Source organism: Prorops nasuta, unplaced genomic scaffold, assembly GCF_024137725.1.
Source record: "Prorops nasuta isolate Cenicafe-Biocafe unplaced genomic scaffold, Cenicafe_Pnas_1.2 PNAS00024, whole genome shotgun sequence".
Lineage (NCBI taxonomy): Eukaryota > Metazoa > Arthropoda > Insecta > Hymenoptera > Bethylidae > Prorops > Prorops nasuta.
In genome coordinates this window covers 2015969-2147210 of record NW_027116821.1, presented here as the reverse complement: position 1 = coordinate 2147210, position 131242 = coordinate 2015969, and the positions used below count along the sequence as shown (strand labels likewise).

Here is a 131242-nt window from a genome sequence, read left to right as displayed (position 1 = left end):
AACAGTTTAGACAACTGCAAAGAATATTTAGTATAGTCAGATATCTATAGTGTTTTTGCCATAAATCTTGCGTCGAGGCGAGGGGCAAGGTTGCCAAGTGTAGTACTTTCGGTACTACCGTAGTACCCAAAAGCGACATATCCTATAGCGTAGTACTATTTTGGGTACTACGCTATAGTCGCTGCTGATACTACTGGTCGGCGGAAATACGTCAGAGGGTAGAGACTGTAGAGGGACCGCAATATAGATATTTCTAATTACTAATTTCAAAATACATAATGCATGGTCCGTGAGCCAAGACAAATGTTAGTATTATTGTATCGTACACAGTGGGAAATTGAATAGTGTGTGCTTTTAACTATAGTGTAGTATATCATTTTCCATGTTAAATTACAGAGTGAAACTAGCCGAACCACACACGATTCAATTTCCCACTGTGTACATGATCGGCAGGTATGGCTTTCCCTAATTTTTTGATGCATTTAGGAACTACTCTGAAACGACGCCAGCGCGCTCACTTCGACAGCCTATCCTGCCTATCAGAACTTATTACCGCTTACCTCGTGGTAGAAAAGTGGGGATAGCTGTCAAAAGTGACAGCCAACTATCTCCTTATGGTGTAAAGTATTATTCGTTTATATTATAATTTGTACCAAGGGCCATTTGAAAAGAAAGGCGTCTATAAGCTACACTAAAATAATTCCCATTAAGCTTTTAATAAATAAATAATGAAAAGCTGCAAATATAAAAGAAATAAGCTCTATTCTTTTACACGCATATGTTATATAATGAATTATAGACTGTTTTCATTTTTCAGACATCAGTATATATTAACATTATTATTAAAATATTTATGATATTTAATTGTTTCATGGCAAATTTTATCACACTTCTAACTTTCAATAATCTAACGCGACTAAGAGAATTAGGAAGATAGTATATTATTTAACATATACTATTACTTATAAACGTTATTTTATATATATATATATATATATATATATATATTTTTTTTTTTAGTCAGGGGAAATGCTCATGCACATCAGCAAATCTGCAAATCAAAACAGACTACTGATAGTGTGGGACTCATCAATTAAAGACGCCTACCCACTAAAACCCCTCAATGAATTCATCGTCGTTAGTCAGTTTGCGTCGAGAATATGCGTTTTGTCAACGTCCATTATTAGTTTCGTCAGTCAGTCTACGTTGAGAGTGTGCGTTTGGTCATCGTTCATTATTAGTCTCGTTAGTAGTCGGTCCAGTATCCGTTTCGTTCGAGCACCTGATCCAACCTTTTAGAGATGGATGCCGTCAAATTGCTCAGAAATTCAGGCTCGTACCGAAGATCCTCCCATACTCTTTTCACGTTCTCCAAAACCGCCAACCTAGATCTGCTTGCTGGTGGAGTCCAAACTTGAGTCATTCGAGCCCAAACATTTTCTATTAAATTTAAGTCTGGACTCTTGGCGGGCCACTGCACCAGTTGAATTTCTGGGTGCTCTTCAAACCAGTTCTTCGTATGCCGAGAGGTGTGCACTGAGTTGTCATCCTGCACTAATTTAATAACAGGCACTTCGTCCTCTGGATAAATAGCCCGTACGGAAGGCAGTAATACATCATCCAGAATCGATGTATATTCCATGGATGTCATTCGGGGTGAAATCTCCACTAATTCTCCCATCAGATCACCCGAGATCCATCCCCAGCAACCGCAAGTGATTCGTCCGCTGTGCTGCCGTTGAACCACGTATTTCGGGTCTAGACGAGTGTCTTCAGGGCGCCACACGTGAAATTGTTGATCGACGGTGGAGACGAAAACTTTTTCATCTTTCCAGATTGTCGTTCTGCAGTCTTCCACGCTCGTCGTTGAGTGCTCTAGAGCAAAGCCAACCCGTTGCTCTCGGTGGCTTAAATTCAACGGAATTTTCTTAGCAGGTCGATAGCAATAAATCCCTGTTAAAATGTTACAATGATGTATCAAGAATATAGTTAAATAATTCCTTTTATCTTTTAATAATTTAGTAATGCTACTGTAATATTTCTGAAAGACACGCGAATGTTAATATAGAATACCTGCTGCATTCAATCGACGTCTTGCCGTGGTGTTGGAAAGAGGAAAATTCGTTTCGTCTATGGCATCGGCTACATTTCCGAAAGGATTCTCCCTCAAGCGCTCGACTAACGCTTGATTCTGCTGATCGGTTGACAATTTAGGACCAGAATTTTTCTTCCTGTGGTCATTCAATGCAGCATCACCATCGCTTTGAAATTTCTTGATCCACAAGCGAACCGTTGGCTTAGAAATTCCTAAAGTAGCAGCAATTTGTTCCACAGTTTTCCCATTCTCCCAATGACCAATAATTCGCCCTCTCATTGACTCACTGATATTAGGGGCCATTATTATTACACCAGTTATAACTAATAACGAAATCACTGCTTGTGAGATTTTTCACAAAACAATAGAAATGCAATGTAAACTTAGTCGTTCGTTTGTTTTCTTGGAAACAAAAAGCAAATAATACTAATAATAATACTCAGTCGACTTTGAAAGAAAACAAACGAACGACTAAGTTTACATTGCATTTCTATTGTTTTGTGAAAAATCTCACAAGCAGTGATTTCGTTATTAGTTATAACTGGTGTAATAATAATGGCCCCTAATATCAGTGAGTCAATGAGAGGGCGAATTATTGGTCATTGGGAGAATGGGAAAACTGTGGAACAAATTGCTGCTACTTTAGGAATTTCTAAGCCAACGGTTCGCTTGTGGATCAAGAAATTTCAAAGCGATGGTGATGCTGCATTGAATGACCACAGGAAGAAAAATTCTGGTCCTAAATTGTCAACCGATCAGCAGAATCAAGCGTTAGTCGAGCGCTTGAGGGAGAATCCTTTCGGAAATGTAGCCGATGCCATAGACGAAACGAATTTTCCTCTTTCCAACACCACGGCAAGACGTCGATTGAATGCAGCAGGTATTCTATATTAACATTCGCGTGTCTTTCAGAAATATTACAGTAGCATTACTAAATTATTAAAAGATAAAAGGAATTATTTAACTATATTCTTGATACATCATTGTAACATTTTAACAGGGATTTATTGCTATCGACCTGCTAAGAAAATTCCGTTGAATTTAAGCCACCGAGAGCAACGGGTTGGCTTTGCTCTAGAGCACTCAACGACGAGCGTGGAAGACTGCAGAACGACAATCTGGAAAGATGAAAAAGTTTTCGTCTCCACCGTCGATCAACAATTTCACGTGTGGCGCCCTGAAGACACTCGTCTAGACCCGAAATACGTGGTTCAACGGCAGCACAGCGGACGAATCACTTGCGGTTGCTGGGGATGGATCTCGGGTGATCTGATGGGAGAATTAGTGGAGATTTCACCCCGAATGACATCCATGGAGTATACATCGATTCTGGAAGATGTATTACTGCCTTCCGTACGGGCTATTTATCCAGAGGACGAAGTGCCTGTTATTAAATTAGTGCAGGATAACAGCTCAGTGCACACCTCTCGGCATACGAAGAACTGGTTTGAAGAGCACCCAGAAATTCAACTGGTGCAGTGGCCCGCCAAGAGTCCAGACTTAAATTTAATAGAAAATGTTTGGGCTCGAATGACTCAAGTTTGGACTCCACCAGCAAACAGATCTAGGTTGGCGGTTTTGGAGAACGTGAAAAGAGTATGGGAGGATCTTCGGTACGAGCCTGAATTTCTGAGCAATTTGACGGCATCCATCCCTAAAAGGTTGGATCAGGTGCTCGAACGAAACGGATACTGGACCGACTACTAACGAGACTAATAATGAACGATGACCAAACGCACACTCTCAACGTAGACTGACTGACGAAACTAATAATGGACGTTGACCAAACGCATATTCTCGACGCAAACTGACTAACGACGATGAATTCATTGAGGGGTTTTAGTGGGTAGGCGTCTTTAATTGATGAGTCCCACACTATCAGTAGTCTGTTTTGATTTGCAGATTTGCTGATGTGCATGAGCATTTCCCCTGACTAAAAAAAAAAAAAAATATATATATATATATATTGTAACGTGGTGGAAACACGTTACAGAAATGTACATATTTTTGAGTTCTCCTCTCTCCCCCTTAGTGCCTCCCGCGCCCCCCCAGTATGCCTGCTGATGTGTGAGTGTAGTATGATGAACCTTCCGTGGAGCTACCATGTAGTTTTCCGCAGAAGGAATATTGTAATTGTCGCCCACGGAAGGAGAGTGTATGTTTTTAGGAAATGGTATGATCGGGGATTGGGCGAATGTTTGTAGGATTAGTTGTAAATAGGCTTATTCGAATTAAGAATATTTTATTTTACTTAAATTTAGTATTAAGAAGTCTCCTCTGCTCCAACATGAGCTAGAAAACTGTTGTTGTTGCTATCCTTTACTCTCCCATGCCCCAATGCTTATAATGCCCTCTCACTCTAACCTTCCTGCCGAGCGCGACTGTTTACGCGAGGCTCTTACCGTCCCCCTACCGCATATCCCCGCTGAACGCCCCACCAGTTCCTTCCCGTTACCGCGTCGCGCCGCTAGCGCGCCGAGCTGTGATCTCCCCTGACCGCGCCACTACCGACCCATCATTGCCGACCCCGCACCGCATCGCCCCGCCCGAGCAGCCACCAAGCCATGTAGCAGACGACGCCGCTGGAAGAGAGATTGAGAAACCCAGGGAACAGTGCGAATGCGGATCATAGTCAATATTACCTCTGATAATTGGCTCGATGATCGAGAGCATGCGCTGTTGCCCTGCTGATTACTAATGTCCTAGGAATTAGGAAACGGACCCGGACCCTTGGACAAACGAGGAATTAAGGATCGGGCCACTTCTGCCGGCAGTGAGGACTGCCAGATCTTTTCCTGCTATCGTACGAGTCGGTTGGACACCGATTGCGCTTCGTGATTAGCAGACCGCACGTCGAGGACTGTGAAGTTGATTGGGTCGTCGCGGGATTAGTGAGGAGTACCGACTCCCCATTCCTGGCCCCAATCTTTGCATCGGTTTCGTGCGGAGTTCAAAAAGAGTGTCGACGCGGGAGGAAGCCGAGAGACGTCGTCGGAGCGGTTGAGTCCCTTTTCCCTGCTTTTCTCCCTGCCGTCCACCTTCCCAGTTAGTGCCCCCCTGTTGCTGTCCCTGCCAACCTCCCTTAAGTCCCCCCCCCCTTCCTCTTTAGTGATAAGACAATTGGTGTAACGTATAATAAGTGTGCCAGAGCATCGCGGGAGGCCCCTGCTTTGAGTTAATTTTATTCGTGTTGGAATAAAGTTAGTGTTCCCGGAATGATTGTGTAGATTATTTTAACCTGGATCGATTCCACCGGTTACAATATATATAAAATAACGTTTATAAGTAATAGTATATGTTAAATAATATACTATCTTCCTAATTCTCTTAGTCGCGTTAGATTATTGAAAGTTAGAAGTGTGATAAAATTTGCCATGAAACAATTAAATATCATAAATATTTTAATAATAATGTTAATATATACTGATGTCTGAAAAATGAAAACAGTCTATAATTCATTATTTAACATATGCGTGTAAAAGAATAGAGCTTATTTCTTTTATATTTGCAGCTTTTCATTATTTATTTATTAAAAGCTTAATGGGAATTATTTTAGTGTAGCTTATAGACGCCTTTCTTTTCAAATGGCCCTTGGTACAAATTATTATATAAACGAATAATACTTTACACCATAAGGAGATAGTTGGCTGTCACTTTTGACAGCTATCCCCACTTTTCTACCACGAGGTAAGCGGTAATAAGTTCTGATAGGAAGGATAGGCTGTCGAAGTGAGCGCGCTGGCGTCGTTTCAGAGTAGTTCCTAAATGCATCAAAAAATTAGGGAAAGCCATACCTGTAGTGGGATTCTGTAACTCTTAGCGACAACTTTCGGTATCGTTAAGTCCAGTTACCGACAGAAATCGCTAAGTGCGATTCTGTAACTCAGAGTCAGCGATGATTGTCGCTTGTAATGTCGGTACTGTCGGTAACCTACCGAATCCTACCGAATAAACGTACCTTTCCTTTTTAAGAAAACTCTCAGTTCAATCTTAGTTAATCGACGGAGTTACGAACAATTGAAGTTAATATAAATTGTACTAAACCGAATCATTTAGCTGAGAATTGATATTTCACTGAGTCTTTTATTGAAAGGAAAACTAATAATATCGTTATAACTTAACAACGACCGAGATAGATGTCGCTAGAGGTTCAACGGTACTAATATAAAATTTATCCGACGAATAACTTTAATAAACCTTTGCTTTTCCTTGCACGCATTCCACCAAAAACTCACAATGCTCGTAATAAATAATATATACCACATCAACTATTATATTGTGAGTGTTTTTGGCCTCAAGTGGGTCAAACCCCTTAACGACAGCTGTCGGTATCGCTAACTACCGACAGTTATCGCTTGCGCTAACGAATGAGCGATTCTGTAACTTTAGCTTTACGACAATAGTCGGTGCAACTCATATTTGTACGATAACGATAAAATTCGTTAAGGTTCTAGGGAAGCTGATAATATTGGTGTATTAATACCAACCGAAATAGGAATTTTTGTGTTACTTGACTATATCATTTTTGACTATAGCAATTCTTACTATAGCAAAATTATCATATTTTATTTAAAAGAAGTATTAAAACGTAAGTATATTTTAATTAAAATAAGTATTAAAAATTAATGTTTTAACATTTTTTTGAGTTAGACAATGTACAGTTAGTGCCTGTGTGCTATAGTTAAATAATACAATTAATTCTATATTTTAGAGAAAACCTCTGCATATATATATATTTATTTTTAAATATAAAAATTGGAAAAATATTAAATTTTGTTTCCTACGATTTTTACTGTAAGCCTTAATTTATAAAGAAAATTTATTGTAAGTACTTTTTTGTGATTTCTAAATATTAATTTAAGAAATATTTGTGACATTTATTATATTTACTTTCTCGGTAAACATCTACCGACGCCTATCACGGTCGTCGTTAAGTTAACGATAGAATTCGGTAGCGACCGCCATTTTTAACACCAATTATCGAAAACTTTGTGTTACAGAATCGCTCTTAGCGATATCTCCCGGTAACTCGATTCAATTACCGAAAGTTGTCGATAACTAGTTACTGAATCCATATAGACGGAAGTTACAGAATCGCTCTTTTCGTTACTGCAAGCGACAACTATCGGTAGTTAGCGATTCCGACAATCATCGCTGGGAAGTTACAGAATCCCAGCTTCCCAGCACAGATGTGTGGCGTTCTCAACGCGTTTCATGGGCTGGCCACCAGATGGCTAACGGCAGAATCTAAAAGAGCATCGAGTATGCTATCTAGCAAACGAATGTAAATAAAAACAATTAATCGATTTAAAAATTCTTTCTTTCCGGCTAGATCCTCTCGAGGAAAAGCACTTAATTATCACAGGTGACGATACGCGTGGCGTAAGAGGTCCGAGGGCCCGGCCCAGCGTTGCCAAGTGTAGTGTAATTACACTACGTAGTGTCCATATCCTATAGCGTAGTGTCCTTTCGGACACTACGCTATAAGATGTGTAGCCTTTGGGATACTACGCTATAAGATATGTAGCATTTGAGATACTACGCTATAGGATGTGCAGTATTTCGGATACTACGCTATAAGATGTGTAGTACGACACTATAATTTCTGTTAGTATATTAGTTTTCTATAGTGTAGTAATAGTCTTACGAACAATACTTCGTAATACTTCTATCTTCCTCGTGTATTTTGACAGTTTATCTAGAATTATTTGTTACTATTGAACTTTGTAAAGAATATTGAAGTGAAAATTGTTCTGATAATGCATTTATATGCATATATAATTACCTAGTAAATTGAAAATTAAATAAATTTTTAAATATCGTGTTGGTCATTATTAAATAAATAATTTTATTCTTTTATTTTATCCCGAGGATGAATGATCCCTTATAATAATGCTGTAAAAAGTTTATCCTTTTTATAATTTTTAAGAATTTTAAAAAGTATGAAAATTTATTACTCTTGTCTAATAAATAGTTGTTTTTCTTGTTTATATGAATTTTATTGAAATTAAATGTCTTTATTTATGTGAAAATGATCGTTGTGGAGATTATAAATTTATGTAAATATCAACTGAGTTCTTTTTCCTGTAAATTATTATTAAAGGGTGATACTCCTGTAAAACGTTGTTTTTTAAAGAATTTTTATTACAAGAAGAGTAAAATATTTATTGATTCGCCGTAAAGTGCATGTTAATTAATATTAAAGTTAAAAGTTGCTGATTCACCCAATGCTGATGCCAATGAATAATCCATCGTTATGGATATTTACAACTCCGCATAAAGAAATTCTAGAAGTAATTTGTAAAAACAAACCTAAGTTCAGCGTAGAATTAGTGGGCTCCGGAACGATTTATTTACATAATAATTGTTTGTTAACAGCTACTGATTTTATGTTGGAAACCGTACAAACCTATAAAATAAGCAAGTGAAGGAATTATATTCCAAGCCATAAATTTTCTCTTAATAGAATTGATCCCAAAAACAGCATAAATGCAGCGGACACCAACAAGATACCTCGATTCCACACTATACTAAGTAAACTCAACGAACATATAATACCCTCAGCGCACAGCTCAAGGACCTCGAGAAGGACCTAGATAAAAAGGTCAAGGGAGAGGTCACTACCTGTTTCCTATCAATTTATTTTATACTATTCAACATTGTAAAATAACTCTACGAGGACAGAATAAATTTAGTTGTACCAATGTGATTGAATTTGCTTATCGCAGTGTAAACCCATAACAATATAGTGAAATTTAACACAAAAAAGTCTAAAAATTAAAATTTAAGGTTGTTTTGAACAGAAATGTCGTTTTTTTTTTATAAACAAAAGGAGAAAAAATTTATTTATAATGGTTTTTTTAATGAAGTTTGAGGTATACTTTGCTTATTGCTGAGGCCAATAAGTTAAAAAATGTATTTGCAAAATTTCCAGTAAATTAGACAAATAATTTTTTATTTGCATTTCACGACGCGAAAAATTAAACGTTTTGAGAAAAACGCGTTTAAAGTTTTTGGACTTAAAAGTTCTGTTTACTAACACTTTTATGAATTTCATCCTTATCAAAGTTTAATCTGTTTGCGTACATGTACATATATGTATTGAATAATATTCAAATAGCAAATTATGTATAAAGCTTATTAGGCCAAACAAGGCATAAGACAAAACTGCGAACTCGTTTTCTTATTTCATCTCATATACGCGTTTTGAGAGTATAGCTTCGATAGATTTGTAAAGATTCTTAAATTATTTTTTTTCACTTGAAACTTTGGGAATATATTCTTCATATGTTAAAGAATCTTTTTACAATAAAAAATTGTTAACAAACAATTTGTAAATTACTCTTCCACCTTAATAATAGTCATACTTCTTTAAATAAAGTATCTATATATACAGGAATAACGAAAAGTGTGGAATGATACATGCTGCCTCACTCTCCAGTATCACCATATATGAGCTAGACGAAATAAAAAATAAAGCAATGATATTTGAATATCAAGTAGACATTGAACTTAACTTATTGATATAACTATATTAAAACATAGATTTTAAATAGAATATACATTGGAGTAAACATTCCTATCCTGGGTGCAAAGAGAGCATCCCTATACCTTCTCTACCTGCATTATCGCTTATAGAGCAATAAACCAAGAACTGTCTATACAATTTACCCTTTTCAGACATCTTTTTTTACATACGGGGAAATCCATCTGCCGTGCAAATAAGCCACCCGGGAGTTTCTCTTTTTTTATGACTATCTACGAAAACCCATCCTACATCCTGCTATCGCCAACTTTGTTTTTAGGAAAAATCTTCCTGTGACGTAAAAGAAGTACTTCCCGTCCAGAAAAAATATCCTTAGCCTTCCCTACTCGGTGTACCAAAAATTTCCTCAGCAAAGGAACAACATTCGCTAAACTGAAGACCTGATTGGTCCACAGGGTGGACGATGGACCCCTTCATTTTCTTCTCAAGGAGGGATAATTCATTAAAAGCCCTCGTTAGCCCTTAGGCAATGTCTTTTTGTCTGTTTCGTCTTTGATCTTGTTTTTTAAGTTTTTGCTCTAAGCGTATCAGCGAAAATCGATAATTATTTTAAATTAATTTCTTCATTTACTGATTTCTTTTGTGAAGTTTAGTGTAATTGTGTGAAAACATTTTTAAAAATAGTAAAAGTGATAAATAAAGCAAAATATAAGCCTTAAATTAAACTACATCATTCAACTACCATCTTCATTCGAATTACGCTTAGTGACACAGACGGTATCTCGAATATACAAATCATCAATAATAAAAATCTCTTTGTAATCCAAAGAAATACGGTTTATGGTTTAATCCCCAGATTAAAACGAGCTGTAGCGGTAAAGCAAAGTATCGTAAAACCGTCCTTTGTTCGAATTAAATCAGTGTTCGATTAGTGGATTATCAATAACATCTGTGAAATACATTTGAAGCATATGGGTGTATTCCGTACAAAGCTGCTCGGCTAATGATTTGTTTTTGAAGGTTGGTAATGGTAAGCCAAGCCGAAAGGTGTTCCGAACCTTGTAACTTCCCAGCGATGATTGTCGGAATCGCTAACTACCGATAGTTGTCGCTTGCAGTAACGAAAAGAGCGATTCTGTAACTTCCGTCTATATGGATTCAGTAACTAGTTATCGACAACTTTCGGTAATTGAATCGAGTTACCGGGAGATATCGCTAAGAGCGATTCTGTAACACAAAGTTTTCGATAATTGGTGTTAAAAATGGCGGTCGCTACCGAATTCTATCGTTAACTTAACGACGACCGTGATAGGCGTCGGTAGATGTTTACCGAGAAAGTAAATATAATAAATGTCACAAATATTTCTTAAATTAATATTTAGAAATCACAAAAAAGTACTTACAATAAATTTTCTTTATAAATTAAGGCTTACAGTAAAAATCGTAGGAAACAAAATTTAATATTTTTCCAATTTTTATATTTAAAAATAAATATATATATATATATATGCAGAGGTTTTCTCTCAAATATAGAATTAATTGTATTATTTAACTATAGCACACAGGCACTAACTGTACATTGTCTAACTCAAAAAAATGTTAAAACATTAATTTTTACTACTTATTTTAATTAAAATATACTTACGTTTTAATACTTCTTTTAAATAAAATATGATAATTTTGCTATAGTAAGAATTGCTATAGTCAAAAATGATATAGTCAAGTAACACAAAAATTCCTATTTCGGTTGGTATTAATACACCAATATTACCAGCTTCCCTAGAACCTTAACGAATTTTATCGTTATCGTCCAAATATGAGTTGCACCGACTATTGTCGTAAAGCTAAAGTTACAGAATCGCTCATTCGTTAGCGCAAGCGATAACTGTCGGTAGTTAGCGATACCGACAGCTGTCGTTAAGGGGTTTGACCCACTTGAGGCCAAAAACACTCACAATATAATAGTTGATGTGGTATATATTATTTATTACGATCATTGTGAGTTTTTGGTGGAATGCGTGCAAGGAAAAGCAAAGGTTTATAAACGTTATTCGTCGGGTAAATTTTATATTAGTACCGTTGAACCTCTAGCGACATCTATCTCGGTCGTTGTTAAGTTATAACGATATTTTTAGTTTTCCTTTCAATAAAAAACTCAGTGAAATATCAATTCTCAGCTAAATGATTCGGTTTAGTACAATTTATATTAACTTCAATTGTTCGTAACTCCGTCGCTTAACTAAGATTGTACTAAGAGTTTTCTTAAGAAGGAAAGGTACGTTTATTCGGTAGGATTCGGTAGGTTACCGACAGTACCGACATTACAAGCGACAATCATCGCTGACTCTGAGTTACAGAATCGCACTTAGCGATTTCTGTCGGTAACTGGACTTAACGATACCAGAGATGAAACGGGAGATTGCTCATGCGAGGTCCCGAGGCAATCCCTACCGGTAGGCGGCGCTGGTGTTGGCAAACGCGTGTCTCAGGTCCATCTAACCCCTAACGCCATCTATCGGAAGAGACCACGAAGCACGAGCGTTAAGCTTAGAATAGGGTAAAACATATATGCATTGTTGCCAGAAAGCGGAATAAAGAGAGAGCGGAGATATTTTCTCGGACCTCTCTGTCTTTCTCGCTGTTAGCTTCTAGCAGAAGAGTCGAGGCAAAATCTTTCCGTTTCGCTTTGCCGAAAATCTACCAATATTCGATGTCATTTATATTTGCAGGCCAATGCCTTTATACATGATTTTTTCAGCATATTTATTTATCAGCATTGACTTATTTAAATCAATAATAAATTAAGGAAATGCGTATTTGATATATAATAATTATTTTAACTATAATTTCATCGTTATATTTCGCTTATTTCCGTAAAATCTGAATTTCTTTAGTTTATTATTGATTATTGTAAGTCAATGGCCATTAAAAAAAATTTAATCTTAAAAAAAAAAAGAAAAGTACCGTTCAGGAATCGAACCCGGACCCACAAATCGCCACGCTATTACCTTACCGCCTAGACCACGAGGCTTCTTCAGTGCACCGTAAACAGATAGTCTTTTTAAGGGCTTGAAATCTTCTTTTAAACCATATAAATAAACGAGCAACCGACAGCTTTATTCATTATTATTCTGTCATAATGGTACACAAATTAAGGAATAATTATATTTTGAATAGTTTTCAAAAGCTTTTCCAATAGCCAAGAACGAAGATAAATAATCAACGCTCGCAGTTTCCGTTCTTGGTTATTGGAAAAGATTTTGAAAATCTACATTATATAATTATTCTTTAATTTGTGTACCATTATGATAGAATAATAATGAATAAAGATGTCGGTTCTTCGTTTATTTATATGGTTTAAAAGAAGATTTCAAGCCCTTAAAAAGACTATCTGTTTACGGTGCACTGAAGAAGCCTCGTGGTCTAGGCAGTAAGGTAATAGCGTGGCGATTTGTGGGTCCGGGTTCGATTCCTGAACGGTACTTTTCTTTTTTTTTTTAAGATTAAATTTTTTTTAATGGCCATTGACTTACAATAATCAATAATAAACTAAAGAAATTCAGATTTTACGGAAATAAGCGAAATATAACGATGAAATTATAGTTAAAATAATTATTATATATCAAATACGCATTTCCTTAATTTATTATTGATTTAAATAAGTCAATGCTGATAAATAAATATGCTGAAAAAATCATGTATAAAGGCATTGGCCTGCAAATATAAATGACATCGAATATTGGTAGATTTTCGGCAAAGCGAAACGGAAAGATTTTGCCTCGACTCTTCTGCTAGAAGCTAACAGCGAGAAAGACAGAGAGGTCCGAGAAAATATCTCCGCTCTCTCTTTATTCCGCTTTCTGGCAACAATGCATATATGTTTTACCCTATTCTAAGCTTAACGCTCGTGCTTCGTGGTCTCTTCCGATAGATGGCGTTACGGGTTAGATGGACCTGAGACACGCGTTTGCCAACACCAGCGCCGCCTACCGGTAGGGATTGCCTCGGGACCTCGCATGAGCAATCTCCCGTTTCATCTCTGACGATACCGAAAGTTGTCGCTAAGAGTTACAGAATCCCACTACTGGGAAGCTAAACGATGGGATCGAAGCGCCGCCTACCGGCAAGGATTGCTTCGGGACACGGCAATCACGGCATGAGCAATCTCCCGTTTCATCTCTGCTAGTGTCTGCTAGCATCAGCTAGCATCAGCTGTATGAATAAGGACTGTGAAGGACTACCTGGTTTGTTTATATTAAATTATTATATTTATACTTTATTATATGCAGTAAGATGGACTCAAAACAAGTTGAAAAGAATAGTGAAACGATAGAAAGAATTCGAAAAACAATGAAAGACAATCATAATAATAACAGAGAAAAACAAAGATTTGCTCTTTTAAAGACACGACGTGCCTTGGGAGATTTTATTTCTGATGTTTCTTATACCAAAGAATTTATACTTGACAGAGCATTGAATTTGAAAAAAAAAACTTTGTCTATTGAAGATTATCAGCTCCTGCAAAATTCTCTTGTTCAGGTTAGTTGCAGCTGTATTTACTGTGGTGAATAATTTAATTTTTGATAATAAATATATTTATGTTCTTTTATTCAGAGCGAAGAAAATATTAATATTTTCTTAGGGGTAGACCAAATAGTATTTTCATTAGTGCGTGATTTGTCCAGCAATAACCCTGTTTCTCAATTATATGCTGCCAATTGCTGCTGTAATATTGCACTAGGTAATGCAAAAGCTTGTATGACATTGGCAAAATATATTTCACCTTACCTTGTAAACGAGCTGGAATCATTAAACAATCCATTATTGGTTTGTAAATTAATTTTATTATTTAGTTTATTGGAATTTCAATTATCAAGTATTTATACTTTTAGGAGATTTGTGCATGGACTATAGGAAATTTATCTGTTGGAAGCAGCAAGGCCTTTGACACTTTGTATAAACAGGGTGCTATTAATATATTAATTTCTTTGTTAACAAGTTGTGAAGATTTTTCATTACCATCTGTTTTATATGCAATAACTCATTGTATTTATGGAGGCTTTAACCAAATTATGTATGTTGTATTATAAATATTAATAGCTTAATCAATAACACATAATGCTTAAGCCTTTTTATTTATTTCTAGGGAAGAAGAGAAAATTAAAATTATAGAAGCAGTTCTCAAGAAAAATCACAGCTTCAGAGATAAATATTTTCTCTGGACTTTAGCATTCTTATCATCATCACCAGGTTGCCAGAGTCATTTACATAAATTTGTACCAGTTATATTTGAAAATCTTTTTGAATCTCTAAATCAAGAAGAAGATTTTGACATTATTGTGGTAATTTATTTTTTTTTTTGTAATAAATTATTTTTAATACTTCTTATATTATATTTCTCAATTTTGCTGTAGATGACAGGCCTTGCTCATATCTTGGCAAATATGATAAGCGAACCAAGTGGAGAGATAGCTACAATTCTTTTAAATTATCAGAATTATCCTAACTTCCTCACTGTTGTTAATAGGATGCTACAACGAGATAATGATTACATTAATAAAGAATTACTTTGGCTATTAGGTAATCTCTTTTGTAAAGGAAGTTTAAAAAAACTTAATAATTATAGAAATAATTTATTTTAATTTTTATCATAGGAAACTTGTATAATCATCCAATCACCATAATATCTGATAGAATGAAGAACGACTTATCCTTTTTGTCCTCATTACAGCAAATCTCTCAATCACAATATGTAAAGGGAAGTTAAACCATGCTTCCTAGATAAACTTACATTTAAAATGAGTCTAAAATGGAGAAACCTACTAAACCTTATTAGTTCCATTCATTTGCCATAGAAGTATGTCTTTCTGTACGAATAAATTTTCTTATTGTTATGTAAGGGTATTGCTCATCAGGTATATCATCAATACAGTTTATTGGATAGTAACTGAAGTAAGTACGACCTATTATATTACCAGCCGGATCATCAAAAAATCTCAAGCAAGTGTGAAATTCTTCTTCGCAAAGACAATGGTATCTAAAATGAATTATATGTATATTTTGTATGCATTATATTTTCTCAAAAAAAAAAAACAAACAAACAAACAAAAATAACTAGAAAATTGAAATTACTTATACTACTCACTTTGTGTATTCTCCAGTATTAGTTAAATTGTATTTTGTATCATTTGGCCGTATTTTTACAGGACAAAGATCGTGTCTTCTGCAGCATCTAAAGTTTCAATGGAATTGATAAGAGGATGAAGGAAACAATTAATTAGCTTGAAAATGATATTACCTGTCAATATTGACATTCTGGCCCAGATCATGATAGTGATCTGCTTTATTTTCCGGTCCACACCACTTAGTTCCTAATTAGATACAATTCATTTGTTAAATGATTTTTGGTAGAAGAAAGTATTAGAAAATCTCAGAATTCTATTTTAAGCAGGTAATAATTAAGTAATCACCTATTGTGGCGCTAGAGAGTGAATCAAGAGAGGTTTTTGATGTCTGTTTTTTTAATGTGACTTCCTTGCCCTTAAAACTAGACGGAATCACCGAATAATCAGTTTGGAATTTTTCCAAAAGCTCGCACTGATGGGTTAATTTAATCATTTCTTCTAGGCTCATTCTTTCAGTAGTATGTTCCGATTTCAGTTTTTCTAACAATTCATCAGCTTCTTGTGTTTCACTGCAACCAAAATTTGTCTTAGAAATTGTTGTTAAGGTACTGAATCTATAAAATGTGAAGGGATATACTGCTATTACTACTCACTAAACTTCAAGAATATTACAGTAGTGCAATTTACGATCAGGTCCTAAGTCAGCAACAACGACGGTTTGCTCGTGATAAAAAACCTCTCGAATATGGTTACTCTTCGTTCTGCATGACCATATATTTTTAATTCTTTTTACAAGATTTGTTGGAGGCTTTTGCGAGGCGAGTTTGCAATAAATTACTAAAATCAAGGAACAGATTAGCCAATTGGATTTCATTGTGGATTTCTCTTAAAGACACTTGCAGACTATTACAAAATATTTTAGCTCGTACCAGCTGTTCGAGCTTAACTTTTCCTATTTTTGATTTGTTGTATAGAAAATGCATTTTATATCCCTTTATCACTAATTTGACACACGCTTTAAACTTACGCTATTGCTGCTTCGTGCAGCAGTCGACCTTCCAATATTTAATTACTCGTAAAAAAACTATCGTTTAACATTTTATTTTTATGATTCAAGAATTAACGAGTTAATCGTATCTGATTTGGTTTAAATGAGAAAGTTGTATTGGTTTGTTAACTTATGTTTAAAATGCAGATATTTTTAGTTTTAAGGTTTATTTCGGGTTAAGTATATGCAGTTGCACATAAGGAGCTCGAGTTCTTTAAAATAAATTAACATAATTTGCATACTCTGTATACTGCTCAATCTTATCTCGGAATGTACCAGTCTCTTCTTTTAATATCTCCTGTATTCAAAATATTTTGATCAATTAGATTTATCACTTTGTACCACAAAAATATTTTAAAAGTATTTTTTTTTATAGGAAATATGTATATGATCATGCAAACTAAATGACACCAGAAAGAGTATAAAAATGATTTGATCAATGTTACACTCATTGCGATAAACCGTCTTCACAATATGTAAAAGGAAGTTAAACACATTATAATTACATATACAAGGTGAAGCACTTAACCCGCTCCAGAATATGAATGCAGAAAGACGCGTATTTCTTTAACTGTAAAAGATATTCAATATTTGCATAGGACCTTTCTGAAAGCAAATAACAAGAGGCTTCGAAAAAGTCCTATGCAAAAATTGAATATCTTTTATAGTTAAAGAGATACGTGTCTTTCTGCATCCATATTCTGAGGCGGGTTAAGTGCCTCACCCTGTATATACTTACACATAGAAAATATATTTCATATATAAATGATAACAAATTTTATACAGGTACAATATATAAACATTAACGAATATAAATATAACTAATATATTAAATTTGTATATGAAAATCTAATTTATTAGAGGTGGAGTAAATTCTTAAATAATTCTAATTCTTCTCATTTGTATTAGAAAATCGTCTTCGAGGAACGAATGTCCTATTCTTCTTATAACGACTCTTGTCGTCTGGTACATCATCAATGCAGAATGCTGGATGATGGTTAAAGAAAATACGACGTATAAGATTACCAACTTCGTCGTCGAAAAATTTCAAACAAATATAGAATGCCCTGTCGCATATACAGTGATACCTAAAATGTACGGAATTCATATATCGTATAATTTACTTTAGTAAGATCCATACATACAAGCATTAGAAATATTAAAGCTATATTAGTTAAGATTATTCGTAGCTTACTTAGTAAAATTATCAGTATTAATTAAACCAAATCTTGTATCATTGTGTCGTATTTTTACAGGGCAAAGATCGTGTCTCCTGCAGCACCTGAAGTTTTATTGAAATTAATAAGAGAATGTGTAAGAAGATTGATTGGCCAAAAGGTAATATTTATACTTATCAATATTGGCATTCTGGCCTAAATCATGATAATTCTCTGCTGCATTTCCAACTCCACACCACTTAGTACCTGATTAGATGGGATTAGTTTATTAAATGATTTTTTGAAATTGAAGAATTGGAAAGCTTGGAATTGAGGCAAGAACAACTGAATTTTAGATATATTATCTGGTACAATGCCAGTAAACATATTCACAGAATTTATCGATGTTTTTTTCTTTGGAGTGGCTGATTTTGCGGATGTACGTCTGGATGGAATAACGGAGTAATCAGATTGCACTTGCTCCAAAAGTTCACATTGGTGCATTAAACTCATCATGTGTGTCAGTCGTATGCTCCGAATGTTTGAAACCGTGGACAATTTTTTTAACACTTTCTGAGCTTTGTGTGGCTCGCTAGGAATTGATTTGTTTCAAAAATCATTATTACAAAAATGAATCTTTAATATTTGGGCACTCACTAAACATCAATAATGTCGCAGTTTCGAAGTTCATCATCATCTCCTATATTGGCAACAACCAAAGTGTGTTCATAGTGATAAACCTCCTGAATACTGGTATGCTTCTTCGATTGGCATCTGAACATACTTTTAAATTTTGTTAAAAAAGGCGGTTGTTGTAAGGTGAGCTCGAAAAAGATCGCCAAAATTGAAGAGCATATCAACCAATTGGAACACATTCTACGATTATTTCAACAAAAATATCGAATTGCTTTTCGAAGTTCTGAATCTCTTTGATGTAGAACATAAATTTTCTATTCTTTTATCATCATACAGACATAGTAAGAAAACTTATAATGTAACGATTGATTGTTTAATTCTCTATACTTTTGTGATATAATCAAATGTTATTTCTGTTTCGTGCAGCGATTGACCATATAATAATCTACGAGCTTGCCGCGTGTATGTAATTTGAAATAGACAGCCATATAATTGAAAAGTTAATATTTTTGTTTGAAAATTCGGTACAATTATTTGTTTTTCTTTACTTTTATAACTTATATAATTTGAAAATTATCTAACAAAATATAAATGACAATGCATAATTCACAGAGATATGTCGATTTAAAAATTGAGACGGCTAAACTTACTGTATAAGTTACACGGTAGCACTTGACTATATATATGTGTACTTGCCGTCGAGACTCTACCGTGTCTCTTGATGTTCGTGAAAGTAAAATTTCTGTACAAATTTTATTTTTTATTAGAAACAACAAAAAACGATGTAGCATTCGTATCTATCATCATCGCTTCAACAAACTGACTGAATAAGAAGTTTTACGTATATAATTACATTTTATACGAAAAATAATGGTATATGTACAGAGATATAGCATAAGTAAAAATAAAAAATATAAATAACTAATATTTTACAATATCAACTTAAGAATCAAGCTACTTGAGATGAATAAAATTGCAGTATCACGTTAAAAAATTTCATTTACAGTTTAATACTGTAATTTGGCAGGAATAAATTTCATCTTAGTTTGCGTATTAAATTGATGGTTGTCCTTTATATTTTCAATGCAAGGTATTTGCAAGATGTTGAAAAAAACACGACCCATTAGATTACCAGTTGGGTCGTTTGCATCTTTCAAACAGCTATGGAATGCCTCGTCGCAAGTACAATGAGACCTAAAAATTTAATTTAAAAAGTAAAATATTTGATAAAGCAAATATTGTGTGTGTGTGTGTGAAAAGGTTGAATTTCGTACCATATAAAATGATTCCACTACTTACTTAGTATACACAGAATTATTGGTTAAATTATATCTTGTTGTTTTTGATCTTATTTTTACAGGACATAGATCGTGATTTCTGCAACATCTGAAATTTCATTAAAATTGTTAGAAAAATGATTGAAAAAAGGATTATAACCCAAGGGATATTGTTTACCTATCAATATTTGCATTCTGGCCTAAATCACGATAGGTTTCTGCTATGTCTCCAGGTCCGCACCATTTAGTTCCTGAACAGATATTATCGTCGTTAAAAAATGTTAGATAAGCAATACAAATAATTGATAATGCGCTCAAGGAAGAAAGGACGTAAAACCTATAAAAATGTTTATTGAGACAATTAATCTATTCAAATTCAAACTAATAATCAATTGTGTAGTGTCAACAATCAAGCATTTATCATTCAATTATTTCTTCTAGTAATTAATATACATTATTTATTCAATAATATAAATAAACATTTATAAATATTACAATAGTATTCATTATTCCTGTTAACGTGTATGTATTGGTCAACATGAAAATGAAAGATATTCATAAATGCTTCAATAACACATTATTTTAATGCAAAATATTTTGCATAAAATTTAAATGATTAATTGTCACAGTCGATTCTTTAACATTAATCAACGTAACTCGTTTTGTATTTATAAAACAAATGTTATTTTATTGTATTGATCAAACAAATTATTGTAAAACTACTGATCATTCATAATATTGATGAGTGTATTTACTGTTAGAGTCAAATATTTTTAATAAACGCTGCTAATCAATATTATGTGAGCGATTTTTTTTAACGTTACTATAGTTAAATTACCTGGTACAATACCAGCAAGCAAAGATAATGAATTTTCCGTCAGTCCTTCCCCCTGAGTGAGGGGATGTTTGGACGAGCAATCCGAATGTTGAGCTTGCAATTTGTCCAAAAGTTCACACTGATGCATTAATTTCATCATCTCAACCAGTTTCACTTTTTTTATGCCAAGTGAATGAGACAAATTTCCGAGGACTGATTGGGCTTCGTAAGGCTCGCTACCATACGAATGTATTCGTTAGAAATCATTGCTGAAAAAATTAATTCACAAGTACTAAATGTAGGTACTCACTAAACTTCAATCATATTGCAATTGTGTAGTTCATGATCAGTTGACCCAAGGTCAACTACGACAATCGTTTGTTCATGATAGTAGATCACTCTCATGTCACCTGGATTCAACGATGGAGTTTTTGGAAAGATACCCAAAAGACCTTTTAACTTCAAATTAAAATGAGCTGGCTGTGGCAACGCTAGTCCACAGATTGCCAAAATTAAGGAGTGAATCAACCAGTTGCAGCTCATCGTTGAATCCTTGTAAAACACTGGCGAATTTAAAAAAATGGTCTCAGCTCTCACTAGCTCTGTCAGAGCTTGACTTATAACTTTTCAACGTTCACTTTCCCTTTTTCTACGACTCCTACTACCGGGAGACTAATGACACGAAATAATGACAGTCCAAACTGTGGCTATTTATCGAATGAATTGTCACGTTCCTAGGATCATCGATAGAAATTACATTTTACAAGTTCCTTTATCACCAAAGTATCGTGAAAACCAATTAATTTGACCTGTGAAATCATATATCCATTGTTTAATGTGAACACTTGGCACTGTCATGCTATAACTTGATGTTAGTACTGTTTCGTGCAACTATCGACCTTCGGCATATCCATGACGTAAATTATTTCTATCTTAAAAGAGAAATGTCTACATACCACTTTTAAATATATTTTAAATACTAATAAAAAATTAGTAGTTATTGGAGCATCACTTCAACACTTTCTTCAAATAATCTCCTATTTATGCTAATTCACAAATTTCTTCAAATTTTAAATAAGAATGCCAGCTAATTTTTATAGAAAAGTGTCTAAACCAGAATGATACTTTGGTGATAAGAAATCAGACACAAAGCTCCAACGATAATCTCCGAATAATAAAAGCGGATTGGATTTTGAGAGAAAAGAGGCAATAAATTTGGAGTAGGTAAAAATTAGTTGGATTAATTTTTGAATCTAAAAGTTTATTTGTTTTCAGGGAGAATATCGGATCCCAAATGAAGAATAGATGAAACCAATTTTTGAGTTACAATGTGGAGCTGGATTTGTTCTTACAGAACAGGCTTCTGTGCGAGGCTTTAGAAATGGATTGTGGAGTTGTTGCCGGATCGAAAGGAGATGAATAACTGATGAAGGAAGACTATGAACGGTGGAAAAAGCGAGTAGAGTCGAAGAGTTGTTTGTGGTCGTAGAGTCACCTGGTGTCGAGGCCCCTTTCCTTCCTTCAAGCTGAGGAGGGGGACCCAGATTCGAGAGGAGACTAGGACGAAGAAAGTAGGCCGGCAGAAAAACCAGAAAAGGCCAACGTCTCCCTGCAGAGAGACGCACCAATCCCATAGAACTGCCTAACTGAATTCCTAACAGATCCTCCACTGGCAAAAACTAACCGTATCAAACGGGTTATCCTCCTGCCAACTGTGAAGCACAGTTTCGTGATCGATATTAGCCTCGACACCAAAAATTCATAATGTCTTTACTGTACTCTTAACCCTGAATGCCTCGAGCAACTCACTAACTTATTATTTTCAATGTGCTGTACATACCATTATTATCTATCCCCAATGCTCGATGTCTAAAATTATACCACTATTGCGAGCTTAATTCCTGGATAAGTTATTGCTACATACTTTTCTCAACAATGATAAATTTTAGAAGAAACTCAAAATATAAAAAAGTTCAATTGTATTAACTTAAAATCTTTTTACAAAAATTCCATTAAAAAGCAATTAGTTTGCTCGATACAACAGTTGTGAGTTAACTGACAATAATCCCAGTAGAATAAGATATGTATGCGACATTGAATTCTAAATTGTTTTCCATGTTCCTAGCTAAGACTGTAAATTTGTTTAACAAATTAGGTTTTGGACAGTATTGCTAATTTTTTTAAATTATTCACCAGTCCACTTTCTTATATCTTATTGTTTTTCCAGGGGAAACGTGGATTTTTTCTTCTGCTGACTGATGGACTGTTGGAAATTTTAAAATTGATTCTTTAGCTCTCATGGATGATTTGGTTTGAGAGACTGCTGACCTTGGGACGCAGCATTAGTTTTACCAGTCAAGTTCATGGGATACTGCCCGGAAAGCCTGGAGGTGCTGAGAGTAATGCTGATAGGAGTTGCGTTCAGCAGCTGTAATCTTACAGGACACTGACGGTATCCTTTGAGAGATTCAAAAAACTAATAAAAATTTGTGTTTTCATGTTTAACGAAATGCGAGAAAAGAATGAGAGTTACCAGCGTGATGTGGTCCAGAACAGTGGCAACAAACTGGATCGTTTCTGGGTCGAGAGCAGAATTCGACACTGTGTGGTTCACCACAACGTACGCATCTAGGTAAATGTCTGCAGTTGGCAGCCACGTGCCAGAATCCTTGGCAACGATAACACTGAAGCACGCCGTCCCCTTGATGGAAATTCGTCCCTTCTTGCTGGCCATTTCCGCTTCCGAGTACTGGTTGGCTCGATCCTACATTTCCGGTGCGCCACCAACGCTCTGGTGCTGCGCTAAATCTCGCTGCTCCAAAAAAGTCCAAGCCTTGTCTCAATAGGAGCTCGTAATGACCCGCGTCAAGCACCTGTTCGACCAAAACAGTAAAAGAATTGATCGTGCCAGAAATCAACTGTAAAAAGCTGCCTTTACCTCGACTCGCACATATTGTCGAGATCTTTCGACACTTCCGGTCGAGATACCTTGTTTGGCCAATGCTGAGCTCAAATCCTGCAGTGGAATGGCCCATGGAACGTCCCTCAATAAAATTGCCTGGCGATATCTTGAGTCTCTGGCAGAAAATCGAGCAACCTGTGGATGTAATGATTTATTGCGAAAGCAAGAATGAGGGTTGATTATTGAAAAATTTATGCGAGGCTATTTCTTCAAGGTTAAGAGATGGAGGGTAAATAAGAGGGTATAATTATTGCAGAAATAATAGCGTGAATGGAAAGAGTATTTGGACTGGCGATAAGAAAGTGGAAAGTATGCAGGATTGCGCAATGAAAAATGATGCAATAAAGAAATAAAAGTACGCTGGAGGAGGGAGAAAGCGGATAGAATGATATTCCTCGGTCCGAGTTATTCAATTATCCCATGATTCGCTTTCTTATTTCGTAAGGAGAGTAGCATTTATGCAATATATTCGTGAAGAACCTGAACGGGGCCTCCGAAGATTCGAGCAAGGTCACCACGTTGCAAGAGCTTCTCTGCATCCGGCTCCCGCATGAATGCACCAATTAGGCCACAAGAAGTCTCAGATACGTGCCAACGTCCCGACGGGTCCGATGACCTTATGGCTTCTTCCAAACTTGATCTTGACAGTTCCGCTGTTCCAGTGAAACAGCAATTTGATAAATTACCGTTATTATTACTTCAGGAATGGAGAAAGTACTTTAACCGGAAATGCACATCTAGTAAGCACACCTTGGTTCCTTTGCACGTTATCTTGAGGACCGGCACGCGAGATGTAAAGGGAACACGTGAACTCCTCAGGCCGACCGGAAGCACGTGTTCGACCGCTTGACTGTGGCAAAAAACATGGAAAATTTGTCCTCCGCATGCCATCGTTCGAGTTCTTCGAAATTTCACGTTCAGATTCACGATCCTCTTCATCATTTTTTGCAGCTTCGTCCATACCGCGCTTCATTTCATGCCTCGAAATATCTGGAAACCGCGTTTATCCGACTAAACGGATAAACGACGACAAATAGCCCAAAACTGCCTCCATTCATTGCCTTCTTGGCAATACAAAATATTTATCGATTATCTATTGTCTTTTTTTTTCTATCGATTAAAAACCAAAAGTGTGCTCTGCTTATACAAGCTTTATTTATTCTTAATTTCCACGCGTCAGGAACCATTCGTGGAAGTGTCACATTTTGCGGAAAGCCTAAAATTGAACTGCGTGACAAACATTTAACCGTTTTATGAACGGTTTCTCTGCTTTTTCGTGATGCTGGAACAAATACTATATTACCAAGCTGTGTAGCTGTTTTTGCAAATAGAAGTATCTCTTATATCCAAAAGTACATAGCTTTTAATGGTTTGTCGTAAGAGCTTGCTCAAAACAGAGCCGCGCATGTTTTTCGGCGTACCATTTGCCCCATTTGCTTTTTAAAATTCAAGAAACGTTTGAAATATTCGGTTTTCACGTGAACGTAACTCAGTCGGTAAAACAGATCTAGATCTTATACAGCTGAGTTTATTGAAAAGTAGAAAGAACATTTCTAATCCTTTATTGTCCAGCTCAGGAATATATCACTGAAAAGGAAACACATCTAAAAATCCAGAACGTTTTAAAGCCTTGCAACACGAAAAATATATATCAAAGAAAGCCTTTTATCCTCGTCAATCGCAATATGGAAGACTTTCACGTTTTCATAAGAGTTCAAAATCTAGCTCTCTTTGATTTTCAAAAAAGAAACTACTATTATTGATATATGATCAAAGTAATAATTCAAATATCGGAGCGGATCTATAGAATAAAAATAATAAATACAAGGTTTCATGATCATGATTTGTCTTTTTTAGAGTAAAAGAGCTTCCTGATAAGGAAAGTTAGAAGTTAGTGAAAAGCAAGCGATAAGAGATACGACCAATAAAACATCAGTGAAGCAAAGATATAGAAGATAAAATTTTGTTTATATTCAGGTGACGTTTGTTCTCATCAGCTGGTAGTACCATGATTCTTTCGTGCAGTCTTACGTGATTGGCGGAAAAGTGGGGATTGGTCGTGAACGTGAAGAGTTTGCGCTGTTGAATGTTATGTATGTGTATAGTGCAATGCAGTGCAGTGGTGAGTTACTATAGCAGAGATGCGGGGAGAGCAGTATTAGTAGAAAAACCGTGTACGCATACGCACAAGAAGTGTTACAGTAATTGCAGTTGTGACTTGTGGCTGCTTATAAGCTTATTTGCTTACTTGTAGATTGTCAGAGGCCCTAGGAAAATGGCCGAAGGACGCGAGTCACAGGTCTCCACGACAAAAAGCCTCTACGATCTCAGTGTGTACGAGATAGCCGAGAATTTCCTCGTTTTCAAGAATTACCTAGCCTACCTACCTGAAAATGTGCAATTCGATATTTACCACGAGGTAAACGTCAAATCTACCCCAAAACCATTGCCACTCTCTTTCTTTCTCGCGCGCGCACACACACACTCTCTCTCTCTCTTCCTCGTAGAAGATAGCAAGTAATTTTCCTTCTCCTAATTTTCACTTTCCCTCTCATACTCTCCTTCCAACATTTTTCTTCCTTCATAAAAAATGCGTTTCAATTTTATTATCTTCGAAGTTTAAGAATGAACTATTATGAACCTCTGTTGACAGTAGACACATCTGTCAAGAAGCTGTTAAAAATAATTAATTGTCACCTTGGTTGTTTCCTAGTTGTACAAAGAGAAGCGACTATGTCTGCTAGGAATGGAATTCACAGACCTGGAGACTTTCTCCAAGATGTTGAAGGTTACAAATCGACGTATACATTTGTTGGAAAGTTTTCAGGTAACAATTCAGTACCTTTTAGATTAAATGAATTAACCATATTTCAGTGTCTGTAATACAAAGAAGTATATATTTTAGGCTTTAATGGACCATGGAACAAAAGTTGGACACCAATTATCAATAAACTATAATTTACAGTCTTTAAGAGTTAGAGAGAATCCACAAGCAAAGAAAAAAATTATTAACTTGGGTTTGAGACTTGGAGGATTTCTAAGTGATGCTGGATGGTACAGAAACAGTGAAATGGTACTATTACCTTGCAAAAATCTATGTCTTACAGATAATCAGACCCCAGAAAACTGGTGCAGAACATTGGACTGTTGTTACAAGTTTGTTTCTTTATTTCTTATTACTTGCTCAGTTCTATAAGATTTGTCAAATATCCTTTAATCCTTCAGATTGTTACTTGCACAAGCAGGCTACTGTTCCTTCCGTTCAGCGGCAGAAACTTATACTTTAGCATTGGAAACAATTGAAAAACTAAACCAGGCAGGATATACAGAAATAAATCATGCTGCTTTATATGCAGAATTCAGTACTCTATTTTTTTTAAGATGTGAATATGATAAAGCATACAGGTAAGTACACTTGTAGCCATCATTTGATTTTGTTTCTTGATATTAAAAATTTTTACTACACTAGTTGGAGCATAGAAGCATTAAAGGAATTAAAACCAACACTACCTGCAAAAATTACAATTGATGTCTTGAGGAAAGCAGCAAAAGCATGTGTGATGAAACGAGAGTTTCAAAAAGCAGGGCTGTTAATTAGACAAGCGATTTATCTTACAAGAGAAGTGTTTGATTTACATCATCCAAAATGCAGCGATGTTCTTATAGATTATGGATTTTACTTATTAAATTATGATAGTATCATGAATAGTGTAACTATCTTTTCAGTAAGTAAAATTTTATTATAAGCATTGTCTTTTTTTTCATAGAACAAAAATAATTAATATTTTATTATTTATTTTAATTTATTTATAGATGGCGCTAGATATAAGAAAAGCAATTTTTGGAAAAAATAATATTCACGTGGCCTTAGCACACGAAGATCTGGCTTACGCACTTTACGTTTATGAATACAGTTCTGGAATATTTGTAGAAGCAAGGTACAAATAAATAGTTTATGTAATAACATAAAGAAGAAAATAGATTATTATAAGAAAAATGAATATCAAATTAAATATTAAAAAAACGTTGTTAGGTTTAATTGAAACAATTTCTTGCAGTAATCATGTAGGGCAAGCTATACGTATTATGGAAAAACTATTACCTAGTGATCACTTGATGTTGTCGAGTGCCAGAAGAGTGAAAGCATTGATATTGGAAGAAATTGCATTGGACAATATAGCAGCACCAATGTCAGAACAAAACTTACTGCAAAAGTCAGAGTGTCTTCATTTATCTGCACTGCATGTATCCAAAAACACGTTTGGAGAAAATAATGTACAAACAGCCAAACACTATGGAAATTTAGGCAGATTGTATCAAAGCATGAGAAAATTCAAGGTACTTACTAATTTTGTCTTTAATTACTGTAATTAATTAATTCTGTTTTATTAGAATAGATTTCGATAATACTAATTATCTTGTTCCTTACTTTAGAAAGCAGAAGAAATGCACATACGAGCAATCACCATTAAAGAGGAAATATTAGGTCCCGATGATTACGAAGTTGGATTAAGCTTGGGTCATCTGGCATCTCTGTACAATTTTCATATGAATAGATTTAGAGATGCTGCAGAACTCTACAATCGCAGTATCGCCATCAGTAAGTTCAACTTTATTTACTGCATCAGATTAATAGAAACCCATTACCATATAAATCTCTTTGGCTTCAGGCTTAAAACTATACGGGAAGAGTTACAGCGGTTTGGAATACGATTACAGAGGTTTATTACATGCATACGAGAAACTGGACGAATACGATAAGGTGTTGGAATATACCGATACCTTGACTGAGTGGAAAGAATTAAGAGATAAACGAGCACAATCGGAAGATCCGCCAATTGATCTGCAGAAACGTCCACAGCCAATTGAGGACGTGCTTAACACGTTCTTTTCTATGTGATATTGAAAAAAATGCCAACCCTTCAATCTTATTAATGACTCCTATTACACTTTGCGAGTCATATGACCGACCCCTTGATCGATCATAATGAAGTGATCTGCCATTTCATTAGAACATTCTCATCATCTTAGGTAACAGGCGTATTATCAGTTACTTATATTTTAAACTGGAACCTGCCAATGGCATTCTTGAGGCACTGATATGAGTTGACTCTTCATTGTACATATATATTTATGTAAATGCTAGGAAACATTAAATTAATACTCTACACTTTTGATTCAAATTCTCTTAGTCATGTTGCAATTTTGTACTTTTTCTCAGTCAGTTTCCCCGCACGCTAATTGTGCTGCTTTTAAAAAGGAAAACAAAATGTTTTTTAATTTATGATTTTACGAATCGCATTTACTTCGTCTGTCTATTCTTAACATATGACTGTTATATATATATATACATATATATGTCTATGTATATAATGCATAAGTCTAGATCTCGAAATGTTTAATTGAGTTTTATGTATTCTCAATTTTTAGCATCAAGGGATTTGATCTTATTTCTCTTTCATTTCTTTTTTTTTTAATATTCTTAAAGGTGTAGATGTATCGATTATTGGGCCAATTATTATAGATATCAAGTAGCATTTGATCTATGGTTTAGGTTTTCAAATTATCTAGAACCAAGGACATTCGCTGAAGGAAAGAATATATTGAAAATCTTATTGTTCTTTTCATTATTCAAGGAATAATGAAAACTATTATAATTTACTTATTTGTAGTAATAAGATACTTATCTTTCAGTTATGCACCAGGTACCTGTGTTACATGGTGTATTTTTACGTCGCTTGTAAATTACGTTATAAACGATTTCTTACAACTTGTTTTAATGCAGTGCGGGGAATTAATTCGAGAACATATAAGACAAATATTATTTCTAAAGTGTTTGGAATTTTTCTCCTTTTGTACATGTATATTAATTTTAAATAAAATCTGAAGCAATTCAAACATTTATACATATCTAACGGAGCTTAAATATCTTGCGTTCATTCAAAACAATAAAGTCTGTTAAGTTTTGTCTTGTTTTGAATCAACATAATCTTTTCTATCAATATATGTTCAATAAAAAAACTGCAGAAAGTCGAATATATTTGGAATTTCTGAGCTTAACCATCCATTCGAAGCTTCTTCACCAAAAGCAAGAACGCTCCAAATTAAGTCCTGAGTGTCAAAGACACATTTGAAAGCTTTAATCTTTGTGTTTAATTACAGTAAACATTATGTAGCATATATTTTTATATTTACAAAAGGTTTATTTATCGCTCCACTTCTCAGGTAACGAGAATCATAACTGGTCTGTTTTAGCAGCAGAAATTCTACAGTGCTCTGGAAAAAGAAAAATTCTGTGATAAGAGATAAGAGTCAAACGTCATAAAAAGTTTAGGAACACAGAAAAAAATTTAATTTACCCAATTTACATTGCACATTTCACTGAATCTTCAGTTGGATTGCAATTCGTAATGATTAATCTGCTATTTGCGGGGCCTTTTGACTAAAATATGGCGCGCTTTCGCGCACTAACAAAGTATGACAGACGCCGCAAACTTTGGATGGTCGCTGTTTAGGTCCACTGTTAACAACATGCGATAAGCAATTGGGACAAAAAATATGTCCACAGTGACGACAGTGTTCCTATCAAAGATAAATATTCAGATACTTATTTTCTATCATTTGAATTGAATGCATAAAATTGTTTACCTTTTTTTTCCTATCAATAAACGTTGCGAGACAACCCGAACACTTCTCTACATCGTCTTCGTACTGCCACCTAACTTCGCTGTCGACTTGTCTTATTTTTTCTAATTGTACCTAGCAAAACAAATTCGATAATTATTTAAATCAATTTACTAAAAGTTAAGAGTAATAGAACCTACTTGTAAGGTCTGGGATAACTTAACAAAATCTTTTTGAACAGTTTCGCTAACGTCTAAGTCGTGCTGTAGATTTGTTACTTTTTGTCTTAACTCAATTTGTAAACTCTCAAGCTCCCTTTTGCGTTTCAAAGTCTCTTCCAGTTGCTGCTCCAGTTCTTGTATCTTTTCCCTTGCCTCTCCAAGGACACGACGATCTGTCATATTCTTTTCTAACTGTATCCTGAAATTCAAAACATTAATTGTAAATAAATATATAACAGTATTAAATAAAATGGGCGAGAAAAATAAAATATTGAAGTATGCATTACTTTAGTTGACTAACTTCATTAGTTAGTTTGGATATAAGCTGTTCTTTGGCTACATTTTCTTTATCCATTTCTTCGCGAAGAAGAGCGACTTCGGACCTTAAAGTTGCCTCTTTATCCTGAGACACTTCTTGAGCAACCTTAGCTACTATCAAATCTTCGTGCATTCTGAGAAGTATAAGATGTAGTTCTTCCACATTGTTAGGCAGGTTCCATTGTTCATTTTGCAGTTGCTGAGAATGTTTGCTGTGTTTACCAACTAAATTCTCATTCTCTCTCTGAAGCCTGAAGACAAGTTTTAATCAAATTTATTAAATGCTTTCGATCTTTTTACGAATCTGTTAATTTTGTCAGATATGCAATTATCTTACTCGATAAGGCGTCGTTGTACCTCCTCCCTTCGTTCAGCTAATTTCGAAAGTTGATCAACAATTTCTCTCCTAGACTGTTCAAAAGTTCTCTTGAGGTCATTTAAGTTTTGCTGAGCTTTTTGTGAGGCAGCTGTAAGCTCCACTACCTTTTGCTTATACTCCTCTTTCTTTTCATTCCACTTCATCTCCATTTCTTTACGGAATTCAACTTCCTTTGTCAAGTCTTCTTTTTGTACTTCCAACATATGCTCAGAGTCCGCTAACTGTTTTTCCAAATCTTTAGCATTGGCTTGCATTCTAACTAATTGGGCTTCATAATTTACACACATATCACATATTGGTTCAGAGCTCCCTTCTTGTTGTCTTCGTTGTATCTGATTTTCTTTGTATTTCTGTAGTTCATCATCCATAGATCTTAATTTTTCTTTCAGTGCTTTAATTTCCTCTTCAAGTGGAACAACCAATGACCTCAGAACTTCTGCATCTTCTTGAGCCTAAAAAATAAAGTAGAATTAAATGGAATTTTAAAATATTTATTATACACATGCAATAATGCGTGTCATGCAGGTTTAAGCTTACGTACATATTTCTTTACCTTCCTCATACTTTCTTCAAGATGATCAGGACCCATGGTTAACGAATCTGCTCCTAATTGAGATACAACCTTCCTAGCTAATGTTTTTGTCACTGTAGACAAAGAAATTTGTGGACCCTCCACTGGCGAATCCCTTTCTAATTGTGTTTTTAAGGCTACATTTTCTTCATGCAGTTTAGAGGCTGCCATTCTTAATTTATTCAATTCAGCATCCAATTGTATTTTTGAAAAAGAAGACTCTTCCACTGTCTCATGAATTACCTGCTGCAATGATGCAATTTCCTCCTGAGCTTTCCTTTTCTCAAGAAGAATTTCATTTTGTATAACTAACTGACTCCTTAACTCATCAAGCTCTTTCTGTAGTTTAGTATTGGCCTCGCGTAAACAAACATTATCCTCCTTTTTTTTACTTAATTCGTCTATAAAAAAACAAAACTTTATCTTTAAGGGATGCTCTTACTTATTATTCTTACCATCCTCACTTTCTTTCTGAAGAAACAACTCTTTCATCTTCGCCCTTTGCACATTGAACTCCTCTAGCATTCTAGTATTTTTAGCTTCCAGCTGATTGACTTTTGCTTGTAGATCATCTGTATTAAAAAAATGACATTTTCAAGTGATTGAATACTCATCATTTAGAAAAACATTGATATTTTTAAGAGCAGTAAAGAAATGACTTTAAGCAAGAGGAAAATAAGTAGATTTTTCTCAATCATCAATTAACTGTTATCATCAATTAACTGTTACCATCAATATCATCAATCGTGCTGGAATCCTGTGTATGATTCTCCATAGCTTACTTATTCTCCACAGGCATAAGCATGAAATTTCAGTACTATTTCAATCTTAAAGAAAATAAACTAATAATTTTGCGCCAAAAGTTGTATTTTGCAGTAAAATTCGCAGTGACGTCATTGTAGCTGTGTTGGATAGTGCCCAACACAACCCTCAAATTAAATGTATTCTTTGTTCTTGGGAATTAGAATGTAGAAAATTTTTGAGACTCGAATGAAGTCTTAACTGTAAGTGACGTGGTAACTCCTTGAATCATCCAGTAGTTCGTACGTTTTCATTATTCGCCATTTCTTCGATATTTCCTTAAAAAACGTAGTATTTGCGGCTTTAAAACTCGAAATGAACTGCTAAAACTCAACACGAGAGTCTTTGTGGCTCTGCCTGCGTTTCTGACAGCTTATCGAAGAATAAACCATAGGAATAAGCTGTTTAGTATATCCAATATCACCCGCAAAATCATACATTATTACACTTATCAATACATTCATACAATATCTGATTTTATTAAAAAGAAAGCATATCAAAAGCAGAATTTTAGTATAAATGAAGTTTTAAAAGACCCTCTTCACTTTTCAAGATTTTTGAGCTGGCATGAAATAAAAACCTTTTTTAATTCTTAGAGCCGGTAAAATAGGACTCCTACGAGTGATTACTGATTACCTACAATCAAGCGAGCAGTGTATGTTCACGGGAGTGAAGTAGGGATGGGCGATGTTAGAAAAAAGTATCGATGTTTAATAAATCGACTTTTGAATAAATCGATAAAAAAGATCGATTATTCTTAAAAATAATCGATTTAAATCTATGTTTAAAATTTTATATTTTTCTCAATTATATATTGAATTATTATTATAAAACACTTAGGATAAACTGATAAAAAAATATAATAAATAAAGAATTATTCATTAATTTTATTTACCATTATCATCGCGTGAACAAAACAAATATATTATTTTCATATAATATAGTATATGTATAAATACTATATAGTAATAATATCTGAAATACATTTGTTTTCCATTTCTATTCTGTGGAAATAATTAAATACAAAAATACTTACAAGTTGTTGATGTAATCATTATTACAAATTAATATATGCGTAGCCAGGCTCTGTACTGCTACATAGTCGATTTTCAAAAAAATATAATGGCCAAGTCAATGTATAGTTAACGAATTTAAAAATCACTTATCTATAATTTATGTAACGTGTATTATACATTTTGCTGCTAGGAGCAATTACGCTCCGCTTCACAAAACATCGAAGAGAAGGTATCTAAAAATCGATGTAAAGTCGATTAATCGGATTTGGAAAGATCGATTTTAAATAATCAATTTTGCAAAAAAATACATCGATTTTTCCATAATCGGCGTAACATCGCCCATCACTAGAGTGAAGCCAAAGTGTGGGGGATAGAGAGATTAGAGAGGCAAACCACCATCTTGAGTGTACTTAGATATAGCACACGGTCGTGCAACCAACACGCGCCCAGTGCCCACACACACACATATGGTATTATATACTATAGGCGCGTTCACGGAGCACGCTTTTAGCTGTTTAGCACTGCCAACTCGGCCTACCTAATCGAGTTCGTAATCTGTAAGCGAGAAAATAAATACTATAGTGAACCGCCGAACTTGTTTGAATCATTTACCATCCTGGCGGAGACTATAGATGATTATGCCCTCACGCCATCTATCGAAACTGATGCGAAACAACACGGCAGAGCTTCGAATAGGGTAAAACAGATCTACATTAGATAATTTTATAATTTAAGAAAATATTTTTATTTTAGCGTAGAAAGATACACGAAAATAGCATTAATTTGTTAACAAACGAAATTAATAAAATTATTATACATATACCCTACATTATTATTACAATATCCTTCTTAAATTTAAATATATGACTTCCAGATGATTTGTTTGATATATATATATATATATCAAACAAATCATCTGGAAGTCATATATTTAAATTTAAGAAGGATATTGTAATAATAATGTAGGGTATATGTATAATAATTTTATTAATTTCGTTTGTTAACAAATTAATGCTATTTTCGTGTATCTTTCTACGCTAAAATAAAAATATTTTCTTAAATTATAAAATTGTCTAATGTAGATCTGTTTTACCCTATTCGAAGCTCTGCCGTGTTGTTTCGCATCAGTTTCGATAGATGGCGCGAGGGCATAATCATCTGGAAGCTAAACGATGGGATCGAAGCACCGCCTACCGGCAAGGATTGCTTCGGGACACGGCATGAGCAATCTCCCGTTTCATCTCTGGGAATACAAATGGTTCGACAGCTCGGCTGTTTGGAAAAATGACGTGACTCGTGCTAAACGATAATATGTACGAAATGTGGAATGATTCGCCAATTGAATGCGAAAGTGCGTAACAAACATTGTAACCGGCATACGGCTTAATTCATTGCACGATCGTATATCATTTGTAATCGTGATTAGTGTAAAAGGTGTATAAAATAATAAAAAGAGTTTTTTGTGCTTACGGACTTTTTTTCTTAATTTGTATACATTTTCTTTATTTAAAAACTAAGCAGTTCCTTCATGCGGAGTTGCCCCTCAAGCATAGTCTTCTTTGCTATTGAACAGTCTCTATTTTTTTAAATTATAGAAGGGTAATAAAATACATATAATTACACAGGACAAACAAAATTATGGGTTTTAAAAGTTGTTTGAGACTTCGAAGTATAATTTTATATAAATTTTCTCGCTGAATCCAAATTTGGTTCTAAAAATTATTACATCATCTGCACTCCTCAAGATATTAAAATTTTCAGATGTAAAAAAAATGTGTTTGGGTATGTTGATTAATCTACAATGTTACCAGCATTAATTATGCTGCGCAACTCTATATTTTTCCAAATAGTACTTGATTAAACGTTTAAAAAAATATTGTGTTCATAGCGATATCTGTTTTACATACTTAGATATATCAATCAAAATTGCTATGATAAAAACACGATTCTTAATGCCAATGCGACTATGGACCAATTTTCGGTTCTTTTGTTATGCTTAAAATGAAGAAGAAAGTATCATATATCTTTTAATTACAAATCATCACCCTACAAAAAAAATATTTTCTTCTTATTTTGACGTAAACAAAAGAACCGAAGATTGTTCCATGATTATATTGGCCTTACAAATTGTTTTTTATCTGAGAATTTAAAAAAAAAATGAAAAATGATTTTCACTTTGAAAAACTAAAAATTTTACTTTGATTCGATGTAAAATAAATAGATAATAGGGAAATTATTATTTCATATTTTTTTACAATAAAATTCAATTCAAGATGAGGAAATTGGCATGCCGAACATTGAAATATCTTACTTCTTCTTTTAAATATAAACATTTAAAACCTCGGAATCGTTAAAGCGTTGAATTTTCAACAATTCACAAGTTTTTTTAGAATTAATGAAAAATTCTACAAATTTACACTGAAGTTTATATCAAAAAGTTCTACACAGTAAACAATTTTCAAGAAAATAAAAAGTAGTTTGTTTCTGAGCTCCGTGATTTGCTGAGGAATGCCCCATGTTTCAATTAGAACGTTTAATCGGAGTAATAACATTAAAGGACAACCTTTAAAATATTTTATATATTCTTTTATTGTAATCATTTAAATAAATTTATAATATGTAGAATAGTTAGTTGCAATTCATTTAAACGATTTTCGGTTCTTATAATATTTTGGTATTCAGTTTTCATTAAAGCTGGCTGCTTTCACCATATTATCGCATCAAACTAAAAGCATTGGATTTTTAATTATTTTGTTACTTTAATTATATTTTGTACTGTTCATTATAGATACCATTTTGTCTCAAATAATTTTATTCATTACGTTTAATACAACTAAATTAAACGAAATTTGGTAATATTCCTATAGTGAATTATGCTATAGTCAAGTAACAAGATATCGTCCTTACTAACTTAATGTGACCATTTTTCACCCAACGCATCAAGCACTGCTACCAACTTAAATACTGTATTTTCCTCAATTTTAACTTTTTTTAGTTGGCCAAGAATTGCCTTCGGTACAAATAATTCGAGCCTTCGAGGCTTGAGTGTCCAGCCCCTGGTGCGTAGTAGCGTTGATCGTCTCCATGAACGAGCCCTATATCTACTGTGACCCTGTACTATTTTAAGATAGTACATGTTCACTAAAACAATATACATGTCTTTCTATAGAACCATGAGACATATTATGGTCACCGTATCAAGGCCATAATACCGTGTCATATACGCTTGGCCTACCTATCCTCTGTAATACAGTATAAAGTTCGGTGATTGATAGGTCATAAAAGTAGAGCAACGATCGTGGCCCATAAGTCGTGTGTTAAATGGGCCTAACGAACTACGGCTTTCCGCAACTCCCGAACATTCAAGTTGAATTTTCGGAAGAAGTCGGACCTTGGGTCTGATTGGTGGTACCAATAACTTAATCGGCTCCGCCAAATAGATTTATAGTTATGAAGAGTTGGGGGTAAGGGACCAACAGCTCGTTGCTGGTGTCTCCCGATTTTTGCGACACTCGTTATCTAGTCCTGGAAGGGTTCAGCCACTATTGTTGACACTCGTAATCTAGTCCTGAAGGAGATCAGTCGCGATTTTGGCAACTCATACTTTAGTCCTGAAAGAGTTCAGACGCGGATTTAAGGATTGTATCGGAAAGTGTGGCGACCGCTCTGCTCTGCTCTGCTCTGCTCTGCTCGACGCCGCTCTGCTCTGCTCAACGCTGCTCGGCTCTACTCTGCTCTGCTCGACTCTGCTCTGCTTCCGCCGAGGGATCCGGCCGCCTCCGTCAACTTCAGCGGAAAAGGTTAGCAGGAGTCCCCAACTCCTAAAACTCCTTATATTACGAGTAAAATTCGGAAAACGCGCTTACTAGCCGTGAAATCGCCAAAAATCACGAATTACGAGTTAAACCTACTCCCAAAGTGCGTGAATTGGGAATTAGAGACATAAATTGATGATGGGGATAATAATCTAACGTCGAGAAAACTTTGAGATTCGCAATTAATTCAAGGACCAAGTCATTGGTGAACTCTCGGATATGGGATATATATAATTTTATATGTAACTTATGTTAAGTTCTTTATCGATTACCGTGTATATAATGCCGTACTAAAGTCTTGTAGTTTCCGGAAATTTGGATATGCGCTTACAGTATAGTTGATGGGTCGAATTCGGTTATGAAAGAGTGACCGGGATATTCGTTCAGTTTCGAATTTCAGTTACGTTCAGTATTGTTCGTCGCGTTTAACCAGGGGTGCATCCCGAGGTCGAATTCTCCCCGAAAGGAGCTACTCCGTCCGGTTCCCTTCGAGAAAGTACCGTTTCGTTTTCGTTAAAATGTCGCAGGAGAGACACCTGCCTTGAGAAGGCCTGTAGTTTATTTGTTGGTAGTTTAGTAGAGAAATTCGTTGGAGTGATCCCGAGCACTCCGGAAAACCGTATTCCAGGCCATCCGTAATTTTAGTTTTTGTAGAATATGAAGAACGATCTATGCGCTATGAGATCTGACATATACAGCGATGTCTTTACGGAAATATAGAGAAGCTATTATCGAATATATTGTGTAGTACTTTGACCCGAACTGCCAAATCCTTTCGTATTTCACGTTTCAGGGACTCACCCACTCTCCGCTTCCGCAATCCTACTCTTATACTCACTGAGCTAGTTGGCATTTTAGTTTGACGATTATAGTATTTTGCGATCACTACAGTACAATGGTTCTTTCGGGAACCTGGCGCCCAACTTACGTTTCAGATTTTGATTGAGTTACAGTCTACGAATAGCCAAGGGTCAGCCAAAATTTTTGTAGTGTAGCACTACCTACAACAAAGATGGCGTATAACCTCTTTTTCTCCACCACTTTGACTTCACTTTTCTGCTGGCCTGATGAGCAGAGTTCCAACGGTCGTATTCGCAGTCGTTCCTCCAACTCGACTCGAGTTTCAATACTATAGTTTACGTAACATATACTGTAGTATTTTAGCCTGAGTCGAGTTCGAGTCGAGGTGGAGAAACGACTATGAATACGACCACAAGTGTAGCAAGGTTGCCAAGTCCGCCATCTTGAATAGTACTACTATTACGAAGTATGTATGACATGTATGTACCTGTAGTGGGATTCTGTAACTCTTAGCGACAACTTTCGGTATCGTTAAGTACAGTTACCGACAGAAATCGCTAAGTGCGATTCTGTAACTCAGAGTCAGCGATGATTGTCGCTTGTAATGTCGGTACTGTCGGTAACCTACCGAATCCTACCGAATAAACGTACCTTTCCTTTTTAAGAAAACTCTCAGTTCAATCTTAGTTAAGCGACGGAGTTACGAACAATTGAAGTTAATATAAATTGTACTAAACCGAATCATTTAGCTGAGAATTGATATTTCACTGAGTCTTTTATTGAAAGGAAAACTAATAATATCGTTATAACTTAACAACGACCGAGATAGATGTCGCTAGAGGTTCAACGGTACTAATATAAAATTTATCCGATGAATAATTTTAATAAACCTTTGCTTTTCCTTGCACGCATTCCACCAAAAACTAACAATGCTCGTAATAAATAATATATACCACATCAACTATTATATTGTGAGTGTTTTTGGCCTCAAGTGGGTCAAACCCCTTAACGACAACTGTCGGTATCGCTAACTACCGACAGTTATCGCTTGCGCTAACGAATGAGCGATTCTGTAACTTTAGTTTTACGACAATAGTCGGTGCAACTCATATTTGTACGATAACGATAAAATTCGTTAAGGTTCTAGGGAAGTTGGTAATATTGGTGTATTTAATACCAACCGAAATAGGAATTTTTATGTTACTTGACTATATCAATTTTGACTATAGCAATTCTTACTATAGCAAAATTATCATATTTTATTTAAAAGAAGTATTAAAACGTAAGTATATTTAAATTAAAATAAGTATTAAAAATTAATGTTTTAACATTTTTTTGAGTCAGACAATGTACAGTTAGTGCCTGTGTGCTATAGTTAAATAATACAATTAATTCTATATTTTAGAGAAAACCTCTGCATATATATATATATATATATATAGTTATTTTTAAATATAAAAATTGGAAAAATATTAAATTTTATTTCCTATGATTTTTACTGTAAGCCTTAATTTATAAAGAAAATTTATTGTAAGTACTTTTTTGTGATTTTTGAATATTAATTTAAGAAATATTTGTGACATTTATTATATTTACTTTCTCGGTAAACTTCTACCGACGCCTATCACGGTCGTCGTTAAGTTAACGATAGAATTCGGTAGCGACCGCCCTTTTTAACGACAATTATCGAAAACTTTGTGTTACAGAATCGCTCTTAGCGATATCTCTCGGTAACTCGATTCAATTACCGAAAGTTGTCGATAACTAGTTACTGAATCCATATAGACGGAAGTTACAGAATCGCTCTTTTCGTTACTGCAAGCGACAACTATCGGTAGTTAGCGATACCGACAATCATCGCTGGGAAGTTACAGAATCCCAGCACTGGCCCTTCGATTGTGAAGCCGAACCCCCTTCTCACTCTGAGGCAGTGGTCCATCGTCCTTTGCCCTATGAGTACGAGCCTGGGTTCCCGGAGCCCCTGAACCAATCCGAAAGGATCCACCAACTAGAGACCTACTTCCGAGATTTGGACAGCCCTTCTTCAGAAGATCATTCTCTCGTGCGCGAGCTCATCCGGGAGTACTCGTACCTTTTCTACATAAAGGGTGACAAGCCAAATCCCGAGGATCGCACCGGAGTTCTACACGAGATCAACACACCCGGTGGACGGCCATTCAAGGTCCGCCAATACCCCATCGAGCAGAGCTTGCACGAGGAGGTGCAGAAACAAGTCGATGCCCTGATCGAGAACGGGATAGTGGTCCCCTCTATATCACCATATAATTCTCCCCTCTGGATCGTACCAAAGGCTCCGGACTCAAAAGGGAACAAGAGATGGCGCCTAGTCACGGACTTCCGAAAACTTAACGAACAGACCGTGGGCGACGCCTACCCGTTGCCAATAATCACCGATAGTTTGGATAAGCTAGGAGGATCTAATTACTTTTTCGTATTCGATCTGGCCAGCGGTTTCCATCAAATACGAATGCACCCTAAAGACCAAGCAAAGACCGCCTTCTCTACACCTAAGGGACATTATGAATATACTCGCATGCCTTTTGGTTTAAAGAATGCACCGGCCACTTTCCAGCGATTGATGAACCAGGTCCTCGCTAAACTACAAGGACAGAGTATGCTCGTCTATCTTGACGACATCATAGTGTTCACGAGAACCATCGACGAACACGTGGATATGTGCCGCCAACTATTTGATCAACTGAGACAGCACGGCCTCAGACTACAGACTGACAAGTGTCAATTCCTCAAAAGCCAAATTGCCTACCTTGGGCATATAGTCAGCCGCGATGGAGTACAACCACATCCTGGAAAGCTCAAAGCCGTGCGAGAATTCCCGGTTCCCCAGAACGCTACCAACATCAAGCAATTCTTGGGACTGGCCGGTTACTACCGCCGATTCATACCAAATTTCGCCGAACGAGCTAAGCCTATGACTCATCTCCTAAAAAAGGGGGTCGCCTTTAAATGGACCGAGGAAACCCAAGCTAGTTTCGAAGACTTAAGAGATAAACTGTGTGAAGCTCCCGTACTAGCCTATCCAAACTTTCAAGAACCCTTCATTGTGACGTGCGATGCCTCAGACTACGCCATCGGAGCCATTTTAAGACAAGGCAAGCTAGGCCAAGATCACCCCATCGCCTACGCATCTCGAACTCTACATGACCCCGAAACTCGATACTCAACCTCAGAGAAAGAAGGGCTTGCTGCAGTTTATGCCTTGAAGGAATTCCGACATTACATTTATGGACGAAAATTTACCCTGGTTACCGACCATCAGCCACTAGTATGGCTAAGCAAGACCATTGACCCAACGAACCGCATACAACGATGGAAACTCTGTACCGAAGAATTTGATTACGAAATCATTTATCGGAAGGGCAGCCTGAACGAAAATGCTGACGCGCTCTCGCGCAATCCAGTACCTCTCGCTTTGCCTTTAGTAGTTAAGGATCCTCTTTACCTTCCAAGGATTAAGAAACCCGAGCCTGACCCTTCCACACTAGGTTCAAGAATCCGCGATCTGCGGCCTCGAAGGACTTGCGCTCGCGTCAACTACGCCGAGCCTGACACGTCCGACGAGGAAGAGTCCTCCGATGAAGAATCCCCTGTCAGAGAAGAGGTCCCCGCTAGACCCTCCATGCTTCCGAGCCTTATGCATGAAGTAACCCTCGAGGATAATCTAGACCTAGACGACCAAGAAGAATCGAGCAGCCTGCTTGAGACCAGCGGAGAAGATTTTACACCGCTCAACGATAAGGAGATAAGCTACCTACAGGAGATTAGCTCCAGCCCCGAACGCGAATTGGACAAGGGTGGGCCTCCCGGCAAAGAAATTGCCCAACTTGAAGCTATGTCCCCTCCCCATTCTTCACACTCTCCATCCGGACTACCAGGATTGAGGCCCATTGCACGATCCACCATGCTACCGCAGGATATTCACCAGGATAGCGAAGAAGAAACCGACTCCGAAACAGAACTAAATACCACCGTCGTGAACACAACTAAGATTTCATTAGCAATCCCTAATTCATTCGACGTCAGTCTGACTGCTGACCTACAAACCATTGAGCCTGCCCCGGCTCCCAGCGACCGACGACCACCACTCTACAACAACAATATCAGTATAACACCCTTCACCCTGGCTCGCGAACCCGACCATCTAGTTCATTTGATAGCCAGTGATTGCACCTTTCAAGACGCCGTCAGTCGTATGCTAATAGAAACAGGAAGATTAGACTTGGAGGAGGTGCGGAAGACTTCCCTAGTCCCGAACTCCTCACATACTTTTCCCTATAAAACTCACTTCATCCTTCTGCTAGTAACACACCAGCACGAACGTCTCCCTCCAAGCCACGATGAAATTGGTCTAGCCCTGAAGACCCTGTACGATCAAGTAAAATCTTTAGATTTAAAGTCTTTCCGCATATCTCCGTTTAAAATTGGAGCGTGCCGAGTCACAGGTCGCTACCTGAGCTCTGTGCTGAGTAAGACATTCCTGGACTCTTCCACGAAGATAACGATTTGCAACGGAGACATAATAGAGCCTCCCGCATCTGTACGCCTACAAATCATCTTAGACTATCATGGAGGCCTCATTGGGGGCCATAAGGGAGTGACAAAGACATACCACAGAATTCGGGAACATTACGACTGGCCGGGGTTACACAAGGACGTACAACGCGTAGTACGAGCTTGTGAAGACTGTCAAAAGCAGAAGCTAGTAAGGGTTAAAACTCGCCTGCCTATGCTTATCACGGATACTCCTAGCATACCTTTCGATAAAGTAGCTCTGGATACTGTAGGGCCCTTGCCCATCACACCCTCGGGAAATGTACATATCCTAACTATGCAGTGTAATTTCACCAAATACTGCCTTGCCGTGGCCATTCCAAATATACGTGCGGTAACCATCGCCGATGCGTTCGCTCGTCACTTCATTACCTTGCATGGAAAACCACGCGCTATACTCACTGACCGTGGTACAAGTTTCTTAGGCAAGCTGATAAAACACCTTACCCGGCTTTTTGATATAGAGCACCTTGCAACATCAGGTTATCGACCACAGACCAACGGGTCTCTAGATCGTAGCCATATAGTACTCATCGACTACCTCAGACACACCATCCCGCGGCACTGCGACTGGGACCACTTCTTACCCTTCGCCATGCATTCTTATAATAACTCCGTGCATGAAGCAACCGGGTATACCCCATACGAACTTGTCTACGGCAGGAAAGCTGCCTCACCCCTAGCGGTAGGTCCTGTTGAAGACTTACCTACTTTCGACTCCTATTCCACCGAGCTAAAACAACAACTTCAGGTCGTTCAAGAACTCGCTCGCGAACGGGAAATCAAAGCCAAGGAAAAATCCAAAGAATACTACGACCGCAAAGTTAATCCCGTAACATTTCATCCTGGAGACTTAGTCTATGTGCTGAAAGAACCTAGACTACATAAATTCGACCCCCATTACGTTGGTCCCTACCGAATCGACGCCGTGACACCTCAGCATAACGCTGTTCTGATAACCGAAGACGGGAAACATTTCACTAAACATCTCGACAAGCTAAAACCAGCCCATATTCTTTCGTAAAAAAAAAATTTTCTACTCTATTTGTTTTTTAAGTCAAACCCCTTCTGTTGTTACAGCTCACAATCCAAAACAGTTTTCTCTTTCTTTACGAATCAACGACTTAGCCCTTAACCTCCCGGGTTAGGCGAACCTTTAGTCTTGCCGGCCCATTATAGCGGATCCGCTGGCTCCAGCTACAACCCTCGATCAACTATCCACCAAGACAAGGGACACCGACAACGCCAACCTCTGCAACTCATCTGAGACCAGAACTCACCATGATCATCATCTTGTGCCTCTTCACCCTTTTCACCGAGATACCTGCTTCCCCCCACTACGAAATCACCCGCTTACGTCATAATCCCGGAGTTTATTTTGAGAAAATTGCGACTCTTCAGTACTACTCCAAGCAATGGCGAATCGCTAGTACTCTCGATATCCAGGGCTTACTAGCCCACCAACCTGACCCAGTAGCCATTAATCGAGCATACCAAACTTCCTGCAGACTGGCTGGGAACTGCATCGGAAGGGAAAAGATCGCGGCCATCCTACAGCGCATAAATGATACCCAACAGTACAACAACATCCTCCATCAAGGTATGGGTGTACCACAAATTAGCCGTGCCCGCCGATCGGCTCCTCTGAGTTTCATCGGAGGGCTCTCCAAAAATCTTTTCGGTACCCTTACCGAAGAAGACGGGCAATATTACCTTTCCGAAATGGCAAAGCTTCAAGAAAAGGGAGTTCGAACAGCCCAGCTTCTAGAAAACCAGACGCACATCGTCCGGTCGGAATTTGCCAACTTACACGACCACATCACAAATCTTACCATATCCACCCAAGCACTGCAAAATCAAACCCTTCAACTTGCAGCAGCCTTTAACAAGAGAGATGAGGACCTCGAACGACTAGCCTTCGTTGATGCCCATGAGAGATGGCTCTTGGGAATTGAACACCAGATCGAACAGTATCACTCCAGCGTACTACTTCTAGTAGACGCCGTCCTACTGGCCCGCCAAGGATCTATTCACCCCGCCATCTTTTCCCCTGACAACCTCTTTCGGGTACTGAAAGAAGCTGTACAGGAAACCAAACTGGCGCTGCCCTTCAACGACATCGACCTACACATGGAGAACATTCAAGACCTCTCCCGACTCCACGTACGCTGCCAGCAAGGCTCCCTGATCATCATCCTCGAGGTTCCCCTTCTGGCCAATGAATACCACCACGTTTACCGAACTCACCCCTACCCCATGCATCAAAATCATGAACCAAATCACACCTTATCCATGTTCATCCAACCATCCCAACCCTACCTCTGTGTCTCTTCCCCCGCTTAATACTATTCCTTCCTCTCCCGAGTCCAACTGGCACCGTGCTTTCACAAGAAAACCATCTTCCTGTGCCCGTCCGGCCCTCCGCTCCGGCCGATCCGTTTCAATCAGGAGTGCGAGGTAGGCCTCCTATTACATCACGAGGCTACAAATTGGGACCAGTGCGATGTGCGTCAGGCGGCCTCTTCGGGCAGTTACTGGAACCAGCTGGAGACCGCGGGAAGTTGGCTCTACTCCCTAGCATCCAAAGAGGAACTCCGAGTAGACTGTGAGGGAATGAGGCAGGATTCGGAAATCCTTACAGGAAATGGTATTCTCCGCCTGGAACCGGGATGTCGAGCAGAAACAAATACCGTGCGCGTAGAGGCCCTGCATACCATCTCCTCAGCGCGCACAGAACACTTCGAGGCTTTAACATCATTACCTCTACTGGAGCTGCTACCAACTCCCAAGAAACCAGCACTGCAGAAACTACTCCAGATCCATCCAATCCTGCAGCAGCCCCTCACGGATTGGGCCCACAGCTCCAATAGCATAGCCCTCAAGGACATCGAGCACCAAGCCCAGGACCTTCAACGCCAGGACGACTTATTTCAAACATCTCACACCATCACCTACGCTTCATCAGGAACTCTCCTTCTCATCATTATAGCCTTAAGCGTAGTTCTAATAGTAAAATTAAGGGCGTCCGGCGCTGGGACTTTGGAAAAGGTACCACTGCCATCACGGTTCAGAGCCCACCAACAACACAGACTGAACAAACCCCGATGCTACCAGCAGGTGCTGTCAGCATCCCCACCGGTCCAAATGGCGTCACACATTCCCATGCTACAATACGTCCCAGCACCACGGCCGCCCTTTAATCGCCGATACTCCCTATCTCTGTGAAAGAAAGGTACAGGTAACCGACCCCTGTGTTTTTCTTTTTCAGCGGAACATTAACCCGCCTGGGATAATGTCCCATTTAAGGGGGGAGGTGTAACGTAGGGGTCTGTTCCCTGTATTTCCAACCCCAGTATAGGTTATTCTAGTAATAAGTAGAATAGCTAGAAATAAGAAATTCTAAGAAAGGTGTTGAATTGGTTGTTTCGACACCGGGACTTCCGGTCACTTAGCGGAGCACGAAGCTCGAGATCGTTGCTCAATGCTGACACCCGAAATTCCCGGCTGGGTGCGTCAATGCTCGGACGACGATCAACGACCCGACCTAGTGAGACACAGGAGGTCCTTGCACCACCCCCCCCCCCCCCCAAAATTTTCGCATTTATAATCAGCACCGACCGACCAAATTTCAGTTATCCTGTGCATCTCACTGCCGCGAGTCGCGTCCGAGCATTACGGAGCAGATAGCTCAACACCTTTCTTCGCCCGGCCAACGAAGTGCTGGTAGTCTAAGTCTTAATTGTAACTCGTACATCCGCGAACTTTAGAAATAAACTCACTACGATTTAAAACCTACAATCTCTTACAACGACCACAGCCGTCCAGAAATTAGCCTACTTCTCACGACAACCACTGCCACTACACAACAAGCTGAACCGTAAGACCAAGCCGAAATATCATTGCCAGTCAGACAAATCTGAGCTCAAACGAAGAGACAATTTCTCTTCTATTTAAATTACCACGAATCCCGCTGACCTTGTCGATCTTTCGCCGCTCGAAGATCGACGTTTCGATTGTATCGTCGGCTCTGTTAACGCAATTCAGCAGTGTCTCTCCTGACCCAATTATATTTGGGAGCCATTTGAGCTACGCCGCATTGCTGACGCAGCGCCTAACGTAACAATTATATGAAATAAATTTTTTAAAGATATCTAAGGTGTAAGAATAAAAACTGCTTAGCTACAGCACAGCTGGTAAATGAGCATTTCAATAGGATTAAAGAGCATGATCACGAAAAACCTACTAATGTTGCAGAAAGCATACAGTTTCGCTGTAAATTATTAAAATCAATCAATAGAGGTATAGGTACACCGAAGGATATATATAATTCTGTCGCAATAAGGTAAGAGAGAAAATGTTTCATTATTATTAAATTATTATCGCTGTATATGTTTGTAGAGTTCCTTCAATAGCAGAAAATTTACCATATAAAAATATTAGGCGTACTCTAATTAATTGGAAGAAGAATAAATTTATTAAGAATCCTAAGGTTTTAAGAAACTGCGAAATATTAATGATACAAAAAGAGTGGAAGAATTTAATGAAATTTAAATTGAAAGAAGAAAATCACAAGATCTCGTGTTATCAATACGAACATAATAGTAAAAGTGTTTCCATGATTTTAACCGATACAAAATTTATTAAGAAATTTGAATGTTGCACTATTTTTTGCATTGATGCAACATTTAAATCAAGCCCGAAAGTGAAATACGTGAAGCAACTACTAACCATAATGGCTAAATATAAAGATAAGGTATACCTAAAAATTTATACCATTATATAATAGTATACATGAGACATTTAAAACGCCCTAGAGGCTTCCACGTAAAAATTAATGCATTCCATTTTAATAAGACATGATTTTTTATAAGACTTTTGTAAATGCTAATAGGAATACTTTCAAAAATTTATTCATAATAAATGCAATATCTTTTATTATTGCGAAAGTGACAATATTCATTTATTGAAGCTAGAGATATAATAAGTAAATACTCTGTACAGGATTAATATAACTTTATATTCACATCTCGTAAAAATAATAATAGTTCGTGCCAATCATATGGGGCTGATGCCAAATAAGTTTGAAATAACATATACCCAAATATTTCTATTCATTAAAAACAAAATCATGACACAATTGGAGCCTTTGCAATGTATTTGCGATTACGAAATTGGTTTGCATAATGCAATTAGAAAAGTATTCCATGGCTGTCACATTACTGGATGTTATTTCCACTTTACCCAAGTTTGTATTCCCTTCGTATACGCATAATTCTTCACACATAAATCTATCTATTTTATTTTTTAGTAGGCTTTGACAAAGAGAGCTGGAATAAATAAAATTTTCGAGAAAACGAAACATAACATTAAATTACAAGTACAAGCTCTTGTATTAATGAGAAAAAACTGCAATTTAGCTTTTTTGCCTCCAAACTATATTAAACAAACATTTAATGAGATAGTTAAGAAAACAACAGGCCAACCAAAGCTTTTTGAAATTTTCAACAATTTTTTCAAATATTTCAATGCTTTTTGGCTAAAGCGCATAAGTCCACATATTTTTTCTATTTATCGTGTGAGAGATTCTACACATAATTGCCAGGAGCGGTACCACGAGACTTTAAATGCAAAAATGCCCCCTCGCCCGATTCTTAGCAATTTCATTAGTAAGTGCAATGAATAAATTCAAAGGTAAACCGTAAATTAACCCTCCATTTTGTATTTAACTTCAATTAACATCAATATATACGTCAGAAAATAATTTTAAGAACATTCCCAAGTAAGCTTCATAATATTTTGTAAGGTTATTCCCGTCAGTTTGGGGGGCCGCTCACACTACGGGTTTTCCCATTACCTTCGCCCGTCCTTATTCATCGGTATCAGGGCGCCAGTTGGTCAGTTGGGTGGCCAACAACCCTACGTTATCAGTTGGGTCCTTTGACCCCATTCGTTATGCATCTAATACGGCCTTGCGGCCATGCATTCGGACGGTAGCGGTAGCCAGGGTCGCTCAGTATGCTAGGTCGTGGAGAGAGGGGAGGGTTCCTTACGGAAGTCCGAGCCTCGCAGACCTACCTGCTGAGGGGTATACATTCATCTCTCACCACCCACACCCAGGTGGTGGTGAGGAGTGCGGGAACATGCGGTATCATTTGCCGAGCATAGAGCCTGCCAGGAGCGGACCACCACGGGGGCAATGTTCGCGGCCCGTCCAGCCATAGCGCAAGCCTATGGGATTACGGAGGGCACCGGGACACATTCCAACGAGCTGCCTACGCCCCTGCACAACCCACTAGCCGGTATCCAGTCGTGACGTACGTGCAGGCTGGCCTATAGCACACGCCTCACGTACGCGAACCGACCCATGGCTGTCTGAGTGCCGCGTCACGCGCTCACCAGCACGCACGGACACATCAGCACAGTCCCATGGTCGCGTTCCGACTGCCTGCTATGGCTGCTATGGCAGTCTGCGCACGACATTCGCGCAGCCTGCTTGACGCGCGTAACCAGCGTTCAAGCCAGACTCGATGTTCTATTTCCCCTTCTCGTGGGGACTTATAGACACTGTCATTCCTTTAGGACTCCCCGAGGCTGCTTCTCCTTATCTCAGGTTGCCTGGGTTGTTTGGCATGGCCCTGCCTTACTTCTCAGGACAACCTGGACATCGTTTACTGGAGCGCCGGTCTTTTCATCCGGGCCTCTGCCTGTCAACGGGGTCTATCCTTGACGTTAGCTATAATCCACTCGTGAGCCTATCTCACGAGTCGGTAACGTAGGGATTAATAATATCCACTGTTCGGTAGCTTTCATACTTTTTATCCGGTATCTTGCATACGTAACGGGGAATTTCGTTACATACCCCCCTCAGTAACGGAGGTTTCGACCCGAAACCGAAAGCGCCCGAACACGAGTTCGTTTTTCGCTGCCACGCCCAAGCGTGCAGTGATGCACTTCAGTCTGGGTTTACTCTTGCGGTAGCTCAGGCTTGTATGGCTTGATGTCTGCCGTAGACATTTTGCCAGTGACGTTTCCTGCCAAATCAGACAATTCTACAACTGTCTGCGATAACTTCTTCGCAATCATAAACGGTCCACCGAATGGTTTGTTCAGTGCAGCCGATATGTGTTTTGCGGCATTCGAGAGCTGTCGGTTGCGAACTAAGACTAACTCGCCAACTCATAGTGCTTTTCACGACGACGTAGATTATACGGTCTTGCCTGTCGTTCGTGCGCTTCTTCGAGAGCATACTTGAAAACTGTTCTGAGTGTTTCCAAGCGTTTCATGCGTGCCAACCACTTTTCTGTCGGTTGCTGCATGATTTCGGTATCGCCTTCTAATTCACGTCGCATCGACCTTGCCGATTCTGGTTCTCTACCCAGATTAGCAAATGCAGATGTAGCTTGTAGTGAACCATGGTGGGCAGTATTAAATGCAAATCTAAATGCATCCAAATGCTGATCCCACTCTCGATGATCAGAATCGAGAAAGGCCCTTATCATCATCTTCAGGCTTCTATTCACCCTTTCGGTGGGGTTTGCCTGGGGATGATATGGAGGTGTCGTGGTTTGCCTCATACCCGTTAATTGTAATAAAGCAGTTATGTCTTTATTTACAAATTCGGTACCATTGTCGGTAACTAAAACTTTTGGTGTACCCCATCTATGAATCACCAAGTTTTCGATAGCCTCTGCAATCTTTTTGCCGTTAGCGCGTAGAAGAGGAGCTACTTCGATCCATTTTGTGTATAGGTCTTGGATTACCAACACATACGAGAACCCTTGTTTACTTGGCGTCAGTGAGCCCATAATATCTGCCGATATTACAGTCCACGGCTGTTCAACAATTCGACGTCCCATGAAGCCGACGGGAGCTTGTTGTTCTACCTTGCAACGCTGACATTCGTCGCAGTGACTGACGTAAGCCGTTACATCTTTGAACATACCTGGCCAGAAGTAATTTATCGAAAGGCGTCGATATGTACGATCGATACCTTGATGGCCGGCTTGCGGTAGCTTATGGCATTCTTCGAGCACTTTCTGCCTGTACTCCCTGGGTATCACCAGTTTTCAAGCATCAAGATCTTCGAGCTCAGCATCTGCCAAATCTGAACGTCGTTGATGATACATCAACTCTCCATCTAATTTCCAATCAAGAAATTTTCTAGCGTTCTTTCGATATCCTTTACGCGCTTTAAATACCACGCGTCCTTGGTATCGGCGTAAGACGGTAGCAAAGCATTTAAACTTTCCGGTGCTCTTGACAAAGCATCAGGAACATGATTTAAAGCTCCTTTACGATGTACGATCGTAAAATCGTATTCCATCAAGGCGAGAGCCCAACGAGCAAGTCTTCCAGATGGATCTTTTAAATGATGCAACCATCGGAGACTGCTGTGGTCGGTAATTACAGTGAAGTGGTAACCCTCAAGGTAACATCGAAACTTCCTTATCGACCACAACCACTGCCAAGCATTCCTGCTCGGTTACGGTATACTTTCTTCCGGATCCGTAAGCGCTCTACTCGCGTAGGCGATTACTCTTTCTTGACCTTCGATAACTTGCGTCAAAACAGCACCAAAGCCAACATTGCTAGCATCGGTCTGTAATGCAAACGGGATCGAAAAATCTGGGCATGCAAGCGTTGGCGCGCTTGTTAAATATCCTTTCAGCGCGTCGAATGCTGACTGCTGATTGGCTGTCCATTCCCTTGACTGATTTTTCTTTGTCAATTTCGTTAGCGGTTCAGCAACTGTTGCAAATTCTGGAATGAATCTTCTATACCAAGATGCCATTCCCAAGAATTTACGAATTTGCTTTAAATTCTTCGGTATCGGGAACGTGATTACGGCTTCTGTTTTCGCCGAATCCACGCGAAGACCTTGACTGTCTACGATAAATCCGAGATATTTTACTTCCGTTCTACAGAAGAAACTTTTCTCCCTATTTATCGTCAGCTCAGTTTGCCTTAATTTTTCGATACTTTATCCAACCATAATAAGTGTTCGTCAAATGTTTTGGTGACAATGATAATGTCATCCAAATAGACGAATACATGTGATTAAATTCGGGACCCAATAATTTATCCAGAGCACGCTGAATATTGCGGGAGCATTAGTTAATCCATAAGGCATTCGCTTAAATTGAAATAAGCCTCTGCCTGGAACAATAAAAGCCGTGATACCACGTGACTTTTCTGCTATCGGTACCTGCCAATACGCTTGACTTAAGTCGAGCGTTGTTAAATAATTGGCCTGTCATAACTCATCTAGGATCGCAGCCATGTTCGGTAATGGGTACGCATCCTTTTTAGTTACAGCGTTAACGCGCCGGAGGTCCACACAAAAGCGGAGCTTGCCATTGGCTTTCTTCGCCATGACTTACCGGGCTCGCCCAATCACTTTGCGACGGTTTGATAATGCCATTGGTTAGCATATCGTCAACCTCTTGCCACATAGCTTGGCGGATTTTATCCGTGCACCTATGAGCTCGCTCTCTGATTGGCTCGTGATCTTGCACGTCAATTATGACTGCCGGTAACTTTGAAATTCCAGGTTTTCCAGAATGGGGGCAGTTTAATTTCTAGAAACTCTTGTAATTTCTTAGCGTTATCATTATCGGGAACCATTAAGCCGTTATTCACCACTACACAGTTTAGTGATTCGGCATTCGAGAACCAATGTTTATTTTGAGGTTTCTCCTTATATGCCCATTCTCCCGTAGAGAAGTCCACGACAACATGAGCATCTTGTAGGAAATCAAGTCCCAAAATAAAATCACTTGATAAAGAAGGCATCCATAGTGTGTCAACTATAGTTGTCTTCCCCTCAAGAAATATCGGGATCTTGGCGGACTCAATTACTTTACATGTGTAATTGTTGCCAACGGTAACTCTTAAGGGTTCTATTTTATTGGCTTGTATACCAATTGAATTAAAACAATTCAATGGCTACCTTGCCTGCAAACGTGCGTGAGGCTCCCGAGTCCACCAGCGCACGCAGTTTTTCCCCTTGTACGGTGATCGTGGTGTAAAATGATAGTTTCTAGATCTATCGCCAAACGTCGTAATTACTATATCAGTAATATCACCGACCGGTAACTTATCGACCGATTGATCATCGTTCGAATTTTCGGTAGCAACCACTCGAGCGCTTGTGTCCTCTGAGTGTTTGTTTACATTCTCGGTCTCCAACATAACATGTTGGTCTGAGAAGTCGCGGGAGCGATAATTATGGTTAATATTCACACATTGCTGTACTGAATATTCTTCGACATAATTATCCGGGATCACATTATCTTGGTTTTCACCCAAGATTTTCGGTATCATGTTTTTCTGCTCTTGGAGTGTCGTAACATTCTCGGGAAATTTTACGGACTCCTCTTGGCGTTTTTTGAACAGCATTTAGGGCACTCCGCTGTAGAAACCCCTTTGCTGCCACATCGGTAACAGAACATTGTTCTCTGCTCTTTACACGCACTCCAACCGTGTCCAGCTTTCCCCGCAATTAAAGTAGGTAGCGCTCGGGCCCGGTTGTTTACGTTTTGAGCCCTGCCGGCTGTTATTGTTGCCAGCTGCCTTATCTAACGAAGGTTTCGACTTAGAACTGGTTCCTTGTCGGTTCCTTGTTGATTTAAAGGCTTTCAAATGCTCTTCGTTATCATTCGAATCTTCCGTTGTTGATTTCGTCGGTATCAGAGCTGGATGTTTTATCCACTTCTAGGGCACGCACACCGTGTCGCCTAGACTCTCGGGATCTTCCATGACTGCCGGTATAACGCCAACTCAGGAACTAAGCTTTCCTCAGGCGCGGCAGGTGGACGGTATTTTAATGACGGCCTATAAGCGGCTTCGAAATTGAGCGCCAAACGCTCGAATTCTCGATACGTCATATTTTTGTGTATAGCGATACCTCTTCTATACACCGGTAGCATATTCTTGTGCGCGATAGCGATTCGGCTCCAATCCGATCTTTCTCTGCCTATTTTCCGAATATACGACTGTATAGTCTGCAAATAGGCTCCCACAGATTCGTTAACACCCTGAGTTCTTATTAGAAGCTCAGTCTCCAGTTCTTCCTCCCATGTTTGTGATCTGAAATAAGACCTTAAGGCGGACTTAATATCAGACCCGGTTGAGAATTCATTATCCTCAAACCACATCCTCGCCACACCTGTTAGGATGTGGGGAAAGACGTCAACCAGGTCGGAATCTCTTACCCTGAGAAGGTTCAGGACGTCATCGGTTCGAGAAATAAAACTCTCAACCGCCTCCGTTCCATCGCCCGCAAAGGTCAAGTTTGATCTCTGGAGAGATTCGAGAACACGCCAACGGGGCATACAGTCATCCTCTTGGCCGGTAGCTTTTCCAGGTTTTCCCTTCAGGACCCTCGTCCTGTAGGCCCCCTGGAATATCTCAGCCGAAGCATCGTCTGATGTCGGTTGAGATTCGAGATCATCGCTCGGCCTTGTCACTGTCAACAAAGGTTGACCCTGATTGGCCGATGCCGGTAGAGCGGCCGCGGTCTTTCGCGGTCGGCCTCTAGCGCGCTTTTCGGTAGCCGGAGCAGCTGCCACTGCTGCTTCCTCGGTATCAGTCTTATTCTTCAGCAGCTTGTCAAAAGCCTGCTGGACTTGAGGAATGAAATCTTGGAAAGACCCTTCCAGTTTTTCCATTCTCTTGTCTAGACTCGAGATCTTCTTCTCCAGGTTTGCCTGGGAAGCATCGGTAGCCGTCGGTTTTGCGAACTCATCAGAGTCGCCTGACCCGGTACTCCTCTTCCGTCCCGTGGACTCAGCCATCTACGTATTAATATAATAGTGTGTTGTTCGTTTGCTCAGTCCAAGGGTTGGTGCTGGAGTGATCCGGCAAAATTTTGTTTTGCCCCGTGAGCTGTCAGTCGGATAGGTTACCCCCACCCGAGCTTTGGGCATGCGCAGACGATCTAAGTGATTCTCGTATTCTCACTTATCGCTTCTGCTCGATAACAATCGCCTTTCGATTAATCGAATTTCGATCTAGGCGTTCGATAGCCCTGCTTCATCTACGGGCCGCTAGATGGCAGCACTAGGATCGAGTTCATCGACCTCTAGTACCGTCGATCCCGACCGACGGCAGCACTTCGACGAATTATTGATTCGTCTTGCCGTCGATTACCGCTAGATAACAGTACAGGTATCATTTCTAGACAGAGGGTCCACGTGTGGTCTCTGTCTCACCTCGTCCTGAAAACATTGGCCTTTACTGGCTCAAGCTCATCAATTTCTGTTTTTTTTTTTCTGGATGGGTAGGAAAGGAATGAAAAGGAAGGAAAATAGGATGGAAATTGATGGGAAATTCACCGAGGTGTACGGTAGCGTGCGGGATCGTACGATTTCTCGTACCGGTAACAATTCGGTAGCTTGCAGGAGGAGTATTTCTAGGACTTGACTACCTGCGAAACCCTATCCATACAAACCTCCTTACGCTATCCATACAAACCTCCTTACGAGCCGCCTTCGTCTTTAGCGGCTTCGAAGGTTTCTCCTTCGGTGGGGTCACCACCTGGGGAACTCTCTTCGGAGTCGCTTCGGAAGGCCGTGGTTGGGCGTATACTTTCCCACGCTCGGATCTGCGTTTTGCCGCTATCACCTTACGTGGTACGTTCGTACCCGCTTTCGCCACGTATGGACCGATTGTCTCCCAATGCGGCCCACAGGCAGGGCAGGTGCGCAACGTTTTCCCGGTGCGCCGACACCCCTTACAGAAATCACCTGTAATTGGCGTAGGACACTCGGAAAACCGATGGCCCTTACCCTTGCAATTCTAGCATACACGTATGCCGAAATTGCCGGTAGCGCGCGGTGGCCACTGGATCGGAAGGCTTCGCCTTCTTCACCGGTGGTGCCGGAGTCACCTTAGGCGGCAACGGTTGCTTTGCTCCTTTTGGAGGCTTAGCGGTCGACATTGCTGCGTACGACGGCCGCTTCGTCTCCGGAACAGCTACCGCTGTCTCCCGTTGGGCCTCCCTGGCCCGCTTACGCTCCACTCGGGAGAGCTAGCGGACAGGGGTGCTCAACCCAGGTGCCTCGGCCACCTCGACCGCTGCCACGACTTCGTGGTAGAGGCCTAGGTCCGCTCGGAAGAGAGCAGCCAGCAACTCCACTAGACTACGTCTAGGAAGACCCTGATTGCTTCCCTCCATAGGCGTCGGGGTTACCGAACGCATCCTGCAGTGTCGCTGCATTAATTCGCTGAGTACATGCGTACCCAGCTCCTCATGCCCAGACTCCGCAGGGTGTTTCGCCAACCCCTCGGTAACAGCAACGCAGGTTGCCGCCGGAACGTCAACTTGCGCCACGGGAACAGGTGCGGGATCGGATGCGGGACCCTCAATAGGGCCCGCAGGAAATGGGGGATGCCAGGAGGGCATCCTCATCGAAGGAATCCTGTGCCTATGGCACAGGAGGAGCGAGAGCGTCGCGAGCGGCGACAGTCGTAGCCGAGGGCGAGGCGTTCGGGGATGCCATTGTATAAGGCGGAGAGAGAGAGAGCGAGGAAGGCTGAGTGAGAGAGACGGAGAGAACAATAGTTCTGCCGGGGACCCAGGGTAGGATGAGGTGTGAGGCGACTTGCCGGCTCGCGGAACGTTAGCGAGGCGTTATCATCTGTTGCCAAATTTCCGATTCTGAGCTTAATTCGGTAATTATGTTTGGCAACATCTCGATAGCTGCCTAATTGAACTGCTCTGACAGTTAGCCGTTCGGGCTCCGGCAGGCAGCATGGCTCAGCTCAGCCGGGTCGACTTGTTTACAAACAAGCGCTCAGCTGTCACTTGCCAAATCAAGAAGCCTTTTCGGTAGCGTTAGATTTTAACACGGGCGAATATAATATTAAATTATATTTGCGCCCGTGGTTCTCATCCAGTTTATCGTTAGCTTAGCATTGGTTGCTCGAATTCTACGTGAACACGTCAATTCGATCAGGCTATCAATTCTTAACAGAATTTGATCCCTTTTTCAACCAGATGATCTTTCATGCTTTTTCAGCGTTTCCGAGCCTCCAGAAAATAGTGGGGCCACCTATTCCCTGAAAAACTCCAACACTTCCGGTAACTTCTCGGGCTTGTGGATTATTCGTTCGCCGAATAATTAATCTATAATCAGAAACCACGTTGGGCGCCATTTGTAAGGTTATTCCCGTCAGTGCGGGGGGGCCGCTCACACTACGGGTTTTCCCATTACCTTCGCCCGTCCTTATTCATCGGTATCAGGGGCGCCAGTTGGTCAGTTGGGTGGCCAACAACCCTACGTTATCAGTTGGATCCTTTGACCCCATTCGTTATGCATCTCATACGGCCCTGCGGCCATGCATTCGGACGGTAGCGGTAGCCAGGGTCGCTCAGTATGCTAGGTCGTGGAGAGAGGGGAGGGTTCCTTACGGAAGTCCGAGCCTCGCAGACCTACCTGCTGAGGGGCATACATTCATCTCTCACCACCCACACCCAGGTGGTGGTGAGGAGTGCGGGAACATGCGGTATCATTTGCCGAGCATAGAGCCTGCCAGGAGCGGACCACCACGGGGGCAATGTTCGCGGCCCGTCCAGCCATAGCGCAAGCCTATGGGATTACGGAGGGCACCGGGACACATTCCAACGGGCTGCCTACGCCCCTGCACAACCCACTAGCCGGTATCCAGTCGTGACGTACGTGCAGGCTGGCCTATAGCACACGCCTCACGTACGTGAACCGACCCATGGCTGTCTGAGTGCCGCGTCACGCGCTCACCAGCACGCACGGACACATCAGCACAGTCCCATGGTCGCGTTCCGACTGACTGCTATGGCAGTCTGCGCACGACATTCGCGCAGCCTGCTTGATGCGCGTAACCAGCGTTCAAGCCAGACTCGATGTTCTATTTCCCCTCCTCGTGGGGACTTATAGACACTGTCATTCCTTTAGGACTCCCCGAGGCCGCTTCTCCTGATCTCAGGATGCCTGGGTTGTTTGGCATGGCCCTGCCTTACTTCTCAGGACAACCTGGACATCGTTTACTGGAGCGCCGGTCTTTTCATCCGGGCCTCTGCCTGTCAACAGGGTCTATCCTTGACGTTAGCTATAATCCACTCGTGAGCCTATCTCACGAGTCGGTAACGTAGGCATTAATAATATCCACTGTTCGGTAGCTTTCATACTTTTTATTCGGTATCTTGCATACTTAACGGGGAATTTCGTTACAATTTTAATAATGCAATGTTTATAAATAACAGTGTCGAAAAAGCTATTTAAATATATGTTATTGTTTTGAAAATTACCCATATCGTTTCTATGAAGATGAGTTTTTGTGATATAATTCGAAAGGTAAATGATATCGCAAGAAATCTATCTACAATTTTCAAAATAATACACGGCAGTCATCCAGCCATCAATTAAAAGTACAGACTAATTTACGCTCTACAAGTTTAATATAAAAAAATATGCAATCAAAGAAGAAAGACATTGAATTTATAACATTAACAGCTTTTAAAGATTTGTTCTGAGGAAATTAGAAATTTTTTTTATATTTCATAAATCCAATACAAAGATTAGTATAAGTTTTAACATAGACAAAATTACGTTATTATGAAGTGATAATAGTTATGATAAAACTAATGTACAAAATAAAAGGAAGGAATTGACGCTTTTATACATATACCCTACAATGAGATAAACGATAAACATTGTTCTTTAGATACAAAAAATACGCTTAACTTTAAAATGAGAAAAAAAAATAAAATTAATTTTCAGGGAAATTGATTGAATTAATAAAAATTTATGACCTTGAAGTGGAACAAATTAAAAAAGGTTACGGAAAAAATATCGTGAACAAACGAAAGTTTTGTAAAGACATAACAAAATGGCTCTGGGATGATGGAAAAGGATGGTCTTCTTTAGAAAAACGAATTACCAGAAGCCTTTCTGAAAAAGAAAAATTGCATTCTGTTAATACTTTTATTGATTCATCCGTATAAATAAATAAAAAACTCAAATATAGGATTAAGGGCCTAATAAAAACTACAGGTAAAACAATTTTTGTCATATTTGTAAATTATAAAGCTAAATACTTTTAATTTTTCAGATTATCAGTTTGAATTTACTGAATGTTCTAAAATTGAGCGAATTAATAAGGGAATCGAGTCTACTTTATTGCTAGTAAATTTAACTTAAATAAAAAAATTGATTATAACCGACGAACTTGCTTACCTTGAATATTAAAAGATAATTATTGAATAAATTATTAAATATTTTATTTATTCTGTCACGCTTCTTTCTCCTTTCCAATTGATTTGAAGTAAGAAAACGATATATAGGTTTTGCCAGATCCTAATGAACAACTTTTCATATTTCGTATGTAACTGATTCTTGTCTAGCACAGCAAATGAATGGCAATTTGCAATATATTGCTTTGAAGATGTTTTACATTTGTAGAAGAGCCAGTTGTTAAGCTGTAAACGTTAAGGATAAATTAATACTTTTTTTGCTTTTTGTATTTAAAAAAAATGTATGCATCTCGGTATTATCAATTTAAATTAGCTTAAAAGAATATTTGAAGCTTATATGAACTAGCAGCATGCATATATAACGAATGAGAAGAAAAGTCGCTCAGACAAACAACTATTTGTTAACGATTAAAATAATATTTTCTAGGATAATGTAGCTTCACTGAATCTACAAAGTATTATAGAAGTAAAGCAATTTATTAAAGCTACTATTGGTGTTGGCATTTCATTATAGGATATCACACAGGGCTTATATTTGCAAACTTGATTTGAATATACACTGCAATCAGTAAAGTGAAAGTTTTCAACAAACTTAAATTTATTAAGGAAAGAATTACATACCATATCATTCCCAATTATTATGCTTTAGAATTGATCAATTATGGACCATGGCAATAATATATCCTACAGTATCCTTAAGTATATTGATTTCTTATATTTTCCTTTGATCGTTTCTTCTAAAATAAGAAAGGTTTTCACAAAGCATCATATTCCTATAGATATGGATTAGTATTAAATTTCATATGAAAATAATTGTTACGTATCTTAATGTGTACATTCAAATGGAAATCCTTCTTATTATTTAGAATTATTTTATTTTCCTTCAGTGTTTTTCTAAATCCTCTGATAATCTAATGTTTGTTTAATATTTTGAGATATCTAAAATGAGAACATTTAGGTACCTGTGCGGAAATAATATAGAGACAAATGATTTGTACGTTAATCAATCATTGTAATTGTACTTACATATCCTTTCATATCCACAAGGTAAAATTCTCGTGTAAACTATGTACAGATGCTGCTTTTCTGTTGGTTTCCTAACATGTTTGTCATGTTTGATGTTATCATAAAAGACTTCTGCAATTTGACCAATACTAAATGGTTATTCCAACGTAAAGCCAATAAAGGATATACAACTTTTTTCAATCATCTCTGGCAATAAATTTTCTTCAGCTGTAAACATGAACAGTTTAACCATATAAATAAAATTTTAATATATATCTCTCTTACGCATTAAATTTAAAAATAATTGAAGCACTTATGCATATTGTATTTAAGTAAGTACCATGGATAATTAGTAAATTTTGTGATTGTTAATAAATCTAAATAAGGAAACATTTCATTTCTGATAATGACCCTAGGAAAGGCATTTTAATGAAAAATCAAACTTATTTCAATCTGCTAATATTACTAGTTTGTCCTATACACAAGCTATTCAAAATGTAATATAATTGAAATAGAGCTAATCGTATTTTTTCTTTGCATTAACACTTGCTACCATGCTCAGTTATCTATTATATTACACCAAAGTGCAGTAAGAGTAATTAAACCTCATTGACAGCAGCTTCAATTTAAAAGACTTTTTGTATTTATAGGCAAAAGTGTAAGCAAGCATAATACTTTACGACATTTAAAATATTTAACTTTCACACAGGAGAAACAGATAGTATGAAGTGAAGCTGCATTGGATGATACTTATACAATGTAAATATAATTCATAATATGACAATATAATCTTATTAGAAAATTATAGTCAGCGCAGTCAAAGTAACATAATGTAAAATGGTGAATCGAAGAGAATAAAACTAAGAGTTATAAACATACCTTACATTTAAGAGGGTGGAAGAGAAATTGCGACTTGTCTCAGTCAAGATTTAAAAAAAAATACTTAGGATTCAGTTGAATAATACCTTGATACCTGACCTTCCTGTATTTAGTTATTTTTATCTGAAATTACAAATTTTTCACAAAGTAACGTATTCACACAGATCATACACGAGTTCACAGATATTTATCTTATGTTGCACCGATAGAATGCAATAGAAATTTCTTTTCGTACTTAAAATAATAATTAATTCCTTTGCATTGGTTTTCTCACATTCATAACCTATTTTTGCTTACTGAATTGACACATTTGACTTCACGTAAACACAAGTAATCTGCGCACACTTTCTACGCATAATCTCGACTTCCGGTTACTTTCCACCATATTTATACAGGGTGAGGCACTTAAGCCGCCCCAGAATATGGATGCACAAAGACGCGTATCTCTTCATCTATAAAAGATATTCAATTTTTGCATAGAACCTTTCTGAAAGCAAATAACAAGAGGCTTCGAAAATGTCCTATGGAAAAATTGAATATCTGTTATAGTTAAAGAGATACACCTCTTTCGGCATTCGTATTCTGGGGCGGCTTAAGTGCCTCACCCTGTATATTAGATAGAGTAGCCCTGACTACTCCAATTTTTTTTGGGTCAAATTACACACTACCCTCTATAGTCTACGTGACACACCTTATAGGTTTCAAGGTGAGCTTGAACTCAAGTTCTCTTTATGAATCCCGGCCTAATAACACTTGCGCCACGGATGGCAGAAATTATAATTATATTGTAAGTCAAGTAATGGGCACAAATGCACAAGTCAAAACTGAATCATGTACAGGTATAGTTTCTGCTTCCCTATACTATCTTGTAGCAAAAATGCTTCTCGCAAAATTGATTCATGTCCAATGACCGCCACTAATGGCCTGCAAGATTTTTTTGATGCGTTTAGGAACCATACTTCCCCATGTATATTTCCCCGCCAGGACTGAGTGACTGGAAAGAGTATAGGATGTGTATGATAGGCTATCTTTGTTTAAATGCCTTAAAGAGAAAGAGAGAGCCTTATACCGCGTTCAACCTGGTTTCTCCAGGCCTTCGTTTCTTATTTTCCTATCTCGGACGTCGCCATTGCTCTTCTCTCTCTAACTCATAGATTTCTATCAGCGTCTTTGTCTAAAATAATTATACGCCACTGGGTGATTTTTTGGTGAGTCTATATCACTGGACCTATCTGTGAGACTTGTGAGAGTGTGAAAAGTGCAGAAATGTCAGTCTGGCAGCGCGGATTTTTAATCAAACGAGTGTTAGTATAAATTGTTAAAGAGTTTTAATTTGTTGGAAAATGTTAACCAGTTATAGTGAAGTTATAAAATTTTTAATGACTTTTCTGGATTATCGAAAAAAACAGGTATAATAAATTTTTTATACTTCTAAAAACATACATTACGTATTAAGGAAATATATTAAGTTAATTCTTGTCAAAATTAACTTAATATATAAATGTATGAAACAAATAGATTCATGAATTTAAATAAGAAATACATAATAAAAAATATTATTATAATTTTTTAAATAAAATGCAGATCCTAGCGTATTTATTATCATGTATAGTTAATTGGTAAAATTACTGCTAATTATAATGTCTCTTTTTCCTAGGTGTAAAGGTTCTATGGAAGGTCCTACCAGGAGTAAAGTGCATACGTCATACTGATTTCAACCAGAGGAATTAAGCAACGCTAAGGAATGGAACACAGATTCAGATCACGCAGCATGCTCTCCACATCTATAATAAGCAAACCTGTTTTCTTAGATAAGTAATATTACTGATAACCATATATAAAATGTATTCAAACATGATCCTTTGTGGTTTCCCTTATGTTTCGCAGGTCAAATGTTCTAATAAGGCTGATGAGCTGCATCCCATTGGTGAATAAAAATGAGGCCAGGCTATGTGTAAATGCTGCTGTTTCGAATCTGGAATCTCCATGCAGAAACCAAATGGAAATATTAAAAAAAGATTTGTTATTCAGGTATTATTTCACAATGATATAAATTCATCAATATGGCTAATTTCATTTACAAATTTAAGTAAACTTATCATCTTTATCTTACACTTTTCAATTTGAAATAAGTGATTGATATTCCCTGAATGGATAGTCTCTTTTAATTAATATTATTTGTAAAAACAATTTATTAATATACACTAATAAACTACCATTATTTATAATAAATAAAATTGAAATAATCTTTATACAATGCATTTTATTTTATTAAAATTACATATAGTTAATACCTTATAAAATAGTAATAATTTCATTTATCAATTAATAATATTTCAATAAACTAATACATTTTTGCATAATCTACAAAGCTTTACTTCCCGAACACAATAAATACATTCATTTACTATGATTATAATTATTTTGAGCATGGATGCAAATACATATGCAAAGTAGAATTACCCATAGGAAAGTAAAAATATAGATTTATCTGTGGGATTCATGACAAATGACGACGTTTAAACATAAGAAGGAGAAAAATTAAGAAGCTAATTAAAATCGTCAGAAAAAGGTATATTGCTCTTGAACCTATTGCAATAAATCTTTTATAATTCACAGTATAATATACAAACGTAATCTAAATAAAGAAAAGAAAAATATTTTGAAAGATTAATTCATTATCCTGTACCCTACTTTTTATATATAAGATTTTCTTTCATCTCCATTTATAATCTAGGACAGTTATTCAAAGCAAATACTGATAGCCAAATCTATTAATATTTACTGGACCTAAAACAGCAAAGAAAATAAGTTTAGATATAAACAAGTTTGAAAAATGACTACCAGTAATAGCCATATTGATGCATTTAGATCATTGTTAGATAATACCTGAATAACAAATCTTTTTTTAATATTTCCATTTGGCTTCTGCATGGAGATTCCAAATTTGAAGCAGCAGAATTGACACATAGCCTGGCCTCATTTTTATTCACCAATTGGATGCAGCTCATCAGTCTTATTAGAACATTTGACCTGCGAAACATAAGGGAAACCACAAAGGATCATGTTTGAATACATTTTATATATGGTTATCAGTAATATTACTTATCTAAGAAAACAGGTTGGCTTATTATAGATGTGGAGAGCATGCTGCGTGATCTGAATCTGTGTTCCATTCCTTAGCGTTGCTTAATTCCTCTGGTTGAAATCAGTATGACGTATGCACTTTACTCCTGGTAGGACCTTCCATAGAACCTTTACACCTAGGAAAAAGAGACATTATAATTAGCAGTAATTTTACCAATTAACTATACATGACAATAAATACGCTAGGATCTGCATTTTATTTAAAAAATGATAATAATATTTTTTATTATGTATTTCTTATTTAAATTCATGAATCTATTTGTTTCATACAATTATATTTTAAGTTAATTTTGACAAGAATTAACTTATTATGTGTATTCGGCCGATACACGGCATCTGGTGAGAGAGAAGCTGTTCAGTATTTGCCTTTTTACTTACTTCCTTCTTTAGCTTTTAAGTTTTACTCCACTTTTGAGTTGGTATCACTGTAGCTGTGGTCACTTGCTTGGCGGTAAAATTCGCCTCTAACTTCATAGCGTTGAGTATTTCGCCATGATAAAGTGCTAAAAGATTTTATCTAGAAATAAAAATATATAAAGTAGTATAAAGGACACGAAATTCTATTCTTCCAAGATAATTAAAGGTAAATTTGGATTGAGCTTCATTTATCTATCACAGGCACGATGTCTACAGCTGAGAATGAAGAGATTTCGGATTCAGAAGAATCAGCATCCGTTAGCGACCATATTGAATCCAGAACTCGCAAAAGGAATTATTTCAATTTAGTAGATTATGAATCAGGTTCGCAAGAAGAGGATGAAAGACCCACAAAAATATCTAGGTCGTCAACAGAAGCTCAATTAGAGACTTTGCAAAATCAAATTTATCTACTTTCAGCCATGGTTACTCAAGGAGTCAATACGAACAAAGACACGAACAATAGTAAAACCACTGAAAGTCATACCTTTTTGGAACGTCCAAATGATAGTCTCAAATCTTTTAATATAGGAGAGTTTAATACAGAAATTGAAGAAAAACGAAAACTACATCCCGCTGAGGCGGATCGCCTCCAGATTTTAAAGAAGATACAAAGATTTGGTTCAGACGAATGGAAGGAGGTTAGATTTTCTAACACCCTTAAGGGATTTTTAGCCACCCCAGGTTTTACGGAGCTCAAAGTCAACGAGGAATTATGCCACTTAGACATAAAAAAGGATTCGATGTTACCTGTAGACAGACTTCTAGGTAGTATGATGAATGCTATACTCGAACAGAGAGAAAATTTAAAGAACGGCTTACAAGAAATTATAAATTGGGCCTTTGAGAAGTCGACCAAATTAGATCCAGAGACTTTGCTAGAAAAGCTAACAACTACATTTGGACCTGCATCTAAGATTTCAAAGATGTGGGACCATATGTCACAAGTGATATGTGGTAAAAGAGCTGAGTGTTTAGAAAAGAGAAGAGAGCGTCTTCTTTCAGAGCTTCCAAGTAAGAATGTTCAAGCAGCGTTAAGAAAAGTGCCACCTAGTACAGAATATCTATTTGATAAAGAGAGATTGCAATCTCTAGTGCAATCTTTGGGAGGAACACAAACATGGCTCAATACTCCTACATATATTTCTAATTCCAAAAGAAATTTAAATCCTAAGAGATCATACACTCCTTCTAGGTCAAACAATAATAATAATTATAATGCTAACTACGCTTCTTCTTCTAGGGGTAAAACAGGACAAAATTTAAAAGAGAACTATAACCCTAACAATTCAAGAATTAAAAACGATTCAAAGAATACTAAGGGGAACAAAACAGATAACTCGTTTTTTCGTAAACAAAACAAATGACTATCCTATTCAGCAAATAGTAGGAGGTCGTCTAAAAGGATTTTTAAAGATATGGGAATCCTTGGGAGCAACGAGTTTTATTCTAAAATTATTAAAAGGCGCAAGGATCTCTTTAATTGCGAAACCAAGTATGATAGAGAATTGGAAACAATCCAAATTCACCACAAAGGAATCTCCGGAGATGTCAGAGCAAATCAATCTCCTCAAATCCCAGGGTGTCCTGGAAAGACCAGTAAAAGAGAGTCCGAGCTTAATCTCAAAGATGTTTTTGGTAAAAAAGAGCGACGGCGGATCGAGACCTATCTTCGATTTAAGAGTTTTAAATCGTCATGTACAGACAAAAAAATTTCAATTAATATCACATCTAAGAATCCCCGAGTTTTTACAAAACCGGGATTGGATGATAAAGATAGACTTGTCACTAGCCTACTTTCACATTCCAATAGCGACGTCTCACAGGTCGCTCTTACGACTCGTTTACCAAGACGAGTTACTACAGATGACATGCTTGCCCTTCGGCCTTTCATCTGCACCTCATATCTTCGCATCAGTGACGAATTGGGTTGCAGAAACCCTTCGATCAAGAGGTATGAGAGTGATAGTATACTTGGACGACTTCCTAATAGTCTCTCAAGAAAAGGATCGACTCGCTGCGCAAGCAGTCGAAGCAGTAAAGTTGTTGGAATCGCTAGGATGGATGGTGAACCATTCAAAGTCAATCCTACTTCCTCAACAAAAGTTGGAATATCTGGGCATTATCTGGGACACCAGAAACAACTTGTTAAGTGTTTCAGACAAGAAAACACAAAAGATCAAAGTTTTGATCGAGATTCTGAAATCAAAGAAAGTAGGCTCCTTAAAACAAATCCAATGCCTGTTGGGTCATCTAAACTTCGCCAACTTTGTTATTCACAGAGGGAGACTTCACTGTCGCCAATTACAAAGGTTCATTCGAAACTTCAAACAGGGAAGGCAAAGAGAATCCCTCCATCTTCCTCGACAAGTATTGGTGGAGTTAGACTGGTGGACACAGGCAGTAACATCGTCCAGCCTACTGCATCTTCCTCAAGTAACACACTTTCTAACAACAGATGCGTCAGACTCTGGCTGGGGAGCTCAGTTGAACGAGATAACTCTCTCAGGTTCTTGGACAAAGGATCAAATGCACTGGCATTCCAATCGCAAGGAAATGTACGCAGTATTTGCTACTATAATGAACCAAGCTCATTCACTACAGGGTTCCCATATTCTAGTACAGTCAGACAACCGAACTCTTGTAGCATACATTCGGAAGGAGGGAGGAACACGTTCACTACACTTATTGAACCTCACTTTCCAAACACTAGAGCTTGTGGACAATTTACAAATCACTCTATCTGCAGCCTACCTCCCAGGCAGATACAACGGAATAGCAGACAGTCTTTCCAGAGGGAAGAAGTTACCGGAATGGCACCTTTTACCGAAGGCAACAGAGAAAATTTTCAACTTTTGGGGCATTCCAGGGATCGACTTATTTGCATCAGCAGAATCAACGGTGGTCAGTCGGGTAGTGGCACTTTTCTCCGAAAATTCCCTAGGCCTAAATTACCATTGCGCATGGCCTTCTATAAGTTTATACTATATGAATGACTTTCAAGTTTACTGTTGCTTAAATTTGAACACAGCTACTCGTACTACTCGTTTGACTTTTAAGTTGAGTTTGTGTATGTATGTTTGAGAAAGGTTAAACTGAAATAAATAAATAAACTTTTTCAGATACGTATATGAGATATTTTATAATATTAATATTATGAGTACTAATATATTAAAGCTATATATTTCTTTGTGAAAATTTGTCTTTATATTACAGGAAACTCTAAGTAGCTGTAGAATGTGATGATTGCACGAGATATTATTCTGGAGAATGCACTAGAGATTAACAATCTTTCAACGATTGGTCATTCTCATATTGTTGTAAGATTTGATTTACATTTGTTAGCTAACTTTAATTCATGTTGTACGTAGCCTGTCTGCTACTGTGTCTTATCTAAATTACAGGTAACTTTATATCTATTGATAAAACTATATTAAGTGAATACATATTGCGCTTATTATCAACGTTGGAATAAGTTGCCTTTGGCTATTTTGTTACATTATATAAATTAGTTATTCATTTCCTGCACTATGACTTTTTAGGCTTTTTTGGACTAGCAAAAAGCTTATTGGACAATATAATGTTTAAATCTTGATGCTGCCTCTGTTATAATCGTTTATTATTTGTAAGGCATATGTTGAACACATTCTTTCCACCTTATGCGAATTACACAATGCAGAAACTTTACAGTATGGTTACGACACTTTTATATGTATAGATGTATTTTGTATCATGAGAAAATATCAATAGGTTTTTTAATAATAATTGAATTGTATTTTAAAATATATTTTGCAGGTAAATCGTGGAAAAGCTGATTCTGCTACATTTTAAAAAATTAACAGCAAATGTGGCAATGTCCAACATGATGATACTCTCACAGTAGAGTGGATTAGTTTGGAGCAGGAGTTTGTACTTATATATATGCCTATAGATAAGATATATTTCATTAATACTTTGTTAGAGAACTTTCTGAGAAGGTAAATATGATATGATAAGCTTTCTGTTATTGATTCATAATTTAATTATTAATTTTCGTTGATGTTTCAACCATTAATGCAATAATAATTCAATATTATTACACGTATCATTGCATATTTAACTGAATTAGTTTGATTGTTAGATATAGCGCAGTTTTGTTTGTTTGTGACATTTAGACAATTTAGATAATCAATATAATTTTATGGAAGACAGGTCATTTTTTTTTAAACATATGTGCATGAATTTATTAAATGGTACTTGATAGCATTAAAAGATAATACAATTGACAGTTGTTGTTATAATAGTTTATGACCCTTAGTAATAGATATGATGAATTTAAGCTTTTTTTTTAATTTGATTTTCCTGTCTAAATATGTTAAATACAAAAGCATTAGAAAGAATATATGACGTTCAAATTTAAACTATCTTTCTATGTGGAAAAATGTTCTGTTTTGGGTCTAAATTATAGTTATATAATAGCTTTTATAATAATATTTGCATATATGTAACTAGCATTATACAAAAACTGCATCTAACTATGTATAACGGTAGAGTTACACGTTTAACCAATTATCATAAATGAAGATGACATTTTTTTTAGTTAAACCTAAAATGTGTCATGCGAGAGATTAAGTGATATCTATTTTTGTTAATATATTACTGTTATAGATGGAAAAAGAAATGTAATCAATGCAGGATAATGGAAATATCTGGGCATGGATTAGATCATTGCTTTAAAGTAGCTGTCAAAGTGATTTAATTAAAATATAAACCGATTCAAACGAATGCAATGCAAAAAAATTGTATCCTCTTTATTATCTAATTAACATGAAATCTTCATTTAAATAATTATTATGTGATATTTTACAGTGTATAACTGCTTTAGAGTTTAACAAATAACATGGTATCTGGAAATATAAGCATTTTATAATAAAACTGTATTATAAAGACGAATTGTTAAAAATTTAAGGAAAAAAATTTGAATTTTTATATTAACATCAGGTAGAGTGTTAAAAAGTTTATATATAGCCCATTTTGAGTATATTAGATACAATTATATTACGTTTTGTGGGTGTTTGTAGTTGATGTCGAAAGATTTCCAAAATATCTGAACGTACTATTCAATCCAAATATTTACGAGTTAAACACGTTTTAATTTATCTGTAGGTATATGTAATATTTGCTGAGATGTGATGTGGGCGATTGCTCTGCATTCATTCGCCATTTCACACGTATACAGCAAGATTTCAAATTCAAATATATCGTGAAATTTTGAGTTGAATGGTACATGTATAAAAACATCCACTGTTTATTAAAATGCTACACAGCATAAGTGCGAGAAGACTCGTTTTTCAGTAAGTTTAAGAGATATTAAATTGTCCCATTTGACTTTTTGGAACCTCTTTTGAATATTTGCTTTCAGATACGTATTGTACAAATTTTGTATATTTAATAGTTACGCAGATAAACATAAGCGCTTCTTAGATTTCGCATTTTGGGGCATTTTAATTTATGAATCCACAATAGCAATTTGAAAAACGTTTAATATTAGTTAAAGCAGTATGTAATAAAAATATATCATATTCGATTTATAAAACTAAATGTGACCTTTATATTCTCTTGAATACTCCGCATTAGGTTGATTCACAGAGAACATTTGATTAACACTAAAGCTACCATTTGGCGGTCAAATGACCCCTTTTAAATGTAAACACGCGTGTATAAGAAATCCTTGGTAGGTTTAGTGTTAATCCTTATAAACGTTAACCTTTAGACTACCTGCCGCCACGTAAGTAGCGCAAGACATTTGTTACAAATTTTAATCATAAATATGTTATTGATAGTCAATATAATGATCATAGATGTTATTTAAAAATTCATTTGCAAGAAACTTTGGCAGTCTAAATGTTAAATATGCTTCCTTAATAATTGCTTTCTAAACTAAGAAAATTCGATTGGCACGAATATTATTTACACCTTATATATCAAACGCATATATGTATATTAGAAATTTAAGATTTTAAATTTTAAACAAGTTTAATATCAATATAAGTTACAACAACAATGTTATTTACAATTTGATCATTATAATAATGTTTTGTAATTACTGTCAATTGGTTTTTATATTATAATGTATTTTAGCAAATGTGCAATTTGAGTTGTCTAATATAATTATAAAGCTTATTCCATCTGTGCTATCTTTTAATCCTTATGAATATCTGCTAACTTCAATTTGATTGAAATATTGCCTTTTCCGAAAGTAAGTCACGAATAATTATAAAAAACATGATGACCAAAAAGAATTTATTGGTTTATTATCCGGATGGATTCATTTATCACAACAGTAGATCATACAATAAGAAAAATGGGGAAATTATAACGTTTGTTTGTTCACCGGAATATGAGTTATATTTTAAAGTTAACTAATAATTTTTAACCATAATTTTCTTTGCAGTTATTTAAAATGTAAAGATCCCGGTTGTCCAGGTACAGCTAAAATAAAAAATGGAAAGGATTTTTCTATCGGTGCAATACACTGTCACGAATGTCCTACGCATTATAAAGAAATTGCAGAATTTCGAGAAGATCTATATAAAACAATTACCACAATGCCTTGTACGCCAAAAGAGGCATACACATTCAACGCGAAAAGGTATAATTTTTTAATTGATTTTAACCCGGATTGAAAGAAAACTATTTTAATGTATAGACACTCAGTAGCAGCTCAGGAAATTTCTTTTGCAAGCGTACAGAAATCTCTTAAGAAATGGAGATCAGTTGGCTTCCCTTTGCCACCCAAAAGTTTAAGAGATTGCGCTATCACCTTAAATACAGATAAATGGATCAAATTCTTAACATTTACATTAGGAGATGATGAATACAAGCTAAATATTTTGCAATATGAAGAAGGAAATTTTATTGCAGTTATTTTTTATGAAAAAAGATTGAATGAAGTGTTACAAGAATGCAACGTAATAAGCCTAGATGGTACATTTAGGACAGTTCCCACTATAGAAAATGCAACACAATTAATTACAATTATGGGTAAAATAGGGGAGAAGGTAATAAATAAGGTTCTATTAAATAATTTTATTTGCTTATAATATTGCCTTTCTTGTAAATTTCAATATTTGTTTCATTTTATATATGAATTTATAGTTTTTTCCATTTATTTGGATTTTGTTAAATACAAAAAATCAACGCTTTTATACAAATGCTTTTAACTTTTTAAAATCTAATTTAATCCCGAAATTCAATCCAAAAATTGGTATTAGTGACTTTGAAAAGTCTATACATAATTCATTAGTTGCAGCATTTCCTGGGATTAAAGTACAAAGTTGCTACTTTCATTACGTACAAGTAAGAATTATATTTGTAAATTTCAAGTACTTCTACTGTATTCATTACGATAGATATATATTTCTAGTATTGAGAAAAATCACAAACATTTAGTATAATAATATATAATCCATATACTCCCAATTTGCTTTCAGAGTGTTCGTAAGCATATACAGCAGCTTAAAATTTTTACTGCTATAAAGAGTTTAGAGCCTGATACAGCTTCTAGAGCACTGTTAATTATACGAAAATTCTATAATTTGCCCTTTCTGCCACCTAACTATATAAAAACAGGCTTTTTAATCATAAAAGAAGAAATACGAAGTAAAGGGAATTTGAGTACTTTATTTGAAGATTTACTCAAATATATAGAATTTCAATGGATTCTTAGAACAAATGAAAACATTTGAAGCATTTTTAAAGCCATTGATAGAACAAACAATCCACAAGAGCGGTACCATCGTACAATCAACAGTTTAATAGGAAATCACCCGACTTTTCCTACATTTTGTGGTGAGTATAATATTAGCTGCTTCCCTGTCACACTAATGAGTGAGTTTGAACTACTCGGCTGTATGAGTTTTTCTAGTCAAATTTAGAGTTTCCATTATGCTTGAGTTTACTTCCTAATCAACATTGCCAGAACAATGCATTAAAATCCGAAAGCATTAAGTTAACAGTTTTAATAAGTTATAACTTAAAGTAATCATTAAGAATATTAAGAGATAATATTTATATAAGATTTTGATAGAATCAGAAAATATCAAAATGATAACTTTAAATTGTAATTTCTTATAGTGTTAACATCATGATATTGGCTTACGACGCATTGCTCTGGGAAATGCTAATAGGTTTGTCTCACTTGTATAACTGTCTAAACACCTGTGTCGCGAGAATAGCTCCATTTTATTAATTCCGAAATAGTTCTACTAATAGACGCGTCACTCTACACGCCGCAGAACGTTATTTTATTTTAGATATTTTGTAGAGATGAAATGCTTTCAATGACTCCTTAATTTCATTAAAAACATACTTTCTTTAATCTAACCCCTTCCTATAGTTAAATTAATAGAACTAATAGAGGAAACCGTAAGAGAAAGGAAGCAATTAGAAAAAGGATTAAAGATTAGAAATTTAAATAAAAAGGTGGAAGATGAAGATTTTAACCAGTTTATAAAAGATGCGTGGGACAAACTAGAAAGTGAATTAAAAGGAAACGAAAGAAAAGCAATTAAACGCTTTCTTACCCTATCTTCTATTAAAAAAGCAGGGACGATAAAGCAAATAAAAAATGAAATTAAAGATAAAAGTAAATATGTAATCATATACGTATTTCTATACATTATCAAAAATTTACCTTCTTCCAATTTTTAAATGCAAGTTAAAAATATACTAAAAAGAACCTACGGTTTTTAAAAATAAAATTTTAGATATTATTGGTTGTCACATAAAGTTCATGATATTTTTGCTAAAGTTTATTTTTTCATAAAAATGGTAAAACTTAAGTTACAGCCACAGCCTTTAGTATAGAAAAATAATATTATAAAATAAAATTTGATTCTATTTTTTAGAGTCCACACTATACAAGCCATACTGCCGCCAAAAAAAATATCAGGGAAAGGACTAATAAAGGATCATTAGTGATCAAATTGTAAATAACATTGTTGTTGTAACTTATATTGATATTAAACTTGTTTAAAATTTAAAATCTTAAATTTCTAATATACATATATGCGTTTGATATATAAGGTGTAAATAATATTCGTGCCAATCGAATTTTCTTAGTTTAGAAAGCAATTATTAAGGAAGCATATTTAACATTTAGACTGCCAAAGTTTCTTGCAAATGAATTTTTAAATAACATCTATGATCATTATATTGACTATCAATAACATATTTATGATTAAAATTTGTAACAAATGTCTTGCGCTACTTACGTGGCGGCAGGTAGTCTAAAGGTTAACGTTTATAAGGATTAACACTAAACCTACCAAGGATTTCTTATACACGCGTGTTTACATTTAAAAGGGGTCATTTGACCGCCAAATGGTAGCTTTAGTGTTAATCAAATGTTCTCTGTGAATCAACCTAATGCGGAGTATTCAAGAGAATATAAAGGTCACATTTAGTTTTATAAATCGAATATGATATATTTTTATTACATACTGCTTTAACTAATATTAAACGTTTTTCAAATTGCTATTGTGGATTCATAAATTAAAATGCCCCAAAATGCGAAATCTAAGAAGCGCTTATGTTTATCTGCGTAACTATTAAATATACAAAATTTGTACAATACGTATCTGAAAGCAAATATTCAAAAGAGGTTCCAAAAAGTCAAATGGGACAATTTAATATCTCTTAAACTTACTGAAAAACGAGTCTTCTCGCACTTATGCTGTGTAGCATTTTAATAAACAGTGGATGTTTTTATACATGTACCATTCAACTCAAAATTTCACGATATATTTGAATTTGAAATCTTGCTGTATACGTGTGAAATGGCGAATGAATGCAGAGCAATCGCCCACATCACATCTCAGCAAATATTACATATACCTACAGATAAATTAAAACGTGTTTAACTCGTAAATATTTGGATTGAATAGTACGTTCAGATATTTTGGAAATCTTTCGACATCAACTACAAACACCCACAAAACGTAATATAATTGTATCTAATATACTCAAAATGGGCTATATATAAACTTTTTAACACTCTACCTGATGTTAATATAAAAATTCAAATTTTTTTCCTTAAATTTTTAACAATTCGTCTTTATAATACAGTTTTATTATAAAATGCTTATATTTCCAGATACCATGTTATTTGTTAAACTCTAAAGCAGTTATACACTGTAAAATATCACATAATAATTATTTAAATGAAGATTTCATGTTAATTAGATAATAAAGAGGATACAATTTTTTTGCATTGCATTCGTTTGAATCGGTTTATATTTTAATTAAATCACTTTGACAGCTACTTTAAAGCAATGATCTAATCCATGCCCAGATATTTCCATTATCCTGCATTGATTACATTTCTTTTTCCATCTATAACAGTAATATATTAACAAAAATAGATATCACTTAATCTCTCGCATGACACATTTTAGGTTTAACTAAAAAAAATGTCATCTTCATTTATGATAATTGGTTAAACGTGTAACTCTACCGTTATACATAGTTAGATGCAGTTTTTGTATAATGCTAGTTACATATATGCAAATATTATTATAAAAGCTATTATATAACTATAATTTAGACCCAAAACAGAACATTTTTCCACATAGAAAGATAGTTTAAATTTGAACGTCATATATTCTTTCTAATGCTTTTGTATTTAACATATTTAGACAGGAAAATCAAATTAAAAAAAAAGCTTAAATTCATCATATCTATTACTAAGGGTCATAAACTATTATAACAACAACTGTCAATTGTATTATCTTTTAATGCTATCAAGTACCATTTAATAAATTCATGCACATATGTTTAAAAAAAAATGACCTGTCTTCCATAAAATTATATTGATTATCTAAATTGTCTAAATGTCACAAACAAACAAAACTGCGCTATATCTAACAATCAAACTAATTCAGTTAAATATGCAATGATACGTGTAATAATATTGAATTATTATTGCATTAATGGTTGAAACATCAACGAAAATTAATAATTAAATTATGAATCAATAACAGAAAGCTTATCATATCATATTTACCTTCTCAGAAAGTTCTCTAACAAAGTATTAATGAAATATATCTTATCTATAGGCATATATATAAGTACAAACTCCTGCTCCAAACTAATCCACTCTACTGTGAGAGTATCATCATGTTGGACATTGCCACATTTGCTGTTAATTTTTTAAAATGTAGCAGAATCAGCTTTTCCACGATTTACCTGCAAAATATATTTTAAAATACAATTCAATTATTATTAAAAAACCTATTGATATTTTCTCATGATACAAAATACATCTATACATATAAAAGTGTCGTAACCATACTGTAAAGTTTCTGCATTGTGTAATTCGCATAAGGTGGAAAGAATGTGTTCAACATATGCCTTACAAATAATAAACGATTATAACAGAGGCAGCATCAAGATTTAAACATTATATTGTCCAATAAGCTTTTTGCTAGTCCAAAAAAGCCTAAAAAGTCATAGTGCAGGAAATGAATAACTAATTTATATAATGTAACAAAATAGCCAAAGGCAACTTATTCCAACGTTGATAATAAGCGCAATATGTATTCACTTAATATAGTTTTATCAATAGATATAAAGTTACCTGTAATTTAGATAAGACACAGTAGCAGACAGGCTACGTACAACATGAATTAAAGTTAGCTAACAAATGTAAATCAAATCTTACAACAATATGAGAATGACCAATCGTTGAAAGATTGTTAATCTCTAGTGCATTCTCCAGAATAATATCTCGTGCAATCATCACATTCTACAGCTACTTAGAGTTTCCTGTAATATAAAGACAAATTTTCACAAAGAAATATATAGCTTTAATATATTAGTACTCATAATATTAATATTATAAAATATCTCATATACGTATCTGAAAAAGTTTATTTATTTATTTCAGTTTAACCTTTCTCAAACATACATACACAAACTCAACTTAAAAGTCAAACGAGTAGTACGAGTAGCTGTGTTCAAATTTAAGCAACAGTAAACTTGAAAGTCATTCATATAGTATAAACTTATAGAAGGCCATGCGCAATGGTAATTTAGGCCTAGGGAATTTTCGGAGAAAAGTGCCACTACCGGTCAGTCGTTATGCTTCTATGAATCCACAAGACCAGAAGGCAGAATTCACGAACGCATTCAGTCGTCAATGGACTTACAACCTAGGATGGGTATTTCCACCTCCCAGTCTCATACCGAGAATTTTAGCTCACCTCAACACTTGCAAGTGCAAGATATTATTAATCGCTCCCAGGTGGGAGAACACCTTTTGGATGTCGGACTTAATGCAGAGAACCAAGGAACCTCCAATGAGAATAGAGGACTTGAAAGAAGTTCTATTAGACTTGTCGACAGGCTACCCTCCACCAGAGGTAGACAAACTAATCCTAGAAGTATGGAAAGTTGGGGGTGGGAAAGATTAACAAATAATTGGTCTATAGAAGAAAAGGAACTGTTAAAGAAAAGTTGGCGTAAATCCACTTTAGAAACTTATAAGGCGCCAATCCATCGCTGGATAAACTGGTGCTCACAGGAAGATATAAACCCGCATAACCCGCTAGGAAAGGACTTGGCAAGATTTTTGGCTCATCTGTTCATCAACAAAGGGTTCGCACATAGTACTATCCTAGTTCATAAGTCAGCAATTTCCACTTTTTGCGCAGGAGAAACGAAAGATGAGATTTCTTCAGACTTTCTAGTTAAACAAATACTTAAAGCGATAGCTATTGCTAAACCTAGGGAGATAAGAACGGAAATATGGGATGCACAAATCTTAATTGAATGGTTATGAAAGAGCGCAAGGGAGTTATCCCTTTTTGAACTGGCAAGGAGATTAGCAGCGCTCCTTTTGGTTGCCTCTGGTCGTCGTATTCACGATCTTACACTGCTAAAGATTTCCAGGAATCATATAGAAAATTTAGGGGATGAAATTATATTATGGCCAACATTTGGTTCAAAGACAGATAGAGCAAGATTTAGACAATCGGGATGGAAGCTATCTAAACACCCAAATATTTGGCTTTGCCCAGTAACCATGTTAAGGGCATACCTTAAAAAATCGGAACAACGTAGAACAATAGGAGGTGAAAAACTAGACGAACTGTTTATCTCTATCACTGGACCAGTAAAACCAGCTTCGAGATCAATGATTGCAGGATGGGTGAAATCAGCATTAAAGGAAGCTGGAGTAAATGCAGCACCGGGAAGCATTAGATCAGCTGTTTCCTCTAGTAACTGGTTAGATGATGTTCCTTTACAAGATATTCTAAATAGAGGCAATTGGAAGTGTGCGGAAACCTTCAGAAGACATTACTGTAGAGAGGTGAATAGACCTAATTCAGATAGGAGGAGTAATTCAGTTCTAAAGACTTTCACACCCTGTATAACATAGCTATTTTATTAAGTTCTTTTCTTATTTTCATTCAAATCCATATATTTTTGTTTTTTGTAAAAAAAAAAAAAAAAAAATAGTTTCAGATAGAGTTAACTATGGTATGTAAAATCATAGTCAAAATTATTAACTAGTTTAATTTACTTAAAACACTGTTTAAATTCTGTTTTCTGTGACAAAATAAAATCGTAATTATCGAGAAATTTTAAAGTATTCTTTTAAATTCAAAACATTTTTAAAACTACACATAGCGTTGAGTGTGGTCACCAGCAGATAGCAAACACGTCTCTCACCAGATGCCGTGTATCGGCCGAATACACATAATATAAATGTTTTGAACTACAACAAAACATGTATTATGTGTGAAGCCGATACACGGCATCCAAGTAAGTATCTTGCTGTTGAGAGTCTCTATGAAGTTAGAGGCGAATTTTACCGCCAAGCAAGTGACCACAGCTACAGTGATACCAACTCAAAAGTGGAGTAAAACTTAAAAGCTAAAGAAGGAAGTAAGTAAAAAGGCAAATACTGAACAGCTTCTCTCTCACCAGATGCCGTGTATCGGCTTCACACATAATACATGTTTTGTTGTAGTTCAAAACATTTATAATATATTTCCTTAATACGTAATGTATGTTTTTAGAAGTATAAAAAATTTATTATACCTGTTTTTTTCGATAATCCAGAAAAGTCATTAAAAATTTTATAACTTCACTATAACTGGTTAACATTTTCCAACAAATTAAAACTCTTTAACAATTTATACTAACACTCGTTTGATTAAAAATCCACGCTGCCAGACTGACATTTCTGCACTTTTCACACTCTCACAAGACTCACAGATAGGTCCAGTGGTATAGACTCACCAAAAAATCACCCAGTGGCGTAGAATTATTTTAGACAAAGACGCAGATAGAAATCTATGAGTTAGAGAGAGAAGAGCAATGGCGACGTCCGAGATAGGAAAATAAGAAACGAAGGCCTGGAGAAACCAGGTTGAACGCGGTATAAGGCTCTCTCTTTCTCTTTAAGGCATTTAAACAAGGATAGCCTATCATACATATCCTATACTCTTTCCAGTCACTCAGTCCAGGCGGGGAAATATCCATGGGGAAGTATGGTTCCTAAACGCATCAAAAAAATCTTGCAGGCCATTAGTGGCGGTCATTGTCCATCTCAACTCAACTCCTCTATACTATCTTATAGCAAAAATTTAAAGACAACAGCAGACGAAACGCGACATCGACAAATATGAAGATGACGTTTTGGACGTAGTAAAAGTATTATCCAGAAAGCATATTATTTATGTTGGAAATGTAGGGATGTCGAAAAATGGAATGGAAAATAATGCAAATATGGTGCATATATATAATATTATTTATCAAGTATAAAAGGGAAGAGATCGGATGCAATTTTCAGCCTATAAAGAGGAAAAAGCATCAGATAAATATCGGGAGCAGCAAGTCAGAAGAAAGATTAATTTAACAAAGCAAAATATTCTTTAATCTTTCTTTTGATTTACTGCTCCCGATACTTATCTGATGCTTTTTTCTCTTTATAGGCTGAAAATTACATCCGATCTCTTCCTTTTTATACTTGATAAATAATATTATATATATGCACCATATTTGCATTATTTTCCATTCCATTTTTCAACATCCCTACGTTTCCAACATAAATAATATGCTTTCTGGATAATACTTTTACTACGTCCAAAACGTCATCTTCATATTTAGTTGAGTTCGGTATTGTGCTCTTTTCGCTCTACGGTGCAGTCCCTAGAATTTTTTATTCGCTCCTTCTAGTGATATTCTGTCCACACTGAAATCGGGAGAGCGTAGCATGTGCAAAGAAGCAAGGAGCAATACCCCCCCCCCCCCCCCCATTCCATACTTTTATTAAGGAAGTGGAGTTAGGAAATCTGAGTGCACAATATTATTAGAGGATATTGAAAAGAAAAAGAAAACTGTTAATTGCGCAGACAGTAATTAAAGTTTTTATTCTCATTTTAAAGCACTAAAAAATGGAAATTATTGGAGACAATTTTAGCAATTAATGAAAAATGACGTTTGTTCTTTATTAAATTAAAATGAGGATAAAGTTTTGTAATATATTCTATACTGCCTCGTAATATATGTATATGATATGTATTATGTATTAAGGTCAACTCAACTTTCCCGGTACCACTTCCCTAAAAATATGTGATAGATTGGAGGGGGTAATGATTCCTTGCTCCTTTGCACGCACATGTTAACGCTACGCTCCCGAGTTCAACATGGACAGAATATCACTAGAAGGAGCGAATAGGATATTCTAGGGACTGCTCGGTAGAGCGAAAAGAGCACAATACCGAACTCAACTTTTGTCGATGTCGAGTTTCGTCTGCTGTTGTCTTTAAATTTTTGCTATAAGATAGTATAGAGAATGTTGAGATGGACATGAATCAATTTTGCGAGAAGCATTTTTGCTACAAGATAGTATAGGGAAGCAGAAACTATACCTGTACATGATTCAGTTTTGAAAATTTGAACAGTGTAGCATTCAGCAGAGACAAATGTTGAGGGAGCGGTGTATGTTATTGGCTATTACTCTTAGATCCTATAATTTTATCCAATAGAAGTAGAAGTTTAAAAAGAAATCTGGTAACGTTACTGAGCTGCTACCTCTGCTGAACCATCATTCTTTTAACAGAACGTATGTATATGCATGTACATACATTGTACAATAAAGAACTCATCTCTCCCTCCTCAAAAATGAGAAAAAGTTCCAAAGGAATCTTTATTATTTGGTTAAATAACTATTTTATACAGGAAAACAGTAATGATGTTGTTAAACTTGAATTGCATCGTATATATATATATATATATATATAAATTTTATCTAATTAGTTAATAAATAATGGTTAAACTTAAAAAAATAATAGTTTTAGTCCATAATGAATTCTTTATCATCTATCATATCTCGAATGCGTTCTATTGATAAAATATTGTACAAGGTATGTGGGAACTTTGACGTTGGTCCAATAACGTGTAACCGAATTTCGCATTCGTCCATCAAAAAAGTCCATTTTATGCTCTCTCGCTCTGGAAGTGTCATAGCCTATAATGGAGGAAATTGTATTCGATTTATTTTAGTTGTTTAAATTAGTACAACTTATCTTCTTCTTTGAATTACTTGAAACTTTGTGGCAGAACAGCCCAAAGTACGTTCCGCGGCTGGTCCAGTTAATCGGCAACCGATAAGGTATCCAGTACTGTCTTTCAGATTCAGTTTAATATTCAAAATTACTGTGTTCAGTGGAATTCTGCTACCATTACCACAAGGACATTCCAAGTTCATACAACTATCCTTTTTATCATTGAGAATTTTTTTGCATAAAGCACTGTAACGGATAATAAAAATAATAAGTAAAAAATTGTATTACTGAAAAATATTTATAATCAGAAATATGCATGTGTGTATGTAGACCATTTGATTAGAAAAGTATTGGCAGTCTCGGTATCCGTATTCATTTCCGTAATTTTTGCCCTTAAAATAACAGCAAATTGAATTCTATTATCCACAGAATTTGACCATGTGTTTAGTTTACTTGTGATTTCCTGAATCGTCATTACATTTGTAATGGTATGAGCTGTAAAGATATTATTACATTAATATTCAATGATAAATCAAACCTGAAATTAATTCTGTTTTCTTTTTCATAAATGATTCTCTCACGATTAGGAACTGCAAAAGGGTCTGTGGATAAAATTTCTTTTTCCCTATTACTTAGCATCTTTCTCAGATAAGCTGTCCTTTGAACTGTAGGATTTTCAGTGATCAAAGTTTTTCTTGCTGATAAAAACAAAATCAATAATATATCATCATTTTCCTTAATATAAAAGGTATTTAATGTCATCATAAAATATTCTAAAAGAAAAACCTATGGACAGTGCTATCTTATTTTTGTATTTATCATAAGCGATCTTAGCGTCAACCAAGTGTAGCACAGTTTTTTTTGGTTCCCAGAATTCAGCTCTCTCCACCCATTCTTTTTCCCAAAGCATTAGAGCTACAGTGTCCTCAGTCGAACTGTCTAGGGCTTCGAAACTCCTACATTTCAGAGATCTCCCATCTTTGGTTATTATATCACGGCCATCGCTTACCTAAATAGACGTGATTGAAAAAATATCAAATAAATAAAATAAGTAAAAGGGAGGTGAGAATATAAATAAATAATTTATTCACGAACAAAAGTGACGATGACAAAGACATCAACGAATTGATCTCTCATATCCTCGATATTGTTAAGAATTTCTACCAATTCCTTTGACAATTCAATACTTCTCGTTGGTAGTGCTAGTAGCTTCTCATATTCTTCCTTATCCGGTGCATCATGAAACTGTATGAGTGCACTATTTTCGTTAATCGATAAATTGTACTGGCTAGTAGCAGAAGGAACAAAAAATTCATTCTTGTCATTCAAACCCCGGGATGTAACTTTTCCATTTACTGCTTCAACTAAAATTTTCGAATTTAATTTAAGATTTATTATTTTATTGAAATATTATTATTTCCAAACCTATACTGCCAATATGAAAGGTGGAGTAAAGTTTTTTAACGTATTGTGCACTGCCCCAGACAGTTACATTAATAAAATCCTCTTCGGAATCTCTCAAAGTAAACGTCCAAACTCCTCGCTCGGTTTTATTGACTGTAATATTTTTCTCAGTAATTATGTAATATTTTTAGAATCTTTACAATAATCGAGAGAAAAAAAAGAACTAACATTTCATTTGACTGCCATCAAAAGTTTTAAAATTTGAACTGTTAATAATAACTCCTATAATTAGAGAGTTTTGCACTCCAATGTTCAAGGACCTTATTTTTTGTCTGTTTACTCCTGCCATTCTTTCTATTTGACTTTTTTAAAGAAAGTTCTATTCTATAAGATTATATACTGAATCGACAATTCTCCTTTTCGAAACTCAGTTTACCGCGTAGTAATATTCAAGATGGCCGATTTTTGGAACGGTAAAAGTACCTCATTTGTAATACAATAAATCTATTTCCATGCAGCTATGAAATGTAAATATTTTATCTACTGCAACAAAAATTTTTTTGTTATAACGTATAACGTTTATACATTTATAAATGTATAAGAAATAAAAAAGATTAAATAAATTATAAAAACATGATTTAAATGCAAAATTTGATTTATTATAGTCTATTCTTTATTAATTTTGTTCATCCATTTATAACACTTCAAATATTTCAAATGTTTAAATTTTAATAAATTTAAATTTAAGATTTTATATGCTACTTTAGAAACCATTTGTTAGACGTCATGCTAAAATAATAAATAGTATCTATTTCAATTTTAAAATGTTCCGCCAAACATTTTAATTCTTGAAAATTTTACCGACACTAGCGCCACTACAAATTCCAATCGGTATCGGCAGAGATGAAACGGGAGATTGCTCATGCGAGGTCCCGAGGCAATCCCTACCGGTAGGCGGCGCTGGTGTTGGCAAACGCGTGTCTCAGGTCCATCTAACCCCTAACGCCATCTATCGGAAGAGACCACGAAGCACGAGCGTTAAGCTTAGAATAGGGTAAAACATATATGCATTGTTGCCAGAAAGCGGAATAAAGAGAGAGCGGAGATATTTTCTCGGACCTCTCTGTCTTTCTCGTTGTTAGCTTCTAGCAGAAGAGTCGAGGCAAAATCTTTCCGTTTCGCTTTGCCGAAAATCTACCAATATTCGATGTCATTTATATTTGCAGGCCAATGCCTTTATACATGATTTTTTCAGCATATTTATTTATCAGCATTGACTTATTTAAATCAATAATAAATTAAGGAAATGCGTATTTGATATATAATAATTATTTTAACTATAATTTCATCGTTATATTTCGCTTATTTCCGTAAAATCTGAATTTCTTTAGTTTATTATTGATTATTGTAAGTCAATGGCCATTAAAAAAAATTTAATCTTAAAAAAAAAAAGAAAAGTACCGTTCAGGAATCGAACCCGGACCCACAAATCGCCACGCTATTACCTTACTGCCTAAACCACGAGGCTTCTTCAGTGCACCGTAAACAGATAGTCTTTTTAAGGGCTTGAAATCTTCTTTTAAACCATATAAATAAACGAAGAACCGACATCTTTATTCATTATTATTCTATCATAATGGTACACAAATTAAGGAATAATTATATTTTGAATAGTTTTCAAAAGCTTTTCCAATAGCCAAGAACGAAGATAAATAATCAACGCTCGCAGTTTCCGTTCTTGGTTATTGGAAAAGCTTTTGAAAATCTACATTATATAATTATTCTTTAATTTGTGTACCATTATGATAGAATAATAATGAATAAAGATGTCGGTTCTTCGTTTATTTATATGGTTTAAAAGAAGATTTCAAGCCCTTAAAAAGACTATCTGTTTACGGTGCACTGAAGAAGCCTCGTGGTCTAGGCAGTAAGGTAATAGCGTGGCGATTTGTGGGTCCGGGTTCGATTCCTGAACGGTACTTTTCTTTTTTTTTTTAAGATTAAATTTTTTTTAATGGCCATTGACTTACAATAATCAATAATAAACTAAAGAAATTCAGATTTTACGGAAATAAGCGAAATATAACGATGAAATTATAGTTAAAATAATTATTATATATCAAATACGCATTTCCTTAATTTATTATTGATTTAAATAAGTCAATGCTGATAAATAAATATGCTGAAAAAATCATGTATAAAGGCATTGGCCTGCAAATATAAATGACATCGAATATTGGTAGATTTTCGGCAAAGCGAAACGGAAAGATTTTGCCTCGACTCTTCTGCTAGAAGCTAACAGCGAGAAAGACAGAGAGGTCCGAGAAAATATCTCCGCTCTCTCTTTATTCCGCTTTCTGGCAACAATGCATATATGTTTTACCCTATTCTAAGCTTAACGCTCGTGCTTCGTGGTCTCTTCCGATAGATGGCGTTAGGGGTTAGATGGACCTGAGACACGCGTTTGCCAACACCAGCGCCGCCTACCGGTAGGGATTGCCTCGGGACCTCGCATGAGCAATCTCCCGTTTCATCTCTGGTATCGGTAACTGGTCGGCGGAAATACGTCAGAGAGTAGAGACTGTAGAGGGGCTGCAATATAGACAATATGTCAAAATACATAATGCATGGTCCGTGAGCCAAGACAAATGTTAGTATTATTGTATCGTAGTATGTTCAATGACCGCCACTAATGGCCTGCAAGATTTTTTTGATGCGTTTAGGAACCATACTTCCCCATGGATTTTTCCCCGCCTGGACTGAGTGACTGGAAAGAGTATAGGATGTGTATGATAGGCTATCCTTGTTTAAATGCCTTAAAGAGAAAGAGAGAGCCTTATACCGCGTTCAGCCTGGTTTCTCCAGGCCTTCGTTTCTTATTTTCCTATCTCGGACGTCGCCATTGCTCTTCTCTCTCTAACTCATAGATTTCTATCTGCGTCTTTGTCTAAAATAATTCTACGCCACTGGGTGATTTTTTGGTGAGTCTATACCACTGAACCTATCTGTGAGTCTTGTGAGAGTGTGAAAAGTGCAGAAATGTCAGTTTGGCAGCGCGGATTTTTAATCAAATGAGTGTTAGTATAAATTGTTAAAGAGTTTTAATTTGTTGGAAAATGTTAACCAGTTATAGTGAAGTTATAAAATTTTTAATGACTTTTCTGGATTATCGAAAAAAACAGGTATACAAATTTTTTATACTTCTAAAAACTTACATTACGTATTAAGGATATATATTAAGTTAATTCTTGTCAAAATTAACTTAATATATAAATGTATGAAACAAATAGATTCATGAATTTAAATAAGAAATACATAATAAAAAATATTATTATAATTTTTTAAATAATATGCAGATCCTAGTGTATTTATTATCATGTATAGTTAATTGGTAAAATTACTGCTAATTATAATGTCTCTTTTTCCTAGGCGTAAAGGTTCTATGGAAGGTCCTGCCAGGAGTAAAGTGCATGCGTCATAATGATTTCAACCAGAGGAATTAAGCAACGCTAAGGAATGGAACACAGTTTCAGATCACGCAGCATGCTCTCCACATCTATAATAAGCCAACCTGTTTTCTTAGATAAGTAATATTACTGATAACCATATATAAAATGTATTCAAACATGATCCTTTGTGGTTTCCCTTATGTTTCGCAGGTCAAATGTTCTGATAAGGCTGATGAGCTGCATCCAATTGGTAAATAAAAATGAGGCCAGGCTGTGTGTCAATTCTGCTGCTTCAAATTTGGAATCTCCATGCAGAAGCCAAATGGAAATATTAAAAAAAGATTTGTTATTCAGGTATTATTTAACAATGATCTAAATGCATCAAAATGGCTATTACTGGTATTCATTTTTCAAATTTGTTTATATCTAAACTAATTTTCTTTGCTGGTTTAGGTTCAGTAAATATTAATAGATTTGGCTGTCAGTATTTGATCTCAATAACTGTGCTGCATTACAAATGGAGACTAGTAAAGCTGATGAACTGCAACCAAGTGGTGAATAAAAATGAGGCCAGGCTATTTGTAATGCTGCTGCTTCGAATCTGGAATCTCCATGCAGAAACGAAATTGGAAAGATTAAGAAAAGATTTGTTATTCAGGTATTATTTAAAAATGATCTAAATGCATCAATATGGCTATTACTGGTAGTCATTTCTCAAACTTGTTTATATCTAAACTTATTTTCTTTGCTGTTTTAGGTCCAGTAAATATTAATAGATTTGGCTGTCAGTATTTGGTCTCGATAACTGTCCTGCATTATAAATGGAGACTAGTAAAGCTGATGAACTGCAACCAAGTGGCGAATAAAAATGAGGCCAGGCTATTTGTAATGCTGCTGCTTCGAATCTGGAATCTCCATGCAGAAACGAAATTGGAAAAATTAAGAAAAGATTTGTTATTCAGGTATTATTTAACAATGATCTAAATGCATCAATATGGCTATTTCTGGTAGTCATTTCTCAAACTTGTTTATATCTAAACTTATTTTCTTTGCTGTTTTAGGTCCAGTAAATATTAATAGATTTGGCTGTCAGTATTTGGTCTCAATAACTGTCCTGCATTATAAATGGAGACTAGTAAAGCTGATGAACTGCAACCAAGTGGTGAATAAAAATGAGGCCAGGCTATGTGTAAATGCTGCTGCTTGGAATCTGGAATCTCCATGCAGAAGCCAAATGGAAATATTAAAAAAAGATTTGTTATTCAGGTATTATTTAACAATGATCTAAATGCATCAATATGGCTAATTTCGTTTACAAATTTAAGAAAACTTATCCTCTTTATCTTACACTTTTCAATTTGAAATAAATGATTGATATTCCCTGAATGGATAGTCTCTTTTAATTAATATTATTTGTAAAAACAATTTATTAATATACACTAATAAACAACGATTATTTATAATAAATAAAATTGAAATAATCTTTATACAAGGCATTTTATTTTATTAAAATTACATATAGTTAATACCTTATAAAATAGCAATAATTTCATTTATCAATTAATAATATTTCAATAAACTAATACATTTTACCATAATCTACAAAGCTTTACTTCCCGAACACAATAAATACATTCATTTACTATGTTTATAATTATTTTGAGCATGGATGCAAATACATATGCAAAGTAGAATTACCCATAGGAAAGTAAAAATATAGATTTATCTGTGGGATTCATGACAAATGACGACGTTTAAACATAAAAAGGAGAAAAAGTAAGAAGCTAATAGGTATATTGCTCTTGAACCTATTGCAATAAATCTTTTATAATTCACAGTATAATATATAAACGTAATCTAAATAAAGAAAAGAAAAATATTTTGAAAGATTAATTCATTATCCTGTACCCTACTTTTTATATATAAGATTTTCTTTCATCTCCATTTATAATCTAGGACAGTTATTCAAAGCAAATACTGATAGCCAAATCTATTAATATTTACTGGACCTAAAACAGCAAAGAAAATAAGTTTAGATATAAACAAGTTTGAAAAATGACTACCAGTAATAACCATATTGATGCATTTACATCATTGTTAAATAATACCTGAATAACAAATCTTTTCTTAATCTTTCCAATTTCGTTTCTGCATGGAGATTCCAGATTCGAAGCAGCAGCATTTACACATAGCCTGGCCTCATTTTTATTCACCACTTGGATGCAGTTCATCAGCTTTACTAGTCTCCATTTATTATAATGCAGGACAGTTATTGAGACCAAATACTGACAGCCAAATCTATTAATATTTACTGGACCTAAACCAGCAAAGAAAATAAGTTTAGATATAAACAAATTTGAAAAATGACTACCAGTAATAGCCATATTGATGCATTTAGATCATTGTTAAATAATACCTGAATAACAAATCTTTTTTTAATATTTCCATTTGGCTTCTGCATGGAGATTCCAAATTTGAAGCAGCAGAATTGACACACAGCCTGGCCTCATTTTTATTCACCAATTGGATGCAGCTCATCAGCCTTATTAGAACATTTGACCTGCGAAACATAAGAGAAACCACAAAGGATCTGTTTGAATACATTTTATATATGATTATCAGTAATATTACTTATCTAAGAAAACAGGTTGGCTTATTATAGATGCGGAGAGCATGCTGCGTGATCTGAATCTGTGTTCCATTCCTAAGCGTTGCTTAATTCCTCTGGTTGAAATCAGTATGACGTATGCACTTTACTCCTGGTACGACCTTCCATAGAACCTTTACACCTAGGAAAAAGAGACATTATAATTAGCAGTAATTTTACCAATTAACTATACATGATAATAAATACACTAGGATCTGCATTTTATTTAAAAAATTATAATAATATTTTTTATTATGTATTTCTTATTTAAATTCATGAATCTATTTGTTTCATAAATTTATGTATTAAGTTAATTTTGACAAGAATTAACTTAATATCTTTCCTTAATACGTAATGTAAGTTTTTAGAAGTATAAAAAATTTATTATACCTGTTTTTTTCGATAATCCAGAAAAGTCATTAAAAATTTTATAACTTCACTATAACTGGTTAACATTTTCCAACAAATTAAAACTCTTTAACAATTTATACTAACACTCATTTGATTAAAAATCCGCGCTGCCAAACTGTCATTTCTGCACTTTTCACACTCTCACAAGACTCACAGATAGGTCCAGTGGTATAGACTCACCAAAAAATCACCCAGTGGCGTAGAATTATTTTAGACAAAGACGCAGATAGAAATCTATGAGTTAGAGAGAGAAGAGCAATGGCGACGTCCGAGATAGGAAAATAAGAAACGAAGGCCTGGAGAAACCAGGTTGAACGCGGTATAAGGCTCTCTCTTTCTCTTTAAGGCATTTAAACAAGGATAGCCTATCATACATATCCTATACTCTTTCCAGTCACTCAGTCCAGGCGGGGAAAAATCCATGGGGAAGTATGGTTCCTAAACGCATCAAAAAAATCTTGCAGGCCATTAGTGGCGGTCATTGTACCTCGGAACAAGGACAACAATATTTGTTATTTTCATACGAGGTTTGGCGATCAAGCGAAACGATGCACAACTCCGTGTGGTTACATAACGACCAAACAGACAGAAAACTAAAAGAGCTGTATTCCACCCAGACGGTTGGAGGCAGCATGGCAGATCATGAAATCCGTCTACACGTACATGATCGAGGAAATAACATTAAGTTCCTTGTCGATTCGGGATCGGTGGTTTCGGTACTTCCCAAATCAATGATTAAGCATCCGAAACCGAGTGTGACACACCTCTATGCCGCAAACGCCACAATCATCGGGACTTACGGGAAAAGAACCCTCATGCTCGATTTTGGGTTACGAAGAAACTTTAAATGGACTTTTATCGTTGCCGACGTGAAAGCTGCCATCCTAGGGGCCGATTTCCTAGCGGAACACGGACTAATCCTGGACATGAGAAATAAGAAAATCATAGAATCAACCACTTCGCTGACCGCTAAAGGCAATTACGAGAAGGCGGCGGTACACAGTATCTCCACAGTGGACACAAAGCATCAATTTTGGCCATTGCTACAACAGTTCATTGACGTCACTAAACCTCCGATAGGGAGAAACTACATACGACAAGATAACATTGCGCATTACATAATGACCGTTGGTCCCCCCGTAGCAGAAAAACCCAGGAAATTGGCCGGAGAAAAAAGACTGGCACTTAAAAAACAAATTAAGGGTATGTTAGAGGACGGGATAATAAGACCGTCCAGTAGTCCGTGGTCCAGCCCGGTCCATATGGTCAAGAAGAAGAGTGGCGAATGGCGCGTGTGCGGGGACTACCGGGCTTTAAACGCACGCACAGTGCCGGACCAATACAGCTCACCACGAATAGAAGATTCGTTCCAAAACTTGGCCGGCAAAACTGTATTCTCAACCCTAGATCTATACAGAGCTTATCACCAAATCCCAATGGCCCCAGAGGATATTCAGAAGACGGCAATTGCCACGCCTTTCGAGACATTTGAGTATCTAGTGATGCCGTTCGGAGTGAAAAACGCTTCGAAAACATTTCAAAGGTTCGGCGACGCAATTTTCCGCGATCTCGATTTCGTTACGATTTACATAGAAGACATACTCATTGCATCGTGCGACAGACGGGAGCATGAACATCACCTGCGAACAGTACTAAACAGACTCAGAGAAAACCAACTACGGATCAACGTAGACAAACGCGAGTTCGGGAAAGATGAAGTGACATATCTTGGTTTTACAGTGAACAAAGAAGGATATCGTCCTCCTAGTGAAAGAGTTGAGGCGATACACAATTACGTCAAACCAGTGACCATTCACGAACTGCGCCGGTTCCTAGGGATCATAAATTACTTCAGGAGATGTATACCCGGTGCGGCGCAAATGCAGGCTCCGTTGAATAATTTCATAAAAGACTCACGCAAGAACGACAAGAGGAAGATCCCATGGGACGAAGAGACAAACCAAGCGTTTGAAAAGTGTAAACAAGGAGTTATTGACGCAACAACTATGGCTTTCCCGGCTGCGGATTTACCAATCTCCCTCACCACGGATGCTTCCGATTCAGCGATAGGCGCAGTAGTAGATCAACTCGAGAATGAAGTGTGGAAACCCATAGGATTTTTCTCGCGGAAACTTAGTGAAACAGAAAGAAGGTACAGTACGTACGACCGCGAACTATTAGCGGTATTTGCGGCAATAAAATTTTTCAAACACATCCTCGAGGGAAGACAATTCATAACAAAAACAGACCATAAACCATTAGTTCACGCGTTTTCGCAAAAACTAGATAAGGCATCGCCCCGACAATTAAGACAGCTAGACTTTATCTCGCAGTTCAATACAGAAATAACCTATGTGAAAGGAATCGACAATTCTGTGGCAGACGCGTTGTCGCGAATTTACACCATAAATTCACCACGAGTAATAGAAATTGGTGACATCGCGGAAGCCCAAGCGACCGACAGTGAACTAAAAGACATTATCGACCAGCAAACAATCAAATTGCAAAACATTACTTTCGATACGGGAGTACAAATATACTGTGACATCACAAACGACATTGTACGCCCATACTTACCACATTGCCTACGCAAAACAGCATTCAACGCAATACACGGACCAGCTCACCCTAGCCGGCGTAGCACCTGTAATTTGCTAAGACAAAAATTCTTCTGGCCTAACATGAAAAGGGACGCAATCAATTGGGCCAGAGGATGCATTAATTGCCAACGTGCGAAAATACAACGACATAATCGACTAGAGCCAGAACACATCGATGTACTGGAGAACCGATTTAACCACGTGCATTTGGACCTCATCGTATTTCCGGAAGTTAAAGGTTACAAGTATTGTTTAACCATGATCGATAGATTTACCAGATGGCCGGAAGCTATACCTCTTCAGGATATGCAAGCTAGTACAGTAGCCGACGCATTCTATGCAAATTGGATATGCCGATTTGGAGCACCCATCACGATCACCACTGATCAAGGATCTCAATTCGAATCTGCTTATTCACAGCATTGGCAAACCTAATCGGTGCTAAGAAAATTAGGACGACTCCGTACCACCCAGCATCGAATGGGATGATTGAACGTTGGCACAGAACGGTGAAAACTGCTTTGATGTGCAACCCTCAAATTTGTTGGATGGAACTCCTACCTAGAGTACTACTAGGACTCAGGACAGCCTTGAAAGAAGACATCAATGCTACGTGTGCAGAATTAGTTTACGGGACCACGCTGCGCTTACCAGGAGAATTTTTCATTAACCAAGAATTACCAATGGAACCGCAAATATTCCTGGAAAAATTCAGATTACATATGCGAGGATTACGTCCAACTCCGACAGCACACCATTCCAAAACAAAAATATTCCTGTTAAAAGGACTAAAAGACTGTACACATATTTTTCTAAGGAATGACGCAGTAAAGAAACCACTCGAACCACCATTCTCAGGACCGTTTAAAGTGATCAAGAGATTGGACGACACACGAATGGTAATCGACGCTGAAGGAGAGGTAAAAACAATTTCCATCGACAGGGTAAAGCCAGCATTTATAATTAAAGAAGAAGATGACACATCCCAGGCAAGCACACCCTCGTCACATCAATGGGGATCAACCATGGACCCACCAAAGAAAACATACGGCAAATCAGTGTCATTCCGGTGAATGTCACTTGGAGGGGAGTAGCTGTGGCGGTCCGAGGTAGTTCAACCACCAAACACCAGAGGGAAACAGAACGTCCCCAAGTTACACATCTATGTACAAACCAAATTAAGACAATTATAATTTTGAAATATCCTGTTCTTGTTCCTGTGGAATCCGTCGAGTCCACATGTTTTTCAAAAGGCGTTTCATATTACTACACGTGTGGAATAAATTACATATTTTCTGTAAAAGATTATTTGTATTGTAATTTGCATTCGACATATGGAAATACACAGACTACCGAAAGGAAAATAATTCCCTAGTGTTAAATATAGTCAATCCCACTATAGATGATTATGCCCTCGCGCCATCTATCGAAACTGATGCGAAACAACACGGCAGAGCTTCGAATAGGGTAAAACAGATCTACATTAGATAATTTTATAATTTAAGAAAATATTTTTATTTTAGCGTAGAAAGATACACGAAACTAACATTAATTTGTTAACAAACGAAATTAATAAAAGTATTATACATATACCCTACATTATTATTACAATATCCTTCTTAAATTTAAATATATGACTTCCAGAGCCCCCGATACTCCGGCCCATACACGATAGTGGCAGCACCATCGCCTGTCATTTTTAGGCTCCAAAGTATAGATGGTCAGATTATAGGAGACCATCATATAAAAGAGCTAAAACCGTGTCCGGAAATGCAAGAGGAAGGGGAAACTCATCTTTCCCCTATCGCGTTTATGGGCTATATGAGGCCGGATGCATCGGCCCAAAATTATACCCTGGTCGATCATGGACCAGCACCGACAAGCTCGTCGCGTTCGCGCCGCGTTCCCCCCGACTCCTCCGCAAAAGTCCACGTTGGGCGTCGAAAGACGGGTGATCCCCGTCCCCCGACACCCCCCGCAGACCCGACTGCCGGACGTCACGGCCCCAACCGGACGCCCGGTCAGCCGCGCCACTATAGTGGCTCGCTTGGCCGCCAAGCGGAAGGCCCCTGCGCCTCCTCCCGCTCCCGCGCCCAAGTGCCCCCTGCGCCGCTGCGCGCCATCGCGCCTCCGCGCAACCTCGCGCCATCGGGCCCGCCCCGGCCATTGTGTCAGCGTCCGCCCCCGCTCCGACCGCGTTTAGACCTGCGACCAGGTCGGCCGACCCCGACGTCCTGCAGCTGGACATCGACGGGGGGGGGGGGGGGCGCCATCTTGGCCGAGATGACACCTCCGGTGCCGGCGAGGCTATCTCCCATCAGGGAGATTGAGGCCGAACTGGTCGCCATGTTGCCTCCGACCCCTTCTGGGTCGTTTGAGGACTTTCTCCGCATGCCGCCACCGCCGAACCGGCCGAAAAGGCCGACGAAACCGGCGACACCGAGTTCTAGGCCCATCCATCGGGTCTCCCCTCGTCCCAGCCCCGTTTCGCTGCCGTCATCGAAGCCGGTGCCGCCTCGATGCCCGCCTTGGAGATCCCTCGGGAAACCTCCATGGTCGGGATCCCCGAGGAGATACGGCACCGTGTGGAGATGCGGCAGCTGAAGCAGCAAAATGCTCGCCTCCGCGTCGAGACACAAGTTAGTTGCTGGATCATGCAACGACGAGGGTCGAATATCCACTCCTACTTCAGGCCTAAAAACCTGAAGTAGTGGGCATTTTTCTCAGTGCCCGGAATTTATTCCGGGACGTAATTCTTCCCAAAATTAACCCGTAGGTCCGTACAGAGGCTGGGAGGCCTGAAAACATCCATTTTTAACCTCTTTTCCGAAGTTGACAGGTCGCACGTGGTGACAGCTCACCGCCAGCCCGCCATCAGTCCGAGTCACCAGGCCTGCCAACTGCCGCGAAAAGTCCCGAGGGGAAAAATATTGGACAAGACGGGCCCCACCATCCGGCCAATCAGAGAGCGTGAAGAAGATTAAGAGACCGAACGAACATCTTATCGGTCTGGAAGGAAGGGGGGAGGTGTGTCGAGACGCTTGCTTTGTTGCTGCCCCATGCACGATACCGCGTGGTGGGGAGAGCTGTGGCGGGTACGGCGACAATTTGCAGAACGGTCTAGTAATTTTTGTGCTAAGAGGTTGGCAACAAATATGATATTACGAAAAATTCATAGATTGGAAACTAGAAGCTGAAGGTGCCATATTGTTTTAAGTATTTGTTAGTAATATGTGTAAATGAAGTGGGTTATGAGAGTGAACATGAATTTTTGGAGTAAAATGATTAATTGCAAATCACAACAATTATAGATAAACAAAAATGAATCAGATAAGTTATTTTATTTTACAGTTTATATATCTATTATTATATAAAATGTAAGATTTAGGGCAAATTTCTTTGTTAAAAGATTTATCAATTTTATAGGTACTCTAGTTGAGGATCACATAAAATAATTCTTCAGCTTAAAGGAACGATATATAAGCCTATAAAATTAAATTCTGTATTAATTTTTTAGGTAGGTAGACAGATATTATCCTTTTAGTGCTCCTTCTGAATGTATATCATTATTGCATGATAATTTGCTTTCTTTTTCATATTTTCAGATAATTGGGCATTGCAAAAAAGAATTTGATGCTTGATGAAACAATATAGTGTCCTGAATAGAAAGAACAAGAATAAAATAATCAAATATATGAAAGTATTAAGAGGTCTAGTTGAAAAAAATTAGGACATTTTTTATATAAAAGTCCTAATTTTATATTAAAAAAGTTATTTTAAACAACACATTCTGTCTACTATGAAGCGGTGCACTCAGTACTTGCAAAGAATATGGAAATTTTTTATGACGAGAAATCAATTGAACATCCTAAGTATTTATAGGTATTTTTTTTGTGTATAAAGTTTACAACTTTACAATTTTTGTGTTTAATACATACAGGAGTTTTCTCTAACAGCGGAACATAGGAGATTTCGTGTTATTTGACTATAGTAAACATTACTATAGTCAAATTACTGTTTTCCATTTAATTTAAATATTTAACGTAGTAACCAAGATTAATTGAGTAGAATGAAATTTGTAATGGATAATTAAAGCAATTAAACTAAAATAACCATTAAATTGTAACTATCTACGCTTTTATTAATTATAATAATGTATAGTAAGTGCTTCATTGCTATAGTTAAATAACACAATCCTATGTTAGAAAAACCCTGTACTATATTTTGCAATACTTTTATTATAATTTCTTTATCAAAATATATTTTGATAAAGAAATTATAATAAAAGTATTGCAAAATATAGTATGTGTTAAACACAAAAATTGTAAAGTTGTAAACTTTATACACAAAAAAAATACCTATAAATACTTAGGATGTTCAATTGATTTCTCGTCATAAAAAATTTCCTTATTCTTTGTAAGTACTGAGTGCACCGCCTCATAGTAGATAGAATGTGTTGTTTAAAATAACTTTTTTAATATAAAATTAGGACTTTTATATAAAAAATGTCCTAATTTTTTTCAACTAGACCTCTTAATACTTTCATATATTTGATTATTTTATTCTTGTTCTTTCTATTCAGGACACTATATTGTTTCATCAAGCATCAAATTCTTTTTTGCAATGCCCAATTATCTGAAAATATGAAAAAGAAAGCAAATTATCATGCAATAATGATATACATTCAGAAGGAGCACTAAAAGGATAATATCTGTCTACCTACCTAAAAAATTAATACAGAATTTAATTTTATTGGCTTATATATCGTTCCTTTAAGCTGAAGAATTATTTTATGTGATCCTCAACTAGAGTACCTATAAAATTGATAAATCTTTTAACAATGAAATTTGCCCTAAATCTTACATTTTATATAATAATAAATATATAAACTGTAAAATAAAATAACTTATCTGATCCATTTTTGTTTATCTATAATTGTTGTGATTTGCAATTAATCATTTTACTCCAAAAATTCATGTTCACTCTCATAACCCACTTCATTTACACATATTACTAACACATACTTAAAACAATATAGCACCTTCAGCTTCTAGTTTCCAATCTATGAATTTTTCGTGATATCATGTTTGTTGCCAACCTCTTAGCACAAAAATTACTAGACCGTTCTGCAAATTGTCGCCGTACCAAGGTTGCCAAGTCCGCCATCTTGAATAGTACTACGCTCTATAGTAAGTGAATTTTGATATAAGGAATGCAGACTGCACAAAGTATACTGCCAGCGGAAATACGTCAGTAGCCATCTTAAATGCAGAACGTAATATATCAAAAATTATATATATTATATTCACAGCCTGTCACGGTGAACGGCGTGAACGAAGACAAATGTTAGTATACGGAAAAATAAAGTGTAATAAAGAAATATTTGATCTATCTGACAACTGATGTACTTATGGTATAAGTGAATAAATAAAATAAAAATGCTTTTCCTAAATTGATTTTTAATTTTGATAAAATGGTCAAATGTAGCCATTAATTAATTAGATTTGGTAATAAATACAAAAAATGCGTTTTATTATAACAAATGAGTTGAGGTAAAAGAAACTCAATGTTTTTATATTAATTTGTTAACAAATGCATTTTTTTATTTATTATTGAGTCCAATAAATTAATGGTTATTAAAAAAAAAATTCCTTGTAATGAAAAAAAAAATGAAAGAATTTTAAACTTCACCAAAACTCGAACACGAGCCCACCGCATGATAAACGGCAACCTTACCGCCTGCGCTACAGCGCTCACTTGATGCACCAAGAGCAAAACAGGCTTTTTAAAGACTGACTACAATTCTTTTATTAATTCGTCATAAATGATCAAGAATTAGCTGTAATAAGAAATACATTTATCTATATAGCATTATTGTACTAAATTTATTGTTTTTAATTTGAAGCATACATTTTGCATGAAGATATGATAATTTAAGGGTAACCATTCAGTACTCTATATACAAAACTATTCATATGCTCAACTATCATAAATTAATTAAGTAATATTATAATATTTGTTATATGTAGTTGAATAACTATGATAAACGAGCATATGAATAGTTTTGTATTTAGAGTATTGCATGAACACCCTTAAAGTATCGTATCTTCATGTAAAATGTATGCTTCAAATTAGAAACATAATAAATTTAGTGCAATAATGCTGTGGAGATAAATGTATTTATTATCGCAGCTAATTCTTGATCGTTTATGACGAGTTAGTGAAAGAATTGTAGTCAGTCTTTAAAAGGCTGTCTTGCTCTTAGTACATCAAGTGAGCGCTGTAGCGCAGGCGGTAAGGTTGCCGTTTATCATGTGATGGGCTCGTGTTCGAGTCTTGGTGAAGTTTAAAATTTTTTCATTTTTTTTTTCATTACAAGGAATTTTTTTTTTAATAACCAATAATTTATTGGACTCAATAATAAATAAAAAAATGCATTTGTTAACAGATTAATATAAAAACATTGAGTTTATTTTACCTCAACTCATTTGTTATAATAAAACGCATTTTCTGTATTTATTACCAAATCTAATTAATTAATGGCTACATTTGACCATTTTATCAATATTAAAAATCAATTTAGGAAAAGCATTTTTATTTGCTTTGAGTTTTTAGGTAAACGCAGCACCACTTCACTCGGATGACACGTAAAAATGTCACGGTTAGCGGTAGTCGCTCTTCTTCTGACGCCAATGTTGCCTGAAGTCCAAATCACACCTATGCTCTCCAGGCATAGTTGTGTTTGTACCGCTTCCCTTTAAATTTTCTATACTGCTGCTGGCTAGCGCTTATCTTCATTTTTGTTGCTAAAAGCTTGATTCTGGCATCACTGCCGTGTGGAACTATTAGTTTGCTAATAAAAGCAGAGGCTTAATTTTAAGAGATTGCAACATATAGTAATTAATATAGATACCATTGTAAAAAGAAAACAAAAATTTTATTTTACATATATTAACTTTAAATAAAATCCCACAAAGTACTGTAAAATATCTAACATGTTATATTATATATCTAATCTGTCAGCTTCTTTATTTTAATATTCATCTCAATTATCACAGTTTGATCCTCAGCGATGACACAGTAACCACATTATAGTGAATCTATTCTTTTTTTTTAATGTTCGATCCACATAGCTTCATCCTCAGCAGTGATACAGTAAACACACGTACATTACTATAATTTAATCTGAAACAAAATCCCACAAAGTACTATAAAACATCTTACATTTTATATTATATATCTATTCTGTCATTTTCTTTATTTATTATTGCATTTACCTAAATTGCTGACTCATTTATTTTAATATCTGTCTCAGTTAACACAGTTTGATCCTCATCAGCGATGACACAGAAATAACATTATGGTGAATCTATTCTTTTTGTTTTAATGTTCAATCCACATAGCTCCATTCTCAGCATTGACATAGTAAACACTTTACAATAATTTAATCTGAAACAAAATCCCAAAAAGTACTATATAAAATCTTACATTTGAAATTACAAATGTAATCTGTCAGCTTCTTTATTTGTATCGTATTTACCCAATGTGTTGACTTGTTTATTTTAATATTCATCTCAATTAACACAGTTTGATCCTCAGTGATGACACAGTAACCATAATATGGTGAATCTATTCCTTTCATTTTAATGTTCAATCCACATAGCTCCATCCTCAGTAGTGACATAGTAAACACATTACTATAATTTAATCTGAAATAAAATCCCAGAAAGTACTATAAAATATCTTACATTTTATATTATATATGTAATTTGTCAGCTTCTTTATTTATTATTGTATTTACCCAGTTTTTTCACTCATTTATTTTATTATCCGTCTCAATTAACATAGTTTGAATCTCAACGATGACACAATAACCACATTATGTTTAGTCTATTCCTTTATTTTAATTTTGAAAATCCGCATAGCTCCATCCTCAGCACAGTGACATAGTAAACACATTACTATAATTTAATCTGAAATAAAATCCCACAAAGTACCACAAAATATTTATATCTTACATTTTATATTATAAAATTTATTGTTATACTTATCTAAAATGTTCAGTCCTTTATATACTTTTAAAAATTATTTTTATGTACATTTTACAAATTTCGTCACTTTATTTATTCACTTATACCATCAGTATATCAGCTGTCAGTAAGATTAAAACTGTTACTTTATTTCTTTATATTACTTTATAACTTGCGGTATGTATATTGTATGTACGATACAATAATACTAACATTTGTCTTGGCTCACGGACCATGCATTATGTATTTTGAAATTAGTAATTAGAAATATCTATATTGCGGTCCCTCTACAGTCTCTACCCTCTGACGTATTTCCGCCGACCAGTAGTATCAGCAGCGACTATAGCGTAGTACCCAAAATAGTACTACGCTATAGGATATGTCGCTTTTGGGTACTACGGTAGTACCAGCGTTGCCAAGTGTAGTGTAATTACACTACGTAGTGTCCATATCCTATAGCGTAGTGTCCTTTCGGACACTACGCTATAAGATGTGTAGCGTTTGGGATACTACGCTATAAGATATGTAGCATTTGAGATACTACGCTATAGGATGTGCAGTATTTCGGATACTACGCTATAAGATGTGTAGTACGACACTATAATTTCTGTTAGTATATTAGGTAGTGGGTCAATTGTCCTACTTTTCTCTAGTGACAAGATGGCGTCGACGGTAACACTTTCCATGAGGTGAACACAATCTATGTTGTCAAATGAATTGCAGAAAATATAGGGCTTAAAGATCAGTCATGTGTTTCCGGTGGGTACAGTGTAGCGAAAAGAATATCATGAACTGTCAAAATTCGAAGATTTTGAAGACGATAATAATATTTATAAATATTTATGGAATGTTCATTTATTCAAATTAAGAGGAGAATTATAGGAAAAACACAATTTCAGATGAGTAACTCAATTCACATAAAAATAAAATAAAAGTTTACTCTAAATAAAGAATGTTTACTTTGCCTTAATTTTACTTTTTAAAGATAAAGCGCATGGAATAATTGGTTTTTATTCACATATTATGGGTCTGACTCTTTTATTGAGATTATATAAAGAAGCACTTTAGCTTATCGTACAAGGATAAAAGGACAGGTAACCTTGTTTTCAATTATAGTCATACAGTATAAATACCTTCACTTCTAAATAATTTACAGCGGATATAGAAGATAATTGTTGTTGCTCCTGTTCCCCCCAGCAGAGCATCAGTATATACAGAGCGGCTAAGCACAAATCATTAACTGATGTACCATAGTTTGCTTAATGGGATAATCCACCAACATTTTATAGAGCCATGATCGAAGTTGAAAAATATACAAAGTTAAAACTTTAAAAAAAGAATACATATGTTGAGCAATTATTCAGATGGCTTAACATTAGTGGTATGAAAATGGATACATTCATAAATTAGCTTTTTATAAAAATGTTAACTTTAAGATATAATTTTGAGACACATTACTCTAACAATGTCAGTAGGGAAGTGCTATTCAGTGGTCTAGGGATACATTATACATATGATAACTAAATATTTTGTTGATGTAGGGTGAAATATGAGAGTTTTCATACGTATTTCAAAAGTGTTGCAGAGGTTTTCTCTCTACTATAAATTTTATTTATTTTTTATAGAATTGAGGATGGAATTGCTGTAAATATATTGTCTATCATATTTTATGGAGCAAAGCTGTACGCAGCAAACCTATGTTAAAGTTATGGTATAATTGGAGAATACAGATTCTACAACAAAGGACATAGTAGTGGAGAAACTGCGTGAATTTATTCCTATTTGCTATAATCAATTAATTATTCCCTTCGCAGTACCCAGTATTTGAGTAGCGGTAAGTTATTGTAGTTAGAAAAGTATTATTCTTATTATTTCTTTTTTAATTCTCTTATTTTAGATACTATGAGCGCACAAGGTTAAAGCTGATAAGTTTGAAAATATTAAACGTGATTCACAAAAGATACCGGTATGTAATGATTCTATACAGAAATGAAACCTCCATTTTTGTCAATACTTCTTTTTTTATAGGTTTATATCTTAAATCTAGTTTGTGTAAACTATTCAATATATTGATACAGCTCATCAAGAAATAAGGTATTAAAATGAAAGGGAAGAATCAAAAAGATGTAAGGATAAGAAACAACAAAATTTATTTTATATCTTATACCTTAGAAGAGATATATATAAAAAAGAAAATAGTTAGAAATGAACACTGACAAAAGGGAGATTATAATATTTTTAAGGAAAAATGTATCTGGAGTTGAAGAGAAAAAGAGATCGACAGATTAAAGGAAAATATTAAAAAATGTAATAGGAAGAAATGAGAAGAGCAAATAAGAGATAGCTAGATACAGGGAGGGGGAGGGGGATATTATATAGAGCTTTATAGTTTACATGTTGCAACACGAAGAAGTACAAGAATGATGGAATGGAATAGAAAAGGATGGATCAGAAGGGAAGAAGGATTAGATGTAGATTGACGAAGCAACGAGTGGAATATGAAATTAAGGATACATTACTGTATTGAAAATAGAACGAAATAAATAGAATGACAAACGGTTGTAAGGTGTAGGCTACATAGTGAACGAAATATAAGAAAGTTGATGCTGTGTGCAGGGAAAGCAGGAATGAAAATTGAGAGAGCTCTTGGCAAAAATGTTGTTAGAAGGGAGGATTAGACTTAAAAATAAAAGTGAGGAAACTATTAAGAGAAGAGGAAAGAATTGATGGATAGAAAAATCATACATGTAATTAGTATAGTAGATACAATAATATAGAAAGAAACAGTTGTAGATGCAAGTATGAATGGAAAATATTGAATAAAAGATTATGTATAAGCGTAATGAAACAATTGGAAAATAAATACATCAGTAGATTGTATGTACATAAAGTATTAATTTATTTTTTTAGAAGGAGAATCTTTATAACTCTTTGCAGGAGCTAGTAGAATTTATATAAATGCAATTGAAACTTATGTTACAATGGAGTAAATCAAAGTTAAAAATAACTATATTGAATAGCCTGACGAAAAACTTCTTTACTATATTTATAAATGGAATTATTTTCATGCTAATTAAAATTTTATTTCAGATTGAATGAATCCTTGATTAAAATATCTCTAATTTTTTTCATTAAAAGTTTGTTCTGATATACTGATGTAGATAAAAACTCGTCAATTTGTCTAATTTTTGACTCATCGCTCATTGTTTGTAATCTATTTAATTTTTCCCAGCTTTCCTTTAACCATAAATCAAAATTTGTTGTACACTTCCGTCTGTTGGTGGTAGTAATAACCAAACCATTATTTAGTTGGCTTATTTGTATAACCGTTTTGATGATCAAGTCTTTTAATTTCACTGCAGATTTAAAAATATTTTAACTTTGTGTTTAATAATAGATGAAAAGATTACTTACATATAAATTTATAAAGTGTTGGCCTATGTCTCATCATCTCGTTTAAAGACTTATGATAGCGTTCTTGATTGTTGTTCGTTCGCCGTTCACATTGAAAAACGCTAAGTACATTGGCATCGACTTTTTTCATCCAGAAATCCTCAATATATCTTATTAGCTTTATAAATTGAACGATTTCTTTTAAATCATTACTGGCGTTAATGTTATTTTTTATGATTTCAAATCCAGTTTTAATGTAGGATGAAGGCAGCAGTGGTAAATTAAACAATTTCCTTAATAGAAAAATTCCCTTTATGTGAACTTTTACTGATTTCCCTTTTAAAATACTGTAGATTTTTAATTTCTTTGCGTATTTCCTAACATTCTGAAAGCAAAAATATTAGTTCCGGTTGCTTAGGTTTAACACATAAAAGTTATACTTACATACACATAATGAAAATAACATCCCATTAATGTACAGTGTGGAAAAACAGTTTTTATTGCATTTTGGAGTGCAAATTCGTAATCAGAAATTATCTTGGAAACGTTTAAATCTTTAAGAACAGAATCCTTTAAATACCTAAATAACCGAATATATTCGATTTCAGTTCTTCCGCTCATTAAAACCCATATACACGGTAGAAACTTAAATATTTAAAATTCATTAATTAATTGAATTGAATTATAAAGTTGAAAAAGGGTCGGTATTGCATACAAAAATATAACATTACTTTATTATTTATTCTACCCATAATTGTCACCAATTGAGAAATTCCAATTAATTTGGGCATTGAATAAAATGTTCCATCAATGCTATATTCATCACTTTTCACAAACATTCTTATCAATTTAACGTCATATAAAATTACTTGACAAGATGCGTCTAATTGTACAACATCAATTGCGATGTAGTGATTTTCTTTATCAATATTAAATTGTAAGGCTTGCATCCATATTTCATTCATCTGAATGAGACCTATATCACTCAGTTTCTTTGGATTAAAAGGACAAGTTTGATGTCTTTTCCGTTTTAGAGTACTTCTTAAATATTTCAAACTTAGAAATTTGGATGCTTCGATATGTCTATATTTCAATTAATTGAGGAAAAAATGAACCATTGAAAAAAAATTTGAATGTACGTAGTGTTACAATTATATTTTATAGTTTATATTGTCAGCTTACTCTTTAGATTTATAGTCATAAGCCTCTTTAAGCGAAATAGGGACAGTTTTCACGCAATGGTATAGATCCTCACGAAACGAGGCGCTTTTTAAAAACTTTCTATCTTTATCGTGATTATGATTTTTAATGGGATAAAATTGATTTCGTACTAATTTCCCGCTTCCGCGGCATTCACGCAATTTGCATTTCAGGTAACTACCAAAAGAAAAATTATATTAAATATTTGCTTTCATTATTCTTAAAAACATAAGTATATACTTACGTTACTTCATTTCCAGCTTTGTCTATTTTCTTCACGTTTTTGTAATAACAAAAACCATCGTCATATATAATTTTTGTCGTTTTATAATGGTTCATTTTGGTAAAGATGAGAAATTGCGCTGATTATTCTAATAAGTTGACACATATTATGACAATTTCCAATGCGCTTATAAACAAATGATATGTGCGAAACTTGCAATTGTCATAATATGTGTCAACTTATTAGAATAATCAGCGCAATTTCTCATCTTTACCAAAATGAACCATTATAAAACGACAAAAATTATATATGACGATGGTTTTTGTTATTACAAAAACGTGAAGAAAATAGACAAAGCTGGAAATGAAGTAACGTAAGTATATACTTATGTTTTTAAGAATAATGAAAGCAAATATTTAATATAATTTTTCTTTTGGTAGTTACCTGAAATGCAAATTGCGTGAATGCCGCGGAAGCGGGAAATTAGTACGAAATCAATTTTATCCCATTAAAAATCATAATCACGATAAAGATAGAAAGTTTTTAAAAAGCGCCTCGTTTCGTGAGGATCTATACCATTGCGTGAAAACTGTCCCTATTTCGCTTAAAGAGGCTTATGACTATAAATCTAAAGAGTAAGCTGACAATATAAACTATAAAATATAATTGTAACACTACGTACATTCAAATTTTTTTTCAATGGTTCATTTTTTCCTCAATTAATTGAAATATAGACATATCGAAGCATCCAAATTTCTAAGTTTGAAATATTTAAGAAGTACTCTAAAACGGAAAAGACATCAAACTTGTCCTTTTAATCCAAAGAAACTGAGTGATATAGGTCTCATTCAGATGAATGAAATATGGATGCAAGCCTTACAATTTAATATTGATAAAGAAAATCACTACATCGCAATTGATGTTGTACAATTAGACGCATCTTGTCAAGTAATTTTATATGACGTTAAATTGATAAGAATGTTTGTGAAAAGTGATGAATATAGCATTGATGGAACATTTTATTCAATGCCCAAATTAATTGGAATTTCTCAATTGGTGACAATTATGGGTAGAATAAATAATAAAGTAATGTTATATTTTTGTATGCAATACCGACCCTTTTTCAACTTTATAATTCAATTCAATTAATTAATGAATTTTAAATATTTAAGTTTCTACCGTGTATATGGGTTTTAATGAGCGGAAGAACTGAAATCGAATATATTCGGTTATTTAGGTATTTAAAGGATTCTGTTCTTAAAGATTTAAACGTTTCCAAGATAATTTCTGATTACGAATTTGCACTCCAAAATGCAATAAAAACTGTTTTTCCACACTGTACATTAATGGGATGTTATTTTCATTATGTGTATGTAAGTATAACTTTTATGTGTTAAACCTAAGCAACCGGAACTAATATTTTTGCTTTCAGAATGTTAGGAAATACGCAAAGAAATTAAAAATCTACAGTATTTTAAAAGGGAAATCAGTAAAAGTTCACATAAAGGGAATTTTTCTATTAAGGAAATTGTTTAATTTACCACTGCTGCCTTCATCCTACATTAAAACTGGATTTGAAATCATAAAAAATAACATTAACGCCAGTAATGATTTAAAAGAAATCGTTCAATTTATAAAGCTAATAAGATATATTGAGGATTTCTGGATGAAAAAAGTCGATGCCAATGTACTTAGCGTTTTTCAATGTGAACGGCGAACGAACAACAATCAAGAACGCTATCATAAGTCTTTAAACGAGATGATGAGACATAGGCCAACACTTTATAAATTTATATGTAAGTAATCTTTTCATCTATTATTAAACACAAAGTTAAAATATTTTTAAATCTGCAGTGAAATTAAAAGACTTGATCATCAAAACGGTTATACAAATAAGCCAACTAAATAATGGTTTGGTTATTACTACCACCAACAGACGGAAGTGTACAACAAATTTTGATTTATGGTTAAAGGAAAGCTGGGAAAAATTAAATAGATTACAAACAATGAGCGATGAGTCAAAAATTAGACAAATTGACGAGTTTTTATCTACATCAGTATATCAGAACAAACTTTTAATGAAAAAAATTAGAGATATTTTAATCAAGGATTCATTCAATCTGAAATAAAATTTTAATTAGCATGAAAATAATTCCATTTATAAATATAGTAAAGAAGTTTTTCGTCAGGCTATTCAATATAGTTATTTTTAACTTTGATTTACTCCATTGTAACATAAGTTTCAATTGCATTTATATAAATTCTACTAGCTCCTGCAAAGAGTTATAAAGATTCTCCTTCTAAAAAAATAAATTAATACTTTATGTACATACAATCTACTGATGTATTTATTTTCCAATTGTTTCATTACGCTTATACATAATCTTTTATTCAATATTTTCCATTCATACTTGCATCTACAACTGTTTCTTTCTATATTATTGTATCTACTATACTAATTACATGTATGATTTTTCTATCCATCAATTCTTTCCTCTTCTCTTAATAGTTTCCTCACTTTTATTTTTAAGTCTAATCCTCCCTTCTAACAACATTTTTGCCAAGAGCTCTCTCAATTTTCATTCCTGCTTTCCCTGCACACAGCATCAACTTTCTTATATTTCGTTCACTATGTAGCCTACACCTTACAACCGTTTGTCATTCTATTTATTTCGTTCTATTTTCAATACAGTAATGTATCCTTAATTTCATATTCCACTCGTTGCTTCGTCAATCTACATCTAATCCTTCTTCCCTTCTGATCCATCCTTTTCTATTCCATTCCATCATTCTTGTACTTCTTCGTGTTGCAACATGTAAACTATAAAGCTCTATATAATATCCCCCTCCCCCTCCCTGTATCTAGCTATCTCTTATTTGCTCTTCTCATTTCTTCCTATTACATTTTTTAATATTTTCCTTTAATCTGTCGATCTCTTTTTCTCTTCAACTCCAGATACATTTTTCCTTAAAAATATTATAATCTCCCTTTTGTCAGTGTTCATTTCTAACTATTTTCTTTTTTATATATATCTCTTCTAAGGTATAAGATATAAAATAAATTTTGTTGTTTCTTATCCTTACATCTTTTTGATTCTTCCCTTTCATTTTAATACCTTATTTCTTGATGAGCTGTATCAATATATTGAATAGTTTACACAAACTAGATTTAAGATATAAACCTATAAAAAAAGAAGTATTGACAAAAATGGAGGTTTCATTTCTGTATAGAATCATTACATACCGGTATCTTTTGTGAATCACGTTTAATATTTTCAAACTTATCAGCTTTAACCTTGTGCGCTCATAGTATCTAAAATAAGAGAATTAAAAAAGAAATAATAAGAATAATACTTTTCTAACTACAATAACTTACCGCTACTCAAATACTGGGTACTGCGAAGGGAATAATTAATTGATTATAGCAAATAGGAATAAATTCACGCAGTTTCTCCACTACTATGTCCTTTGTTGTAGAATCTGTATTCTCCAATTATACCATAACTTTAACATAGGTTTGCTGCGTACAGCTTTGCTCCATAAAATATGATAGACAATATATTTACAGCAATTCCATCCTCAATTCTATAAAAAATAAATAAAATTTATAGTAGAGAGAAAACCTCTGCAACACTTTTGAAATACGTATGAAAACTCTCATATTTCACCCTACATCAACAAAATATTTAGTTATCATATGTATAATGTATCCCTAGACCACTGAATAGCACTTCCCTACTGACATTGTTAGAGTAATGTGTCTCAAAATTATATCTTAAAGTTAACATTTTTATAAAAAGCTAATTTATGAATGTATCCATTTTCATACCACTAATGTTAAGCCATCTGAATAATTGCTCAACATATGTATTCTTTTTTTAAAGTTTTAACTTTGTATATTTTTCAACTTCGATCATGGCTCTATAAAATGTTGGTGGATTATCCCATTAAGCAAACTATGGTACATCAGTTAATGATTTGTGCTTAGCCGCTCTGTATATACTGATGCTCTGCTGGGGGGAACAGGAGCAACAACAATTATCTTCTATATCCGCTGTAAATTATTTAGAAGTGAAGGTATTTATACTGTATGACTATAATTGAAAACAAGGTTACCTGTCCTTTTATCCTTGTACGATAAGCTAAAGTGCTTCTTTATATAATCTCAATAAAAGAGTCAGACCCATAATATGTGAATAAAAACCAATTATTCCATGCGCTTTATCTTTAAAAAGTAAAATTAAGGCAAAGTAAACATTCTTTATTTAGAGTAAACTTTTATTTTATTTTTATGTGAATTGAGTTACTCATCTGAAATTGTGTTTTTCCTATAATTCTCCTCTTAATTTGAATAAATGAACATTCCATAAATATTTATAAATATTATTATCGTCTTCAAAATCTTCGAATTTTGACAGTTCATGATATTCTTTTCGCTACACTGTACCCACCGGAAACACATGACTGATCTTTAAGCCCTATATTTTCTGCAATTCATTTGACAACATAGATTGTGTTCACCTCATGGAAAGTGTTACCGTCGACGCCATCTTGTCACTAGAGAAAAGTAGGACAATTGACCCACTACCGTATATTAGTTTTCTATAATGTAGTAATAGTCTTACGAACAATACTTCGTAATACTTCTATCTTCCTCGTGTATTTTGACAGTTTATCTAGAATTGTTTGTTATTATTGAACATTGTAAAGAATATTGAAGTGAAAATTGTTCTGATAATGCATTTATATGCATATATAATTACCTAGTAAATTGAAAATTAAATAAATTTTTAATTATCGTGTTGGTCATTATTAAATAAATAATTTTATTCTTTTATTTTATCCCGAGGATGAATGATCCCTTATAATAATGCTGTAAAAAGTTTATCCTTTTTATAATTTTTAAGAATTTTAAAAAGTATGAAAATTTATTACTCTTGTATAATAAATAGTTGTTTTTCTTGTTTATATGAATTTTATTGAAATTAAATGTCTTTATTTATGTGAAAATGATCGTTGTGGAGATTATAAATTTATGTAAATGTCAACTGAGTTCTTTTTCCTGTAAATTATTATTAAGGGGTGATACTCCTGTAAAACGTTGTTTTTTAAAGAATTTTTATTACAAGAAGAGTAAAATATTTATTGATTCGCCGTAAAGTGCATGTTAATTAATATTAAAGTTAAAAGTTGCTGATTCACCCAATGCTGATGCCAATGACTAATCCATCGTTATGGATATTTACAACTCCGCATAAAGAAATTCTAGAAGTAATTTGTAAAAACAAACCTAAGTTCAGCATAGAATTAGTGGGCTCCGGAACGATTTATTTACATAATAATTGTTTGTTAACAGCTACTGATTTTATGTTGGAAACCGTACAAACCTATAAAATAAGCAAGTGAAGGAATTATATTCCAAGCCATAAATTTTCTCTTAATACAATTGATCCCAAAAACAGCATAAATGCAGCGGACACCAACAAGATACCTCGATTCCACACTATACTAAGTAAACTCAACGAACATATAATACCCTCAGCGCCCAGCTCAAGGACCTCGAGAAGGACCTAGATAAAAAGGTCAAGGGAGAGGTCACTACCTGTTTCCTATCAATTTATTTTATACTATTCAACATTGTAAAATAACTCTACGAGGACAGAATAAATTTAGTTGTACCAATGTGATTGAATTTGCTTATCGCAGTGTAAACCCATAACAATATAGTGAAATTTAACAAAAAAAAGTCTAAAAATTAAAATTTAAGGTTGTTTTGAACAGAAATGTCGTTTTTTTTTATAAACAAAAGGAGAAAAAATTTATTTATAATGGTTTTTTTAATGAAGTTTGAGGTATACTTTGCTTATTGCTGAGGCCAATAAGTTAAAAAATGTATTTGCAAAATTTCCAGTAAATTAGACAAATAATTTTTTATTTGCATTTCACGACGCGAAAAATTAAACGTTTTGAGAAAAACGCGTTTAAAGTTTTTGGACTTAAAAGTTCTGTTTACTAACACTTTTATGAATTTCATCCTTATCAAAGTTTAATCTGTTTGCCGTACATGTACATATATGTATTGAATAATATTCAAATAGCAAATTATGTATAAAGCTTATTAGGCCAAACAAGGCATAAGACAAAACTGCGAACTCGTTTTCTTATTTCATCTCATATATGCGTTTTGAGAGTATAGCTTCGATAGATTTGTAAAGATTCTTAAATTATTTTTTTTCACTTGAAACTTTGGGAATATATTCTTCACATGTTAAAGAATCTTTTTACAATAAAAAATTGTTAACAAACAATTTGTAAATTACTCTTCCACCTTAATAATTGTCATACTTCTTTAAATAAAGTATCTATATATACAGGAATAACGAAAAGTGTGGAATGTTACATGCTGCCTCACTCTCCAGTATCACCATATATGAGCTAGACGAAATAAAAAATAAAGCAATGATATTTGAATATCAGGTAAACATTGAACTTAACTTATTGATATAACTATATTAAAACATAGATTTTAAATAGAATATATATTGGAGTAAACATTCCTATCCTGGGTGCAAAGAGAGCATCCCTATACCTTCTCTACCTGCATTATCGCTTATAGAGCAATAAACCAAGAACTGTCTATACAATTTACCCTTTTCAGACATCTTTTTTTACATACGGGGAAATCCATCTGCGGTGCAAATAAGCCACCCGGGAGTTTCTCTTTTTTTATGACTATCTACGAAAACCCATCCTGCGATGCAAACATCCTGCTATCGCCAACTTTGTTTTTGGGAAAAATCTTCCTGTGACGTAAAAGAAGTACTTCCCGTCCAGAAAAAATATCCTTAGCCTTCCCTACTCGGTGTACCAAAAATTTCCTCAGCAAAGGAACAACATTCGCTAAACTGAAGTTCTGATTGGTCCACAGGGTGGACGATGGACCCCTTCATTTTCTTCTCAAGGAGGGATAATTCATTAAAAGCCCTCGTTAGCCCTTAGGCAATGTCTTTTTGTCTGTTTCGTCTTTGATCTTGTTTTTTAAGTTTTTGCTCTAAGCGTATCAGCGAAAATCGATAATTATTTTAAATTAATTTCTTCATTTACTGATTTCTTTGGTGAAGTTTAGTGTAATTGTGTGAAAACATTTTTAAAAATAGTAAAAGTGATAAATAAAGCAAAATATAAGCTTTAAATTAAACTACATCATTCAACTACCATCTTCATTCCAATTACGCTTAGTGACACAGACGGTATCTCGAATATACAAATCATCAATAATAAAAATCTCTTTGTAATCCAAAGAAATACGGTTTATGGTTTAATCCCCAGATTAAAACGAGCTGTAGCGGTAAAGCAAAGTATCGTAAAACCGTCCTTTGTTCGAATTAAATAAGTGTTCGATTAGTGGATTATCAATAACATCTGTGAAATACATTTGAAGCATATATCAGAAAAATAGGGGTAAGTTTGTTACATAAAATCTCTTTTCGTCGCTTCTACTAACATTCTTTAATTTTTAAATTTATTTCGTTGATATTTCTTTAAAGTATTTTGATAATGGAAGCTGAGCAAGAATTTTCAGTAAATGCCCTGTCTGAAAGCAGGGGTCAATCGTATTGAAAGATTTGGGAAACGGATCCTGCTTTGAAAGATTGGCTTCAGCCTCACGCTTCCAACAAGAAAGCATTATGCTCTATGTGCGAATCTTCCATTTCAGCGCACTATCATACATTACGAAAACACGCTCGAAGTAAGAAACATTTGGATTTGATGAGGCGTACAAGTAGCACGAATAGTTTGGACACCATGGAAACTGCTTTAGAAATTCAAAAAAAAAGTAACAAGAATTGAATTAATGTTGACAGGATTCTTTGCAGAACATAACATAGTGTATCGTATAGTAGATCATCTATTACCTCTATTAAAACATTGTTTTCAGGATGTAGATGTTTGCAAAATGTTACGTTTGGGAAGAACAAAATTAACCGCGATGACAGGTGTAATAGCATCTTCGTATAATAATAAATTATGTATTACTTTACAAAAACGCAAATTCAGTATAATGACAGACGAAAGTACAGACGTCTCCAATGTTAAAGTAATTTGCATTATTGTTAGATTTTTCGATGCAGAAATACAACGTATTCGTTGCGCCTTATGGGATTTAATTGAAATTTATAGAGATGAAGATAGCAATGAAACAGCAGAAAATTTATATAACAATATTATTAATTCATTCACTGTTTGCAACATTCCTTCAGAAAATATAACCGGATTTGGTTGAGACGGATGCAATAGTATGATGGGTTCACATAATTCAGTAGCGTCTAGATTTAGAAATGATTGTCCTAATATTACTATTTTGAAGTGCATATGTCATACTGCACATTTATGTGCGAATTATGCTTGTAAAACATTACCACGTGAATGTGAAGATTTAGGGCGCAATATTTATAATTTTTTTAAACTTAGTAGTAAGCGGCAACACCAATTTAAGGAATTTCACATTTTGTTGGATGCTGAAGTGCATAAAATGTTATATAGTACTCAAACGCGATGGCTTTCATTAAAAGCAGTTGTAGATCGAATTTTAGAGCAATGGGAGCCTCTTCAAATGTATTTCACACAGTTGTGGGAAGAACAGCATTTACCAGCAGCAGAGATAATTTACTCATCCATTCGTGAAATGTTATTATTTGTTCTTAAAATGGGTATTACCAAAATTTACAAAATTTAATTGACTATTTCAGTCTGAAAAAGTTATTATTCCATTAATTTACAATCAAGCAGCAGCATTATTTAAAGATATTCTAATTTGTTATATGGACAATAGCTATGTTCTCAGCACGAATGTGAAGGACATAGATCCTGATAACGAGCTTCATTTTCTACCAATAAATGAAATTTATTTAGGTTTAAAGGTAAATACCGAATTGCAGAAACCCGAGATAATACAACAAGCGGAACATGTACAGAATTTTCGTCTGAATACGTTTAATTTTTTGAAAGAAGCAAGCAAAGAGTTATAAAAACGTTTTGATTTTAATGATTTACGTTTGAGAGATTTGGAATGTTTTATTCCTCACAAATCTATTGATCCCCAATTTCATGTAACGGTACCAACATTAACTTCTATTTTTGAAATGTTTCCTCGTAATTTAGATTCTTCCTGTTTCACCAGGCAATCAGTAGATGATGAATGGCGTCTACTACCTTTCGCACAGCTACCACTCGACATTACAAATGAAAAGTTAATAGATGTTTTTTCGGTTAAATTATTAAATTATGATGATATTATGGACCTACAAAAGTACACGAATTTATCTCAATTTGTTTTAAACTTGCTTTGCTTACCTCATTCAAACGCTGAGTGCGAACGAATTTTTAGTAAAGTTAATTTAACGAAAACGAAAAACAGGAACAAAATGAAGACAACTACATTAAAAAATAATTTGACTGCGTGGGAATGTGTTAAGAATAGTGGTACTTGTAAATTATTTGAACCATCCGCAGATATGATAGATCATTGCAATCAAAGCATGTACAATTTTAATACATCAAATACAGATCATGAAAATGAAGGTGTTTCCGATGAAGATTCAGAATACTTTATGCTGATGTAACGCCCGTTTCTCAAAATTGCGTAATTTACTGATATTTCAATTATTATCTTAAATTTAAAAAGAATATATAAATTTGTAACTTAATCTATAGTTTTTATTTGAATCTTCGATATTTGAAAATTCTTTAAATTTGTAAAAAAGTTATATGCTTTTAAATAAATAATGTTTATTCTTACAATGTTTTTCTTCATCTCATTTTCATTGCATAAAAATAATATTTTATTTATAAATATATAAAAACAAATAGCTAGATTTCATACAAAAATTATTAATATTATGAAGCACTGTTGAAAATTTATTCAAGATCGGTTGAATAATTTTTAAATGAGAGCTTATGTTACTTCCTAAACTTTGAAAAACTATACATCATATTATTATTTTATTGAGTTTCTGTTATATGCATCATCATATTAATGACGAAAATAGCAGCTAATACAGCCAACGAAACTAGCCAAGACGCCAAAGACCGATCCTGTTAAAATGGAATTTCAGCTTATCAAAGTCTTAACAAAGATAAATTTTTCTCGATTGAAACTTCCATAAAAGACATTACTCTTCATCCTAAGTAATTAATAATATGATTTTATGTGTACTCAGTTAATTGGCATACGATTTTCGGCACAAATCATCAGTTTTGCAGGTACGGTAATCGAAATCTTTTAATTTGCAAGTGACTTTTCATGATTGGTCAGCGTCCTTCCAAATTGACCAATCATATTTAGTCATTCATTCTCGAACGCATCTTAGGTATACTTCCAGTTGAAACTACAGTTTGTAGTCTAGACACTTGCTATACCACGTAGAGTAGTATATTTTGTTCTCGCCACTTACTATGCAGCGTAGTGTAATTCAAAATGGCGGACTTGGCAACGCTGGGTAGTACCGAAAGTACTACACTTGGCAACAAGGTTGCCAAGTCCGCCATCTTGAATAGTACTACGCTCTATAGTAAGTGAATTTTGATATAAGGAATGCAGACTGCACAAAGTATACTGCCAGCGGAAATACGTCAGTCGCCATCTTAAATGCAGAACGTAATATATCAAAAATTATATATATTATATTCACAGCCTGTCACCGTGAACGGCGTGAACGAAGACAAATATTAGTATACGGAAAAATAAAGTGTAATAAAGAAATAAGGAGTAGTGACAGCTTTGATCTATCTGACAGCTGATGTACTTATGGTATAAGTGAATAAATAAAATAAAAATGCTTTTCCTAAATTGATTTTTAATTTTTATAAAATGGTCAAATGTAGCCATTAAATAATTAGATTTGGTAATAAATACAAAAAATGCGTTTTATTATAACAATTGAGTTGAGGTAAAATAAACTCAATGTTTTTATATTAATCTGTTAACAAATGCATTTTTTTATTTATTATTAAGTCCAATAAGTTAATGGTTATTAAAAAAAAAATTCCTTGTAATGAAAAAAAAAATGAAAAAATTTTAAACTTCACCAAGAATCGAATCCGAGCCCAGCGCATGACAAACGGCAACCTTATCGCCTGCGCTACAAGGCTCAATTGATAGACCAAGAGCAAAACAGCGTTTTAAAGACTAACTACAATTCTTTCATTAATTCGTCATTAATGATCAAGAATTAGCTGTAATAATAAATACATTTATCTACACAGAATTATTGTACTAAATTTATTCTTTTTAATTTGAAGCATACATTTTGCATGAAGATATGATAATTTAAGGGTAACCATTCAGTACTCTAAATACATTAAACTATTCATATGCTCATCTATCATAAATTATACCATTACACGTTTAACATACATTATAATATTATTTAATTAATTTATGACAATGGAGCATATGAACAGCTTAATGTATTTAGAGTACTGAATGGTTACCCTTAAACTATCGTATCTGCATGCAAAATGTATGCTTCAAATTAAAAACAATAAATTTAGTGCAATAATGCTGTGTATATAAATGTATTGATTATTACAGTCAATTCTTCATCGTTTATGACGAGTTAATGAAAGAAATGTAGTCAGTCTTTAAAACGCTGTTTTGCTCTTGGTACATCAAGTGAGCGCTGTAGCGCAGGCGGGTAAGGTTGACGTTTGTCATGCGGTGGGCTCGGGTTCGAATCTTGGTGAAGTTTAAAATTTTTTCATTTTTTTTTTCATTACAAGGAATTTTTTTTTTTTAATAACCATTAATTTATTGGACTCAATAATAAAAAAAAATGCATTTGTTAACAGAATAATATAAAAACATTGAGTTTATTTTACCTCAACTCATTTGTTATAATAAAACGCATTTACAGTATTTATTACCAAATCTAATTAATTAATGGCTACATTTGACCATTTTATAAAAATTAAAAATCAATTTAGGAAAAGCATTTTTATTTGCTTTGAGTTTTTAGGTAAACGCAGCATCACTTCACACGGATGACATGTAAAAATGTCACGGTTAGCGGTAGTCGCTCTTCTTCTAAAACCAATGTTGCCTGAAGTCCAAATCACACTTATGCTGTCCAGGCATAGCTGTGTTTGTACCGCTACCGCTGCTGGCTAGCGCTTATCTTCATTTTTGTTGCTAAAAGCTTGATTCTGGCATCACTGCCGTTTGGAACTATTAGTTTGCTAATAAAAGCAGAGGCTTAATTTTAAGAGATTGCAACATATAGTAATTAATATAGATACAATTGTAAAAAGAAAACAAAAATTTTATTTTACATATATTAACTTTAAATAAAATCCCACAAAGTACTGTAAAATATCTTACATGTTATATTATATATCTAATCTGTCAGCTTCTTTATTTTAATATTCATCTCAATTATCACAGTTTGATCCTCAGCGATGACACAGTAATCACATTATGGTGAATCTATTCTTTTTTTTTAATGTTCGATTCACATAGCTTCATCCTCAGCAGTGATACAGTAAACACACATTACTATAATTTAATCTGAAACAAAATCCCACAAAGTACTATAAAACATCTTACATTTTATATTATATATCTATTCTGTCATTTTCCTTATTTATTATTGTATTTACCCAAAATTGCTGACTCGTTTATTTCAATATCTGTCTCAATTAACACAGTTTAATCCTCATCAGCGATGACACAGAAACAACATTATGGTGAATCTATTCTTTTTGTTTTAATGCTCAATCCACATAGCTCCATTCTCATCATTGACATAGTAAACACTTTACAATAATTTAGTCAGAAACAAAATCCCAAAAAGTACTATATAAAATCTTACATTTGAAATTATAAATATAATCTGTCAGCTTCTTTATTTGTATCGTATTTACCCAATGTGACTTGTTTATTTTAATATTCATCTCAATTAACACAGTTTGATCCTCAGCGATGACACAGTAACCATAATATGGTGAATCTATTCCTTTCATTTTAATGTTCAATCCACATAGCTCCATCCTTAGTAGTGACATAGTAAACACATTACTATAATTTAATCTGAAATAAAATCCCAGAAAGTACTATAAAATATCTTACATTTTATATTATATATCTAATTTGTCAGCTTCTTTATTTATTATTGTATTTACTCAGTTTATTTTATTATCCGTCTCAATTAACATAGTTTGAATCTCAACGATGACACAATAACCACATTATGTTTAGTCTATTCCTTTATTTTAATTTTGAAAATCTGCATAGCTCCATCCTCAGCACAGTGACATAGTAAACACATTACTATAATTTAATCTGAAATAAAATCCCACAAAGTACCACAAAATATTTATATCTTACATTTTATATTATAAAATTTATTGTTATACTTATCTAAAATGTTAAGTCCTTTATATACGTTTAAAAATTATTTTTATGTACATTTTACAAATTTCGTCACTTTATTTATTCACTTATACCATCAGTATATCAGTTGTCAGTAAGATTAAAACTGTCACTTTATTTCTTTATATTACTTTATAACTTGTGGTATGTATATACTAACATTTGTCTTGGATCACGGACCATGCATTATGTATTTTGAAATTAGTAATTAGAAATATCTATATTGCGGTCCCTCTACAGTCTCTACCCTCTGACGTATTTCCGCCGACCAGTAGTATCAGCAGCGACTATAGCGTAGTATGTACAACTCTCAGGTCCATCCAAGGTTGCCAAGTGTAGTACTTTCGGTACTACCGTAGTTCATACAGGGAGGTTCTCTAACAGCGGCATATAGGAGATTCGTGTTAGTTGACTATAGCGCTCAGGATGATGGTATCTGAGAGCGCTGATTGGTCAATATCATGTAGTGCCAACATGAAATGGTCCGTTACCAATAGATGAATACGAAAAATGAGTACCATCCGCCATTTTGGAGTAGAGAAGTGTTTACATGCTAGTTGTAGAAGAAAGAAGTGTGAAATGGAAAAATGTCAAATAGTGAGGTTACTAAAGTAAAAATGGAAAATAATGAATGGAAAGTTCGAATATTCTTACTTTCCATTCATTATTTTCCATTTTTACTTTAGTAACTTCACTATTTGACATTTTTGCATTTCACACCTCTTTCTTCTACAACTAGCATGTAAACACTTCTCTGCTCCAAAATGGCGAATGGGTCTCATTTTTCGTATTCATCTATTGGTAACGGACCATTTCATGTTGGCACTACATGATGTTGACCAATCAGCGCTCTCAGATACCATCATCCTGACCGCTATAGTCAACTAACACGAATCTCCTATGGGTGACTGTAACGTGAAAAACCAAGCATACCATTTGAAAGAGCAAAATCTGAAAACAGCAGATTTAGGTTGGCAACGTTGAAAAAAAATGACGTCATTACGTAGATCAGACTGAGTCAAGAAATTGTGAAATGGTAGTACACCCACGTGGTTTTGACAGCTGTCAACTGGTGCAACTTGTGCTGTCAGAGTGATTTTGCGTGAATATATACGAGTGCAAAAATTACGGCTGGTAGTGAATGGATATTGGAATATATGATACATTCGAAGAACCTTCATTTACCTCGAATACAAGTGGACCAGCACTTGGATTTGGGCTATTTATACGAGAGTAAATTACTACAAAAGGAACAAGGACACACAAGTATTACAGATGCTTAGCTCGAGGACGTAAGGCCACCAAGAAATGGGAAAATGGAGAAGATACAAAGTCAAATGCCGGTAGGTTAATGAGATGATTCATGTTTTTTCAAAAATATTTATTGTAATTGAAGAATTCAGATTGGTAAATGGTAAATTTGATTTTAGGTTCACTCGCAGTGCCATCGGTTAGAAGTCTTACAGAAAACAGTGATGCCTGTCCTTTGACAGAAAAACGTGTGGTACTAGTGGAAGCTGTCACATGGTGGACACGTGGGCGAGTCGTCGCGGTGATGTTTCCCTCGCAGCAGATACATAAGTCCTCGCCTTGCAAGCTTCTATGCTCTTGAAGTCAGTCGAACTCTTGGTCCTGCAAATAGGAGAATAAGAAGCAGTTTACATCCGGCGAGTTTGCATGGAGAACAAAATATGCATCTCACAATCCTTACCCATGACCAGTAGATCACCAATGAATGATAACATTTGCTGAGGCGACGCTGGCAAACCATCAGCTATCGCTGAGAGACTTTTCAGGAATTTGCAGTTAATGCTGCTACCTAGTGGAAGCTGTCACTGGTGGACACGTGGGCGAGTCGTCGCGGTGATGTTTCCCTCGCAGCAGATACATAAGTCCTCCCCTTGCAAGCTTCTATGCCCTTGAGGTCAGTCGAACTCTTGGTCCTGCAAATAGGAGAATAAGAAGCAGTTTACATCCGGCGAGTTTGCATGGAGAACAAAATATGCATCTCACAATCCTTACCCATGACCAGTAGATCACAAATGAATGATAACATTTGCTGAGGCGACGCTGGCAAACCATCAGCTATCGCTGAGAGACTTTTCAGGAATTTGCAGTTAATGCTGCTACCTAGTGGAAGCTGTCACATGGTGGACACGTGGGCGAGTCGTCGCGGTGATGTTTCCCTCGCAGCAGATACATAAGTCCTCGCCTTGCAAGCTTCTACTGTCGTAAACGCATTACTTTCATATTTACATATTTACAGGGTTTATTTATGTACATTTAGACGAAATCTCTGAAAGAGGAATAATTTTAATTTCAGCGTTCACAACGAAATATTTTAAAAATTATTTAGTATTATTCACGTGCACGATTTACCTCTCTTCCCTAAGCCGCTTGATCTTCTCGTCAGCCAGCTCTGTAAGGCGCTCATAATATTTGCGTTTAGCAATTTGCGCTTTGATTTTCTCATCCAATAATTCCCTATATTTCTCGGCAACATCAGAATTATTGGAATTTTTTGATTTTCCGGCTGCGTTATTTGTAAGGATCTTTCTTAGGGGTTCACTCATGGGTTTTCTCAGGTTACTGGGTCCTCCGTCGTTACCCCAAGAAACAATATCTCTTTCAGTTATTAAAGACTAAAGAGAATGTAAATTAAAACGTTATAAGAGATAAATATGTTAAATTAAAAAATAATTTACTTTAAAAATTGGCGCTGGATCGTCAATGTCGTCGGATTCATCAGATTGAATGAGATCATCAATTGTTCGAATTTTGCATGGGAAGGAGGATGAGCTGGTGGAAGGCTGCAGAGAAGAATTTGTGGAAGGCCGTAAAGCACAGATTGTTGGTGGTAAATTATCTGAGTCTCCAGGATAATTTATTCCAACAGCCGATTTTCCTATTAAGGAAACAACCATGTCCAAAAACTCGTCCCGGACCGGAGCCATAGATCTCCCACCGCCTGAAATAAAATAAATTATATTTTTAATAGAAAAATGAATGTCATTCATTAATAATATATATTATACCTGTTTTATAAAGCTCCTTTGTCATTTTCGCTCGGTACTTTCGGGCTTGAAGCTTTATATTAGTCCACGTTGTTTTTGGACACATATTTGTCCAATCGCCGTTGGTTGCCGCTATCATCTCTTTCTTTATTTCCTTCCACGCCTTTTCCTTCTCGCCTTTGGTAGTACCATCCGTTTTTTTGTTTTCGACGATATCAAAATATTTTTTGATTATATCCAGCAATTTTAAACGATGTTCCTTGTCCATCTATCAAAAATGAAATTCTTATAATAAATATTTCTATTTATTCGTTTAAAAATGTGTAACGTACCTTTTTTATAATTTATGCACTGGTAATATGCTGTAATAATCGTCGTTTTTCACAGAGAACTGACCGAGTACAGCTGTTTCCCAGAAAAAACAATAGAGCATTGAACTTATAATGTTGTATTTGTTGGTGTGCAATCCTACACAATGCCGACAAAAGTCAAGAAATTTGCCGATAGTTGTCAGGATATTATGCATGGCATCACTACTACATTCTGAACGTAATGCAACTGTATTGGTGTGCATATAGCGAATACGAAAGCAATCTGGCATGATATCTTCCGTCCTTTGTTTTTTATAAACAATTGCGAAGATCGGTCTATTATTGACACTATCATTTTTTAATTACGATTGCCTCGACATGGAGCAAGAAATGGAAATTGATAGGGCTGAATTTGAAGAAGAAATTGAAGAAAATCCTCCACGACAACGCAGAAGGCACACGTATTTGACGAGACAAAATTATTTTGAAATTTTAAATGAAGAAAATTTTCGTCGCCGCTTTAAATTGAATAAAATTCAATTTATAGAAGTGCTTAACCCAATTGAGCCAAAGTTGCATATGAGACAGTGGTAAATTATTTTATTATTATAGGAAATTTTATATTTTGAAAGGGGTGCACACGTGTGTGGAAGACACTCATCATTTAATTACAAAAATTGTTTTTTAGGAATAAAACCATTTCACCAACTATAAAATTGTTAGTTGCGCTGCGGTTTTATGCCACTGGCTGCTTTCTACTTGTGGTAGCAGATTTTAATGGAATTTGTGAAAAGAGTGCCCAAAAGATCGTACACGAGGTATCAGCTGCCATTTCCGAACTACGACCACATTATATTAAATTGCCCCAAACGAAAGGAGAAATGATGCGTACCATGAACGACAATTTTCATCTGTCGGGAATGATACGTGTCATAGGCGCAATAGATTGCATACACGTTCGGGTGAAATCATATGGTAAATCTTTTAATATTTATTTTAAAAAAATGTAATTTTTAATGTTTCATGATTTTAATTTAATATTTCAATTTGTACTTAGGAGGTGAAGACGCTGAACTGTTTAGAAATAGGAAAGGGTTTTTCAGTCTGAATGTCCAGTGCCTGGTGAACAGTCGACTGCAATTTCTAGATATCGTTGTTCGATGGCCGGGGTCTGCCCATGATAATACCATTTTCGAAAATAGTCGATTAAAATTTCGGTTCGACAACTTTGAATTCGAAAATGGTATTATTTTGGGCGACCGCGGTTACAGAAATCAAAGATACCTAATAACCCCGCTGGCCAACCCGCAAACCCCTCAGGAAGTTTTATATAATGAGTCTCACATAAGAACAAGGTGCATGGTAGGTATAATTAAGTAATAAATCAATTTCAATTTTATTTAAATCTTTTTATTTTATTAATTAGGTTGAAAGGTGCTTTGGAGTCTGGGGGAAAATATTCCCAGTGCTCACAATTGGGTCTCGCTTCAGAAAACCAGAGCGAACAATGAATATGATAATGGCAACAGCCATTCTTCATAACATCATTCGACGTGACCAATTGCATAAAAAACCTGGCATGCAAAATTATTTAAATATTCCTAAGGTCTTTTCCCCTCCAACAGACAATGATCGCCAGTTTTTACTTGAAAACTATTTTTCAAGGTAATTGCTAATGTAATTATGCACTCACATGCCAATAACACCTACGAAGCAATATTTAATTTCCAATTTATTACGCAGGATTGCTGAACAGTAAGCGGTAGGAACTTATGGATAGGGAAGAGAGGTAAATCGTGCACGTGAATAATACTAAATAATTTTTAAAATATTTCGTTGTGAACGCTGAAATTAAAATTATACCTCTTTCAGAGATTTCGTCTAAATGTACATAAATAAACCCTGTAAATATGTAAATATGAAAGTAATGCGTTTACGACAGTAGAAGCTTGCAAGGCGAGGACTTATGTATCTGCTGCGAGGGAAACATCACCGCGACGACTTGCCCACGTGTCCACCATGTGACAGCTTCCACTAGGTAGCAGCATTAACTGCAAATTCCTGAAAAGTCTCTCAGCGATAGCTGATGGTTTGCCAGCGTCGCCTCAGCAAATGTTATCATTCATTGGTGATCTACTGGTCATGGGTAAGGATTGTGAGATGCATATTTTGTTCTCCATGCAAACTCGCCGGATGTAAACTGCTTCTTATTCTCCTATTTGCAGGACCAAGAGTTCGACTGACCTCAAGGGCATAGAAGCTTGCAAGGCGAGGACTTATGTATCTGCTGCGAGGGAAACTTCACCGCGACGACTCGCCCACGTGTCCACCATGTGACAGCTTCCACTAGGTAGCAGCATTAACTGCAAATTCCTGAAAAGTCTCTCAGCGATAGCTAATGGTTTGCCAGCGTCGCCTCAGCAAATGTTATCATTCATTTGTGATCTACTGGTCATGGGTAAGGATTGTGAGATGCATATTTTGTTCTCCATGCAAACTCGCCGGATGTAAACTGCTTCTTATTCTCCTATTTGCAGGACCAAGAGTTCGACTGACCTCAAGGGCATAGAAGCTTGCAAGGCGAGGACTTATGTATCTGCTGCGAGGGAAACATCACCGCGACGACTCGCCCACGTGTCCACCATGTGACAGCTTCCACTAGTACCACACGTTTTTCTGTCAAAGGACAGGCATCACTGTTTTCTGTAAGACTTCTAACCGATGGCACTGCGAGTGAACCTAAAATCAAATTTACCATTTACCAATCTGAATTCTTCAATTACAATAAATATTTTTGAAAAAACATGAATCATCTCATTAACCTACCGGCATTTGACTTTGTATCTTCTCCATTTTTCCATTTCTTGGTGGCCTTACGTCCTCGAGCTAAGCATCTGTAATACTTGTGTGTCCTTGTTCCTTTTGTAGTAATTTACTCTCGTATAAATAGCCCAAATCCAAGTGCTGGTCCACTTGTATTCGAGGTAAATGAAGGTTCTTCGAATGTATCATATATTCCAATATCCATTCACTACCAGCCGTAATTTTTGCACTCGTATATATTCACGCAAAATCACTCTGACAGCACAAGTTGCACCAGTTGACAGCTGTCAAAACCACGTGGATGTACTACCATTTCACAATTTCTTGACTCAGTCTGATCTACGTAATGACGTCATTTTTTTTCAACGTTGCCAACCTAAATCTGCTGTTTTCAGATTTTGCTCTTTCAAATGGTATGCTTGGTTTTTCACGTTACAGTCACCCTATATATATGCCGCCGTTAGAGAACCTCCCTGTACATACCCAAAAGCGGTACATACTAGATTGTCCGAAAACTTTTGTAGAAGTGAGTCGACTACCTATATGACTAGTGAATATGGCCGAAATCTAGTAATATATTGCTATAATGTCGTAAGGCATTTATTGTAGTATTCATTTAGATATCAAGATGAGAAAAAGATAATTGAATAATCTTCAAGATAACGTCAATTTAAAGAAGCAGAAGAAAAAACTGCAAAATAAATGTAATTAAGAAAAACTATGGATCTTAGATAAGTAAAAACGTTTGAATAATTTAAAGTATTTATATATTGAATTTACTAGTGTTACTTTGTGGAAATATATTTTGTACAAATATGATTTAGGTGTTTGTGGCTTTCGCAAAGGATTAAAGAAATGCAGCATAAATGTTTATCAGAATAATAATGAGAGACGAGACAAAAATGACTGATAAGTGTAATTAAAATATTCATGCGTACTTTATTGACATATATGTCATCTGGTATAACTTTTACTGCTACGATGTCCATATTAATTATGATTTTATGATGAGAAACGCATGGGTCAAAGAAGGCAATACTTCTTACAAGGTAAATGTAAACAATTTGCAAATGTATTATACTTTCAATTTCAAATATAAAACTGTGTCTTAACTGTTTAGTTGATTAATTATTTAGATATTACTTTTATCGCTGGAATGATATCTTGCTCATATCTACGATGAGCAGAAATAAGAAGATATGAAGGACTTTCGACTAATCCCATCCATGTAAATTGCTTCCTTTGGCACAGAGTTTATGGTTAGTAATCGCAAGGTATATGTAATTTTTATTACAGTGTTTATTAATTCAAAGTTACTTTTAATTTGCTTAGCTTAATGAGTTTATATATTAAATATGGTCTGCTTTGGTTTTTCAGATATTACTGAGCGACTGAAGTGGAACTTTTATCAAATAACCTATTCAAGGATTATAATAAATATATAGAGTATGGATATATATATAATTATTAATAATCATACGATGCAAGATTTGTACAGATGACAAGTGTCTTTATAACAGTGATTTTGCAATACTTAATTAGAACAAGTTCAAGCAAAGTTAAATTATACAAGTTAATATTGAAATTTTATCATTTTCACTATTATTAAATATATTTAATAGATATACAATATGCAGGGCGTACCACTTAAAATGCTCCAGAACATAGATACAAAAAGACGCGTACCTCTTCAACTATAAGAGATATTCAATGTTTGCACAGGACTTTTTCGAAACCTTTTGTTATTTGCTTCCAAAAGGGTCATATGAAAAAATTGAATATCTCTTATAATTAACGCAATACACGCTTTTTGTATCTATGCTCTGGGGCATTTAAGTGGTACGCCCTGCATATTGTATATCTATTAAATATATTTAATAATAGTGAAAATGATAAAATTTCAATATTAACTTGTATAATTTAACTTTGCTTGAACTTGTTCTAATTAAGTATTGCAAAATCACTGTTATAAAGACACTTGTCATCTGTACAAATCTTGCAGCGTATGATTATTAATAATTATATATATATCCATACTCTATATATTTATTATAATCCTTGAATAGGTTATTTGATAAAAGTTCCACTTCAGTCGCTCAGTAATATCTGAAAAACCAAAGCAGACCATATTTAATATATAAACTCATTAAGCTAAGCAAATTAAAAGTAACTTTGAATTAATAAACACTGTAATAAAAATTACATATACCTTGCGATTACTAACCATAAACTCTGTGCCAAAGGAAGCAATTTACATGGATGGGATTAGTCGAAAGTCCTTCATATCTTCTTATTTCTGCTCATCGTAGATATGAGCAAGATATCATTCCAGCGATAAAAGTAATATCTAAATAATTAATCAACTAAACAGTTAAGACACAGTTTTATATTTGAAATTGAAAGTATAATACATTTGCAAATTGTTTACATTTACCTTGTAAGAAGTATTGCCTTCTTTGACCCATGCGTTTCTCATCATAAAATCATAATTAATATGGACATCGTAGCAGTAAAAGTTATACCAGATGACATATATGTCAATAAAGTACGCATGAATATTTTAATTACACTTATCAGTCATTTTTGTCTCGTCTCTCATTATTATTCTGATAAACATTTATGCTGCATTTCTTTAATCCTTTGCGAAAGCCACAAACACCTAAATCATATTTGTACAAAATATATTTCCACAAAGTAACACTAGTAAATTCAATATATAAATACTTTAAATTATTCAAACGTTTTTACTTATCTAAGATCCATAGTTTTTCTTAATTACATTTATTTTGCAGTTTTTTCTTCTGCTTCTTTAAATTGACGTTATCTTGAAGATTATTCAATTATCTTTTTCTCATCTTGATATCTAAATGAATACTACAATAAATGCCTTACGACATTATAGCAATATATTACTAGATTTCGGCCATATTCACTAGTTATATAGGTAGTCGACTCACTTCTACAAAAGTTTTCGGACAATCTAGTATGTACCCCAAAAGCGACATATCCTATAGCGTAGTACTATTTTGGGTACTACGCTATAGTCGCTGCTGATACTACTGGTCGGCGGAAATACGTCAGAGGGTAGAGACTGTAGAGGGACCGCAATCCTGAGACACGCGTTTGCCAACACCAGCGCCGCCTACCTGTAGGGATTGCCTCGGGACCTCGCATGCAGCGTTGCCAAGTGTAGTATAATTATACTACCGTAGTATAATTTTCCTATAGCGTAGTATCCTTAGGATACTACGCTACAGTTTCTGTTCCCTGCGGGATCCTACGCTATAGTTTCTGTTCACTGCGGGATCCTACGCTACAGTTTCTGTCCTTGCGGGATACTACGTTTTGGCTATTAATCTTGAGTCTTGACGAGGGGAAGTTAGAATTAGAGGGGCGAGGGGATTTTTAGGGAGTTTGTCCGTAGCTGTCAAATGGCGCGATTAACCCTCAATTTTATATCATCAACAAAAATAATTTTTCGGAAAACGATTGTGGAAAAGAAGGAAGGATTTTAATAAATAACAGAGAAGATAAAATATATCAGATGAGTATAAATTAATAGAAAAAATTAAAATTATTGTGAATTTTTAAGAAAATATACTTTGTGGTTATTTTTTTTTTTGTTACAGTTGAAATCCGGTTATGATGACTTTCAATTAAGGAAAAAGGTAATTATAGACTAATAAATGAAAAAGTATTAAAACATGAAGCACTTCTCTGTATGGCCCAGTCATTTCAATAATTGTGACTTAATGTTATAATAGTGAATGTGTAAGCGATTAGTGCATATACAACAAACTCCTATTGTAAATTTAATAATCTTGTATGACAATGTTTTAATTACTATTATTTTAAATTAAAGCTAGTTTAATTAACATATTTTTAGTTCATCCCTTTCTCAAAATTCTAAACACACATGGTAATTACCTATTCTTGTAGTAGTCATATATTCGTTAAATTACATACAAAATTACAACTGTTTTATATTTGTAAAGCATAGCTGTTTGTTGCAATGATTTTTATTATTCAATGTGAGACAAATCGCATTTTGTTTAGGTAAATGTCTTATTTATCCGCCACATCCTTCCATATCTTATGCGACATTTATTTGGCTCCCTTGCACTATTTTCTTCCAGTCTATATCATATAACATTAATTTTCTAATCATTTATACATACACACAGATCTAATAATACTGCTGATCTGCAATTATTTTTGTAATTGTTGAAATGATTGTTAAACCATTATCTTGTTTAATTTGTAAAATGGACATTTGAATGATGTTATTAAAATTTGGCAACTTTTCTGCGAGATATGTTCTGATAATATTTATGAAGATAAAGTTCTTTAAAAGGTATATGTATACTGCTGAGTTCATCTTGTTTTCAGCTTTAAATAGTTTTCCAACTATACGCATGGATATCTATTTTGAATATAGAATACATATTTCATTACATCTATTATGATATTGTTAAGATTGATAGAAAGATATCAATTCTTTGAAAATAATATATTATATATCTAGTAACTGGATTAATTAAGGTTTTAGAACAGATAAATTTCACAAACAAATAGGACTAACAAAATATGTATTATATATTGAGGAAGGATATCCAAATGTGAATTATTTGAAGCTAAAAGCAAGATAAATTCAGCAGTATTGTTTCGTAAGTCGAACGAAATAACTTTGCTACAATCTGATCATAAATAAGTATAATACACAGATGACTTAGTCGAGAAATTTGATCCTTCTGTTGAAAGCAGCGAATTCTATAACATTGTTATTGTACACATAAGCTAAGGATTGCGGCACGCCTATGAAACATTGAGGCGGCAAAGGATAAGAGTATTAAAACCACGATTCCAGGGACTAGGCGGATCTCTCCATGGTCCGTCCGTGAGGATATAAGGCTCAGGGGAAGAAAAGGCGAGCAGTGCTGCTTAGCAATCCTTACCTACAACATATTGTAAACTTATCAATAAACGTTGAATTCAGGAGGGTTTATACCGTATGAGCTTCCCGCCTTGAGCTTAGCTCAAAATATCAGTAGCAATTCATTTATCTACCTTCCTTAGAAATTAACATTAGTGATACAACAAGTATCCTTAAATGTATTGGAGAACAACATCCTCTAAAATTTAAAGAGAAGATATCCTATGGAAGAGATGCCAAACATTATAAGTAAAATAATTCAAGTGTCCATTCTTCAACTTTAATAGAACAATGGTTTACCAATCATCTTGACATTTATAAGATTAATTAGTCAATAGAATAGCTATATCTGAGTGTATATAAAAATAGCAAAAAATTAATCGTATATTTTGAAAACTAAAAGAAAGAACTAACAAGGCAAATAAATGTTACATAGGATATGGAAGGATGTGGCGGATAAATAAGACATTTGCCTAAACAAAATGCAATTTGTCTCACATTGAATAATAAAAATCATTGCAACAAACAGCTATGCTTTACAAATATAAAACAGTTGTAATTTTGTATGTAATTTAACGAATATATGACTACTACAAGAATAGGTAATTACCATGTGTGTTTAGAATTTTGAGAAAGGGATGAAATAAAAATATGTTAATTAAACTAACTTTAATTTAAAATAATAGCAATTAAAACATTGTCATACAAGATTATTAAATTTACAATAAGAGTTTGTTGTATATCCACTAATCGCTTACACATTCACTATTATAACATTAAGTTACAATTATTGAAATGACTGGGCCGTACAGAAATGCTTAATGTATTAATACTTTTTCATTTATTGGTCTGTAATTACTTTTTTCCTTAATTGAAAGTCATCATAACCGGATTTCAACTGTAACAAAAAAAAATAACCACAAAGTATATTTTCTTAAAAATTCACAATAATTTTCATTTTTTTTATTAATTTATACTCATCTGATATATTTTGTCTTCTCTGTTAATTATTAAAATCCTTCCTTCTTTTCCACAATCGTTTCCCGAAAATATTATTTTTGTTGATGATACAAAATTGAGGGTTAATCGCGCCATTTGACAGCTACGTACAAACTCCCTAGAAATCCCCTCGCCCCTCTGATTCTAACTACACAACGCCGCGACGCAAGATTAATGGCCAAAACACGTCCGAAAGCACTGAGAGCTTATTATACCTAAAACACTATACTTCGTTTCACACTTACTATACATTTTGCGTGGTATATTCAATTTTCGCCAACAAACTATACAGCGTAGTATCTTCCAACATGGCGGACTTGGCAACGCTGCTCGCATGAGCAATCTCCCGTTTCATTGCGTTTCATCTCTGCTGGAAGCTGCCGCTGAGTTGGGTGCAGAAATCTTGCGTCAGGCGAGGGGAAGTAGGAATCAGAGGGGCGAAGGGAATTTTAGGGAGTTTGTCCGTAGCTGTCAAATGGCGCGGATTAACCCTTAATTTTAGATCGTAAACAAAAATAATATTTTCGGAAAACGATTGCGGAAAAGAAGGAAGGATTTTAATACATAACAGAGAAGATAAAATATATCAGATGAGTATAAATTAATAACAATAAATGAAAATTATTGTGAATTTTTAACCAAATATACTTTGTGGTTATTTTATTTCTGTAACAGGCTAAATCCTATTCTTCATGAGTTTAAATCACAGGAAGGAAATACTTAAAGACCAATGAATGAAAAAGGACTGATTTATAAAACATTTCTGTGTGGCCCAGTCATTTCTATAATTGTGACATAATGTTGTAATAGTGAATGTGTAAGCGATTACTGTGTATACAAAGAAATTTTATTACAAAATAATAATAATGTATGATAATGCTTTTATTCCTATTATTATAAATTAAAGCTAGTTCAATTAAAATTTTTTGTTTTAATTTCTTCCTTAACCATACACAAATTCTATAGGTACATTATAATTACATATTCTTGTAGAATCTATCTTTAAGCTACCCTGACAAAATTGTAACTATTTTAAATCTACATGACATAACTATTTGCTTCAATGATTTTTATTATTCAATGTGAGACAAATTGCATAGAGGTTCTGCTAATATCTTATTGATCAGTCACATGCTTCCATATCTCGTATGACATTTGTTTGCCTTGATTGTTCCTTCTTCTTCTAGATTTGAACACATATACTAATAATTCTTTAGATATTTTCAAATATGCTCAGATATGCTTATTCTGCTTTCTAATTGTTTCTATAATAATTAGGATGATTGGTAAACTATTGCTGTATTCAATTTGAAGAATGGACACTGGACTTATTGTACTTAAATATGTTTGGCACCTCATCCATATGATATCTTTTACTTCCATTTGAGAGGATATTGTCGAC

General features: G+C 35.2%; 9 protein-coding genes and 5 long non-coding RNA genes across 23 annotated transcripts; 6 read left to right on the top strand and 8 right to left on the bottom strand.

Annotated features, from left to right (window-relative positions):
* The first annotated feature begins 13745 nt into the window (after positions 1 to 13745).
* LOC136781709 (probable importin subunit alpha-A) lies at positions 13746 to 15374 on the top strand. The gene is made up of 6 exons (XM_066740683.1): positions 13746 to 14120; positions 14196 to 14408; positions 14474 to 14655; positions 14728 to 14923; positions 14996 to 15161; positions 15236 to 15374. The coding sequence occupies exons 1-6, from the start codon at positions 13875 to 13877 to the stop codon at positions 15346 to 15348; spliced, it is 1116 nt and encodes a 371-aa protein (XP_066596780.1). The 5' UTR covers positions 13746 to 13874; the 3' UTR covers positions 15349 to 15374.
* On the bottom strand, positions 15199 to 17452 carry LOC136781832 (phospholipase A2-like). Its single transcript, XM_066740837.1, has 7 exons — positions 17435 to 17452; positions 16607 to 16658; positions 16360 to 16543; positions 16052 to 16275; positions 15880 to 15952; positions 15727 to 15813; positions 15199 to 15618 (listed from the first exon to the last, which is right to left on the bottom strand). Exons 1-7 carry the CDS (start codon positions 17450 to 17452, stop codon positions 15414 to 15416), a joined length of 843 nt encoding a protein of 280 aa, XP_066596934.1. The 3' UTR covers positions 15199 to 15413.
* Positions 17453 to 18115: 663 nt separating this feature from the next.
* On the bottom strand, positions 18116 to 22609 carry LOC136781711 (uncharacterized). 4 transcript variants are annotated; one of them, XM_066740685.1, is made up of 7 exons: positions 22482 to 22609; positions 22137 to 22353; positions 20952 to 21204; positions 20663 to 20877; positions 20003 to 20075; positions 19847 to 19933; positions 18116 to 19741 (listed from the first exon to the last, which is right to left on the bottom strand). In XM_066740685.1, exons 2-7 carry the CDS (start codon positions 22273 to 22275, stop codon positions 19555 to 19557), a joined length of 954 nt encoding a protein of 317 aa, XP_066596782.1. In that variant the 5' UTR covers positions 22276 to 22353; positions 22482 to 22609; the 3' UTR covers positions 18116 to 19554. The 4 variants fall into 4 exon arrangements, with proteins under 4 accessions (XP_066596782.1, XP_066596785.1, XP_066596783.1 ...); XM_066740688.1 differs by lacking the exon at positions 22482 to 22609 and having other exon boundaries at positions 18122 to 19741; positions 20952 to 21450; positions 22137 to 22228; XM_066740686.1 differs by lacking the exons at positions 22137 to 22353; positions 22482 to 22609 and adding an exon at positions 21598 to 22129 and having other exon boundaries at positions 18122 to 19741; positions 20952 to 21450.
* A 289-nt stretch (positions 22610 to 22898) lies between these two features.
* LOC136781710 (uncharacterized) lies at positions 22899 to 24782 on the bottom strand. The gene is made up of 5 exons (XM_066740684.1): positions 24354 to 24782; positions 24084 to 24256; positions 23580 to 23738; positions 23175 to 23514; positions 22899 to 23098 (listed from the first exon to the last, which is right to left on the bottom strand). Exons 1-5 carry the CDS (start codon positions 24574 to 24576, stop codon positions 22938 to 22940), a joined length of 1056 nt encoding a protein of 351 aa, XP_066596781.1. The 5' UTR covers positions 24577 to 24782; the 3' UTR covers positions 22899 to 22937.
* An 861-nt stretch (positions 24783 to 25643) lies between these two features.
* Pat1 (Protein interacting with APP tail-1) lies at positions 25644 to 28511 on the top strand. Of its 2 annotated transcripts, none has more exons than XM_066740881.1 (10): positions 25644 to 25777; positions 25858 to 26022; positions 26317 to 26430; positions 26509 to 26759; positions 26829 to 27008; positions 27073 to 27328; positions 27417 to 27541; positions 27662 to 27941; positions 28038 to 28203; positions 28274 to 28511. In XM_066740881.1, exons 2-10 carry the CDS (start codon positions 25879 to 25881, stop codon positions 28501 to 28503), a joined length of 1746 nt encoding a protein of 581 aa, XP_066596978.1. In that variant the 5' UTR covers positions 25644 to 25777; positions 25858 to 25878; the 3' UTR covers positions 28504 to 28511. The 2 variants fall into 2 exon arrangements, with proteins under 2 accessions (XP_066596978.1, XP_066596977.1); XM_066740880.1 differs by having other exon boundaries at positions 25684 to 25725.
* Positions 28512 to 29739: 1228 nt separating this feature from the next.
* Rbpn-5 (Rabaptin-5) lies at positions 29740 to 33137 on the bottom strand. Of its 3 annotated transcripts, none has more exons than XM_066740876.1 (9): positions 32446 to 33135; positions 32181 to 32288; positions 31687 to 32117; positions 31104 to 31597; positions 30736 to 31017; positions 30428 to 30647; positions 30252 to 30362; positions 29963 to 30185; positions 29740 to 29879 (listed from the first exon to the last, which is right to left on the bottom strand). In XM_066740876.1, exons 1-8 carry the CDS (start codon positions 32489 to 32491, stop codon positions 30018 to 30020), a joined length of 1860 nt encoding a protein of 619 aa, XP_066596973.1. In that variant the 5' UTR covers positions 32492 to 33135; the 3' UTR covers positions 29740 to 29879; positions 29963 to 30017. The 3 variants fall into 3 exon arrangements, with proteins under 3 accessions (XP_066596973.1, XP_066596974.1, XP_066596975.1); XM_066740877.1 differs by having other exon boundaries at positions 31699 to 32117; XM_066740878.1 differs by lacking the exon at positions 29740 to 29879 and having other exon boundaries at positions 29996 to 30187; positions 30253 to 30362; positions 32446 to 33137.
* A 25407-nt stretch (positions 33138 to 58544) lies between these two features.
* LOC136781897 (uncharacterized) lies at positions 58545 to 59662 on the bottom strand. Its single transcript, XR_010824028.1, has 3 exons — positions 59592 to 59662; positions 58954 to 59195; positions 58545 to 58668 (listed from the first exon to the last, which is right to left on the bottom strand). It is a non-coding gene; the product is annotated as an uncharacterized lncRNA (long non-coding RNA).
* An 8057-nt stretch (positions 59663 to 67719) lies between these two features.
* Positions 67720 to 70362, top strand: LOC136781867 (uncharacterized). Of its 2 annotated transcripts, XR_010824007.1 has the most exons (4): positions 67720 to 67822; positions 67961 to 68107; positions 68214 to 68395; positions 69066 to 70362. It is a non-coding gene; the product is annotated as an uncharacterized lncRNA (long non-coding RNA). The 2 variants fall into 2 exon arrangements; XR_010824006.1 differs by having other exon boundaries at positions 67745 to 68107.
* Positions 70363 to 73495: 3133 nt separating this feature from the next.
* Positions 73496 to 76138, bottom strand: LOC136781866 (uncharacterized). 2 transcript variants are annotated; one of them, XR_010824005.1, is made up of 4 exons: positions 76036 to 76138; positions 75751 to 75897; positions 75463 to 75644; positions 73496 to 74792 (listed from the first exon to the last, which is right to left on the bottom strand). It is a non-coding gene; the product is annotated as an uncharacterized lncRNA (long non-coding RNA). The 2 variants fall into 2 exon arrangements; XR_010824004.1 differs by having other exon boundaries at positions 75751 to 76113.
* A 4477-nt stretch (positions 76139 to 80615) lies between these two features.
* hdm (hold'em) lies at positions 80616 to 83005 on the bottom strand. Of its 2 annotated transcripts, none has more exons than XM_066740721.1 (8): positions 82607 to 83005; positions 82400 to 82531; positions 82070 to 82338; positions 81761 to 81983; positions 81556 to 81672; positions 81307 to 81469; positions 81013 to 81220; positions 80616 to 80937 (listed from the first exon to the last, which is right to left on the bottom strand). In XM_066740721.1, the coding sequence occupies exons 1-8, from the start codon at positions 82725 to 82727 to the stop codon at positions 80764 to 80766; spliced, it is 1407 nt and encodes a 468-aa protein (XP_066596818.1). In that variant the 5' UTR covers positions 82728 to 83005; the 3' UTR covers positions 80616 to 80763. The 2 variants fall into 2 exon arrangements, with proteins under 2 accessions (XP_066596818.1, XP_066596819.1); XM_066740722.1 differs by having other exon boundaries at positions 80765 to 80921.
* An 8965-nt stretch (positions 83006 to 91970) lies between these two features.
* LOC136781831 (uncharacterized) lies at positions 91971 to 92558 on the top strand. Its single transcript, XM_066740835.1, has one exon. It carries the CDS (start codon positions 91971 to 91973, stop codon positions 92556 to 92558), a length of 588 nt encoding a protein of 195 aa, XP_066596932.1.
* Positions 92559 to 100193: 7635 nt separating this feature from the next.
* On the top strand, positions 100194 to 102719 carry LOC136781743 (uncharacterized). Its single transcript, XR_010823977.1, has 5 exons — positions 100194 to 100609; positions 100672 to 100896; positions 101141 to 101349; positions 101413 to 101481; positions 101544 to 102719. It is a non-coding gene; the product is annotated as an uncharacterized lncRNA (long non-coding RNA).
* A 3618-nt stretch (positions 102720 to 106337) lies between these two features.
* On the bottom strand, positions 106338 to 108863 carry LOC136781742 (uncharacterized). Its single transcript, XR_010823976.1, has 5 exons — positions 108448 to 108863; positions 108161 to 108385; positions 107708 to 107916; positions 107576 to 107644; positions 106338 to 107513 (listed from the first exon to the last, which is right to left on the bottom strand). It is a non-coding gene; the product is annotated as an uncharacterized lncRNA (long non-coding RNA).
* A 12600-nt stretch (positions 108864 to 121463) lies between these two features.
* On the top strand, positions 121464 to 122596 carry LOC136781830 (putative nuclease HARBI1). The gene is made up of 4 exons (XM_066740834.1): positions 121464 to 121675; positions 121774 to 122060; positions 122143 to 122440; positions 122512 to 122596. Exons 1-4 carry the CDS (start codon positions 121464 to 121466, stop codon positions 122594 to 122596), a joined length of 882 nt encoding a protein of 293 aa, XP_066596931.1.
* Positions 122597 to 131242: the final 8646 nt, after the last annotated feature.

Coding starts and splice junctions, on each gene's coding strand:
- LOC136781711 (XM_066740685.1), bottom strand. CDS start 22,275: ATGGGATTGGTGCGTCTCTCTGCAGGGAGACGTTGGCCTTTTCTGGTT. Junction 20,878..20,951: donor TGCAATATGATTGAAGTTTA/GTGAGTACCTAC, acceptor TTCGTATGGTAG/CGAGCCTTACGAAGCCCAAT. Junction 20,076..20,662: donor GCTTGCTGGTATTGTACCAG/GTAATTTAACTA, acceptor ATATCTGTTCAG/GAACTAAATGGTGCGGACCT.
- LOC136781830 (XM_066740834.1), top strand. CDS start 121,464: ATGGAGCAAGAAATGGAAATTGATAGGGCTGAATTTGAAGAAGAAATT. Junction 121,676..121,773: donor AAGTTGCATATGAGACAGTG/GTAAATTATTTT, acceptor ATTGTTTTTTAG/GAATAAAACCATTTCACCAA. Junction 122,441..122,511: donor GAGTCTCACATAAGAACAAG/GTGCATGGTAGG, acceptor TTTATTAATTAG/GTTGAAAGGTGCTTTGGAGT.
- Pat1 (XM_066740880.1), top strand. CDS start 25,690: ATGTTATGTATGTGTATAGTGCAATGCAGTGCAGTG. Junction 27,329..27,416: donor ATAGTGTAACTATCTTTTCA/GTAAGTAAAATT, acceptor ATTTATTTATAG/ATGGCGCTAGATATAAGAAA. Junction 27,542..27,661: donor GGAATATTTGTAGAAGCAAG/GTACAAATAAAT, acceptor AATTTCTTGCAG/TAATCATGTAGGGCAAGCTA.
- LOC136781832 (XM_066740837.1), bottom strand. Junction 16,544..16,606: donor AAAATATTTTGTAATAGTCT/GCAAGTGTCTTT, acceptor CCTTGATTTTAG/TAATTTATTGCAAACTCGCC. Junction 15,953..16,051: donor ACTCTCTAGCGCCACAATAG/GTGATTACTTAA, acceptor GTATCTAATTAG/GAACTAAGTGGTGTGGACCG.
- LOC136781709 (XM_066740683.1), top strand. CDS start 13,875: ATGGACTCAAAACAAGTTGAAAAGAATAGTGAAACGATAGAAAGAATT. Junction 14,656..14,727: donor GGAGGCTTTAACCAAATTAT/GTATGTTGTATT, acceptor ATTTATTTCTAG/GGAAGAAGAGAAAATTAAAA. Junction 14,924..14,995: donor AAGATTTTGACATTATTGTG/GTAATTTATTTT, acceptor ATTTTGCTGTAG/ATGACAGGCCTTGCTCATAT.
- Rbpn-5 (XM_066740876.1), bottom strand. CDS start 32,491: ATGGAGAATCATACACAGGATTCCAGCACGATTGATGATATTGATG. Junction 32,289..32,445: donor CACGATTGATGATATTGATG/GTAACAGTTAAT, acceptor TTTTTAATACAG/ATGATCTACAAGCAAAAGTC. Junction 30,648..30,735: donor AATGAAGTTAGTCAACTAAA/GTAATGCATACT, acceptor TTTGAATTTCAG/GATACAGTTAGAAAAGAATA.
- LOC136781831 (XM_066740835.1), top strand. CDS start 91,971: ATGATTGAACGTTGGCACAGAACGGTGAAAACTGCTTTGATGTGCAAC.
- LOC136781710 (XM_066740684.1), bottom strand. CDS start 24,576: ATGAAGCGCGGTATGGACGAAGCTGCAAAAAATGATGAAGAGGATCGT. Junction 24,257..24,353: donor TAACGTGCAAAGGAACCAAG/GTGTGCTTACTA, acceptor TCACTGGAACAG/CGGAACTGTCAAGATCAAGT. Junction 23,099..23,174: donor TTCTGGACCACATCACGCTG/GTAACTCTCATT, acceptor AATCTCTCAAAG/GATACCGTCAGTGTCCTGTA.
- hdm (XM_066740721.1), bottom strand. CDS start 82,727: ATGGCAGGAGTAAACAGACAAAAAATAAGGTCCTTGAACATTGGAGTG. Junction 82,532..82,606: donor TGATGGCAGTCAAATGAAAT/GTTAGTTCTTTT, acceptor AAAATATTACAG/TCAATAAAACCGAGCGAGGA. Junction 81,984..82,069: donor TCTTTGTCATCGTCACTTTT/GTTCGTGAATAA, acceptor ACGTCTATTTAG/GTAAGCGATGGCCGTGATAT.